The sequence below is a fragment of the Mastacembelus armatus genome, chromosome 7 (genome assembly GCF_900324485.2).
Source record: "Mastacembelus armatus chromosome 7, fMasArm1.2, whole genome shotgun sequence".
In the NCBI taxonomy this organism is placed as follows: Eukaryota; Metazoa; Chordata; class Actinopteri; order Synbranchiformes; family Mastacembelidae; genus Mastacembelus; species Mastacembelus armatus.
In genome coordinates this window covers 10,914,125-11,058,303 of record NC_046639.1, presented here as the reverse complement: position 1 = coordinate 11,058,303, position 144,179 = coordinate 10,914,125, and the positions used below count along the sequence as shown (strand labels likewise).

The 144,179-nt window shown below is 41.5% G+C and overlaps 5 protein-coding genes across 7 annotated transcripts; 3 read left to right on the top strand and 2 right to left on the bottom strand.

Moving 5' to 3' along the window:
- Nucleotides 1-2,134: 2,134 nt before the first annotated feature.
- LOC113145571 (vasopressin V2 receptor-like) lies at nt 2,135-7,213 on the top strand. The gene is made up of 6 exons (XM_026332429.2): nt 2,135-2,534; nt 2,619-2,864; nt 3,326-3,472; nt 3,759-4,050; nt 4,656-4,874; nt 6,980-7,213. Exons 1-6 carry the CDS (start codon nt 2,265-2,267, stop codon nt 7,162-7,164), a joined length of 1,359 nt encoding a protein of 452 aa, XP_026188214.1. The 5' UTR covers nt 2,135-2,264; the 3' UTR covers nt 7,165-7,213.
- A 725-nt stretch (nt 7,214-7,938) lies between these two features.
- LOC113145570 (monocarboxylate transporter 1-like) lies at nt 7,939-35,802 on the bottom strand. Its single transcript, XM_026332428.1, has 5 exons — nt 35,621-35,802; nt 22,569-22,899; nt 11,800-11,943; nt 10,905-11,714; nt 7,939-10,687 (listed from the first exon to the last, which is right to left on the bottom strand). Exons 2-5 carry the CDS (start codon nt 22,783-22,785, stop codon nt 10,401-10,403), a joined length of 1,458 nt encoding a protein of 485 aa, XP_026188213.1. The 5' UTR covers nt 22,786-22,899; nt 35,621-35,802; the 3' UTR covers nt 7,939-10,400.
- A 10,258-nt stretch (nt 35,803-46,060) lies between these two features.
- Nucleotides 46,061-63,608, top strand: lima1a (LIM domain and actin binding 1a). Of its 2 annotated transcripts, XM_026332711.2 has the most exons (11): nt 46,061-46,332; nt 49,378-49,515; nt 50,349-50,394; nt 53,078-53,506; nt 58,836-58,902; nt 60,181-60,278; nt 60,698-60,763; nt 60,910-60,961; nt 61,295-61,359; nt 61,440-61,573; nt 62,004-63,608. In XM_026332711.2, the coding sequence occupies exons 2-11, from the start codon at nt 49,391-49,393 to the stop codon at nt 63,007-63,009; spliced, it is 2,088 nt and encodes a 695-aa protein (XP_026188496.1). In that variant the 5' UTR covers nt 46,061-46,332; nt 49,378-49,390; the 3' UTR covers nt 63,010-63,608. The 2 variants fall into 2 exon arrangements, with proteins under 2 accessions (XP_026188496.1, XP_026188497.1); XM_026332712.1 differs by lacking the exon at nt 46,061-46,332 and having other exon boundaries at nt 49,373-49,515; nt 60,184-60,278.
- A 753-nt stretch (nt 63,609-64,361) lies between these two features.
- On the bottom strand, nt 64,362-132,012 carry spryd3 (SPRY domain containing 3). 2 transcript variants are annotated; one of them, XM_026332713.2, is made up of 11 exons: nt 131,883-132,012; nt 122,473-122,600; nt 118,486-118,561; nt 112,258-112,382; nt 111,769-111,904; nt 111,492-111,680; nt 92,771-92,920; nt 78,750-78,807; nt 71,827-71,946; nt 71,135-71,268; nt 64,362-67,353 (listed from the first exon to the last, which is right to left on the bottom strand). In XM_026332713.2, the coding sequence occupies exons 2-11, from the start codon at nt 122,598-122,600 to the stop codon at nt 67,219-67,221; spliced, it is 1,251 nt and encodes a 416-aa protein (XP_026188498.1). In that variant the 5' UTR covers nt 131,883-132,012; the 3' UTR covers nt 64,362-67,218. The 2 variants fall into 2 exon arrangements, with proteins under 2 accessions (XP_026188498.1, XP_026188499.1); XM_026332714.2 differs by having other exon boundaries at nt 111,504-111,680.
- Nucleotides 132,013-135,130: 3,118 nt separating this feature from the next.
- On the top strand, nt 135,131-139,174 carry igfbp6b (insulin-like growth factor binding protein 6b). Its single transcript, XM_026332751.1, has 4 exons — nt 135,131-135,729; nt 136,571-136,605; nt 137,300-137,419; nt 137,779-139,174. The coding sequence occupies exons 1-4, from the start codon at nt 135,393-135,395 to the stop codon at nt 137,890-137,892; spliced, it is 606 nt and encodes a 201-aa protein (XP_026188536.1). The 5' UTR covers nt 135,131-135,392; the 3' UTR covers nt 137,893-139,174.
- The last annotated feature ends 5,005 nt before the right edge of the window (nt 139,175-144,179 follow it).

Sequence of the window (144,179 nt, the reverse complement as noted above, 5' to 3'; positions counted from 1 at the left end):
TCAGAGGGGAAATTACTTTTTTGGGGAAATTTACAGTAAAGATTATGATATGTGTTTTTATGCAAAATTGTGATCTGAAAATTGACCAGTAGTTTTATTTGTCAAATATATGGCAGTGGTGTAAACACTATAATATTTCTCCTAAATGTATAAAGTAAAAAAGAGTGAATGTAACTAGTAACTTTCCAGCATTGTTCTTGTCCTTGTTCTTATTTTCTTTTGTAGAAATCTTTCTGAGCAATTCCTGTCTGGCAGTTAGTGATGGGAGTGTGATCAGTGGTAATTGGTCAAACAGTAACAGGCACATTTGGTAAAATGTCCCACATGATGCACCTGTAGCCATGAGAAGCACTACTGTAAACATGCTTCACATCCCACTGTTTCACTGTTAATGCATAGAGAAGCTTGACCCTATATGTACACCCCTATTAACTTCAGCTCCTTGTGTGTTTGTTTATTGGATGCTAAAGTAGATGCGCAACCAACTTTGACCGCAAACATGCAGCTGTACAGACACATCCTGAGAGAATACTTTAGGGAACAAGTGACCTGTAGGTGGTCATTGTCCACAAACTGCCAACCGCCTAATGCTCATGTTATATAACTGATGTCACAATACACCCTTTGACAGAGAAAAGATGGAAATGGCTAATTTGCCATCACTAATTGAATGGCACTAAATCAACAAGCAGTGATGGAAAGTATCTCAGTACTCGAGTCCAACCAATACAGGATTTTTAAGACTGATACCAATTCTGACATGACGATTAGAAAATCTGTTATTTTGATCGTTTAAACAATAACATAAACAAAGAATTCCCCTAACATTGGTTTTGTGTAGTCTAGTAGTTTATGAGTCTTCACCAAGACAAACTGACAAATGCTTGAAATGTAACATGCTTTATTGATCCTGACATTACAGAAAAGTATTCAAGCAGTATTCGAAGAAATTGTCTTACTACTCGCCATTTCTTTTTGTCATTTATCAGCCATTTTAAACACAGATTGATCTGCAATCTGTTCAGGCTCTATTTAGTACTTCTTGTGAGTATTTTCAATTTATACTACTTTCTGCTCCACTACATTCTGCAGTATATCAGTGTCCATGGGGTGCCCAATCCTGTTCCTTGAGGGCCCCTGTCCTGCTTGTTCTTCAACTATCCCTGCCCTACCCACTGCTGATTACCTGGAGCTGGTGTGTTTTGTCTTCTCACTTCCACCCTCATCTGAGATTGTAGAAAAGGCCCCAAAGTTCATATTATAGTGTCACCTTTTCTCATGTAAGGGCTCTTTAAGATCGCGCTTGCTGTGCTGACGTCACTCACCAGGTGTGCAGTTTGGTTGTGGAGCGGTGCATGTCTGCAGTTGTGGTAGAGATATGTGATTTGTGCGTAAATGACCTGAAAACCACAAATATACCCGTCCGGACAGGCTATGTCACTCATATTGGATTATTAAAGCGCTTTAACTGTAACTCGGCAACTCTTATTTATCCTTGGGAATATCTGGGCCTTAAGTGGTGTTCTGGCCGACACACCGAGGTGACAATAGTGCCAAAGACCGAACCAGTGTTATAGATCAGACAATCTGGGGTTTTCTTGCCTACAGAGATGGTATCTTCCAGATTCTAATTGACTGAAAACACCTGATCCAGGTAATCAGCAGTGGGTAGGGCAGGGATAGTTGGAAAATAAGCAGCACAGTGGCCCTCGTGGACCAGGATTAGGCACCCCTATGATAGACACCTGAAGATATACCTGGACGTCTGTAGTTAACAAATCTTTTTCAGATTACTATATGACAATAAAGCATATGCTTAGAAAACTCAACAATAAACTTGTGGTTTCCAAAGTTTTTGGCTTGTGCTGCCTCACAAAAAAACACACTTATGATAACAGGCTTGTTTGCTGATGACATACCCAGATCAGTCAACATACTAAATCATAATGACTCTCAACTCTGACAAGCCTGTTTACATGCTAACATTTTCTAATTAGCTCTGAACACAGCCTCTAGTTGAGGCTGATGGGAAAGTCAATAGCTCTTGTGTGGTCATGAACCAAATTATTAGACAAATTCAGGTGATGACCTGACAACATAGTTTTGAGGTCTAAAGTGCCAGTGCAACCAAAGAAAAAATAACCTGTTGTAATCACAGCCCCTATAAAAACCACAGCTTATAAAGCTGTGGGTTTTAAGATAAGACATGCTTTTCTTAGACTTCATCAAACTTGATGTAGCTCCTCTGTCTTCTCCCAGCTAGCATGTCAGTCAGCATGGTAACAGATCCATACGTGTCTGGTGACTGGTTGTTGGCCTCCATGACCCCAGTGGGGACAAATGTCACACACTGGGAGCGAGATGCCCTGCTGGCAGTGGCTGAGGTGGTGGTGTTGGCGGTCATCTTGTTGATGGCACTGCTTGGTAATGGGCTGGTGCTGGCTGTGTTGCTACGGAGGAGACGGCACCACAACCCAATGCACCAGTCCATGCTCAACCTCTGTCTGGCTGACTTGGTGGTGGCACTATTCCAGGTAGCACACATACACACCCATCCACACACACACAGACACATTGGGTGTGTTACTAATCTCTTTTTCTTCCCCTGGCTCTCTGAGGTGTTGCCACAGCTGGTCTGGGATGCCAAGGGTCGCTTTCCTGGGCCCGACTTTCTCTGTCGTCTGGTTAAATACTTGCAGGTCCTTGGGATGTTTGCCTCCTCCTACATGATCGTGGCCATGACAGTGGACCGCCACTATGCTATCTGCTGCCCCCTGCAGGCTCATCGTGGAGGGGCCACGCAGCGCTGGAGCACCTTTGTGCTCCTGGCCTGGGGGCTGTCATTGCTGCTCAGCTTGCCGCAGGTAGAGTGACACAGGGAGGGTAAAATTGTCTGGCAGGAGGAAGTGCTGCAGTGCAACTGGACTAAAACCCAACTTAATTACATTTACCCTTGTCAAACACTAAGAACCCTATTATTAATAACTTTTATGACTTGTAACAGGAGGCTTGATAACTTATTATAAGCTTGTTTCTTCCTTTATTAATGACTTTATTATAAATGACTCACCAGCAAGAGATTTTCTCACAATCTTTTAATATTGTTCATATGGCTTTTAACTGTATAACCCATTAGTAACCCATTAGTACTGTAACAACTCATAAATCCTTTACAAATGCTGCTCTCTAGAAAGTGTAATTCAGAAAAATCTATTAATATTCTTTTGATGTATTGAGCACCTTGCTACAAAAATATTCTGTGTATTTTTCTAAAACATCTATTTTATGTTTTGTTTGGACATCCTTCCCCACCTTTTCCCTTCAGGTGTTTATTTTCTCACGCTCAGAAGTGGCTCCAGGTGTGTATGAATGTTGGGGCAACTTTGCTGAATCCTGGGGCCTCAAAGCATATGTGACCTGGATGACCCTGGCTGTCTTCATCTTGCCTGTCCTTATCATCACTGTCTGCCAGGTAGAGAGGGGTGGACCATTCCTCCATCCATCCATCCATCCATCCATCCATCCATCCATCCATCCATCCATCCATCCATTATCTATACCTGATCCAAACCAGGGTCACGGGGAGCTGCTGGAACCTATCCCAGCTGTCTTTTGAGTGAAAGGCTTGGTACACCCTGGACAGGTCACCAGATGGACCATTCCTTTTTTTTTTTTTACTGAATAGATTAATAGAATTTCTGACCAGCAGATAAACATTTTATGTCATCACTGGACCTAATCCATCTCTTTGCCTTCAGGTGCGAATCTTTAAGGAGATCCATAAGAATCTGTACCTGAAGTCAGAGCGCTGCCACACCCCCACTTTCCTCCCTGCATTTACACGAGACAGCCAGAGACGAGGAGGAGGGGGAGGCAGCAGAGGGAGGTGCAGTCAAGCCCAGTACATCTCACCACACATGTTCAGCAACCCTGGCAGTGACACCATATTTGACCCTGGATTGACCAGTCAGCACCTGTCCATGGGCCCGTTCAGATCCAGCAGCATCAGGTCACGTTGCGATATTTACACCTATGACACTGTTTGCTCTGGTAAGACCCACACAGAGTACTTTGTACAAACTGCTTTGCTGTTCTGGTTATGTTTACCCCATGTCACTTCATGTCTCTTGTGGGAGTTTTATTGTGTGTGTTACCTGGTAATCTTGAAGGTCATCTTCAGGGTCAGAGATCAAAGCAAAGTACTGCCTTTCAGAATAAACTGGAACAAAATAACTGGAACACTTTTACATTTCATGCTATCAAAACAAGGAGTTTTAGCACAGTCTAGTGTCACTATGAAGTGGGCATTTAATGAAATGTCTTGACAATTATTGAAAATCACCTAAGAAAATTGTCCAAGAAAGTGTCAGAGAACGTTTTAAAATATTCATCAGCGATTTGCATTCATGGTGATGCTGTATGCATTTCCTTTTTACATTTAATTCAAGGGTAAAAATAGAGCTGACAAGGACATGCCATCCTTGTTTTCTGTGTAAAGATGAGCAGTAGTTCCTCTCCATATAAGACCATACCAGTTTTTTGCATGTTTTTAGCCCAACTGTTGTTGTGTATTAGGCCTATATAGGGTGTGACAGAAAAGGTCACACTGTTAAGAAATACCAGTCTTATGAAATCCTGTTTCTGTGCTTCATCAGCTGAGTTGCAGTCTGAGGTGCTGCCCAACCCTGCAGCGTCCTCTGCTTTAAGCCCCCCACTGCCCAAAGAGGCCCCTACCCGCAGTGGAGAGGTATCGGCTGCCATGTCAAAGACAGTGAGGATGACGCTGGTTATTGTGCTTGTCTACTCTCTCTGCTGGGCCCCATTCTTCAGCATCCAGCTGTGGGCTGCCTGGGATCCTGACCCACCTCAGAACGGTGCAACTCCACACACAGAAAACAACTTACATAATTATTTCCTACAAGCCTGTCTATTATTTTATTCCATATAGTTTTTTTCTCATAGCTTTTGCTTATATTTCACTAGATTTTAGAGAAAATGTACTTTTTCTTCCACTATATGTGGCTAGCAGTTAGAGTTATGTCCTACTTTACAAATAAAATTTCTTAAATTTAAAAAAAAAAATGTAACTCTATATATATATATATATACAGCTAGTATACACATATACAGTGGGTACGGAAAGTATTCAGACCCCTTTTAAATTTTTCACTCTTTGTGTCATTGCAGCCATTTGCCAAAATCAAAAAAGTTCATTTTATTTCTCATTAATGTACACTCAGCACCCCATCTTGACAGAAAAAAACAGAAATGTAGACATTTTTGCAAATTTATTAAAAAAGAAAAACTGAAATATCACATGCTCATAAGTATTCAGACCCTGTGCTCAGTATTGAGTTGAAGCACCCTTTTGAGCTAGTACAGCCATGAGTCTTCTTGGGAATGATGCAGCAAGTTTTTCACACCTGGATTTGGGGATCCTCTGCCATTCTTCCTTGCAGATCCTCTCCAGTTCTGTCAGGTTGGATGGTGAATGTTGGTGGACAGCCATTTTCAGGTCTCTCCAGAGATGCTCAATTGGGTTTAGGTCAGGACTCTGGCTGGGCCAGTCAAGAACGGTCACAGAGTTGTTCCGAAGCCACTCCTTTGTTATTTTAGCTGTGTGCTTAGGGTCATTGTCCTGTTGAAAGGTGAACCTTCAGCTCAGTCTGAGGTCCTGAGCACTCTGGAAGAGGTTTTCTTCCAGGATATCTCTGTACTTGGCCGCATTCATCTTTCCTTCAATTGCAACCAGTCATCCTGTCCCTGCAGCTGAAAAACACCCCCACAACATGATGCTCCCACCACCATGTTTCACTGTAGGGATTGTATTGGGCAGGTGATGAGCAGTACCTGGTTTTCTCCACACATACCGCTTAGAATTAACTCCAAAAAGTTCAATCTTGGTCTCATCAGACCAGAGAATCTTATTTCTCATAGTCTGGGAGTCCTTCATGTGTTTTTTGGCAAACTCTATGCGGGCTTTCATGTGTCTTGCACTGAGGAGAGGCTTGCATCGGGCCACTCTGCCATAAAGCCCCGACTGGTGGAGGGCTGCAGTGATAGTTGACTTTGTGGAACTTTCTCCCATCTCCCTACTGCATCTCTGGAGCTCAACCCCAGTGATCTTTGGGTTCTTCTTTACCTCTCTCACCAAGGCTCTTCTCCCACGATTGTTCAGTTTGGCTAGACGGCCAGGTCTAGGAAGAGTTCTGGTCGTCCAAAACCTTTTCCATTTGAGGATTATGGAGGCCACTGTGCTCTTAGGAACCTTGAGTGCTGCAGAAATTCTTTTGTAACCTTGGCCAGATCTGTGCCTTGCCACAATTCTGTCTCTGAGCTCCTTGGGCAGTTCCTTCGACCTCATGATTCTCAATTGCTCCGACATGCACTGTGAGCTGTAAGGTCTTATATAGACAGGTGTGTGCCTTTCCTAATCAAGTCCAATCAGTTTAATTAAACACAGCTGGACTCCAATGAAGGAGCAGAACCATCTCAAAGAGGATCAGAAGAAATGGACAGCATGTGAGTTAAATATGAGTGTCACTGCAAAGGGTCTGAATACTTATGACCATGGGATATTTCAGTTTTTCTTTTTTAATAAATTTGCAAAAATTTCTACATTTCTGTTTTTTTCTGTCAAGATGGGGTGCTGAGTGTACATTAATGAGAAATAAAATGAACTTTTTTGATTTTGGCAAATGGCTGCAATGACACAAAGAGTGAAAAATTTAAAGGGGTCTGAATACTTTCCGTACCCACTGTAAATTCATTATTACAAATTTTCTCTCAGTGACACCATATCCCATGTGCACAAGGAGTAGACCTTTGTCTTCTAGTCCATTCATATGAATTCTGCCTAATTCTGGCAGAGAAAAGCCTTGTTTTAAGGCACCTAGACAATAGAACTGATGTGCCTTTATTTATGATCCTCCCTCCGTCTCCTCTGCTATTTACAAACCTCTTCCTTGCGTGTGTGTAGGTGCAACATTTACCCTTCTAATGCTTCTGGCAAGTCTGAATTCATGCACCAACCCCTGGATCTACTCCGCGTTCTCCAGCAGTGTGTCTCCAGAGCTCCGGCTGCTGCTGCTCTGTCGCAAACACTCACAGCGCAGAGGCTCCTTATCAAATGACTCCTCAACCACACACACCTCCAACTATTGAACAATATATACAATCAATTAAACCTTTGTTTTTATAGTCTTTACTTCGACATGATCCATAACACAGGTGCAACTTCATCTCAAATATACTGTAAATACACATCTGTAGTCTTGTATGTGTTCTCCCTGGATGCAACAAACTAATGCTTACTTTTACACACAAAGATTGTTGTTATTCAGGGTTTCTGCAGAATGTAATTTAATACCCATTTCATTATAATATATGGGCCAATGTATAAAAATGGAAAACCATTAGAGATGATCAATAGCCTATTATTGCATAAATATAAATTAAATTATCATGGCATGCAATAATTTTATAGCTGCAATGATTAATTGGGTAATTGGTTAGACTGTCTATTTGAATAATCTTTTTTTCAACCAAATGTAAACTTTCTTGTTTTGGTCATATACAATAGTAATCTTTGCATTCGGGCAGGGCTGTTGTCAGTGCAGCAACAAAACAAAGTTGTCCAACTCTATTTTTGCCTACAACAGTTTAGCTTAAATGCAACCTGATTTAATAAATGTAATTAAAATTGTAATTATTGTACACTCATCTGCTTTCCCTCCATCTCCTGTTTTTTTCCCCTTCAAACAGAACTCAAACAGAAGCTTAGTTTTTAAACTATTTATTCATTCAAGCATCTACTGCAAAAAAAGTTTCAGAAATCTAATACACTGACTTATTAAAAAAAACACGAAGGTGCACTGGGTAAGCACAGTATGAAACGGCCTGCACTGCAAAACAGAGTTTGTTTTTTAAATGAAACTGTTTCTTTGTGTGTTAACCTATCATTTCACTTGTCTCTAAGGCAAAAAAACAGTTTAAGGTTTTAGTTTAGTTTGAATTTTAACAACTGAATCAGACCTGCCTGTTGGCTGATGGACTACACCCACAACATGAGTGTCAGGCAGCTGAGAGCAGGGGAATGTGGACACAAAGAGAGCAGGCCAGTCTGCAGATAGTTTCTTTAGCGTTTCCACTGAAACATTAACCTGCCAGGTATCCCAAAAAAGAGATATGCTTCTAATTCAACACGGCCAGGTAGGAGAAAAAAAAAACAACACGCATACGAAAGAAACTATTTTCCCATTAGTACCAACAATATAAACATTGACTTTGTCAAAATCAGAACACTGACTTTCAGACAACAACCTACACTTTGCAAGTACCTGGTTTACATTTGGTCATGTTATAATTGCCGAAACGGCTTTCAAACAAATCCAGCATACAGTGTAAAAGAATCAGCACATTCATTTACATTCCAATGTTGTCTGCCTGTGGTTGTCATCTTTTAGTCTGAAGAGGAACATTTTGGAGCAAGTGATTACACATCAAGGAATATTAAAAAAAAAAAAAAAAATTCCACAGCTATATCATTCAAATGAACAGGGCTATCCTCAGATTTTAAAGAAAGAAAGGAAAAAAAAAAAAGTTATATTTTCATAAAAATGTCATAGTACATGAGCTTAACTGATTGACAGAAATTGAATCTGCCATTACAACAACCTAATAATTATACAAGTACTTTTAAAGCAAAAATAATAATATAGGTTTAAAGTTCCCAATTGTGAATTTGCATAGTTTCTTAAACTTAATCGGCAGGACCAAAGGGAGACAATTGAAGCCATTATCTTAAAATCTGAGATTGTTACCATTTGTTGAAATTTAGACAAAACCATTAAATGGTTATTTAAGAAAATGACGTAGAATATTCAACAACAATCATCAGTTGCAGATCCCCATTTGTTAGTACAATCGATTAATTTTTAGTTCTGGTCTTTTCATGGGATTTGCTGACAATAGGAAAAATACAGGTCAAGTACTTCTATAAGCCTAAGGTTACAGATAATCACCTCAAAATAATTTAAATCTTTAAAGGAAAGTTGGTAGAAAATGCAAAAAGGGGAAGAAAAAAAAAAAAAAAAAAAAAAATCCTTCCTTTGAAGATTTTTGACACTACCAAAGTTCATCATTGCAGATAAAAAGATCTACAAGAAGGCTTGTTCAGGCTGACATGTCTTATGTTCCCTGTGGTGTGTACACAGAATGTCTTCAAACAAGAGTTAAAGCAACAGTCAGTGGTTCAAGCAGCCAACAAACCCAGTCATTGACCAAAGCTAAACTCAGTATCTGGGGCCGATTTTAAACTGCAAACATTAGGGATCTCATATGACAAAATTCTGTACAGTTACAAGACAAACTGCAAGGTGTGTTGCTGCAGTGGCCTAATTTCAAACTAATGAAACCATTTATTGTCAGATGACACAAACACACATTCTGCCATTCTTCTCACATGCACACGCCCACACACATTTCCTTTCATCAGAAATACAGTATAATCCATTTGTAAATGTCTTGCTCAGATTGTCTGTTTATAAATCATAAAGGTTTGTTATTGTAAACTACATTTTATTCACAATTTTAAAAAAACAACACTAAGATGCTGTGAGTCATACAACCCAAAACGTTCTAAAAATTAGGACAGTTGTGCAATTTGGTGAGGTTTTTTTTCCTGGCAACCAGGCAGGTGAAAGCACATATGCAAACACACACACAGTAAATCCATCAGCCAGTTATTCCTACAGCCCAGTGTCTGGAGTCATTCAATACTGAATGGTCTCATTGTGCTGATGATGCAGCAGATAAACCTACGGAGCAGAGGAGCATAACTTTAAAACTACTTCTATTTTGATGTGTCTTGTCTTTATCATTATAGCAGTGTATGATGAGGGTGTATGATACAAAATTACACACACGCACAAACACATTTATATACAAGCACACCACACACATCTCTTACATGTCTAAACACTGTGTGTATACGAATGTGAGGGGAAAAAAACTTAACACAAACAAAATGTGCTGTTAAACTCAGGGTCCCGGCTGAGCGATTTGTTAGAGCATCCTGAGAGTAAAGTTCTCTTTAGTTTACCAGATTTTTGTCTTACAGTCATCCTGTCTGATGTGCATTTTTCAGGTGTTTGATGTAATTAGGGTGTGTGTGCTCCTGGGGAACTTAAGTTTACTAAAGGCACATCAAATACCCAATCAAAAGGACAGAACACAGTTAAAATGTGTGGCATGATAAAAGTAACTGCTCTATGGCTTCAGGGGTGCATACTAAGGTCATTATCTCTCTATCAAGACTGTGTGTGGTTGTACAGAATAACTGCAATTTTCTTGTGTGCTTCTGCTCAGTGTGTGTATCCTTCCAGTCCATTTTCTATTTCCTACACCGTATCTTCGTCCATCTTGGCGACATCCTCCAGTGTGACAGCAGCTGGTACACTGTTCTTCACGTCCTCGTTTGAATTGGACTGAGGGGAAGGTGCTAACATGGCGGCACTCTCATCCTTTGGCTCATCCCTGTATCTTCTCTCCTCCTCTTTCTTTTCTCTCTCCAGCAGGAGGTAGTTGATGCCCATTCCGACAAAGAGGAAGACACTTGCGATCATGAGGATGATGCCACAGGAAATGTAGGTATAGTCATAGTGGCTGTAGTAGTTATAGAAACTACCTGGAGGTGGACAAGAGAAAGACAACTGCAATTTAACATTTCTGAGCCATTCTCTCTTTCAGGCTTCTGTCTTTCAGGGAATCTAACCTTATGGCATTCATGAGATGCTTCAAAACAACTTCCTGATAAAAAGTGCAGAAAACGTATTAATTCTTGACATTCTTAACACCCCACCCCAAACCCCCACTTTTCCTGTGATGCATATTGTAAGTCTTACCCGTCAGTGGTGGGCCCAACAGCACTGGTCCACACTCCACAATTGTGACCAGACCCACAGCTGAGGAGAACCTTTGGGCTCCCACCAGGTCCATCAGGGTCTCAAACAATACAGCACTCAGCCATCCAAATGCAAACCCAAAGAAGATGGCATAGACCACAAATCCAGTGTAGTTCACTGACAGCGGTGCCAGCACGTGACACACTCCATTGTAAAGGACTGCTGCAGCGAAGTAGTACTGCACCCGGGGCCTGACCCACTTGGTGTTGGCCAGCAGCCCCATCGATGGCCGGGCAAACATGTCAACAAATGCCAGCACTGAGAGCAAGAAGGCAGCCTTTTCTTTGCTGATTTCCTTACTCTTGGCATAATTAGAGAGAAAGACAAGCGGAGCAAAGAGGCCAAAGAACATGACAACATTGCCCATCAGGTACAGCAGGAAGCCACGGTGTTTGAACAGCGTCAGGTCGATGAAGGAGTTGATAGTTTGTAGGACTGTTTTTTTAGGCTGTGGCTCTACTGAATCCACAGTCTTACCAGCCTCCGGGTTGGGCTTGGCCAACTGAGGTTTGGGTCCAATGGGGCGCATGAGGGATCCAGCCACACAGCAGTTGAGCAAAAGTCCTCCTAGGATGAGGAAGCTTCCTCTCCACCCAAACTCATCATAGAACCAGGAATTGAGAGGGGCCAGGGTGGACAGAAACACGGGGCTGCCTGCCATTGCAATGCCATTGGCGATTGGCCGCCGCTTGTAGAAGTATTTACCAATCATAGTGAGGGCTGGATTCAAGTTGAATGCCAATCCCAAACCTGAAGTGGACAGAAAAGGACAGTCATGTAAGGAGACCGATTGATCTACACTAGTTTAACCTAAATCATGTATGAGCAGACTGACCTCCCACTACTCCTATGAAGAAGTAGAGCTGCTGTACAGTGTTGCAGAAGGAAGCTGCAACGAGTCCTGACCCCGACAGACAGCCACCAAGGATGATGATTGGCCGACTGCCAAACTTGTTTACAAGGATGCTGCTGATAGGACCTAGAGGGAAAGGCCAGATAAGCAAGAATAACTAAAAAGTTAAAACATTTATGTTCATGCTAAACTACAGCTCCTAGTGTAACAAGTGAAAATACCACCCAAAATAAAGAGCTATACTGCAGACTTAAAAGTGCAGGTAAAGTATGCAGCTGAAAAAGTGTCAGCATTCAGACAACCCAAGAGGACATCTAAAACCATTTCATCTAAAACCACCCCCACCAAATTTGGCAGAGTGTAATTAATAAATAAATTTCATAATGCACATTTACTTGTTGATATGCCTAGCCCACGTTCTTCATAGGCTAATTTAGACTATAATTAGTATAACTAGAAATGTGACATCCACTGAAATATGTTTTTTTCTGTTCAATAAGGCCATTTTTGCTATTTACACACACAGTATCTACTGATTAACTAATCATCAGGAGCTTTAGGAAAGAGAAATAAATCTTTAGTTGCAGGCCATTCATTTTGGGAGACTCAGAGGAGTGTATATATGTATGTGTATATATACACTACTCACAAAAAGTTAGGGATATTTGACTTTTTCAGAATGCACCTAAAATGCACTATAACCTTTACAGCTGAACTTAATTTGACCTTCTTTAAACTTTTGAATGCACATGTCCAACTGTTCAATGTTTCAGTACTTATTGCATAACATGGTGTTCTCTAACAAGGTGATTAACCACAAAAATCACAAGTGTCTGATCCATGACCATCGACCACTAAATGTTCTGGTTCAATGACAGTTTGTATTTAAACAGTCCTCTTCATCATGCTGTTCACATTTTGACATCATGAGACCAAGACGACACCTAACAATTGACAAGTTATTGAGACATTGAAATTTTTTGCTGTGGTATACCCACCACTGTTGTTAGCTTGTTTCAATAAATTGTTTGAGATGAAGAAATTACCATTGCATACTTCTACTTAAATTCCCTACTTTCATGATATAATATCACTGTAGTATGAACTTTTTACATTTTCCATAAATTTCACCTGAAAGTCGAATATTTATCTTAGCTTATCCCTAAGCTCCTGTCGGGTGTCATAGCGGCTAAGATGAGTAGGCACATGGCTCAATACATGAGCGGGGCCCAGAAAGGAATGGGTAAGGACACCAGGGGAGCGAAACATCAACTACTGGTGGATAAAGCGGTCACTCGAGACTGTAAGACCAGGCAGACCAACCTGTGCACCACCTGGATTGACTACAAGAAAGCCTACGACTCAATGCCTCACACGGATCCTGGAATGCCTGGAGCTGTACAACATCAATAGGGCCCTGAGAACCTTCATAAGGAACTCAATGGGACTGTGGAAAACAACCCTAGTAGCCAACCTCAAGCCGATAGCACAAGTCTCCATCAAGTGCGGCATCTACCAAGGAGATGCTCTGTCCCCGCTACTGTTCTGCATAGGCCTGAACCCCCTCAGCCAGATCATCACTAAGACGGGCTTTGGATACCGACTACGAAATGGGGCAACCATCAGCCACCTCCTGTACATGGATAACATCAAGCTGTATGCCAGGACTGAGGATATACAGCAACGACATTGGAATGTCATTCGGACTGGACAAGTGTGGTCGAATGATAACAAAGAGAGGGAAGGTTGTCAGGATTGAAGGAGTTGAACTCCCAGAAGGCAGCATAGCGGATGTTGATGGAAGCTACAAGTACCTTGGAATCCCACAGGCAAATGGGAACTAAGAAGAAGCCGCAAGGAAAGCAGCCACAGCCAAATACCTACAGTGAGTAAGGCAAGTCCTAAGAAGTCAGCTAAATGTGAAGAACAAGGTCCAAGCCATCAACACCTACGCCCTGCCGGTCATCAGATACCCCGCTGGCATAATAAGCTGGCCAAAAGAGGACATAGAAGCCACTGATGTCAAGACAAGGAAGCTCTTCACAATGCATGGAGGACTTCACCCCAAATCCAGCATCCTGAGACTGTACACTAAAAGGAAGGAAGGAGGCCGGGGAACTGGTGAGCGTCAGAGCCACCATCCAAGATGAAACAGCCAAGATCCATGAGTACATCAGGAAGATGGCCCCAAGCGATGGAATACTTAGTGAATATCTCAGGCAACAGAAGCCCGATGCAGAGGAAGAAGAGCAAGAATGGTTCTTGCATGGCAGGACAAACGCCTGCACGGCATGTACCACCAACAGATACAAGAAGTGGCTGATATCGAAAAGTCCTACCGGTGGCTGGAAAAAGCTGGACTGAAAGACAGCACAGAGGCACTGATCGTAGCGGCACAAGAACAGGCACTGAGCACAAGATCGATAGAGGCCGGGGTCTACCACACCAGGCAGGACCCCAGGTGTAGGCTGTGCAAAGATGCCCCTGAGACAATCCAGCACATAACAGCAGGTTTTAAGATGCTAGCAGGCAGAGCATACATGGAATGCCATAACCAAGTGGCCGGCATAGTGTACAGGAACATCTGTGCCGAGTATGGGCTGGAGGTCCCATGGTCAAAATGGGACACACCTCCAAAGGTGAGGGAGAATGACCGAGCTAAGATCCTGTGGGACTTCCAGATACAGACTGACAAACAGGTGATGGCTAACCAACCGGACATAATAGTGGTGGACAAACAGCAGAAGAAAGCCGTAGTGGTAGATGTAGCAATCCCAAGTGACAGCAACATCAGAAAGAAGGAACATGAGAAGCTGGAGAAATACCAAGGGCTTAAAGAAGAGCTAGAAAAGTTGTGGAAGGTGAAGGCAACAGTGGTCCCCGTGGTAATCGTCACCCTCGGGGCTGTGACCCCCAAACTGGGAGAGTGGCTCCAACAGATCCCAGGAACAACATCAGAGATCTCAGTCCAGAAGAGCGCAGTGCTAGGAACAGCTAAGATACTGCGAAGAACCCTCAAACTCCCAGGCCTCTGGTAGAGGACCCGAGATTGAGGAAGACACACACACCACCCATAGGGGTGAGAAGGGAAATTATATTATATATATATATATATATACATATATACATACACACACATACATACATATATACATACACACACATACATACATATATACACACACACACACACACACACACACACACATATATACACACACACACACATATATATATATATATATATATATATATATATATATATATAAATATACACACACACACACACAAACATTTTTTTTAAAGAAAGAAATTTACAATAACTTAAAATGCTTAGCAGGAAAATAAGCTCAATCTACTCCAGCACATACTATTGCTGGTTAATCACAACCAAAACATGTGCTGATATTTCTATCCAGACATGTCCTAGTGCAGAACTAACAGTTTCATGAAAGAAGTAGCACTATGATCAAGCAAATCCAATTCTAATCCCTTCACATGGATGACATGTATAAGATTCCTTTAAATACAACTTTAATAAACAATATTAGTACAGTTACTATGGCAAGTACAGCATAATCACTCCAACTCACTATATCTGCCCACCAGCAGGTGGTGCTGTGATGGCAAAAATACAAGGAGTACGTAGCTGTTACATGGATATTTGATGGAAAAAGAAGGAAGGGAGGGTTTTAAGGCTTGTTGAAGAAAAAAAAAAGTCAAACAGATAGGAAGAGGCTACTGAGAGAATGGAGGGAGGAAAAAAAGTGAAACACAAAAAGAAGAGAATGAAAAAGAAAGAAAGAAGAGGTGGCGTCCACGTGTCTCTGCTTGCGTGCCAGGCTCGCTATGAATGGGCCTTCACATGGACTCAGACCGACACTGGCTCTGCTGGACATGAATACAAAGTGAAGGCTTGCACAGTCTATACAGCACCTCTGTGTGCAGCCTTTGTGCATAAAAAGACAGAATGAGAATGATTCCTCAGTCCCAACTGCTGCTAAATAATCTGTAGAGCTGAAATGATTACTTAACTAATCAATTAGTGGTTCAGTAAAAAAGTGAAAAAAATGACAGCTATTTTCTAGTTCAGCCTCTCAAAATAAAAATGCTACTTCTCTTGGTTTTATATCATTAACTGAATTCAACTGATGACCAGACTATTTTCCAAGTTACCGCTAGTAAAACCGCAATTTTAGTGATGTATGAATTGAGGTAATTTAAGGCTTATGCTAAGGCTTCATATACGAATATGACAGCAACATTGAGCTTTGCATCCAACTCTTAGTAAGACCTTGAATAACCAGCTCCAAAAAAAAAAAAAAAAAGTCAAGCTATTCCTTTAAGTGGCTTCTCTTCAATGTTCTACTTCAGTTAAAATGCTAAAGATCTTTGTATAGTAAATGCTACACTTCGTTTTTCTGTTTACTGTGTCCATGTATCTGTACATTACGTATCAAACTAAAATTCATGCAAGCATATTTTAATGCACTGAGTGAAATGGCAAAGAATTGTCACACTGTGCCACTTGCCACTTTATGCTCCATCAATAGATATACTATAATCCCATATTACTGCTACTGGTTAATTAATATAAATAATTGTTAGGTTCAGTCCTAACTGTGTGAGACCAAGGCTGAAAATCTAAGCCAGTGGACAGAGAGAAGTGCACATATCAAACCTATAAAATATGAATGATTCCAGAAGACTGATTCCATTAGTACCAGTGTGCTCTCAGCCAGGATCCATTTCCTCTCAACCACCATGTTGGCTTTGCCCTTGAAACTTGTCAGCTGACCAGAAAGGCCAGGACACTGGATTCATGAGCATTCACTCACGCACTCACTAAATACCTCTTTTGGACACCACCGATCTGTGTTGTGTCAGTCACTCAAGGTCGAACTGCTTGCCACTAAGCCTCTGTTGGAGGGTTGCCATGTTTGTGGTGGTGGGTTTCTATGTTCAAAGAGATAAAAGAGGTGGGCACAAAGGCACATGGTCTACTAAAACACACTTTACATACCTGACTACAGTTTATTCTGAGCACAAGACTGACCCTGTTGTCACCATCTTTGTTGCTATCTGGCAAAACACAAAGAGAGCAGTGAGTGGTACTCATATTATACAGTGGGTACGGAAAGTATTCAGACCCCTTTAAATTTTTCACTCTTTGTGTCATTGCAGCCATTTGCCAAAATCAAAAAAGTTCATTTTATTTCTCAATGTACACTCAGCACCCCATCTTGACAGAAAAAAACCAGAAATGTAGAAATTTTTGCAAATTTATTAAAAAAGAAAAACTGAAATATCACATGGTCATAAGTATTCAGACCCTGTGCTCAGTATTGAGTAGAAGCACCCTTTTGAGCTAGTACAGCCATGAGTCTTCTTGGGAATGATGCAACAAGTTTTTCACACCTGGATTTGGGGATCCTCTGCCATTCTTCCTTGCAGATCCTCTCCAGTTCTGTCAGGTTGGATGGTGAACGTTGGTGGACAGCCATTTTCAGGTCTCTCCAGAGATGCTCAATTGTGTATAGGTCAGGGCTCTGGCTGGGCCAGTCAAGAACGGTCACAGAGTTGTTCCGAAGCCACTCCTTTGTTATTTTAGCTGTGTGCTTAGGGTCATTGTCCTGTTGAAAGGTGAACCTTCGGCCCAGTCTGAGGTCCTGAGCACTCTGGAAGAGGTTTTCTACCAGGATATCTCTGTACATGGCCGCATTCATCTTTCCTTCAATTGCAACCAGTCGTCCTGTCCCTGCAGCTGAAAAACACCCCCACAACATGATGCTCCCACCACCATGTTTCACTGTAGGGATTGTATTGGGCAGGTGATGAGCAGTGCCTGGTTTTCTCCACACATACCGCTTAGAATTAACGCCAAAAAGTTCAATCTTGGTCTCATCAGACCAGAGAATCTTATTTCTCATAGTCTGGGAGTCCTTCATGTGTTTTTTGGCAAACTCTATGCGGGCTTTCATGTGTCTTGCACTTCCGTCGGGCCACTCTGCCATAAAGCCCCGACTGGTGGAGGGCTGCAGTGATAGTTGACTTTGTGGAACTTTCTCCCATCTCCCTACTGCATCTCTGGAGCTTAGTCACAGTGATCTTTGGGTTCTTCTTTACCTCTCTCATCAAGGCTCTTCTCCCACAATTGCTCAGTTTGGCTGGACGGCCAGGTCTAGGAAGAGTTCTGGTCGTCCCAAACTTTTTCCATTTGAGGATTATGGAAGCCACTGTGCTCTTAGGAACCTTGAGTGCTGCAGAAATTCTTTTGTAACCTTGGCCAGATCTGTGCCTTGCCACAGTTCTGTCTCTGAGCTCCTTGGGCAGTTCCTTCGACCTCATGATTCTCATTTGCTCTGACATGCACTGTGAGCTGTGAGGTCTTATATAGACAGGTGTGTGCCTTTCCTAATCAAGTCCAATCAGTTTAATTAAACACAGCTGGACTCCAATGAAGGAGCAGAACCATCTCAAGGAGGATCAGAAGAAATGGACAGCATGTGAGTTAAATATGAGTGTCACTGCAAAGGGTCTGAATACTTATGACCATGTGATATTTCAGTTTTTCTTTTTTAATAAATTTGCAAAAATTTCTACATTTCTGTTTTTTTCTGTCAAGATGGGGTGCTGAGTGTACATTAATGAGAAATAAAATGAACTTTTTTGATTTTGGCAACTGGCTGCAATGACACAAAGAGTGAAAAATTTAAAGGGGTCTGAATACTTTCCGTACCCACTGTATTATATAACCCCCCAATTATTTGCTTTCTTTCTGTCTGCCATGTTCTCAGCTTTACACTGACACAGCATTACCAGTGAGCCAATACATTTAGAGTAAACCCAGCTTGATGAGCTGTTGTTTTGTGTGATTTTAGCAGAGACACTTATTACTGCAAAGTGTTCTATATCTAATTCTCCTCTTTACAGAGAAGATGTTCATGATCAGATCTAGAGGCTGTCCAGTGTGTTGAGGGTGAGCAGCAACTGGTGATGAGTCAGTTCTACCAGGAACAAAAAACAGCTACTGAGAATGCATTTCCTTTCTCCACCCATTATATTACTCAGAAACCACAAATCACTCCACTTGGACTCAACCACTGCAAAAACAGTTCAACATTTGGGGAAATAAGCTTAATTGCTTTTGTGTAAAGAGCTGGATCAAAAGATCATACCACTTGTGAAAGTAGGTATGTTAAATATAAGGCTGGAGACAATGTGACTTTGTGTGCTTAATTTAGCATAAAGACAAAGGAACAATAGAAAACAGCTGGCCTGGCTCTGACCTGAGCTTTATATGGGTTAGTACTTGTTAAAAGTCACTGCACCTTTCCAAGAAATAACCTAACAATACCCTGTTAAACTATAGTTTAGTGTTTTACAAGTCAGTTGTTAGACATTACATAAGATTTGTTAACAAACATTCCTCCTAAAAACAGCATTGTTAAAACAATACATGGGGCTGCATTGCAGGTGGGTTAGTAATATTCAGTCAGCATTTTACTCCAAGAGCAATAGGCATATGTTTATGTATTTGCTGGATGGCGGTGCATTGTGGCAACGGTTTTATCTGGTTTAACGTTTTCCCTCTATAGCCCTGTGTTTTGGTCAGCAAACTTCTCTTATCCTGCATTCACCCCAAACATGCAAAAACACTTAAACTTCTAACTGGTACTGCTCAGTAACAACCTATCGAATCACAATGTGAAATGTGAAAACCATCTAAGTGTCACTGGTTGCTTTGACTGATTATCAGCTCACTGTTTAGGCCTGGAAATTTATTGCATTGCTCACACAACTCTTGTAGCTCTACTGCTTTCAAAGGGTAATGCTAAACCAATAGACTACTCTTAAACAGAGGCATCTCATACACACTTAATGCTTTCGTGGCAGTTGTGGCCTAATGGATAGGGAGTTGGACTTGTAACCTGAAAATTGCAGGTTTGAGTCTCAGGTCCGGCAGGGAAATTGTCGGTGGCACGTAGCGAACAGCCAGCGCCCTGTCCACCTTCAATACCATGACTGAGGTGAGACCCTTGAGCAAGGCACCGGATCCCCAACTGCTCCCCGGGCGCCGCAGCATTGGCTGCCCACTGTCCCGGGTGTGTGTGCACGGTGTGTGTGTGTGTGTGTGTTCACTTGCTGTGTGTGCACTTGGGATTGGGTTAAAAAGCAGAGCACAAATTCTGAGTATGGGTCACATACTTGGCCAGTTAAGTCACTTTCACTTTAGTTTATGGGATAACACATTTAGTATATTATACTGTAAAACTTACATAAAAAATGTTTTCTGAATAACTATACTAAGATATGAGGTTCTTTTATTGGAGATGCAACTCTTTTATACTTTATCTCGCTGCAATTTGCTTCATACTTTCAAACAAACGGGGAAAACAAGCAAATTAGTTACAATATATAGTAATTCATGCCCAGGTTTAGCTGGCAAATCCATAAACTATATAATATATAAACATAAGGCTTGTTAGGGCTGAATTGTGAAACAAAAAGAAAATTTAAAAACAGAGACTAGTCTAATGTCTGCCTTCTGTTACTCAACTTCGCCCTTCCCCCGTTCCTCCTTCACTGTTCTCTCCTAAAAGCCTAACCCTCCTGAATAATAGCACGAGATGGCTATCTGTGCTGAAGAGGACAAATAAATAAGAGGATGGAACACATACCATTTTTAGATATGGAGATTTGAACATAGGAGACAGAAACACAGAGAAAGAAATTGAGATTATGGTGCTTTATATGTTCTGGTTCTGGTTAAATATAGTGGGGGAGAAAGACTGAGGGGAACAATGAGGGGGAAAAAAAAAAACAAAAACACTGGCTTTGTGTTTTGAGACAGAGAAATCTGAGCTGAAACTTAACTTAAACTGGAACTGGAGCAAACTAAATCTTGTCTGAAAAAGTTCTTGCTGCAGAAAGGCAAGAAATGGTCTTTTTTAAATGATTTAAGGCCCAGTAATTTAGTTCACACAAGTTTGAGATTATCAGATTTGAGATCTGAGATGCGCTACCTCATGTTTAGTTTTAACTATGCATACCAAATGATGGCACACTAAAATGCTGAACATATTCCATCTTTAAAAAGACTGAGCTTATGAAAGTGGGACAGCCAGGTTCAGGAACAGCACCTTTCAAGAGGCTGTTCACCTTTTTAGGTCCTGATTGTTTTTAACCATTTTTTTTTATATCCGTCATATTGCGTTTGTATGTATTGTATTGCTTGTAACTTTGATGTTTTCTGCATAGTTTTTTTGCTGAGAAAATAAATTCCAATTAAGTATGCTGACATGGCAAAGTAATACCAACATAAACATTAACCTGCTAAACAGAAGCACTGAGAGACTATTTTCATTAATGCTCACAGTATCATCTCAACCGGGCTATTAATAATTTACAGAGGCCTGTAAAAGGTTAAAAAATACTGAAAAATATCCACCATATTTTCCCAGAAACTAAGGTTGACCTGTCATGTCCGAATCCCAAATGCTATTCATCTTACAGTCACATAAGACGAAAAAAGACAGCAATCCTCAAATTAGAGAAGCTGAAACCAGAAAAGGATATCTGGTTTTGCTAATAACTACAAATCCAACACATTTAGTTGTGCAATCATCTCTTTAAGTATTGTATTGATTCAGTTCATGTTGAATCTTGTAATCCTGCAACGCCTGTTTTTCTCCTTTGTGTTTTGTGAGTTTTCCTAGTACTGTTCTTATACATTCTGCTAAAGCATACAGTAAATTTGGAAACACATACTGCAGTGCTTTTCTCCAACAGCTTTGATATGATCACAGTTGAACAAACAAGCTTGTTATGTCTTCATTGCAAGTATCCCAAAGTATCCAATTTCTTATATTGTCCCCTGCCTCCTCTTCCAGCAGGAGTAAGAGATATTTGAGCTGTGAGAAAGCACTGAAAAAAAGGTGAGAGATGAGGAACTGATATTGCACATGGGCAGAGGCAGACAGTAAAAGCAGAGAATAAAGACGACTTGTGTTTGATTTTGTTTTACTTCAGTGAAGGGTGAAAGAGCAGGATGTAGACGCTAGTGAAGATTTGCCACTTCAAATTGTCAAATGGGACTGTAAACTTTTGTTTGTGTAGACCAGACAAACCAAGATATTTCTTGATATTATCTTCAGGTTTAGGAAATAATAATCTGACTGTATAAAAATATTTTATTAATTTAACCAAGCAAATCATTTACATATTAGGAAATAATGAAAACAGTTTAATTTCAACCCCAGAGTCAATTCAAACATTTAAATAGCTCAGTCAAAGGCTGTAAAGAATGCCAAAGCTGCACCTATGAAATATTAACTTGAAGTGAAAACCTTTTAGCAGTGACTTGTGTGAAAAAGGTGTCTAGTTCTGATTGCCTGTAATCCTGTGGTTTTTCAGTTTTTCTTGACCATGAACCATCAATGTTCCAACTGTACAGACAATAGCTGTAGCTAGTTAACAACACAAATCCTGTGTGTGTGTGTGTGTGTGTGTGTACACACACAATGGGCTTATCAGGAACTTTTAGGTTCTCATGGGAACATTTTCCACCATTTCTCACAACAGAAAAAAATTTACCACCTGCATGAATCTCATCTTATCCACATCAATGATTTAGTCAACTGCCTAAACATGTATTCTCAAAGTCATCCTTTAGAATTAAAAAAAAAAAAAAAAAAAGAAAGAAAAAAAGGGAGCAAGACAACAAACAGGTAGACATAGACACCACTTACCTCCTGCGTACATGACAGCCAGCATGATGGAAGAGATCCAGGATACCTGACTAGGTGTGGCATCAAAGATGACCTCTATCTCTTTGAAGAACACAGTAATAGATTTGGGGAAGGCATAGGAGAAGCCAATGGAAATGAAGGCCCCAGCGACCACAGCCCAGCCCCAGCCACCTTCAGGTGGGGTGTACCCCACTGGCCCACCCACTGCTGGAGGCATGTCTGCTCACGAAGAAGTAGATGAGGAAAAAGATGGAGTCAAATGCCACTGGTAGAGGACAGCTGAGCTTCAGGCCTGAAGAGCTGGACAGATGATCAGGACTCAAAATGGGACCTGTGGAAGTAGCAGAGGAGAGCTTGTTAAAAACCCACACAGATGACACAAAAAACACATTCTTTCCAAGGTCTTGTAATTTTACTTATCTATTTTGCTGTCAAAACAAAAAGGCACAAATAAATTATGTGGCAGAAAAATGGGAAGACGGGAATGCGGAGGAGAAGAGAAAAAAAAAAGTTTAAATCTTAATGCCAAATTCTGTCATGATGAGAAAGAACATCAGTAGAAAAGCAGTGGGCATATTTTCCTTGGAGACCAACAAAGGTCAGAGATCAGACCATGGTGAGGTGCAACTCGGTGCACACTCCTTTTTCACTACCGAACTACAGCCTTACAACTAGGGATTGCCCTGAACATTTGAAGGCCAGAGTCTCTGTGCAGACAACTATGGAAGTGGAGACAAACAAACAAGCGAGCAGACTACTGGGAATGTTTTATTATAAACTCTCATTCCAATGTTTATAAGTCTATAGGATATAGGAACACTATCAACACTGTTCTATGTTTACCCATGAACACTTTTAAAGTGAACTCACAACATCCTTGCCATGAGGTGACCTTGCAAACCACAATGACACTTAACTTCTCTTTATTTTGTGCTTTCTTGTGGTGCATAAATGAGCACTAATGAAAAAAAAAAAAAAAAAAAAAAAAAAATCCTTCATTTATCAAATTACCACATGCACCAGACAGGGATGCTGGAGATTGCAGGCTTTGGCATTATTTAAGACTTGTTTACTGATGCTCTTCTGCAACAAGACTATTTTAATAAGTCAATCAATTGGTCAATTGTGTTTTTGATTAATCTTGCTTTAATAGGAAACAATGTAGAGAAGTCATGTAAACATTTTATTATGAAAATATGAACCTTAAAAAACAAGTTTGCTACACATTGGATACAAAAATAGACCACCAGGCACAATGAAACATTTCCCGGTGGCCTGTGAGTAGTTTGGCCTGCTGTGTACAGTGAACTAAACCAGTGATAATATAGCAGCAAGAAAAAAATTGACAGACCTCAAAAAATCCACACATCAACTTTTACTCTCGCCACAGTGCCAAAAGAGATGCCACTGAACCTCTTTGTGACCTATGTAGCAAAAATAGTTCACAGCATCCGTCCACCTGTTTGTTCGCCAATATCGTTTGCATTTACAGAGTGGCTTAGGATGGCGAGATATTCCCAGCCTGAATCAACTGTATTTAACACTGTGTTAACACAATAACTCTTGACTATCATCTGCTTGATATGACTTTCATGACATTGTACAGTGTTTATATGTGAAAACAAAAACATTTAATCCATATCGGCGTTTGGCAAAACTACAACCTCTAGTGTCAAGGCAGCACTTTGACTTGGTAACCCATGCCTTTGTTACATCATTCCTTGACTATCGTAATGCTCTGTATATTGGGGTTAGTCAGGTGTCCCTTTCACATCTCCAACTGTTTTTTACTGTTTTTATTTTATAAAACTTTTAACCTATTTTTATGATTCTTATTTAATGTATATTTGTTTTTCTGTACGGCACTTTGTATCAGCTCTTGCTGTTCTTAAAGCGCCTTATAAATAAAATTCAATTCTCAATTCAATTCAATTTTATTTGTATAGCGCCAAATCACAATACAAATCATCTCAAGGCACTTTACAAAAACTAAAACTAAAAACCCAACAATTCCCTTATGAGCAAGCACTTGGCAACAGTGGAGAGGAAAAACTCCCTTTAACGGAAGAAAAAACCTCCAGCAGAACCGGGCTCAGTTTGGGCGGCCATCTGCCTCGACCGGTTGGGGTGAGTGGATAGAGCAGAGAGAAAAGAACAGAAACAATAAATAGACACTGCAGGTTGGTGGGACCAGTAACTGCACATCAGCGATATGCAGCTCCAGGACCAGGGACACCTGCAGAAGGTACAGAGAGAACAGAGAGACAGGGAGAGAGCACAAACTAGGGGAGAGAGAGAGCACAAGGTTAGTAACATTCAATGGTGGAATATACATGAGGTGGGAGGAGAGAAGAGAGGGGAGGGGAGGGGAAGGGGGGGTGTTAGGGTAGGGAAGCTCAGTGCACCGATGGTCCTCGGGCAGTCTAGGCCTAAAGCAGCATAACTAAGGGATGGTTCAGAGTCGCCTGAAGCCAGCCCTAACTATATGCTTTGTCAAAGAGGAAGGTTTTAAGTCTAGCCTTAAAAGTACAGAGAGTGTCTGCCTCCTCAACCCAGGCTGGGAGCTGGTTCCATAGGAGAGGAGCTTGATAACTAAAGGCTCTGCCTCCCATTCTGCTTTTGGAAACTCTGGGAACCACAAGTAGACCTGCACTCTGAGAGCGAAGTGGTCTATTGGAATAATATGGTACTATGAGGTCTTTGAGGTATGAAGGAGCTTGATTATGAAGGGATTTGTATGTGAGAAGAAGGATTTTAAATTCTATTCTATATTTTACAGGGAGCCAATGACGAGAAGCCAATATAGGAGAAATATGATCTCTCTTGCTAGTTCCTGTCAGGACTCTGGCTGCGGCATTCTGGATTAATTGGAGGCTTTTTATGGAGATATTGGGACATCCAGATAGTAATGAGTTACAGTAATCTAGCCTTGAGGTAACAAATGCATGGACTAGTTTTTCTGCATCATTTTGAGACAGGATGTTCCTAATTTTGGAAATGTTGCGCAGGTGAAAGAATGCAGTTCTAGAGATTTGTTTTATGTGTGAGTTAAAGGACATGTCCTGGTCAAAAATAACTCCAAGGTTTTTTACAGTAGTGCTAGAGGCTAGGGTTATGCCATCTAGAGTAGCTATAATTTGAGAAGTTATTTCTGAGATTTTTTGGCCCAAATATAATGACTTCTGTTTTCTCCGAGTTTAAAAGTAAAAAGTTACTGGTCATCCAGGCCTTGATGTCAGTTAGACAGGCTTGAAGTCTGGTTAACTGGTTTGTGTTAACAGGTTTAATAGATAGATATAACTGAGTGTCATCTGCATAGCAGTGGTAAATAATAGAGTGCTTCCTAATGACATATCCTAAAGGAAGCATGTACAGGGTGAACAGAATCGGTCCTAGCACGGAGCCTTGTGGAACTCCATAACTAACTTTTGTTCGTGTGGAAGGTTCATCATGGACAGGAACAAATTGGAATCTGTCCGATAAATAGGATTGGAACCACCTTAACGCTGTTCCCCTGATACCAATCACATGCTCCAGTCTCTGTAATAAGATGTTGTGGTCAATGGTGTCGAATGCTGCACTAAGGTCTAGGAGGACAAGTATTGAAACAAGTCCATTATCTGAGGCTAAGAGAAGATTGTTGGTAACTTTCAACAGTGCTGTTTCTGTACTATGAAAATCTTCAAATAGTTCATTCCTGTGTAAGTGGTCTGATAGCTGCTTAGCAACAGCTTTTTCTAGGATTTTAGAAATAAATGGCAGGTTGGATATTGGTCTATAATTAGCCAAGACTCCTGGATCAAGACTAGGCTTTTTGAGTAAAGGTTTGATTACTAGTCGCTCACTAGTGCCAATAAATGCTAAACTAGCTAAAGAAAAGGCCCAACATGTAGGAAAGATGTGTGACACTTTCAGTCATAGTCTGAACATGTCTGATACAGACTTTCACTACTGAGATAAAATGTCTTCCACTACTTAACTAGTGAGGAGAACATCATTGTCACTAGTCAACTAGTTACTCCATTTGGACCTTACTAGCTCACTAGTAACAGATAGTGTGTTTAACTAGTTAAGAACTAATCAAATGTTGAACTAGTTCTGACAAAGACTGAACTAGTATGTGAAATGAACATCTGATATCAAGGATATCTAATTTATGCTCAAACTGCTTGCCATAGTTTGGGCCATTTGCCCTAAATGGACTTTACAGATTTACAAAGCACACACTAAATCTCTACAGTGCCTTTGTAGAAAAGTCAAATAATACAATGCTATGGATAGAGGAAACTCAAGGGGCAGAGGAGTGTTAATGTTAAATGAAAAAAGTTGTGATGAAATTGGGAGTCAAATTGAATAACATTACAGCATGTCCTAGACTACTGAAACAGGACTAAGCTTGTTGTAATAATCAACAGCCAGGTGTGGTGTTCCCTGACATGGCATTTAGCCTGGATCATGTTGTAAACAGCCATGCTCAACTCATTACTCCATCAGTCTGTAACTTGTACACAGTAACTTGTTAACTCATCCCTGTGATCATACTGCACCCAGACAGCTTAGGCCACACATGCTCATCACAAGTGCTTAAAACAGTTTCTGTCTGTTTCAAGTTGTATTTCCTGTCTTCTCACCACAAACAAATGTAGAATGATTAAAGCATGCCTGTTGGAATTTGACATATATGAATTGTCAGTTTATTCCTTCCATCCAGACCATATACTATTGAACTTGACTTGATGCCATGGCTATTTATACTGAGTTAAAAGCCTAACACATTGCATAATATTCAAATTATACATATAATTAGCAGACACTAATAGCAACAAGTAGGTCTGTGCTAAATACATATATACGTATATCTGCATCAGGAGGACAAAAAACTCCCCCTGATTGTGAGTGTGATTCATCCACTGCTTTTATGCAACACTACAAATTCATTGCACTGTCACTTCAAGATTTTAGAAGCTCAAACTAATAGACATAAAACCATGTTGGTCTGCACTCGGCAGAGTGCCAGTATGTGGTGCATTCTGCACTGCTGGCTTAGCAGATGGGTTATATTATTACACAGACTAAAATATATTCACTGTGCTTGTAGAGGACATTCAGACCAACACTTACCTGCATACATTATAACATATCACACAGCTCAAATGAAGTGTTCTGCACACATGCCAATTCAGACTGAAAAGTCAATGAGACACTGTAGAATAAGAACTAATGAAAGTAATACCAAATATATGTAATATATGGTGTTATAAGACTGATGCAACATCAGAAAAGAATGATGCAATTTAAAGACAATTAGGCCTTAAGCTTAAAAAAAAAAGAGCTTCTGTAATCTCCGTGATTAAAGTGCAAAGAGCACTTTCTATTCCTAAATATGAACATACAATTGTTTGATGCGACCGAATTGCTCATACACTTGGACATTACAAAACAAAAAATATGAACTGCTTTCTGAGCTCATATTCTGAGCTGCTTTCTCAAGTGATAATGCCCCCCCCCCCCCCCCCCCATTTTAAAAACAAGATAGCCTTCTTTTAATTTAATTAAGTGGTGGGTTTTTCTATCATTTACTTTGTGTCCCCAGTAATGCAGGTCAGAGACCTCCGACAATAGTCAACGAATGCAGATGTGTGTAGCACTTAGGACCAACAAATGAATGACATCAGAAACCAAACAGCGAGCACATGATGAAATGAGCACAAACAAGGAGTGCCACTTCCTCCTTACTCATCTCTTCTTAGATACCACACATTCACATTAATCAACAGCAGGCTAACAGACAAAACAGAACGACATGTGCTCTAGCAGGCAGAAACCACTTTTACTTGGAACTGGCTATGATGATCTAGGCAGACCTTGTGGCGTAAATGGAAGATCAGACTCTTCAATCAATGCAGACACATGGAGTGAACATATTTATTTTAGATTTGTATCTATTTTACTCAGCAGAAAACAAAATTGTCAAAATAAAAAAAGAAGTCACAAAACATCTCTCTTAAATCCCACTAGATGTCTGCACAGACACTATGACCCTGATCTTTTATGTATTGTGAACTTCAGACGGTAAATTATGTGTACTGTCAGGTCATCGAGAGGCCACACAGTGTGACTGACAAAGAGTTGCTGGCCCCTCTCATGTTGCTCACAGAGTGACCTGCCATTGGTCCCATCGTCCAATGAGCTCACTAACACATAGCCACGCATATTCTCACAGGCTTGGGCCCTCTTCTATGTCCCAGGATGTCTGGGATTAAGAAATGTCTATGAACTTAGAAACAGAAAGGTCATCCAAGGCTCAGCCCGACACAGACAAACTAGCCCTCTCAATTACACATGGGAAAGTCATATGGAAGGGAGGTGGGCCAATAACAGACAGGTCTTTCAATGCTGCATAATAAATCTGAACTAAGCAGCAGCAGCGACATATACTTAATTTTCAAAGAAAATTTTAAAAATAGGTCAGATTTTTTTTTTTTTTTTTTTTAAATGGACTGTGCTGCTAAATTTAACTTTTAATTAACAGCAATTGTCTTATCATAGCTTCGCAAATGCAACAGACAGCAGGTTTGTCAGGCTTTTTATTGAGGAACATACTGAAAGTGTGCATAAAGCTGAAGGAACCTAAATGGGGCGGGATATTAGCAATCACCTCCCAGTTCAATTTCACATGAGAATCAAATGTTTTTCATCAGATAAAAGTACACCACCAAGGCAATCCCTATTATAATTTGGCTAATTTTAAAAGTAAATATATACAGTGGGTACGGAAAGTATTCAGACCCCTTTAAATTTTTCACTCTGTCATTGCAGCCATTTGCCAAAATCAAAAAAGTTCATTTTATTTCTCATTAATGTACACTCAACACCCCATCTTGACAGAAAAAACCAGAAATGTAGAAATTTTTGCAAATTTATTAAAAAAGAAAAACTGAAATATCACATGGTATTCAGACCCGTTGCAGTGACACTCTTCCTAGACCTGCCGTCCAGCCAAACTGAGCAATCGTGGAGAAGAGCCTTGGTGAGAAAGGTAAAGAAGAACCCAAAGATCACTGTGGCTGAGCTCCAGAGATGAAGAAGGGAGATTCATTTCAATTCAATTCAATTTTATTTGTATAGCGCCAAATCACAATACAAATCATCTCAAGGCACTTTACAAAAACTAAAACTAAAAACCCAACAATTCCCTTAGGAGCAAGCACTTGGTGACAGTGGAGAGGAAAAACTCCCTTTAACGGAAGAAAAAACCTCCAGCAGAACTGGGCTCAGTTTGGGTGGCCATCTACCTCGACCGGTTGGGGTGAGTGGATAGAGCAGAGAGAAAAGAACAGAAACAATAAATAGACACTGCAGGTTGGTGGGACCAGTAACTGCACATCAGCGATATGCAGCTCCAGGACCAGGGACACCTGCAGAAGGTACAGAGAGAACAGAGAGACAGGGAGAGAGCACAAACTAGGGGAGAGAGAGAGAGAGCACAAGGTTAGTGACATTCAATGGTGGAATATACATGAGGTGGGAGGAGAGGAAGAGAGGGGAGGGTGTTAGGGTAGGGGAGCTCAGTGCACCGATGGTCCTCGGGCAGTCTAGGCCTATAGCAGCATAACTAAGGGATGGTTCAGGGTTGCCTGAAGCCAGCCCTAACTATATGCTTTGTCAAAGAGGAAGGTTTTAAGTCTAGCCTTAAAAGTACAGAGAGTGTCTGCCTCTTGAACCCAGGCTGGGAGCTGGTTCCACAGGAGAGGAGCTTGATAACTAAAGGCTCTGCCTCCCATTCTGCTTTTGGAAACTCTGGGAACCACAAGTAGACCTGCACTCTGAGAGCAAAGTGGTCTATTGGGATAATATGGTACTCTGAGGTCTTTAAGGTATGAAGGAGCTTGATTATGAAAGGATTTGTATTTGAGAAGAAGGATTTTAAATCCTTGAGGAAACAAATGCATGGACTAGTTTTTCTGCATCATTTTGAGACAGGATGTTCCTAATTTTGGAAATGTTGCGCAGGTGAAAGAATGCAGTTCTAGAGATTTGTTTTATGTGTGAGTTAAAGGACATGTCCTGGTCAAAAATAACTCCAAGGTTTTTTACAGTAGTGCTAGAGGCCAGGGCTATGCCATCTAGAGTAGCTATAATTTTAGAAAAGTTATTTCTGAGATCTTTTGGCCCAAATATAATGACTTCTGTTTTCTCTGAGTTTAAAAGTAAAAAGTTACTGGTCATCCAGGCCTTGATGTCAGTTAGACAGGCTTGAAGTCTGGTTAACTGGTTTGTGTTAACAAGTTTAATAGATAGATATAACTGAGTGTCATCTGCATAGCAGTGGTAATTAATAGAGTGCTTCCTAATGACATATCCTAAAGGAAGCATGTACAGGGTGAACAGAATCGGTCCTAGCACGGAGCCTTGTGGAACTCCATAACTAACTTTTGTTCGTGTGGAAGGTTCATCATGGACAGGAACAAACTGGAATCTGTCCGATAAATAGGATTGGAACCACCTTAACGCTGTTCCTCTGATACCAATCACATGGTCCAGTCTCTGTAATAAGATGTTGTGGTCAATGGTGTCGAATGCTGCACTAAGGTCTAGGAATACAAGTATAGAAACAAGTCCATTATCTGAGGCTAAGAGAAGATCATTGGTAACTTTCAACAGTGCTGTTTCTGTACTATGATGTGCTCTAAATCCTGATTGAAAATCTTCAAATAATTCATTCCTGTGTAAGTGGTCTGATAGCTTCTTAGCAACAGCTTTTTCTAGGATTTTAGAAATAAATGGCAGGTTGGATATTGGTCTATAATTAGCCAAGACTCCTGGATCAAGACTAGGCTTTTGAGTAAAGGTTTGATTACTGCAGTCTTAAAGGCCTGTGGTACGTAGCCTGATACTAGAAATAAATTTACAAAGTCTAATAAAGATGAGTTCATTAATGGCAGGGTGTCTTTAAGCAGTCTAGTCGGGATGGGGTCTAAGAGACACGTTGATGATTTCGATGAAGCAACTACTGATGTAAATTCAGAGAGATCTATGGGAGAGAAGCAGTCTAAACATAACTGAGGTCCTACAGATGATTCAAGAGCTACTGTAGTAGAAGATTCATTTATTGCAGGTATAGGAAGCATCTGCTGAATTTTATCTCTAATAGTTGTGATTTTATTTGTAAAGAAACTCATAAATTCATCACTGCTGAGAGATGGGAGAAAGTTCCACAAAGTCAACTATCACTGCAGCCCTCCACCAGTCGGGGCTTTATGGCAGAGTGGCCCGACAGAAGCCTCTCCTCAGTGCAAGACACATGAAAGCCCGCATAGAGTTTTCCAAAAAACACATGAAGGACTCCCCGACTATGAGAAATAAGATTCTCTGGTCTGATGAGACCACGATTGAACTTTTTGGAGTTAATTCTAAGCGGTATGTGTGGAGAAAACCAGGCACTGCTCATCACCTGCCCAATACAATCCCTACAGTGAAACATGGTGGTGGGAGCATCATGTTGTGGGGGTGTTTTTCAGCTGCAGGGACAGGACGACTGGTTGCACTTCAAGGAAAGATGAATGCGGCCAAGTACAGAGATATCCTGGAAGAAAACCTCTTCCAGAGTGCTCAGGACCTCAGACTGGGCCGAAGGTTCACCTTTCAACAGGACAATCACCCTCAGCACACAGCTAAAATAACAAAGGAGTGGCTTCGGAACAACTCTGTGACCGTTCTTGACTGGCCCAGCCAGAGCCCTGACCTAAATCCAACTGAGCATCTCTGGAGAGACCTGAAAATGGCTGTCCACCAATGTTCACCATCCAACCTGACAGAACTGGAGAGGATCTGCAAGGAAGAATGGCAGAGGATCCCCAAATCCAGGTGTGACAAACTTGTTGCATCATTCCCAAGAAGACTCATGGCTGTACTAGCTCAAAAGGGTGCTTCTACTCAATACTGAGCACAGGGTCTGAATACTTATGACCATGTGATATTTCAGTTTTTCTTTTTTAATAAATTTGCAAAAATTTCTACATTTGTTTTTTTCTGTCAAGATGGGGTGCTGATTGTACATTAATGAGAAATAAAATTAACTTTTTTGATTTTGGCAAATGGCTGCAATGACACAAAGAGTGAAAAATTTAAAAGGGGTCTGAATACTTTCCGTACCCACTGTGTGTGTGTGTGTGTGTGTGTGTGTGTGTGTGTGTACCTGTCTGGCCTTCCATCCATATCCACATCCATAAATCAAATTCTGCCCAGCCCTAGTGACATTTTTTTTTTGGGGTGGGGGGGGCAAACAAAATAAACTTAAAGCAGATAGCTGAAACTATAAAGCTGAGGGGAGCTGCAGATTAGGGACCACTCTCACACTGTCATTTGATGTGACTTATTAAAAAACAGTAATTATAACCACTTTATAAAACTAGCCATTGTAGTTAAGTGAAACTAATTTTTCAAAGAGTTTCAATTACCAAAGAACCAAAGAACTCACATCAGCTGTTAAAATGGAGAGAAAGGAGGAGGAACATAATATGCTGTTTTGGGGCCTGCTGTCAATGAGAAGCAAGCCACCCCAGTGGTAATGGATTTATAATGCCATGTCCCCTGAGGTCTGTGCTGGAGCATAGTAGGGGTGTCTGTTTGTGTGTGGGGAACCAGTAAATCAGGACAACTCCTGAAGGAGTTATCAACGAGGCCATTCATTCTAAATTAACAAACGCTCCTTTTACCAAAGTGTGTAGAGGTTGGAGTTACTTGAAATCCCTTTAACAACAAATGCTCATTTCAACAGCTGAAGTATTACAAAAAATGACACCTACTTATACTATGTAGTTTATACTACTACTTCTGGGATAAGTTGCTGAGTCAAACATTAGTGGGTTCAACTCCAGGCAAAACACTGTCACAGCTATGATTAACAACCCATTGTCTATCTAGCCTTCTGGATTTCCCATATTTTTATAATAGTGCAGACAAAAGACAGGATGCTCAAGCCATTCATCAAAAGCTTGTGAAGATTTGATAAGGGCAGGAAGAATGGAGCTTTATCTGGGGTACGTTATTCTTTTCAAGGGTAAGTGTAACGTGACATTATCGAAACTGAAATATCTTTATTCTAAAAGTTAAACTAAAATTTACAGATGACTGATAAATGTTGCAAACTCACCTTCCAATGTCAAGATACAAGTTAGACCCTTTACATTTGCCCTTTATGGCAAAATAACTGTTTATGGCTACAACAAATGACTATTTTAATATTTGTAGACTTAGCATCCACAGGACCACCTAAACCTCTTAGGAATGAATGTTATGCCGTAAATCCCTCTCTCACGCACTTATGTGGAGAAATCATGGGCAGAAAAGTCAACAGAAAACTGGTAAAAATTATTTTTTTGTTCAAAAGATATCTTAAACTATGACTTGCTATTGCTCAAGATTTGTGATCAATTTCCTGTGTATCAGTTACGTGTCTAATAAATCAACTTAAGCCCACCCCACATCTGGTCCTACTTGTGCCTTTCTCTCAATCATTACCATGTTTCCATTCTAACGCACATAAGTGCTCAAACATGTACGAGCAACATGTCTCCACTCATTTTCTGCCTATTTTGCCTGCATTCCTAAATGAACTATATAAACAAGTCATCTTAATATGTAGTTAGAAAGTTGCTTTTCTAGGTATGAACTTTAGACAAAATAGCACTGACTAAACACTATGCAGTGTGAAGCTGGACAGGCTAGTCCTGGATCATCACAGTAACATAAAGGTGGGATTAAAGTATTGCCATGAGAACCATAATGCAAAAAAGGGGGGATCCTTTCAATGCCACGTGCTGCTGAGTTTAGAAATGGGAGGATGGATTTTGGATTCCTCTGGTTCCAGGAGTAAAAGTCCTAATCATATTTCTCATAAGAAAATGTTGGAAATATAAGGTGACACACTTCTGTGGTTTGGATTGGCTCAGTCCAAATCACTACCAACAGCATTACAAATTATTTGGTTCAACAATGAACATTCAATGCAACAAGCTTGTGAAGTCCCTATTGCTCAGATTCATGTGTCCAGTTGGTGTCTTCTCCATAGCAGTGGTGCCTGAGTCTGGTTTAGAAAAAGGCCTGCCAAAACATGATTATCTCTGAAACAAATGTGAAGTAACAGAAATATAACATAACTGAATTCTAACAAAACAATAACATACTGGCCAGGTGAGTCCCATCTTTCTGTATTAAGTAAGATTAAGATATGATTAAAGAACATTTAAAAATGGGAATGTTAGCAGCTTCCCTCACTACACAACTCAAACAAATGAGACTTTCAAACAGACATGAAAGTCTTAAAACTATAATCAACAAATTCATACAGTTATTCAACAAATGATGTTTAGAGGTCAGAGAACACCACCAATTTCAAAATGAAACTAGATACTGTTGGCATGGTAAACAACAAAGACAAGTTCTTTGTTCTGTTTACCATGCCAACACAAATGGAGGATGGCATAGCAATCATTCTTCCTGGTTACACACCTTTAAGTGCTATCTGTCAATTAATCAACACGCTGCCACGGCACCTAAGGAACAATGGGACTGCATGTGACTGATATTTCCACTGAGCCCTTAACCTCAAAAAGGCAACAGATAAAGTTTTGCTCTGCATAGAGTAGATAGCACTAAGTGGAAGTAGTACTAAGTGGAAAATCACAACTGTGACTCGAGTGCACACATTGCCCTGTGTGTGCCTAGTCTGTATTTTAGCTCTGTGTTGACCCTACCAGGGGACCTGGAGCTCAGACTATACACGTGAAAGTAAAAATAGCGCCCGGCAGCATCACGCCACGGAGACGGAAACTAACCTAACTTATGTGTAAAAACGAGCTAACAATCTAAGTCTTGTCCTGATTAAAGGCAGCGAAGGATGAGCTAATAAGGGAGCTGAACTAGCGTTTGTACAACTTCGAGCAGAGGCTGGGATGTGAACAGCATACACGCCGTTTCACTCAGCAGCAGCCTCTTTGTCTCGTACTGGGAACCTTTAACATCAGTCCGCCACACTCTCGTTCACTCACCACGATCTTTTTAGGCGGGTCTTCTCCGTTTGGTGTCCCGTGATTCGGTTCGGTGTGTCTCCGGGGGTGTCCTTAATCGTGACAACAGATACTCGAAGATCCAGCAGCTTCGGCTTTCCTTAGCCAATTAAATGATAACACATGGATGGTGGGGGAGATACTACAACCGCTGCGCATGCGTGCGTACGACAGACCTCCTGCTCCGACAGTGGAGGAATCTGACAAAACGCACGTGCTTTAAGAATGGCAGAGGCATGCGCGTTTAGTAAGTAGGAAATATATTACCCACGCCTGACCTTTGTTTTGACCTAGTCTAAATCGCACATTTTAAGGTACTAAAAAATTTGGCATCATCCTCATTTATTAGATACAGTTTTAGTATTACTATTAAAATATAAAGATACACGTTTGACTTATGCTACCTAGTATTATATTTTGATATAGACTTTTATGATTATGAAAAACATCGTCATACTCTTAAAAGATGGTAAACATGATAAATAAATGAAAAATAAATTGTTATGAGAAATTCAGAAAAAAGTTACAAATACAACCTAAAATTTGGGTCCAAGTAAGTATAAGCTGACACAATAAAAATATAAAATTAAAAAAGTTGGGAAATCCAGCATGTTGACCAGATTATATCTGGTATAAACTGTTCTGAAGTCTAAAATCCTAAAAAGACTCCATCGGTAGTATAATCACATCTGGAAGGTTTCCGGAACTAAGAGGGAACATAACAAAATATCGTGTTTGATGTGGCACAGGCTCAGAGTTGGGAAACTTTTTAAGCTTCAGTAGGCAGTATTTTTTGCAGGGCTATTTTGTTGAATTGCATCCTATACAGAATGCTGTGCTGAAATCATACTTTTTCTTCCTCCCTTTTAATCTGTGCAAAATGTCTGACCATTAGTCAGACATTTTAGACCATTAGACCATTAATTGAGAAGATGGAAAATGCCACCAGCCCAAGAAAGGGTGTGTTGCTGACAGAGATTTCAAATTAAAATGAGATTTGAATTTAGTTGCAACTACATTACAGCTGCATCATGTTACATTGTGCACTCTACCTCTTTCCCTTTTATCACTAACATCTGTTACTATAATCATTAGAAGCTCAAAACATCTGAGCAGTTTATAGGTATACTTCACTTTAGTAGACCTACTTCTGACAGAAAAAACAATTAATGCTTCCTCATTTTTACAGCCAGAAAGTGAAAGGCAGATGTTGTCACTGTCATAACCTCTGACTGAAAGAACCTCAAAACAACCACATAAAGATGCAAATTAAATACAAAGTAATGGAAATGGCCAGAAGACATTATAACAAAGAAATGTAAAATGACCACATAAAGATACACACTAAGTGATACAGTGACCACAAAAATACAGAGTGACCACAAAAAGGCACAAAGTGACCACAAGTGTTTCTTTCAATGTGGTGGGGCCCTTTTACATGTCCAGTGGCCAGATGTCTTTAAATTTGTCCATGTCTGGACTTACAATTATCAGCAATCTATTCTTATCATTTCATCATCAAAGTTTTTTATTTGGCATTTATTTAGTATATCAAATCAACAATATAACTAATATATGTAACTAATAATAATGTTCAATTAGTCATTACCAACTAAGGCTTGAAAGAACAAATTTTAACTTTTAACTTTTCATTTTTTCCCCAGATGTGCTCATTTCCATTAAATCTGTGCCCCAGTCTGACACCCCTATCTTAAAAGTCTCAGTCTCTATTTTTTAAAATAAGAATATACATCTGAAAGAGATTCTATTAAGTTGAAATGGTTTCCTTTCTAACATTTTTGCCAGTACACTTCCACAGCGTACCGCAAGTCCATTCTCAAGCTAAAGGACAGTTCGATGAATTAACATTTCTTCCTCCAAAAAAAAAAAAAAAAAAAAAAAAAAAACACATCCTCACAACCCTGTAGCAGTAATGTATTCTGGCCTGGTTCCCCAAGACCTCCAACACTCATAGAGAAAAGATGAACTGTTTTGTGCTGGGAAGAGCTCCAAGTACCTGAAGTGGTTCAACCTTTATAATGTGCTTTTGTTTGTTACCTCAACTATTTCCATAATCTGTCAAGTGTTTCCAGTTGAAAGCATGTGAGGATGCTTTTGGCACAGCTATGTGACAGTTCCTAATTGGTATATTCATTCTGTTTCTGATAATGAGGCTGAGGGAGAATGGGGCCAACAGCAGCAGAGTAGAGTTTGGATGAGCAAAATAAGAGAGCAAAGATACTTTTGTGCATCTGACATGTTTGAGTTATCATTATGGATGACCAAACTGACAATTTAGATGATTTAGTTCTGAGAATCTCCTGGCATTTCTATTGGAATCACCACACCAAGCACTCTATCATCTCTACAATATTTATCTGGCCTCAACCTTGCAACAGGCAGGATAGCCAAAGCAGTTGGCCAAAATGGAGTCCCTTTCTCTTCAAAGAGCTTGCTGGAACAATAAATATTCATTGTGTTAGGAGACACACTCCTGTTTTGTTGAATTACCCCAGACCTCAAACCTAACCCGGACAAGCAGGGAGACAAAAACCAAGACACAGGGGAGGGAGGCCTTAAAGAGAAAAAACAGCAGAGGGGTGTGGGGTGAGAAGTTGTTTTAGGTAAGGTTCAGCAGGAAATTTGGGGTGCATACTGTGACTCAGAACAGTGTCCGTGTGTCTGTGATGCTCTCTTCTTGTTTTCATAAGCTTCTCTCGTCATAGTAGAGCATTAGAATCATTTTAACACCCTGAGAACAGTGCCTTTATAGTTCACGTTTTCATTATACAGACAAACTTTGACGCAATAAAATGTCCATGGCACACACACATATTTGTGTTGCCATGATTTTACAGGTCATTGCATTGACTAACATTATTTTCTTGAACTCTTGTGAGACACAAGCACACACGCACACACACACACACACACACACACACACACACACTCCTGTCCTTCACTGCATTAGCTCTGGACAATTTGTTTATCACAGCTAATCCTTTCAAACAAATAAGTTTAGCAGTCAGACAAGAAGCCTGGTTCATAAAAATTTGTTTTCAGACAGCATTTAAATTTTAAGACTGTCAGCAACATGAATACTAACAGGAATACTGTGGTAAAGCTGCAGTGCCCACACAACAAAAGCTTGATAATTCCTTGACTTTACCCTGGACTCTGGAGCAGTTAAAAGGCCTACCACAGCAGATCTGACAGGCCATTTAGGATGTTAGACGTTAAAAGTTCACCGGTTAACTCTGACTGATGTTTCAAGATTGTAGTTCTGATCTTTTTTAATTACATGTACAAACAATACTAAGAGTCTATAGACACTGTAGTTCTTTAACGCTGTACTTAGACACAGCAGTTCATTGAATTTATCCAGTAGAAATATTTCAGTTTGAATAAAGTGGCTGGACCCATTGACATTACTTACATTGCCCCTGGAGGCACTCTGATAAGATCAGAGTATAAAAGCATAATATAAAATATAAAAGTGGGTTCGAATTTTAAACATTCTGAACAATTCCTTGACTCTTACACTTAAATTTTTATTTTAACATTTTCTAATAGTTAAGGCTTGTTTTAATTTCAACAACAAAATGTACAATTTGTCCATGACTGTAGGTTCAAATTGGGCCAGATTCTCTGCGTGGATTCAACATGTCATGATGTCTGCAGTGTGGCAGATTAGGAAACTTTGAGCTTTTCTAGGTCATTCAGTACAGGACATTGGTGGACACTGACATGATTAAACCCCACAGTATTGATCTGTTTATTTCACCCACTCTGCCTGTAACTCTTTGGCTTCCCTCACCTTTGTCCTACAGATGTCTGACCATTTTTAAAGATCAGCTCACTGTTATCCTACTTCGTTCTCTAGCATAGTTTACTCAGTCTGACATGGTTAATTCCCACTTTTACCCCAATGTATCACTCTCATCTCTTCTTCACTCCCTGTCATAAAATAGCTTTTTTAGAATAGAATAGAATTTTTTAGACTAGAGCTTTATGTTGATCTGGAAAATGGGCAGCTTTGCCAGATAACTTGAATAACAATATAGACACAGTCCGCACAGTTTAAGGGAATATCCATTGGTTTGAGTCTATTTAAGGAACAATAACAACTGTAGGCATTCTGATGGTTAACTACATAACCACAATGTTTTTGGTTTAACCAGTTACTCTTTGTCCCATGTCATCATGCCTCTTCCTCATGGCTCTCATTACTTTCATGCAATCAAATAAAGACAAAATGCTGTTAATTGCCTCCAAGTCTAGTGCCAGATGAAAAATGAAGAATTGCCAAAGTTGTGTTACAAAAGACATGGATGCCTACAGTATTTACCCAATTTTGTAACAGACAATCTTTTTAGTAGTTGTTGAGACATTTCACTAAAAACCACAGCTATCAACCTAATAATCCAGAGTTAACTGCTAAACCTTTAACTTCTACTATCCTATAGTGGAAAAACACGGTAGTTACTATTTTCACTGCTATTTTCAGGCAGATGGTATTGAAACATCACCAAAGACAGCTATGAGCTGCAACCCAGCAGACTCTTGAATTCTTAGACTGTGTTTGTGGGCCTTTTGTTTTCTTTCTTTTATTTTGCAGCAATACAGTTATCATGTCTCTAATGTGTTTGTTATTAAAATTATTTGCAGAACTCTCTCATGTTAGTTGCACTTGAGATTTTCTTGCATTCATAGGTCAAAATATGTGCTGTGTTAAAGGTCTTAAGAGACATATGCTCCACAAATCGAGACAGAGAAAGAGGGCCTGCAAACTGTCTGCAAATGCTTAGTCTCCAAACTCCCCAAGCTCTCTCTGGATACTGCTCAGTCAGCCGTAGAGCCACACTTTCGTCACTGTACCAAACAAGGCAATGAACTAGAGTTACAAAACAGCACAATTAACACTGAATTCCTTTTTTTTCCCAATGCTGGTGTCATGTGTTCTGGGTCTGTCCACCCATGAAAGCAGTGAAAAAACTGGAAATGTAGTCTGCTCATCACACATCGATTTAACGACCTATACTTTTCATAATAAAAGCAATGGTGAATGACTCAAAGCAATTTTTTCAATGCTGAATGATACAAAAAGGGAGGGTGGGGGTAACAGTAAAGAGGGTCTCTGGCCTCTGCTGGGCCTCAGTTCTGAGCTCAGCGAGTTGCTTGACACATAAGTAAAATTACATTTATCTGGAATGGGGACACATAAACAGAGAGACTTGGATGTGGCACCCAGTGATTACAATAGCAATGTGTTTAAATCCTGGCCACAGACTGAACAGTTTCTCCTGAAGGTCACAGTCAGGTGGTCTCACTGTTAAAGCATGTGTCAGTCACATATCTGCCACACTCTATAGCCAATAATAATACAGAGCATCAGCAGCAGTAAAATGAGCATTAACTGTTGAAATATTAGAAAAGAGCGGCAAACATTTAACAAGCACACTATAGGCATATGGGGTTTCCCTTTTCAACACATAAGTAAAACTTAATCCAAACCAAAAGCTTTTCTGTTCTCTGACTCCCTGTGCATGCTAAGTCGCAATTACTTCACACAGTGACACATGTAATCAATCTCTGGCTGCTGTGGATCAAGACTGTCTTTCCATTTCAACTTTTCTGGCATTTATCAAACAAGTTTCCTGCACCATGAGACAGAAGAACTGTTTTTCCTCCAATTACAGCAGAGGTGGAGCTATAACGTCAGACCCTTGAATCTAGGTCATCAGTTAAAATAACAAAAGAAACATGTTCCATTTTTTTTTTTTTTTTTTTTTGTGCAGGCTTTTTCAGCATACAAGTGTGTTTACCTCCATGTCTTCATGTGGACACAACCTCATATTCTTTGCTGTCAATCATCAAGGTCCTCAACTATACACGCCTTTGAAATGCGTGCACAAGTACAGAGTACTCAGAACTCATTTAAGTATTTCCCATGTAAACACAGATGGTCTCATAGATGCTCACGCAAACACTTTTATGCTACACCATTTTGATTCCTTAAATGTGGCTATTAAAGAATGACACAACGGAGGTTTTTTACAGTTGAAAAATATTTCAGTGCTCTCTGGTGAACAAAATACTATATGTCATGAAGTTTGTAAATGGATGGAGATTTTTTACAGTTGAAAAATATTTCTGTGCTCTCTGTTGAACAAAATACTGTATGTCATGAAGTTTGTAAATGGATGTAGATTTTTTACAGTTGAAAAATATTTCAGTGCCCTCTGGTGAACAAAATATGGTATGTCATGGTTGTAAATGACATAGTGTTGGTATTTCTTTAATTAAATTTGATTAACACTTAAGAGGATTTGACTGACATGTTTGATGAGGATCACTTGCTATTCTTTGCTTCCTTGTCAGAGACTTGTACATTAAATGCTATTTGGTTTCGTCAAGTCTTGCTAACCTAAATCTTGCAATTTTTGCAAACATCATTGTTCTTTATTCCCAAATAAACAATACAATAGTTTTTTTTTCATATCACACTCGACTTGTTTTAGTAGAAAAAGCAGTTAACAATTGCTCTATTTTATACAAGTGTCCCACTAATCCATGACAGTATCGCTGTTAAGCCCCGAGTCTGGGTTTCCTGTTTTGTCCTTTATTTTGGTTAACTTCCTGTTTCTGTTCCGTGTCATTTTCCAGGTGCCTTGATGTTCAGTTGTCATTAGTTAGATTATGTTCACCTGTGTCTTCAGTTCTGTATATATGTCCCTGGTTTTCCTTTGTTCCCCGCCGGAACATTACTAGTGATCCTCAGTTACGTTACCCCTGCTGAATTTCTGGTTACCTGTCTGTCTGCCTACCTGTCTGTCTGCCTATCTGTCTGCCTGCCCGCTGAGTAGCGGCGAAATAAAGCCTGGTTGTCCAGCATTTGGGTCCTCACCTGTTTTTCCCTTCACTAGCACCACGAGGGCGCAACAATCGCCTTGCCCAAAATCCTTAAGTTCAGGTTTAAGCAGGTTTTTAGTATGTAGTTACAAAGTAAACTTAAAGCAGACAGCACACATACAGAATACCGTTATGCTGTTGAATTGCACTATTCTCCCAACATGCAAAACGATATTTTCACTTTTTTCACATTTTAAATGTGTAATTTGCTGCTTTGTTGATTAATTTACAGTCAATGTAAAAGTGAAAACATGTTTTTAGAACTGGTGATTCATTAAAAATCCAAAACTTCCTCTAAATCTTTCATTTACAAAAGTATTTATGCCCTTATATCTTTGTAGCAGCCCATTTGGCAGCACTTAGATTCCAGTCTTTTAGGTACATGCCTACAAGCATTGTACATCTGCAGGTGGATAGGTTATCCCATGCTTCCTGTCAAATCCTTTTGGGCAGTATGAGAGGTCTTGATGTTCTGCCCACAGAGTACAGAGTACATTTCCCCTCATGGTTTCAGAGTCCTTTAAATGCTGTTTAATACACTCCAAACAGGCTGGTGTGTGCATTTTACCCAGTGATCCCCATCCAGTCACTTCACCACCTCACTACTACTTGATTTATGAAAATAGATGGTTGTCTTTTCAGTAGGTTCTTCATCTCTGCAGAGAATTTCTGAACCTTTTTTACAGGGACCAGTGGGAGGTGGGTCTCCTCGCTGACTGAGACTCTACTGGCCTGGTTACTCAGTTTGGCTGCACAGCTGATTCTAGGAAGAGTCCTGGTGGTTCCAGTCTTCTTCCATTTCTCAGTGTTTGAGGCCACTGTGCTCTTGGGAACACTCAAAGCTTTAGAAATGGTTTGATACTATTGTCCTGATCTATGTCTCGCCACAATGTAATGACTTCATGTTTGTTTTTTTGTCCTGACATGCAGTGTGAACTGTGGGACCTTATATACACAGGTATGTCTCTTTCTAAATTATATTGATTCCAAAAAAAATTTTGAGACCCCCATAAAAGGTTGCTTTGTATTCTTGTGAAAATGTTCCTGCATTGTTCCATATTGACCTCTGTGTAAACATTACTAATAATAGTGGTGGAGTGTGGAAAAACTGAGCACATTATGTAAGTGTGTAGGTAGGTTGCCAGATATGTAGAATGACATAGCATACAGGCCATTCGTTGTCTGGAAATATCCACATAGATAGATAGATAGATAGATAGATAGATAGATAGATAGATAGATAGATAGATAGATAGATAGATAGATAGATAGATAGATAGATAGATAGATAGATAGGGAGTACCTACCATCATAGAGTAGGTCTTGTCTGCCATCTAGTGCCCCAATAGAAACATTGCAGGTTTCTACTGGGGACAAATGGGAACTAATGTGTAGATAGAGGTACTGATACAATGTTGTGCTCCAGCTGCATGGCACCTCAATTAAACATGTCAAGAGCTTAATAACGTAAGAATTATTTGAATATTTTTAATGAATAGCCTATTATTTAAATTGAACATTTAAATAAACACACTTGAATGGACTTTGGTGGACTTAATGAACTCTCTTGGCAAAATTGTCGCACTTCTGGTATTTTGTGTGGTTTTTCTTGAACCTTTCTGTTGTAAATAAATTCATTAAAAAACAAGTAAAATAATGTGCAACATGACCAAGGAGAGCACTGTTGCCTCACAGCAAGAAGGTCGTGGGTTCGCATCCCGGCCTTTCTGTGTGGAGTTTGCATGTTCTCCCTGTGCTTGCGTGGGTTTATTCCGGGTACTCCGGTTTCCTCCCACAGTCCAAAAAACATGCATGTTAGGTTGATTGGTGACTCTAAAATTGCCCGTAGGAGTGAGTGTGAGTGTGTGAGGTTGTCTGTCTTTGTGTGTCTATATGTGGCCCTGCGACAGACTGGTGACCTGTCCAGGGTGTACCCCTGCCTTCCACCCGAGAGAGAGCTGGGATAGGCTCCAGCAGATCCCCGTGACCCTGAACCAGGAAAAGCGGGTATAGAAGATGGATGGATGGATGGATGACCAAGGAGACCTGCAAGAATCAGCTCTTCTAAAAGTAATCGCCATAGGTTAAAATGAGGGCTAAGTGATGAATCATTGGGCTTCTTGTTAATTGTGACTGAGAAACCACCTTTCCCAGGCAAGTATGACTCATGAAACAACTACAGCTTGATTAACAATAAGCAACTGTCTCAGGCAGAAACATGCATCATCAGGACTTAAAACAGTTCAGTGAGTTAGTGTTAACACAAGAGTGTGAGTCAGGGCACACCTGAGCTGTACCTGCCTCATAGTCTGGAAACAGGTTGTCCTGATTCCACACTGTTCCCATTACTGCCTGGGGAGCTTTTTAATTAATTTTTTAATCTGACCTATGTCAAGGCTGCTAAGCATTTCATTTTCCCTCAGACATGCTACTATGGAGGTTAATCTGTAGGCCTCCATCTTCAGGTGAACATTTTAATTTGTTCAATACTTAAATATAATTGTAATATAATATATTATAATTAGAATAGAAATCTAATTGTATTACGGCTTAAAAAGAAAGAAAAGTTCAGTTCCTGACTGCTTAAAACATTTACACATCCCTGCCCAGCCAAAATACTGCAGCTGAAAATTAACCTAACTTTTACACTGACATTCTCAGGAATTGTGGGTGCATTTCTAAGGTGAAATGGTGCTCGTCTGTCTGGAGTGTATGAATTATAGCCATTAATGATTTGACTCTGATGGAGCTGAAAGCTTCAGTGCCACCACAGGGCAGGTATCTTAGCAGCCATCAGCTCTGTGAAGCTACACTTGGGCACAATGGCTGATATAATGTTTGCCACTGTCACCATCTTAGTGTTGTATTTTATAATGCTAAGATTTGTTAATTAGCAGAAATGTCGCAGTTGAGGCTGATGGGAATCTCATTAATTTGGGCCAATTTTATTACAGTTCACACTGAATGTGTGTACAGTTCTTCCAATAGAAGCTGCTATATAGTTTCAGTCTTTTCCCACACAGAGGGCAGACATTTCAATCCCTACATTCCAACCTTAAGTACATTCACTCTATTGGTTAGAAATGTTTCTTTGGCCTTTATTTTAACAACCCCAGTGGTGAGGAAGTAACTAAGTAAACAGTATTCAAAATGTTTTATTATAATCAACTTTGATAATTTGGAAGCAGTGTAGTGTCCCGGGATAAAGAACTCTACAGAAGTGAAAGCATTCCCATTCCTTGTTATAAGAAAGGATTGCAGGTTAAATGTTATTTCACTTTTTCTTTTCAACATAAAAGCATTAAGCAACATATCGTCCTATTTTCTGTCAAAGCCCCGTCTTGCTTTAAAGTGAATCAGCCAGAGATGTTAATGAGTCACATCCTCTAAACCTTCGACCTTGTGAAAGACTGTGCAGCCAGGAGTCTGCAGTTCACCCAACTTCCAGGAATCCAGTGTGGGATTCCCCCGCCCTCCCTGTTGCTTGTCGGTCATGCTGTTCACAAGGGGCTGCCACAGGCTACCACATACCTTAGAAATCCTCTGTACTCACACTGATCCCAACATAGCTACTGATTGGACAGGGACGGAGAGCTTGTATCTGCCAGGTGTAGGTGAATGCTGCGTCATTATTGGCTGAGAGGAGTTAAATGGGAGCAATGAAGCTCCTCCTACTTCCCTGTTTGCTCAAAAGCAGTGGTGAAGCAGCTAAGGAGTAAAAAGAGAAGGAAATACTCAAGCAGTGGATAGTGTCAGGCATAAAGCTGCTCAGATTGTTACAGGTAGGTGGTGTTGCTTTGAAACAATTGGGGTTGAAGTTGTATTTTCCTTTTATAACCTGGTGATGTGGGAAAAGACAGGGTACGCTGTTTGAACCGTTAAGCATCTTTGCTGTTTGTTTCTTGTTTTATTGTGATATTTAAATTTTAATCTGAAGCATCCATGGTGCTTTTAGTGCCACTGTGGTCCTGGAACATTTTTTTGTTCTATTTGACATAAGACTTTAAAACTCAGCTTTGCATGGGCTGCATCTATTTTACATGCTGCTTTGTCTTGTGATAGAGTTGAATTTTCCTGGTCATTACTCTCCTTCATTTGTATTTGGTAAGAAACTTCCACAGCATGGTGATAATTTAATTTTAGTATGACTCTAACACTTTTGCTAACATTTTTGCCATTAATCAAACAATAGACTTATCAGCTGTCAGAAAATGAATCATCAACAATCCAGTCATCATTTCAGGCGTTTTTCAAGCAAAAAACATGGTTGCAAGGGTTTGCTGCTTTTTACTGTTTGTTTTTTTTGTCTTATAAACACATTGTGCTCTGTGAAAGTTTAATGGGCATTTTCACTATTCCCTGATATTTCATACAATCAAATACACTCACTTTCTCATGCTTGGAGAAATGAGCAAGCCAGGCCGGATAAATCAGGCAACGTCCTCAATATGTGATAACTGACTCATCAAGGATGATCAAAAATGCCAAACATATTATTGTCTGTTTTTCACATGTGAGAAATTACCTCCTTCCTTGACTAAAAGTATAGAATTTTAAGCATTTTCCTTCATTGGCAATTTTCCAAGCGTTAATTATTGATGTGATTGATGTTTCCAAGTAAATTTAAAGAACATGTAAATAGCCTGTAATGCTAAATAAGCAGATGATGGAGAAACTTTGGTGTTTACTCTATCCAGTGTTAGTCCAGCTGCTGGAAACCTGTGTTAGTCCACCTGCTCAGCTGAGACAGGTGTTCCTAGGGATGCTGCGCAAATCCTGATTATCAGCCCAGGAAATCTTTCATTATTTACTGCCACCAGTGAAATGCAGCTTTACTGAAAAATTGGGTGTGGCTTGTGCAATTCATCACTTTGTGTCAATGATGGTGTAAGCATGTTTAATCAGAGTGCTGGTTGTTCCACAGCTACAGGGTTGGTCTCTGCTGCTATGTTAACCTCAGAGAGCTAACCAAACCAATGACACAGCTTTCTTTTGCAGTGTTCTTCAGCCCGACCACAGTAGTGAGCTAAGAAAGCCATGCTGTAGCTCTTTCTTGGCTTAAAGGGAGGTACACTTGCTTTATGCTACTGAGATATTATTTTTTATTTGTTTTATATGACTGGTCAGCAAACACATGTCTAACTCCATCTGATTAAATATTAAGAAGTACCACCCAAGGGCAGCATAGTGCCTTCGTGGTTAGCGCTGTTGCTTCACAGCAAAAAGATTCCTGGTTAGAAACCCAGCAGGGGCCCTTCTGTGTGGAGTTTGCATGTTCTCCCTGTGGTTGTGTGGGTTTTCTATGGGTACTCTGGTTTCCTCCCACAGTCCAAAAACATGTATGTCAGGTTGATCGGTGAGTCTAAATTGTCCATAGTACTGAATGTGAGGGTGTGTGCCTCTATGTGGCCCTGTGATGAACTGATGACCTGTGCAGGGTGTACCCCAGCTTTTCACCCAAAGAGAGCTGGGATAGGCTCCAGCTGAACCCCATGACCCCAATTACGAATAATTAAGATAGTGGATGGATGGAAGCACTTTTCTCTCTCCTCTATCCACTCACCCCGAGGCAGATGGCTGCCCAAACTGAGCCCGGTTCTGCTGGAGGTTTTTTCTTCCATTAAAGGGAGTTTTTTCCTCTCCACTGTCGCCAAGTGCTTGCTCATAAGGGATTTGTTGGGTTTTTTTTTTTTTTGTTTTGTTTTTTTGGTGAAGTGCCTTGAGATGATTTGTATTGTGATTTGGTGCTATACATCCATCCATTTTCTATACCCACTTATTCCTTAACCAGGGTCATGGGGATCAGCTGGAGCCTATCCCAGCTCTCTTTCAGGTGGAAGGCAGGGGTTTACCCTGGACAGGTCACCAGTCCATCGCAGGGCCACATATAGACACACAAAAACAAACAACCACACACACTCACACTCACTCCTATGGGCAATTTAGAGTCATCAATCGACCTAGCATACATGTTTTTGGACTGTGCGAGGAAACCAGAGTAAACGCGGGCAAGCACAGTGAGAACATGCAAACTCCACACAGAAAGGCCGGGTTGCGAACCCACGACCTTCTTGCTGTGAGGCAACAGTGCTAACCGCTGTATGTATTCAAATAAATTGAATTGAATTGAATTGAAAGCACCAGCCAGTGGTGTAACCAGGTACTACACTAACAGGTTTTGTAATTAATAAACCAGCTCTAATTGGGCACCATCCCATGATGCCCACCTGCAGAGTGACGTCAAGACCCCAGAGGCTCTGCTGTCACCGGCACCATGTCTAACTGGCAGGTGACAGTTCCTTAACAGAAGCTATGAGTACTGCTGCGTGTGTCTGCATGCCCTGGGCCTTCAGGCTGTGAAGTTGCAAAAGAGACAAGCAGCTATTGTGAGCGTGTGCACATGAGTTTGTGATTCAGACAAATCACTTGTCCTGTTTGCTGGTACTCGCCCTCAAGACTCAGTTAGAGCAGCATCACACAGAGAACAGATGCTCAGTGTCTGTGTGACGCCGCTCTATTGACTTTCTGACTGATGCTGTGGTAATACAGTCTAATGTACAGTCTCTCAAAGTATATTGATGTCTGGGTGTGATTTGTACTGATATGAAAGCCTAACTGGCATCTTTGATCTAAAGCCTGCGTTTAACTAGATACAGAGAGGTGAGTCAGATTTTTGGGGGGGGGGGGTACACAAGAAACGTGACTCGGCTTCAGTTTGTCAGTGTTAAAGCAGCAAAACTGCAGATCCAAGAGTGTACCACCAGTAAAAAAAAAAAAAGCTCATTTGCCTGAGTTTTGTGTTTATTTGTGTGAACTTGATCACTCAGACTTGGAGCAAAGATGGCTTCCATTGCTCCCTTTAGCCGCAGGCCGTGGGCATCCCAGTCACTGAGGGTCACTGCAAAGGAGCTGTCCATCGTTTCTGCCCGGGGGAAAAACAATGCTATCGCAGAGCGCTTCTCCAAGTAAGTCACTCTTTAACCTATCTCTGTTCCTGCCTGAGGCTTTCACTATGGTAGCTGATGTGTCACCTCAGTCATGTCTTCTGCTTCTGGGCAGAAATGAAAACATGGATCTCCCTCCCAAAACATTCTAGCCACTCAGCTGTTTTTCAGTTTTCTTTTCTGTAAAAATGGGATCATCAGCCACAACCTGGGGCTTCAGTTGTGCTTATGTAATTTCTGGTGTACAGACTTCACTCCGTAAAACTGAGCGCTCCACTGTCCAGGGCTGCCCTTTCTACGTTCAAAATTCAACATATCAAGTTACTTAGTTGTCATTTGAGAAGGTGGTTACATGGTTGGTTGTTTTCTCTCTGCATTAATTCCATCTGACCACTTAGTTCTAACTCTGTGGGTAAGAAATATACAGTTAGGTATATTGTCTATCTTTTTTTTCTGTCTGTGATGCCAAGGAGTTCACCAGAACATTTATAGTTTCATCACAAGTTTCACTGTAATGAAGGTCACATCAGGACAGAATGACATTGGCTATTCAGTATTTTTCTTTTTTTATACATTATATATTATTTAATAATCTAATTACCCAATGAACAAAATGATTCAAGTTTCATAAATGTAGAATTTCAACATTTTATACCATCTTTGCTTCAGTTGAGTCCAAAGTTAGATGAAGTCAGAAATCATCTGATGTTTCTGGTTAAGAGCCAGATCATATTGATTTCCTGGCTGTTTGCCTCAGTAAAGGGCACCGCCAGGTGCATCTGCAATTTTTTTTCTATCAATGTCTTCTGTCATTGTGTGTGCCCCCCCCCCCCATGTGTCTGTCTCTTCCTCAGGTACCAGCTGGCAGCAGAAGAGGGTAATGCAGAGAAGAAGAAAATGGTAGGTGATATACTCAACATCTTTTCTGATTGATTCATGTCTAGATTACCTATACTATGGTGCTCTATTACAACTGCTGCATTAGAGTAAGTTCTCTTACAAACCTGTGTAAGGATGTTTGTAGTGTAAAAATACACTTATGTGTAAAAGTAAAGGATGTAAAATTCCGAGGGCTTCTTATCATCAGTCTGTCAGTTATTTTATTGACCAAATAAGGAAACCTTGTCTATACAATGACAGTAAATACAGAAAAGGCTCCTCTGTAGATGTTTTGTAGGACCAACAGTCAAAAATATAAATACATGTGTATATACTGTGTGTCAAAGCTAAAATCAGACAATATTTTACATTGTGTTGTAAAAAGGGCAATTATTTAATCCTAATCCTGATGTAATACTGCACTACTGTAATAGTCTGTTATAGGTTGATGTTGTGTATGTAAAATCAAAGTAGCTAGAGAACTATATATCCATTATTTATACCCGCGTATTCCTGTTTAGGGTCACAGGGATCTGCTGGAGCCTGTCCCAGCTCTCTTTTGGAGAAAGCCAGGGGACTGACACCCTGGACAGGTCATAAGTAGCTAGAGAACTAGAGTGTTCAAATAAATAGCGTAGTAAAAGTACATTTCTCCTTCAGAAAATGGAAAAACTCAAATAAAATACAAGTTCCTCAAAATTGTAAATGTACTTGGTTACCTTCCACCACTGCTCCTTTATAGCCTATGGTTGTCTTTTGTACTGGCATACATATGCAGCTGCTGGTTTTGCTGCCACAACTTTTGAAGGCTAGAAAGGTTTTTTTGTTTTGGGGACATTACTCTGAAGGTGCGATCTTGTTGAACATAGAGCAGACACACATGCACAGCACACTAATGGAACCTGCTGTCGCACAGCAGTGGTAGCAAGACCCCTCCGTTCCACCTGATCTGTGTGGGGAGATATGTTAGAGGCATTTCTGTGCAGACGAGCCCATGTCACAACCATGTAGTGTTTCTAATCATCTTTTGATTAGTGTGACAAGATCTTCCAGGGAAAGCTTCTCAAACTAAAGGAACATTTCACCTACAAATCTTGTTCATATTTGCATACATACTTCTAATTCACAAAAGTTTTTTACAAGTTTCACTTTGACAGATTTTATTGCAGAACAATATACAATAAATGTAAATGTTTTGTTTATGAAGACATTTGGTTTTTATATTTCTTTTTTATAACATTACTGCTTAGGGTTTTTTTCCATTTGAATGCTCTGCAGCACTTTTCTGGCATCATGCTTTTCAAATGAAGTGTTACTGTTGAATTCAGCTAGATAAATTAAGAGTCAATATCAGAAGATTGTTTATTCTAGTTTGTCCTGGCCACTGTACCTTTTATATGTGAAAGCTTTTTAGCACTGTTTTCCCTTTACCTTTTTTTTCTCATTTCCTGGACTTGTTTTCCCTCCTTCCGTCTCTGACTGCCTCTGTTTCTGATTTTCTCTGCCTTCCTGCCCCTCACCCCTTTCCACCTTCACTCCCTCTCTGCTTCCTCCCTTCTGTGTTTTAGGGAGTGGGCTAGTTACTGTGTTCCTCTGATCACTTCTCAAGGCTTTCACATCTGGTACAGCTTGTAGCATTTATAGCCAGCAGACACTCTCAGCTCGCACACAAACGCCAACTGGACAGCGGGGACGTCCAAAACCTTTGTGATAAGGTTTTACTTCTCTAATTTGACAAAAACAGGATGGTTTTTCAGCTTTGCATTTTTGTTTTCTGCTCTGTTCATAGATGTGCATGCTTGGAAGCTTCCAGCTCTCTGTCTTTTGTGCAGATGTTTGTTCTTTTTTTTTTTTTTTGTTACTATTTTCTTCTTTCAAAGCTGAAAGTGTTGCGATGCAAATACTAACCTGTAGTATAACTTGTGCAGCTGTAATTCATTGAGCAACTGAAGAACAGACTGAGAGCTGCTAGCATCTGCCAGCATGTGTCTTTCAGTAGTTGGTCTGATAAGATAAGACAACAGTTTTACTGTAAGTGCCAATTAACTGCATATCTTTGGGTTTTGGACTGTGGGTTGAACAAAAGACTTTTGAAGACCTTATTCTGAATTTCAGGGACACTGTAATAACCATTATCCTTTTTGTTTTATTTGGACACTTTGAATCTTAATTGAGTCTTATGCTCTAAGATTTTCAGTCCTATATCCAAAAAGTGGCACTTGTCATATGGAGCTGAACTATTTTCTTGATGTTTTATTTTCTCAAGTGTGAAAAAGTGCTATCTCTTTGTATGTGATACTAAACTTTTGAGCATTTTATAGAAAATCCTTTTTTAAAGAAATAGTCAGCACATTCATTAATTTATATTCAAAAGTAATTGTCAGTTGCAGCCTGATCTGGTTCCAGTTATATTGCAGTATTTCTAGTAAAAAATGAGCAGAGTCTCGATTTATGGATCCATTAACTCCATGTATCTGTGGAGGCATGATGGCTGATACACAAACATAATTCTTGGGTACAGTTTTCTTTATAGACATTTTGGGAACAAAATGCGGTCAGTTTTGACATGTTTATGGGTTTTGTTAACAATTAAAAAAATAAATAAATATAATTAATGCTAGCCACATGTTTGAACCAGGCCAAGTCAAATGGACTCTGGGACTTTTAGTGTAAATAGCAGCTGAGTGCTTTCTTTTCTCCACAGGTTTCGGAGCCCATACCCTCGACACTGTGCAGTGGCAATCTGAGTGTCTTAAAGAAACGCTGGGAGCAACACCAGCAGCCATCATCCAGCATCAGATTTCAACCTCAGGCCACTCACAAACCTCAACTGGCATCACAGACAGAGACCCAGTCTGGCACCCTGAAAAATACAGAGGTCTCACAGGCTCAGCAAACTGAGCCGGAGAAACAACTTCACACTGAGACCAGCAAACCCACCTCCAATCAGCTGTCAGTTCAAACAGAGGATCTGGGAGCCATGGAGGGGAAGTCAAGCAGATACTCGGAGGGGCAGGAGGGAACAGCAGGAGCAGCAGGAGGTGCAGTTGAAGTGCCTGACTCTGAGAAGCCCAGCACTCCCCTCAACAGCCTCAAGATGATGTTTGAGAAGGGAGAGAACCTAGCCAACAAGGCAAGTCTATGCTTTTTCTTTTCTGGGATGGTAAACAGCAGGTTTAGGAGTTTGTCTTCATATTTCATTGCGCACATGAAGACCTGCAGTGGTGGAAAGTAAGCACACTGACTCTGAAAGTTCCATCTCAAACAAAACATGATCATGATTAGTTTTTAGACCAAAGAAGATGTCTTTGTTCTCCAAGAGGTCAGATCCCTCTAGTGCTGTCATGCTGCTAGTCACATGGCGCAGGCATCCTCGTTTTTTTATTTCATCTCATGCATACAGACACATGAGTGCACACACACTCAGCTGAAATCCTCTCTGCAAGCATCAGGTGCTGGAAATCTGCTTTGTTCTCCTCAGGGCAGCTAATTGATATTTGTGGAGTATACAAAAGTAGAAACTTTTAACATCCAGTCAAGTGTTATCAAAAAGTGTGTCAAATGTAAAGCATGTATACATGGCCGTGAAACACATGCTGTGTTTCCACAACACAGAGGACCTATTTAGGACAGGAAGAGAACATTAGAAGTCTTCATTAAGCTAGAAGAGTACTGGCTGTCTTGGAATCAACCTCCCAGCAAATTTACTTCTGATGTAGCGGGTATTAGAGGGGTATTTAGTACTTTATATTTCTCTCACCGTGTAAGTACCTGGCTAGAGGGATGACGGCACAATAAATGAAGCTGCTATTATTGACATTTTCATATCAACAACAGACCCAACTACTTATATGAAAGAGTTTGCTGGTTGTGAAAACGGGCTCTTCAGTTTCTCTCATCTCTCTTAGCATCTTGTAGTTCATTCCTGTGGTTGTACTGTAAACTTTGCATTTTTTCCACTCTTATTGTATTGTTTGTATCGGTGAAGATCTGAACCCACTGTACACTACCTGCTTAGCATCAAACGACAGACAGACACAGTGCCTAACTAGATGCTATTAGCTCCAGATACAAGCAGCGTCATCAGAGCAACTCAATGAGCAGCCAACATCTCCGCTTACGCTCCTGTAACTCTAAGTCACTGCAAATTCCTCCAACAAACAGCCACTCCTCCAGGAATTTCTGCTCATCCATTCCTGTCAATCTCTATTTTATGAGCAGAAGCATGTTTCTTTCTGGTGGTCTTCTAGGTGAACAAGCTAAAACATCACCAGAATCTTGTTGATCTTTTTTTAAAGACAATATTTTCTTACTGTCAAAAAATACCATATAAAGGTGAAAAGCAACAATGTCCATCTCTCATAAAAGAGCAGATCATAAATATATAAAACTGCAGATTTTATATATCATTTAAAAATGGCTTTTGTTTCTCTTCAATGAGAATACTGATAACACTGTCATGTCACTGAAGCTTTAGTGGGAGTTCTGTGCCAGACAGCCAGGTTCACTGTTTTTATTCTGTATGTCATGCTAAGCTAACCAGCTGCTAGTGTTTATTAAAATACAACATCCTTTAAACCTGAGATGAGTTTTATTGAGATTTGATGTCAAAACTTTAGTGTGCTGGTCTACTAAAGACTTCCCACCATTAGCACCTCAATGCTTTTAAAAAGGAGTGCCACAGAGAGTTTAAGGGATTTGGAGTTTTTTTAAAATTTTTTTTTTTATGCATATTGCATAGTTGTCTTACCAAAAGAGGAATTGTTTGGTGAAACCCTTTTACACCGACCTGCACAATAGCCTCTACTGTATAGGAGAAACCAGGCTTTCTCTTTCTTTGTTGAGCTCCCGTTCACAGGGCAGATGATGTAATGGTAGCGGCTGGAGGACTCATGACTGCAGACAGCTGATAGGCACTCTAAGCCTCCTCAGACCATCTCCCCTAAGGCCATGAAAGCTGCTCTCCTCCCCTCCCCACCTCAGCTATCATCCCTGCTGTCCACTTTCTGCTCCTCAGTTCTTTGTCCACCTCTCCCTTTTTCCTCCCTCAACCCACTTTAATCCTTCTACACATTACCAAAAGACCTTGCCTCCTCTTTCTCCAATATTTAATTTTTTTTTTTTTTTTTTTTTTTTTAAGCCAATCTGGTTGCATGGCTCCAGGCCTTTCTGTCGGCCGCTTCACTAATCTGGCTCAGACGCTCAACAGCAATTTGAAAGGATTATCATGGAATTTTCTACAGGTATTTATGGTCATCAGAGGATCAGTCCTACTGACTTTGGAAACCCCTTTAAGACCACTGTAAAACTGTTGCTAGATCCCAACTTTCTTGTTGAGTTAAATATCTCCTGAATAAAGCAGACATATTAGATCAATTTTAGGACTGCAATTTTGGTGATTCTCTGAATTTTCATCTAATGACATCGACAGAAGGCTTTTTAAATTTGATCATACATTGTATATTTACAGAAAGATTAGTAGTAATATGCATACATGAAAACATTGTGTCCTCATGCCAGTTTACAAGATGTCTCAGCTTTCATCCCACCTCAGTCAATAAGACAGGCTACATTTGCCTTCAGATTGACAATAGCCATCATTCAGGAGTAATTTCGAACAACACATTTTTACATTAATAGCAATGAGAAAGGAAACATGTCAATTCATTCTATACAAATACTATAAATTATAAACAAACAATCCCATCATCCTCAGCTGTGCTTTGGGGTTCTTGGCAAATATTATGCTTAACAATAAATGAAGCATTTGAAAATATTTTAACACCTTAAAATTTGTATGTTAGCATTTTTGTTCATGTCAGCATGCCAATCCAGCTAGCAGCCCTTATCTAATATTCCTGTCTTTTCATGACACACTGAAATGAATTGACCCTGCTTGTTTAGAAAACCCACTTTTTCCTCCCACACACTCACACAGCCCAGCCCCTCTCAGCCCCAGCCATCCTCCCTCCTTTACTCACACTGTTGCCTCTTGCACCAGCTGCTCCTCCACCACTCTCTGGTGCCAACTGGCTCCAGCCCATACAACCTGCTGCTTTATCCTAAAGCTGGGGGAATATTTGGGGGGCACGCTACTCCCCCCCCCCAACTTCTCCATCTGTAACACAATGGCACACTTTGCTTCCCCTCCTGCCATCATCCCCATCTTTATCCAGCCACACCCCACTTTGAACAACTCCCCCCAGGTGCATCTGCTCCCTGTCTGCTTTCCTGTTCCCACCCAGTCTATCCTCACTTCCCCTCCTCCTCCTTCCCTCAACCCATCTCCAGAGACCCTCACCATCTGCTCTGCTCTGCTCAGTCTGCACCTCTCCTCTGGAGCTTACTGTTGGTCCTGTCACTGCTGGATAAAGTCATACCACCAAACTCCCCCACAACTGGCTTCACCTCTGCCTCACTGCTGACTCTTCATCCACTTTGGCTTTTTCTCCATTTGTCTTCGCAAGAGGTAGTTATTATGCTTTAGATGTGCACATGGTGCTCCTTGCTTTCTTTGTTTGAACTCTGAACAAGCTTTAATGCTCAGAGACATTTGACATTTTCTCCCTGTCTTGGTTGATTTCTCTGGTGCATGGGGATGTTGTCACTGCAGCTGAAAGAGGCCTTTTAGACACTGCAAAGTAACTGGAATGAAAACTGCTTCTCAAAGGCCTTTCAACCATGTCTGCTTACTTTTACTGTGTTATTCTGCAGCCTTCTGTCTTCAAAGACTTACAGCTGTAGGTACACTCTGTCTTTTATTTTGCTTTGGCTTAATGTAAGAACAGGCTATTGTCTTTTGTAAACTGTGTTTGTGTGTGAGGTGGGTTCAGGGACAGGGTGGGGTCATGAGGAGAGCTACAAACCGGTCTGTCTGTCTGCATGAGAGCTTTACTGTTTCAGGATTAGTGGTAGGTTCTTTGTCTAGCCCTCTTATCCAGCCTCCTGAGACCCAGACTGGGCTCATATGGTCCACTTGCATGTTCCCATTCTCATGTTTACACCCCCTCTACTTATACACACCGGCCCATCTCAGACACCACCTCCTCCTACAAAGCTGCACCTCCGGTCTGTGGAAGATAATCCACCATTTGGGACAGATCCTTAATAATGATGGTTTGTTTTGTCTCTTCTTTAATGCCAGGTATAATCCCATGTACAGTCTGAATGTTCGGTTGTGTTGTGTGCAGTTACGATTCAGTGCTGGTGCTAGCCTTCTTACTCGTGTATGTTAAACTCACTCCTGACTCAGACTGACAGATGTGGCACAGGCCTGGCCTCACCTGACATCACTTATACTGTGGCTCATATTACTCACCTGATAAAAGGGTTAAAGATTAGTCCAGGGGTTATGAGATTTAACAGTCATAGATTTTTTTCCATGGCTTCAGTCCAAAATTATGTTCCTGAGATTGAGCAATTTTATAAAGTAAATGGCGACAGTGCACAAAAACACTTCCCAAATGTTATTCATAATGAAAGTGCACTGTGGCTCATTGATATTTCCTAATGTGGGGACAACACAGTTGCTCTGTGGCACAGTGGAAAAAGCCAAACTCATGCAATACACACACAAAAAAATGTGCTGCACGATGATTCATAGGAAACTAATGCATGTTCATTTGTCTGGTCTGTACTTGATTGTACATGTGTCAGTCACCTACTTCAATTTTTTTCTTGTGAAATCTTTTCCATCTTTACCTTCTGAAGCCTGCAGATGCTCAGCGAGCAGCTCAAGCAAAGCCACTGACCTCACTAGGTGTACGAGCCAGAAGCAGCCTGGCACTGGATTTAAAGTGAACACAGGATGAAAATGACACCATTTGAACATTTTAGTTGTAAATCCCCTGAGAAGGTGTTGGACCCAAGACACTGGGTCTCACGGTCTGAGGGCTAAATGTCATAGTGCTGTCTGACCTATTGTGTAATCTGCGGGAGAATGATGTGTGCCCCGTGTTGTAATGAGGTACTGGCATGACTCAACAGCAAGAGTGGTGTAATGGTTGCAGAGTTGAGACATGTCAGCTGATGTCAGTTCAACAAAAAATATATCAAAGATAATAAAGTTTCCACAGCCAGGGCTTGCTGCCTTGTACCGGCATTTCCACTGAGATGAGCAAAGCTATAGTTCTTTGGAATCTGATTAAATACACAGCATTGACTTCTGTCAGGTCCTAAACAAAGAGTTTTATCACATGCTTATAATTTTCAGGTGTATAACCGATAAGACTGAATGTCAGCATAAAGCTACAGCAGAGAAATGATCGGTTTGTTTTCTGACTGGCGGCTGTGGACAGATTGGGCGTCTGTCTCAATCTCTCTGAGCTCATTAAGTGATTAAAGTGGTTTGATTGGATGAACACACACGCCTGAGGCAGGACAGACTGAAGCTGTTTATTATACTCTGACTTCTGTTTTATTCCCTTGTATTTATTTTCTACACATCTGACTTTTTTCCCCAGGTGTCCAAAGAGTACACAAGTAGAGGAAACGGTGGTAATTCTGCCAACATGGACCAGCTGTTAGGAGGTACATATATAATTGTTTATATATTTGGGGGCATGTTATGTTGTTTATTAGAGAGATGAGAAGAGAGAGCTGCAATAAGTACTTATGTCCAGACTGAAAATGGGGAGCATTTGAAAGTTGAAATGTTCCCCATTTTCAGCTTATCCTAAAATTTTATTATTAAACACCCAAATTTCTCTTTTGAATTATAAAAAAAAAACTTGTCATGTACAGTATAGATTATCATTCATCTTGAGTGGTTTTCAGCTACATGCTGAAAATAAATGCAATATTCACTTTCTTTTAGCTCTGTTTTTGGTTTCTGCCAATAGGGAAATATCTAGTGTGTATATGTATGTATGTATATATATATATATATATATATGGGTCACTATGTCATCATCATGTCTCAATTTGCTATCATTAGTGTGTCTGTTTGGTGCTGAGCAGAGTACTGTACGTCTTTCAAGCATTTTTGCTTAAAACCTCTGCTTCCTCGTGTGTGTCTGTGTCTGTGTCTGTGTCTGTGTCTGTGTCTGTGTCTGTGTCTGTGTCTGTGTCTGTGTCTGTGTCTGTGTCTGTGTCTGTGTCTGTGTCTGTGTCTGTGTCTGTGTCTGTGTCTGTGTCTGTGTCTGTGTGTCTGTGTCTCTCTCAGAAAATCAGAACGGTGAGCTAACAGATGCAAAACTACTCTGTACATTTGAGGGGCACTGTTGTTGTCTGGTACCATTCAGTCAGCCACAAACCATGTGCCCCAAAAGAGTGAGTGTCATCCTGCCTTCCTCTGGATGGATTACATCCTTACCAGAAATGAGAAGCTCAGAAGTGATGACATGGGAGGCTCTGTAACCACTGTGATCAGCAGACTGATTCAGCCAGTACTGGAAGAGACAAACCGCCCCCCCCCCCCCACACTCTGCACCACTCTTGACCTTCTGTTCCCTGTCCACAGCCTGCATGACTAAACACCATGTCCTGCATTTACTCTGAACTAGGATGAACTGCTGGTGTCATGTAATGTAGAATTTGGCAGATGTTCCCAACCAGTAGTGGACTAGATGCAGTAAACCTTAATTTGTATTGTATTATTGTGATTTTGCAAGCTACAGTTAGCAAGTAAAAGTAAACTAGTTTGAAAGAACCGATCTGAACCATAATGGTCTTCAATTCATTTTAACTGTCCTCAGAAACCACTAATTGGTTAGAAGCAAGTAAAATTGCAGTTTTGTTTTAACTGTTAAGCACAATCTTTTTTTTTTTTGCATGACTTTACATTCTCGCTGTTGCGTTTTGTTTTAGCAGATGGAAGTTTTGCAGATTCCACTCCTGTCAGGGACAGGATGGCCCTCTACCAAGCTGCTATCTCCAAACAGGATGCCCCTCCCACCTCAGTTAGTGTGAGTACTCCTGTCTCCCCAGACAACAGATGGGATTCGGTAATGCTAACGTCAACATTAGATATCTGAGACCACCACACTGAGATGCAAATTCTTATCACAAAACCTAACTACAAACCATACTTCTGAGTTGAATTATGGGAATTGCAGGATCCAGTGTTTTTGGATCTCTAATCCATACCAGGGACTAAAGGTCAGAATATTTCATCCTCTGCTGCTTTGTTTGTTTTGTTTTTTGTTTGTTTTTTCATTTTTAACTTTGTGTAAGTGCAACACTTATTTTCTAGATTACCCCCTAACTCTATATTTTAATCTGTAAATGCACCTGAATTCCCTGATGCCTGTGGTTTCTGTAACATTATCCAATCACCCAAACTTTGTCACTCGGTGTCTTTGCTTGGTTCTTGTCTGTCACTCAGGGTGATCAGCTGGACAGTTTGTGTGGGAAGCAGAAGGAGAATGTCCCTCCATGCACTCTGGACATGGTGAGGGTTGTGACTTTAGCTTTTTTCATGTCACACAGTGTCTTCAGTTCCAGGTCATTTGAGAATTATAAATGATTATAAATAACTGGCATCTACACATGTTGAGCAAATAAGTAGGATAGATACTGTCTCTTTTCCCGTTACAGAGTCCAGAATCTGATCAAAACGGCAGGAAAGGTTTTACTGCAGAGAGCAATGGTAACTTATTCCATATGGTGACAGGACATTTTCTTTTCTTCTTGGCAGTTGGAAGGATGCTCAGACTGAAGTGTAGGAAAAATCATATATGGCAAAATTTAAGCACCTGAAGTCATTCATAAACATAATCTTCATGTAATTATACATTTTTCTACATGTATATATAATTATTTAGTGCATTGTACACTAATTAATTGGTTTGTGAACTGTACCCACTGTTTAATTTTGGATGGCTGAGCATCTGTGTGTCAAGTTTCTGTAGAAACCTTTAAATAAACAGCTCCCTCTAGTGTTCAAACTGCGCAACTGACTGGTCACTGTGTGATCTGACAGGCTTGGTCAGTGGCACCCCCCCATCATCCAACCAGAAAGATCTTTCTCAGCCCAGGACTCCCAGAGTAAGTCAACAAAGAGAACCTTCATGTCAGAATAAAATAAAATTCATTGTGATGATCTGAGTGAATGAACATCTGTGCAGAGCTTCTGCCTGCCAGTGAGGGAGACCTGTGTGTCGTGTCTGAAGACAGTTTATCCTCTGGAGAGGCTGGTGGCCAATCAGCATGTGTACCACAGCTCCTGCTTTCGCTGCTCGCACTGCAACACCAAGCTCAGGTGAGAGCAACAGATATATGGTATAATGATTTCTATAGAAATCTGAATGCAGCAAACAGGGGAAAATTTTACTGTCAAATGGTGGTTACCACAATTTACTAATGCCAAGAAATGTATAGTCCCACTGAAGATGTATGTCAAGATGTCTTGGACAAGATATGACACTGAGTACACACACAATGACCACCTTCAGGCTCTAGTAAGTCCCATATCACATGGCACCTGCAGCAGCATGGGACAAAACAACATATGAAATCACTGTAATAAATGTTAACTCAATCTTTATCTCATGCACAAATGACATCAGTTTAATTCCTGTTTCATAGGAAATACTATGAAATAATTTTTGCTTCCTTTAGTCACAAAAACACTATGAATATTTTTGTAGTGGTCCTAACCATTTCACTTTTTTAATTCCTCTCCTGGTTAGTTTGGCAAACTACGCCTCCCTGTACAATAGCATCTACTGCAAACCTCACTTCAGTCAGCTCTTTAAGGCCAAGGGCAACTATGACGAGGGCTTTGGCCATCGGCCTCATAAAGAGCTGTGGGAGTCCAAAGGTGAGGGTGGTGACACATCTCCACAGTCCAACACTCAGAATGAGCTACAGAAACACAGCACAGCCCTGCTTCCAAACCTGGAGAGTCCCAGTGTGGAAGACTCCCCTCTGACTAAAGTCAATGTCCTGACAGCCACGATGGAGGCTTTGGGACAGGGGCCATCAGAGAGGGCTGACAGGCCCACTGAAACCCGTAGGCTGAAAATCTCCTGGCCACCACGCACAGAGGCGGAGGACGGCCGCAGTGGAACCACAGCAATGACCGAGGGCTGTTTGGCCAGTAAGCCCATCAGAGCGAAGTGGCCCCCAGAGGAGGATTCCACCTCCTCACCGGCTGAACAGGCCAAAGGGATGCCCTACCTGCGCCGCAGCGCCTCCCTGAAGGAGTGTAGCATGCCCTTTACGCTAGCAGGACAGGCTGGAAGCACTCTTGCTGCTGAGGTTGAGAAACAGAATCCACCTCCTCTTGTGGGCGACAGACAGCTGAGCCTAGAGCCATTGAGCACAGAGCTGCAGCACGGTGGCCACCTGTCTGACAGCCACACACCTACTGAGGACAGCTGTGTGGACATACACAGCAGCTCAGGAGAGGAGGAGATGAAGAGTGAAGACATAACTGACCATCTCACTACAGAGGAGAGAATGGAGGAGGAAGATGGAGGTGTGCCACCTCTGACGCATCAGGAGATGCCAACAGGCTTGTCATCTCCTGACGGCGAGGTGGAGGCCAGCTGCTCGTCTCAGGATGTGGGCTTCTGGGACAGCGATGAGGTGGATGATAAGAGAGAGGTGGAGCAGCAGAAAGCGCTAACCGTGGAAGAAATGATCAAGCGAAACCGATACTACGAGGATGAAGAGGAGGACGAGGATGTATAAACTGAATTTGCTGCAGCCAGGAACACTTGAAGACTTCTTGCCATTCCTTCGTTTAAAACTTCTCATCTTTAGAGTTGCTGCAGTGTCTACTGTGCTCTTGTGCCTCTGAAAACCTTTAAATCCATTCCTAAAATACAGTTTTTACAACACAATTGGAGAATGTGTCATACTGATGTTTCTTTTTAAATGTACAATATTTAAAATTACACTTCATGTAATGAATATTTTTAGAACAGAAACGTCCATAACGTCATAGAATAGATGAATGTTTTTTTTTGTGTACATGGCTTTTGTAGGTTTCTATTTTCATTGGATGCCTTGTAATCTGTTCTGACCAACAACTACATGGTCTTACTTTGCCATGATATGGCAGAATTAAAGCTAATGCATCTCTGGTCTTAGTGACCAAGTAATCTCTTAATGGAGTTGATTAAAAGAAGATATGTTGGAGGTCTGTAGGTTTTAGAAAAAAGAACCCAGACACGTTTTCTAATAATAGTCTATGTTGATATGCTGTTTTAACATCACAGGGTCAAATATCGTGAACTGCTACTGTCTAAATAAAAAAACATGCTGCATAAGCAGCTAATCTGCTCCAACATGGGAATATTTTCATGAGTTGCTCTGGTTAATAACCAATATTATAAACTGGAGCCCAGTGTTACCCTAATCCTAGCCTGTTGCAGCTGGCTACTTCTGAACATTGGGGTCAAATGTTTTGTAAGTAACTGGCTCTGAATCTAAATATTAGAATAAAATTCCAATACTGGTTCTACAAGGAAAGTCAGAAGACAACCCGGTTATTACAATACACTTTGGCAATGTCTGAATCATATTAGTCCAATAGTAAGATACTGCCACCAAAGGAAATCAGACTCGGTAGGATTCGTCCTCTGTATACAATCCCTTATGCATTTCCTGTATATGACATGAAATGATTTGCAAGTTGTAACTAAGTTAATTATAGTTAATACTTTTATGTTTTATAGATAAGGAATGATAAATACAAGTCATTCATAACAAAACTTGGGGGATTATGAAAAGTTCCTCTAGCAGATTCTTGAGTTGCCTGTCTTTCTAGCTTTTTCATATATTAGAAACATATGCAGAGTATATGGACCAAAATCTATTTATAATGCAATACCTGAATTTATTAGAAAAACATAAGAACTACAGATTCCCAGTATTTAACAGCATTATGAAATAAAAACTGTTTTTTCTATACCCTGAAAAGTTCTGAAAACCCATTTATAAAGCCTTTGTAAAATTGAAAAGTCACAACTTTGAAACCCTTTGTAAAAGGTAACTCATCATACAGTGGCACCAAAATCAGGCATAAAAATTATAGCTACTTGGGCAAAATGACTTCTTTTAAACAACTATGTACAATAAAAACAAACCCATGACTTAGTTACATTATCAAAACCTTTACTAATGATCATACATGAACTGAACAAGGCCATTATAGCTCAGTTCAACAATGCTAGAATTTGTTATAAGAGTCCTTTGTGAGCTTACAAAAATCAAATTTGGTTTTACTTGGTATAATTTTATGTAAACCGAGATTATGAGTAAACTTTAATGCAGTTGGCTTTAATACCCTGAACAAAGATGTGCCCGAAATACCCACACCAGTGTCACCTTAGTATCTTTGAGTTATTCAGTTCAGGCTATTGCAACATGTACATAAGTGTCTAGCCCTGCAGGTGAAAGACCGACATACTATAGTTACATGAGTATTAATGGCTCTAACACATTTGTTGGACAACAGGTAAAAAACATACAATCTCCAGCAGATGTGATTTACAGTTAAACCCTGTGTAGTCTTTTTACAGCATGTTTTAATTTTACCATTTCAGTCTGTGTATGAATTACGTGGGTTGTCTACATGCCAAAAACAGTAATGTACATTAAAGATACAGGGCTGCTGATGCTCTAATGGACAAACACAGGTGTGAAGATGATACGACGGCTGATACAATATGATAAAGATGATTTTTCACTCCCATGAATTAAGCAGAAGAAACAAACATCCAGACTCAATTTTATGGAAACCAACTCTCACTGACAATATGACAAACTGGACAGTATTTCACATTCCCTTACATAGACTGCTTCAGCTCTGGGGCCTGTATCATTTCTCTGGGTCAGCTGTGTCAGTGAGCCTAGTATCACTAATAAAGGAAACTGGTATTTACAGATCCAGCTAGGAGCTGTGGGAGAGGTCTTAAAGGGGAACTGCAGTGACATATAGGCAACTGTGTAATCAGAGAGAGCAGCATGGAATCTGACAAACTGTAGAATTTGGTTGGTTCTGAACTTAGATAACACAGGATAGGAAGCTATAAGAAAAGCTCTTACCAGCCTTTTAAGCCCAATCCAATCCAATCCAAGCCCACTCTAGCATAACGCAACCAAATCTTCTAGTAAACCCTCAGTGGGTCGTGCTGCATTGTGGGTAATGTAGGTGCTTTTTACAGGGAAAATCTATGGATTTGATTAATTTGTTTGACTGTTAGTCTATGAAACCTTAAATAATGTAAAATGGACATTGGAGCTTCCCAGACCTCAAGCGGACCAAGTCCTGCACCCAAAGGTATTCAGTATACAATGACATATGACAAAGAAAAGCAGCAATGCCTCTCATTGGAGAAGCTGGATCATGAGAATATTTAGCATTTTCTTCACATCTGAAAAATAACTGAAATATTTGATTGAAATCATAATAGTTATCTTGATTCGATTGTTTCAGCTACTGTAAACTTAATCTTTTTCCCATGCTTGGGTCCTGCAGGAATGATGACCCCATTTTTCCAGCTTTTCTAGCAAGTAGTCGGGTGTTTAACTAGGGCTTGTCCTATTCAGCATAGCTGCTTTGATAATCTAACCTGGTTAAGAGTGAGGCAGCTGCTGTATTGATAAAAGAAAATGTGTGCACCCTAAACGCAGCTGCCACCCCACTAATCTCCCTTCATGATACAGGCCCCTGGTGTTACTGTCATATGCTGCACACTACAAAAACACGACTGATGTGCCCCACACACAGCAACCAAACAATGTCTTATGTGTACAAAAACATTCAGAAATTAATTATTCATCACAGAAAGGAAGTTATCTTCTGACTTTACAAACAAGGACTTCATATAAGCAGATATTTCCAGTATAGTTGTCTGTAAGCATCTTTTAAATGACCTCCCAAACATCACATAATCCTAATTAAGATAAGGAGGGAAAGAAAATTAAAATGCTAAATAATCCTTTGTATTAAGTGCAAACATGCAGAGTGAGTAAAACCTGTGACTTAACTGATACTGACACGTCTGTGTAAGATTTGCAAAGTCCAACTTTACTTTTAGAGGTGTTTAAGGAACTCTAGTTATTTTTATGGCTGTACTTTGTGGCATTGAGTAGGACTGTGTTTCTGTTCATTTTGTACAACCACTTCACACTATCTGATGATCTCAAAGTGCAAAAACAATACACATTCCCTGAACTTTTGACATAGGAAATTTAAATTAGTATTTACCATATCACATACCTCACATGTTTTCATTTGTTATCTAGCTCTGACATGAAACTATAATATATTTACATATCCATTCTCACTAAGAAATAGAATATTGGGTTTGGCTTGCAATACTTTGAAATAATGTGATCCATAATGTGAGAGCATAGTGGGGCGAGGCCACAGCAGAACCCTGATCGCTCACAGGAGGGCAGCCTCACCCAGAGAGAGAGAACACGGAGAGGAGCAAGATTTGAATCAGCACAACTGTTGTTCTCACTATGCTTTGTTATGCATTGCTTGCGGTTGTGAAAATAAGTGTGCTAGACCTCACAAGAGGGGCTTTTAACAGCTCAGTGTCTCAGTAAAACACTGCATGCTGAAGGAATTGAAAGGAAGGAAGATAAAGGTATAGGTTGCATAGAATTGACAGTTAAATGCCTACTTCTCCTGCACTTTCCACAATGTAACCTGAACCACCAAAGGAGGACCACTCTGCCACATTACAACCAGGTGGAGAATCTGCATGTATTGCTGTGATGACTGTGGTATGAAAGTTTCATCAACTAAAAGCTGGGGTGGTGTCAAGGAAGATGACAGTGACCTGCATGCATGCAGCTGAGCTGAATGTTGAGTATCAGCATGCTAGGCTACCATGGGTGAGCTCTACAGTGCAGCCAGCTCTTTGCAGTTCAGATGCTTGCTCATCCGCTGAGAGGATGCAAATCCACTTTCACCTTCTCTCCATTGCTCAGCATGCCCACGGTGGGGTAGAGCCCTCCGGGAGGAACTGCTATCTCCCTCCGGCCCATCAGCTTCCCATTCCTTGTGAAAAACACCTACAAGGGGGAGTTGGAGAGTTAAAGAATGTCAAAGAACAGCCCCTCACACACATGAAGCCATGTCCACCAACACAATTATTTTTGAATTTTCTTAAATTTTTCTTTGCATGATCCTTGCGCTATAGAATTCTTGAATGGTGCCTGTTAGTTGGCAGCCAGTTACAGCAGCTCCTCTGTTTGTTTTTTGTTTCTTGCAAGTTTTTTACTGAATTATCATCTGTTAATTCAAGTCAAGTCAAGATCTATGCTTTATCTCTGATAACGGATGAAAGTGGATGCGTTGGGATCTTCTAATTCCTGTGGAGAGACATATAGAGATTATGGAAACTGCATCAGGAAATATATGTTTCTGCGGCAACGGCACCAAGGGAGCAACTGCTAGCTTTCAAGGGAACAAGTCTGCTTCTTGGTATAAAACCTGAATTCCCCCAAGATCTGAGGAGGCGTAGGAGGGGCTGCAGAGCAGGAGTGAAGCATCGAGAAAAACGTAGGAGATTTAAACTCTTTCTCCCCAAAATTATTGTGGGGAATGTGAGGTCACTCTGCAACAAAGTGGATGAACTTTCTGCTTTAGCTAGCAGCCAGCGAGAGTGTTGCTTCACCGAGCGGTGAAAATATACTGGACAGCTTGCTTGAACTGCCTGGGTTCTCACTAGTGCGAGCGGACAGAGAGGAACAGAGCGGCAAGAAAAGAGGAGGTGGTCTCTCTGTTTTTGTTAACTCCAAATGGTGCAACCCTGTACATGTAACAGTGAAGGACGGTATCTGCACTCCAGACATTGAGCTGTTGGTGGTTGGACTGAGGCCATACTTCCTGCCCCGTGAGTTTTCACACGCCATTGTTGTTCCTCCATCAGCTGCAGCACAAAGTGCATGTGACATCATCCACACAGTTGCTGGTCTCCAGACAAAACACCCCAGTGCCCTTACACTAATCAATGGGGATTTTAACCATGTGAGTATTTGGGGATCTCTGACCAACTTCAAACAGTACGTGGACTGTGCAACATGAGAAAATAAGATTCTTGATTTCCTTTATGCCAATGTGAAGGAGGCATACAGCTCTTCAGCCCTCCCCCACTTGGTGGATCAGACGACAACTTAATATATCTAGTACCAACAAACAAGCCCGTAGTAAGACAGTTTGCTACCAAGAGGTATGTGAACGTTTGGTCAAAGGATGCTGAGGAGGCCCTGCAGGAGTGATTTAGGCTTACAAACTGGGACCTTTTCATGGACACTCATGGTGAGGACATCGAAGGCATCTCTCACTATATCACAGATTACATCCACTTCTGTAGAAGAGTACAGAGTAGAGCACAAGTTGAGACAGAATAATATCAAAGAGGTGTGGAATGGGATGAAAATAATGACTGGTTATAAGAAGTCACACACTGTTGTGGAAGGAGACTCAAAGTTTGCTAATGAACCTGTTCTTCGATAGATTTGACACCCCCTCTGCTTCTTACTCTGATCCATTGTCCTCACACACCATCCCTCCTCCCTACACCACCTTAGCTGATGCCTTGGGGTCTCTTCACATCCCTCCACCCAACAACTCTGCCAATGCTGCTTCCCCATTCCCCACTGATGCCATCTCCTCAATCAGCAGCCATACAACATTGAAGTATACCTCACCTCCAATACCTCCTCCCCTGCCCTCACCATCTGACTCCTCATCAACACAATACACAGGCCCAGCCTTTGCCACAGAACAGGTGAGGAAGTAACTAGCTAAACTAAAGACCAACAAAGCAAAAGGACCAGATGTGATCAGTCCCAGAGTACTTAAGGTGTGTGCTGGACAGCTTGCAGAGGATTTTCAGAAACTCTTCAACTTCTCTCTGAGGCTCAAAAACGTGCCTAAGTTATGGAAAACTTCCTGTATTGTCCCATTACCAAAAAGAGGCCATCCCAGTACCCTTAGTGACTTCAGACCAGTAGCGCTAACATCACATGTCATGAAAGTGTTTGAGAGACTGGTCCTGCAACACCTGAGGTTTCAAGTGTCTGAATTTCTGGACCCCCTACAGTTTGCATATCAGGAACACATCAAAGTGGAAGATGCCACCATCTTCTTAATGCACAGAGCATACTACCATCTTCAACACTATTCAGCCCCACCTGCTAAGTGCAAAGATGCAGGATATGGAAGTTCCCGCAGACATGGTAGAGTGGATCAAAGACTACCTCACTGGGCGGCCACGTTTGTTCACTTAGATGGCTACATATCTGATATGATGATGAGCAGCACCGGTGCACCCCAAGGAACTGTACTGGCACCATTCCTGTTTACACTCTGCACCTCAGACTTCCGCTCAGGAACCTGTCACCTCCAGAAGTTCTCTAATGACTCTTCAATCATTGGATGCATCAATAATGATAACAATGAGGAGTATAGACACTTGATAAAAAGCTTTGTTGATTGGTGTAACAACAACTGTCTAAAGCTCAATATCAAGAAAACCAGAGAACTGGTGGTGGATTTTAGGAGGAGCAGGAAGACCCCAGTCCCTGTCTCCATCCTTGGAGATGAAGTAGAGATTGTGGACTCCTACGAATACCTTGGAGTCCACATTAACAACAAACTGGAGTGGTCAAACATTACAGATGCACTCTTCAAGAAAGGACAGAGCAGACTGTTCTTCCTCAGGAGACTCTGTTCCTTTGGCATGTGCAATGAGTTACTGAAGATGTTCTATCAGTCTGTAGTAGTGAGTGCACTGTTCTTTGTAGTTGTGTGCTGGCGAGATCAAGACTGGTGAGGCCAACAGACTAAACAAGTTGATCAGGAAGGCAAAATCTGTTGTTGGACTGGAACTGGACAGTCTTCTTTAGGCAGAGAGGAGGATGGTGGACAAAATCAACTCCATACTGGACAATCCTGCCCACCCACTTCAAGAGGAACTGTGATGAATGGGAAGTTCATTCATCCACAGACTAATTCCTCCTAAAGCCAAGACTGAGAGGTTCAGGAAGTCTTTTGTGTCCATGGCCATAAGACTATAATTCCACAATATAAACAATAACGTACACACACACACACACCACATACGCACGCACGCACGCACACACGCACACACACACACCAAAATAAATAATTACTTTATTACTTTTCTACTTTGGGGATTAATAAAGTACTACTTCTTCTATAGTTAAAGTGAAAGTGACTTAACTGGCCAAGTATGTGACCCATACTCAGAATTTGTGCTCTGCTTTTTAACCCAATCCCAAATGCACACACACAGAAAGTGAACACACACACACCCAAGGCAGTGGGCAGCCAATGCTGCGGGCCCAGGGGAGCAGTTGGGGGTCCGGTGCCTTGCTCAAGGGTCTCACCTCAGTCGTGGTATTGAAGGTGGACGGGGCGCTGGCTGTTTGCTACATGCCACCGACAATTTCCCTGCCGGGCCTGAGACTCAAACCTGCAATTTTCAGATTACAAGTCCGACTCCCTATCCATTAGGCCACGATTTATAATGTATTTTTCCTTGGTTAAAATGCCTAACTCAGGACTAAGGCACAAAATGGAGATCTGTGATTGTGTCAGTGTGTGTGGTGTAAAGGGTGACAGTTATAATGCAGCACATTCTACATGCATCCCTGTTGTGTTCATGCAATGTTAGCAAAATAGTCCTGTAATTCCAGTTAGCCCAAGCTTAATATTCACATTTGTTTTCTGACCCACTGCCATCTTCCATTATCATGTGCGTATTTCTAAAACATGTAGTTTACATAAATGTGTAGCAGTGGTTAACACAGCTGTATTCCTCACCATGACCTTTCTGTCCTCCTGTCCCTGATCTTCCCCATCTTCCTCTTCTTCCTTTTCATCATTGTGATAGAGGACGTTCTGTACGTGTGCATGGTCTGGATGGGCCTCCAGCCGGTTCCAGTCATCCATGTCACCTGAGGACAAAACAGAGCACAGTGTCCTTAAGAAAAGGTGTTCATGTACAAGCAGATCAGACGCTGAGCCACAGTTTTACTAACCGATATATTGTCAGGGAAAAAAAAAACACAGAAGGACAGCAGTACGTTTGATTCAATCTATGAACTGAGATGTTTAGGTTTGTTAGTGGGCCATTATAAGGTTAGAGGAGAACAGACTGATGTGTATAAATTTGAATATATCTGGATTCTGAATTGTTGCTGCATGTCTGATTATTAGCAAGTCATGTAGTGAAACCATTGTTAGCAGGAAAGCATATATTTGTCTTTCATGAAAAGAAATGAGATTAAAAATTTCCCCTTTAGGTGACTGTTCTGTTTCCCACGTGGAAGACCTTAGTTCACATCCAGTTTCTTTTCCCAAATGCAACATATGAACTATCTTGAGACCAAATGTTGCAGCAATGGCCTACTGCTAAACCATGATAAGCATGTTTGAGAGCAGGGCTTCCCACAAACATGTCATCCTCTTTAACAACTGAGTGTAATTGTACCACCTAAAGCCTCTGCCCTCACCTTCTCCATCCAAGATGTAGTTTCGTGGGAACATGATACCACATCCCATGATATCACCTTTGAAGCACCGAGGACCAAAAGCATCTCCAACCCCGCTGCCATGAAAGATCTTCCCATCATCTGCCAGGGAAGAGAAGTAATAGATTCAGATTTACTAATTAAAAATTAGACAGTTTGCTACAGGCTTGGGGCCCATTTCACCAAATCTGTACATGCAAGCTGAGGCTTGCAACATGTTTGACTCTCGTGATAATTTTGACATATTAAACTAAGCACAATCCACTGTCACAACAATCCTACTTTTACTTGTGTCATCCCTCGACACCCTGCAATCACATACTGAAACATTTTATACTTATTACTGTCAATCGCAGGCAAAAGACAATATTTCGTTAGACTTTGTATTACTTTCTAAGGCAACTTTTTCTACTGTGAAAGCTTTAATAGCACTGAATTTAGAAACCCTGTGTAAGGTCATTTTTGTCCTTGTGTTATGTGCAACAATTTTTAATGTGTTTAACAGCAGCATGCAACGTGTGTACGTACAATGTAGTGCACATACAGGACATCCTGACATTCCAGTCATGATGATGTGTAAAGGTGAAAGCTGAACTTGTAAAAATACTAATTAAAAAAAAAAGACAACATTGGAAATCATCAAAACAGCACAGCCTACCCTTGCAAGAGACAATAATGGGGGAAAAAAAGGGTAAAGAAAAACACTGCAACTGCACGTAACTGCACACAAGCTGTTAAAGCCAAGTGGCGTGGCTGCTGCTGGTAAATATTTATGGAGTTGTGATGGGACCCGTCCCTGGCTCAGGATATTGTTTAAACAATCTCTATCTGAGCACCGGGCGAGAGATGGAGACACTGTATCATTACGGCTCCCATGCGGGCCCTTGTCACAACACCACACTAGGCGAACAGTGGAGCCACACCAGCACAGGCGCAATACAGTTAAAAATAGTGGAGTGGGGCTTTTGAGAGTGACACAAGGCCTGGCACTGAAGGTGAGCTTGGTGTGGAAGTCTAGGTTTGGACCTAAGAATGGAGCTAGTTGACTGGGACAGTAAAGATAGGAAAAGTCCTGAGGATGGAGGGATGTTCTGCACACTCATTCATGGGTCAAACCATCACTTAGAGGTGCTGACCAAGGTCTGGCTCTGAGGCTAGTGAGAGTGTATGGGAAAGGAAACTGATAATGTTAGTTCAATGACAAAGTTGTACTTGTTGGTCAGGCTAACAGTGATTGGCAGCAGGTGGTAGATTTGATGTTAATTGTTGCAGCAACAAAAAGGTGAAAACTGAAACTGTGTTTAAGGCTTGGATCTGGGCCCACAGGGGAAGAGAGCAGGATGCTGTGTGGCTCCCGAGCAACTAAGCCTGGCTGAGGTCTGAGACGAACTGCGAACAGGAAAACAAGCCTTCTGTGATGAGAGGTTGTCTGGAAAAGACTGTACTTCCTTATCTAGGGAACAATGACTTCGCACACTCTTAAAACATGAAAAAAGAAACCAATATTTATATTCTTCCATGATTACATACACACACATACATGTATACACACACACACCCACGCACACACACACAGTATGTAAAGTTTTACTCCATTTGCAGCTCCATTTGACTTTATTACTAAAAGTGTTGAGTTATCGATCCGCACTACCAGTCAAAACAAATTTCACTGGTATTGCATACAGAATGAGGAAGTGCAGCATGGGTAACTGTTTAGCTGGGCCAGGAGGCAGTACAACACTACAGTTACATTGTACAAGTGAAGTAATTGTCTTCTATAATTGCTCTAGTAGTGATGTTGAGACATGTCACATGGTGGTTTTATAGCTGACTGACAGAAAGATCATTTGCAACCATTTTTATAATTATTTGTTTACTTTTTCCAAACATTCTCTGGTGCCCATTTCATCATGTCATGCACGTCATGGTCTGGTGTATTAATAATCAGAATATGTTTGGGTTTCGAAATGTGCTTCGGAAATTGTGATAAACAAAGGAATTCTTCAACAAAATATCAGTAGATCAATCAATATTAAATGTAATTATTAGATGAAACCTTAACTGATTTATTTAAACAGTAGATTCTATGAGAAAGGTTGGCCACTTAAAATTCCTTTTTTTAAAGGCAATGCAAATACACCACATCAGTGAGTGAAAAATATTAATCAATAATTCATTAGTTGAGAGACAAAATAAATTATGATTGAGATCATTGATGTGGTTTGTGCATTTACCAGACTCCCTGTGCTACAGAGACGATGTCATTCAAATGCATGTTTGTTGCACTCAGTAATTCAATTCAATTTTATTTGTATAGTGCCAAATCACAATACAAATCATCTCAAGGCACTACATCTGCCTCGACTGGTTGGGGTGAGTGGATAGAAGAGAGAGAAAAGAACAGCAACAATAAACAACAAATAGACACTGCAGGTTGGTGGGGCCAGTAACTGCACATCAGCGATATACAGCTACAGGACCGGGGACACCTGCAAGAAGGTACAGAGAGAGAGAGAGAGGGAGAGAGAGGGAGAGAGAGGGAGAGAGAGGGCACAAACTAGGGGAGAGAGAGAGCACAAGGTTAGTGTCAATGATGGAATATACATGTGAGGAGGGAGGAGAGGAAGAGAGGGGAAGGGAAGGGTGTGTTAGGGTTAGGGTAGGGTAGCTCAGTGCACCGATGGTCCTCGGGCAGTCTAGGCTTATAGCAGCATAACTAAGGGATAGTTCAGGGTTACCTGAAGCCAGCCATAACTATACGCTTTGTCAAGGAGCTGAAAGAAATTTCAGTAAGAAGATGATAATATCCCCCTACACAATATCTTGCTGGTGAATAATTGTTTTTGCAGAACCTGAGCGGGAATCAGATTAGACCCCGTCACTGATTACACAGAAGTTAAACTAAACCCTTTTCTTGGGTTGCATTAATGAGGGATGGATGGTGGTGGTGGTGGTAGAGAACCACCTTCAGCTGTGGGTGTTGAGTCATAGCACGTGTGAGTCACAGACTGGGAGGGTGGGGCATGACAGGGTTAATGAGGCTTGCTAAAGAGCACTCACTGGATGGCTTGTTGCTCCTGACAGGCCCTACAAGGACCCCCAGAGTCCCACGGCCCATTAACCTGCAGAGCCAATACAAGCCAACACACAGGATGGAGGTCCAGACTAGGCCTGCTCCCAAACAACAAACACTGGTGGTATCACCAGCACTGGTCAAAGAATTAAATTAATGAATTAATTAAACTATACAAGCTTTATATACGCAGCAATTTGATAAAAATATACAATGACTTTCAACAGTCCATACAGAAGACCTGTCAAGTACGTATATACTGACAGATATTTACTTTTAGTGAGGCAAAATACAAAAGCTAACCATAAAATTTAATAAATAGAGCCAGTGTCATAGAAGCACCTCCGCAGTTTTTCTGGTTTGTATCATGCAGGAAAAACCAAGGTAACAAAAGTGAAGTAATTCATTCTTAATGCAATTACTGCAGTGGTTATATGACCTAGTATATACAACATTGGGTATACAATGTAAATACAGATTACATTTTTGTTATTCCACTAAAAGCTTATCTAGATGCTGTTCTGGACATTCCTTAACTGTTCTGTGAATGACTTGGGTGCATGGAAGGGTAAGGGGATACATGAATAGACCACAGGTGTTGATTATAAATGGCTGGGTCAGTCTGTCTCTTAATCCAAGCATGGGAAGGTAACCTCATACAGTACAAGCACCATAAAAAACCCTGTACATCATTTAAGTCTCTAACAAACAAGATTAATGGGAGCTGTGCTGTAGCACACACATTTCTGTGGTGTCCAACACACAATATCCAAACCAGACAGACCTCAGCACTAGACCTCTGGGATTGGCACAGTGAGCTTCTGAATGACTGGCCTCATGTGTCACTGACCCTGGCAGGACACAAAGCACCAAGTGATATTATTATTAATATTTTAAAGTATAAATGGAATCTGGGACACTGGGGTTTAGGGTTATAAACATCAACATGAAACATGAATGGAATGTGAAAAGTGACCAAGAAAATATGTTTTGATAGCTGGTCAAAAGGAAGAAGGTATATACAGTGGGTACGGAAAGTATTCAGACCCCTTTAAATTTTTCACTCTTTGTGTCATTGCAGCCATTTGCCAAAATCAAAAAAGTTCATTTTATTTCTCATTAATGTACACTCAGCACCCCATCTTGACAGAAAAAAACAGAAATGTAGACATTTTTGCAAATTTATTAAAAAAGAAAAACTGAAAGAACACATGGTCATAAGTATTCAGACCCTGTGCTCAGCATTGAGTAGAAGCACCCTTTTGAGCTAGTACAGCCATGAGTCTTCTTGGGAATGATGCAACAGGTTTTTCACACCTGGATTTGGGGATCCTCTGCCATTCTTCCTTGCAGATCCTCTCCAGTTCTGTCAGGTTGGATGGTGAACGTTGGTGGACAGCCATTTTCAGGTCTCTCCAGAGATGCTCAATTGGGTTTAGGTCAGGGCTATGGCTGGGCCAGTCAAGAACGGTCACAGAGTTGTTCAGAAGCCACTCCTTTGTTATTTTAGCTGTGTGCTTAGGGTCATTGTCCTGTTGAAAGGTGAACCTTCGGCCCAGCCTGAGGTCCTGAGCACTCTGGAAGAGGTTTTCTTCCAGGATATCTCTGTACTTGGCCGCATTCATCTTTCCTTCAATTGCAACCAGTCGTCCTGTCCCTGCAGCTGAAAAACACCCCCACAACATGATGCTCCCACCACCATGTTTCACTGTAGGGATTGTATTGTGCAGGTGATGAGCAGTGCCTGGTTTTCTCCACACATACCGCTTAGAATTAACGCCAAAAAGTTCAATCTTGGTCTCATCAGACCAGAGAATCTTATTTCTCATAGTCTGGGAGTCCTTCATGTGTTTTTTGGCTTTCATGTGTCTTGCACTGAGGAGAGGCTTCCGTCGGGCCCCTCTGCCATAAAGCCCCGAATGGTGGAGGGCTGCAGTGATAGTTGACTTTGTGGAACTTTCTCCCATCTCCCTACTGCATCTCTGGAGCTCAGCCACAGTGATCATTGGGTTCTTCTTTACCTCTCTCACCAAGGCTCTTCTCCCACGATTGCTCAGTTTCGCTGGACGGCCAGGTCTAGGAAGAGTTCTGGTCATTCCAAACTTTTTCCATTTGAGGATTATGGAGGCCACTGTGCTCTTAGGAACCTTGAGTGCTGCAGAAATTCTTTTGTAACCTTGGCCAGATCTGTGCCTTGCCACAATTCTGTCTCTGAGCTCCTTGAGCAGTCCCTTTGACCTCATGATTCTCATTTGCTCTGACATGCACTGTGAGCTGTAAGGTTGCACACACCTGTGGACACATGCAGAAAACCTGCACATTTATCATTGTAAATGTTCATTTGACAGGACTAGCAAAGCTGAGGTGGGGGATTTTGTAAATCACTCCAGAGGCCACAGTTCAGACCAAAAAGTCACATTTTTCACATCATCACAGTAAAAAGAGTCTCGTCTCTCATAAAGCCACAAATTTTATTCAATACCAAGATTAAACCGTAGTTGCAGTCACCTCACTGGGAGCCTTTTAAATGAGAGCAGAATTTGCACCCGGAAAGGTGAGGTGTGGGATTTTGTTAACTGCTGCAGAGGGCACATTTCTGAGACCACAGTCCTACAGGCACACACAGACACTCATATAGACATAAATGCAGGACGACAGCAACAGCAAGCAATTTGATATTAATTGTATCCTCCAATATGCATCTGCCAATGAAATACAATGGTGGATCTCAGGCATCGCCACAGCAAAAGCGTGGAAAATAGAGCATAGATCCGATTGGCTTTTTTGATCGGGATGCTGTAATGGATTTTTAAGCCAAGTTTGGTGCAGTTCTGACCAACTAAATTTTGGGTATTTATTCAACTATTGCACCTTTAAGTTTAAAACTCCAATGATGACGCTCTGTCATCGCCACGGCAACAGCGTGGAAAATAGAGCATGGGTCTGATTGGCTTTTTTGATCATCACGCCCTAAAGGATTTTTTGGTACATTTCTGACAAACTAAATTTTGGCTCTCCATGTAATTTCATCCCTCAGTACAGCTCTCCATAAGAAACAATTGTGGCTTTCTGTCATCTCCAAGGCAACAGCGTGAAAAATAGAGCATGGGTCTGATTGGGTTTTTTGATCGGGTCGGCCTAAAGGATTTTTGTGCCAAATCTGGTAAATTTCTGACAAACTAAATATTGGCTCTCCATTCAAATTTTTGCAAATTTTCAAATTGTTACACTTTTGTGTCTACTGTGATTTTGTTCAATCACCTGGATTCAGGCCCCCGGGGTCTAAAATTCATCAATTGGTCAGGTTCAAATCCTACAATGCGTGTGTGATTTATCACAACGCGAAAGTGCCAAAAATGTATGTCAACTTTCTGCGTCCCTCAAAGGAAAACCATAAAAATTAATTACAAAATTTGGATAACTTCAAGTTCGTGGTGAGCAAAAACAGCAAACTATAAACTCCCAACTGGTGGACTTCCTGTTGGTCATATGACCTTGACATGATAAGCTTTTTTGCTTGGCCCGACATGAAGAATAAACCTGCCAATTTTGATGAGTGTGCGATAAAAAAAAATTCAGTTGGCCTCCCATTGGTGTAATGTGGTTTAATTTTTGTCAGGAGCACCAAAGAGCCATTCTTATGAAACCTATAAAATTTTCACTCGATTCTGATTTCTGTGCAAATTGTGGTGAGTTTTCACACATGTTCAGGGGGTCAAATTTGAGGTTGTTTCGGCCCGCTGATTCGTCCCTTGCACGTTGAGCAATTATAATAGTCCCTGCTCCAGGACCTTCGGTCAGTGCTCGGGCTTAAATAGGGATGAAATCTCACCTGCATGGTAGGCCACTGACCCTCTGCTCCATCCCGGGTGTCTGTTCCTGGGGTAGTCCTGTAAACAGATACACAGGTCAAAAATACACATTTCCACAGGCAGTGTTTATTTGCTTTTGGTGGAACACAAATATAGCGACAGGAACAACACAAAAACACATCCTGAATGTGAGGAAATCCAGCAACACATCTAGCTTTCTCAAAAACAAGAACCACAAAAAAAAAAAAAAAAAAAACTATACTACACCACAGAGGAAGAACTAATAGACAGGTGTGGCCCTGATGTGTTTTTAATATGTTTTAGTTAACAATGGAGCTCAATGACAGAAAAAAAATATGTCAGACTAGATACACAGCCAGTACTCATTTGTAGGATACATTTATTGTTGCTTGGTTTTCTCAGGAGATTTGTTGGTATAATTAAAAATGGATTCTTCTCTGAAATAACCTTTAATGTCCCATTATCAGTTTATTAGGTACAAATAACTCAAACTAAGTCAGTCTAATCCAACAGTCCTGCAATAAATCCTTCATGAAGATGATTATGTTTTATTTGAACCATTTTCAGGGGTATTGATTCAACTGCTCAAACTAATCATTTTGGAGAACGTCATTTGTTATGTTGTTGAATTTAGGTTGCATTATATACGCACACACGCGCACACGCACACACACACACACACACACAGGTGTTCCAGTTATGTTGTCCACCCCATTTAAATCAATATGGCTAGGCTAGATAACAGAAACCACACTCAGTTAAGTGATTTTATTTAATCCTGACTGGAACAATATTGTCAGTTTTAAATTCCATGTAGTGCATCAAAGATGACAAAAAACCAAACTCCATGATGGCTTGAGTGGAAACATCAGGGGATCTGATCAAACTGGCTGGCTTTATTTTTTGGAAGCAACCATTTGGGATATGTTTAAAAGCAAAGGTGCACCACAAAATCATCATCAATACTAGAGGGCGGGCGCGCAGGGCAAAACAAAAATAAACTATCTTTACGAGTAGGGTTGCTACTGAGGTGTGTCTCTGGGGAAAAAAAGAAAACTTTTCGGAGTCGTTCGGCTCTCCGGGGAACATGGATCCGAGGATGTTCGGGAGGACAGCCTCTCCGGTGACCATGGGTCCAAGGTTGCTCGGGTAGACGACCTCTCCGGCAGGCGTGGGTCCGAGGCCATAAGGGTGGACTGCCTCTCCGGCAGGCGTGGGTCCGAGGTCGTAAGGGTGGACTGCCTCTCTGGTGAGCGTGGGTTCGAGACCGCTCCGGTGGACGGCCTTTCCGGGAGGCGTGGGTCCGTGGCTGTTCGGGTGGATGGCCTCTCGGGCGAGCGTGGTATTTGGGCCGGTCTGGAGGACGGCCCCTTGGGCAAACATGGATCCTGGATCGACTTGAGGGTGCAGGTCCAGGAGTCGGGCCAGGATGCGCTAACCGAGGAGGTGGCACTGGCTCTGGTCCTGCGGTGGTAAACTCGGGTCCTCGGTCTGGACTCTGGCTTGGTAGCGCTGGACCTGGGAACTCTGGCAGCGGGAGCTCTGGAAGCCCTGGAGGCTCGGCCGGCTGTGACGGCGGCCACTCTGGAAGCTCTTGTAACTCTGGAGACTCTACCTGCTGCTGCGGCTCTAGAGGTGTGCGAGTGGTGACGACTTCGTCGACACAATGAGGTTTCAAAATGGACTTCTTCCGACGGCGGTTACCCCGTCGTCGAGGCTGTTGGTCTGATGGTTCCCCTTGCTGCAGCACAGGTGATTCTGATTGCTGTGGCTGCTGAGGTGTGAGAGGAGCCTCGGCGGGGACGGCTTCGTCGGCGCGCTGAGGGTGGACGGCCTCTCCGGTGAGCGTGGGTCCAAGGTCATTCGGGTGGACGGCTTCTCAGGCAGGCGTGTGTTCGATACCGCTCGGGTGGATGGCCTCTCGGGTGAGTGTGGTATTTGGGACTTGCTGCTGCTGTGCAGGTGGCTCTGGCTGCTGTGGCTGTGGTTGCACTGGTTGCTGGTGGGAAACTTGTAATGGCACTGGAAACTGTGGCGAGGGAGACTGTGGCGAAACATGATCCAAAATCCTGGGAAAAACGAGATTTAGTGGGAGCGATTGTTTCTCACAGTCCATTACTAAAGATATGATTGATGATGAAGTTATGATAATGTGGGGCAGGATATCTGCATGGTTCGGGGGTCGAGAAAAGATCCACTCCCGTCGTAGGGACTCACAGGCAGAGATGACTTGTGCATAGTTGTTGTGATTCTGGGCAGCTTCTGTAAAGATCCTAAATAGCTTCATCTCCCAACTGTCTTCGAGAGTGTCGGAGATCGTGACTGATTGAGCTGTGGGAATACGGAACGGGACGACTGGCTGTGAAACTGCAGGTTCTGGAGGCTCTATCTGAGAAACTAGTGAATTGACCGTTGGGGCAGGTGGGACTGTGGGAACAGGGCCAAACTGTGACTTGAATGGTGGTGTCTGTGACTGGCACACTGGAGACAGAACTGGCACTTGCACATTCGCATAGTGTTCCACGGAGTATCTTTCGTCATACTTCCTGGCTTGGTTGCAGAAAAAGGTGTGTATGTCCACTTGGTCATTGGTTTGGGCAGGAGATCGGTCAGAACGTGACGAGTCAGTAATGAAGCTTCCCATCCTCAAACAGTCTACGGCTAATGCTGATGGGGGGCATGATTGGTACTGTGGGACCGGTTGGGGTTTGTCCCGTCAAGGAAACATGGTGGCAGGGTAATCTCGGGTCTTGGTGGGTGTTTAAAACATGGACGTGAATGCTAGGTTAACAAAAACAGGGTGTCCTGGTGACTGAGTGGGTGAGGCAAGGTCCTTAGTGGCCGGATCGTACTGTCATGATTAGGGAGGTTTAGGACCAATTAAGTGCCAACACCAAACTCAGTTTTAGAAGATTTATTTCTTACATGGATCAGAACAGGGTGAAATGTGGAGTATTGGTGGACCAGCAGATGGAGACAAAGAAAAACCAGAGAGTCTATGGTGTATGGTGGTTGCTGCCTAAGCCCACACTCAGCACCTACGAGGGAGCCCAGACAGATGGAACTTGAATTCCGAACGGGGCCCGCAGAGCAATATCTGACAGAACTAGGTCGCCCTGGTCAGGGGCGTCTAGTGATCTAGCAGACAAACTCAAAAGGGTCCAAAGGTTACAGCAACAAAAGATAGACTCCTCCAACTGAAAAGACTTTAGTGAACCTAAAGGAGGGTAAAAAGGCTAGCTGACTTGGCAGATTAAATAAAAGGACTGAGCTCGTCTAGGCTCGGTGGCTTGATACACATTCATTTGTTTCTGTGCAAAATCCAACATAAAGTCTTCCTGAAACAAGGTACCAGCAGGGGAGTGCGAGAATCCACTTGAACAAAACTAATTCTTCCTCTTCTAGCAACATGAAGTTTCAACAAAAACTTACTTGTATCGACAGGGTATCCATGAGTGGAATTGGCATGGTTTCTATGACTTGAGTCCAAAGTGTAATCAGACGATCCGGCAACTCGTCTATAGCTATGGAGAGGTATAAAAGCTGTGAACTAAGGAGAGCAAGCAGGTGAGACTCGTTACCTCATTACTAGAGTGGAAGTCAGAGGTAACTTACAGCATGTGGGTCTTTCAAAATAAAAGTGGAGTACAGGAAGTCAAGTTGCTGGACATGACACTTTTTCAAAAATAACCTTAGCCTAACTGACTGTGTGTGCAATAAAAGATACAACTGATTTTCTATAGGTATGTTAAAAAGTTAACATGGACATGAAATTCATGTACATGATGTCTCCATAGATAGCATAATGCTGAAACATAGAGGTTAATGCTACGAAAGTTGGCATCTTCATCGGTTGAGGATCAATTTAGAACATGGAATTGCATTGTTTGTGTACTGCAGGGCAGAGCTAGCTAGTTAGGTGTGGGGCACAGTAAACCTCTGCTGGGCAACAGGTTTTTTTTGGGGCTGCTGGAGGGTAAAGTTGCAAATGTTAGTCTTAACTCTGGCTACATGGCATTTTGGTCCCCAGAAAGAATGTATCAATCAGTTATTGAGTTTAAGTTTCAGTCCGCTGTTGAATTTAAGTTCAGTGTGGCTGTTTCCATCCTGTAATCCTACAAAATAAAGTAGCTAACTAATGAAATGCTTCCAGGCTTTGAGACTATTTCCAGGTTACTACTACTGGTTTTGGACAGTGAAAGCAAAAATAAAGACTATAACTCTAATTCGGGTGTCATCCACATCATCTCACTATGTGGATAAAATATATGTTTCCAGGTCTAGTTAAAATTAACTAAGCTATGACTGGAAAATGACTTCAGGAAAAAGTCCATTTGTAGAACCATGATTTGTATATGTGACTGAATTTACCATGACACATCTAAATCATGAATCAGAAAGCCAGTACATTGTTTCCCAGGGCATTACATTATGCCAATTATGTTCATCCTTTTCCATTACCTGCTGCAATTAGAGTATCTGTCAGTGTGTGTTATATCTTTCTGAGTAGAGAATATGGTTGTCTCTCTCAACATCTTTCTCTTTGACTCACCATACCAACAGAAATAACTAATGGGCCAACTTTCAGATAAGATCAGAGTATGACTAAAAGGTAATAACCAGAGATTTTTATCTCTCTTCAAGGCTGCAAATACATTACTGTAGAAACACACTACTGAATGAGGAAGAACCAGAAAGAGAGTATTATGCTTTGTTTCATCTCTCTAATGTACATTTTCTAAATGCTTTCTTGTTCATGTTCTCCTTCTCTCTTGCTTTCTCAGGTAAAGAAAGCCAACATATGAGCATTATGCCATCTGAAAAAGAAGAAAGAAGCTTTTATCAACCTTTTATCAAGGTTTCTATAAGAATCTGTGCGGATAAGAAAAATAATGGGAATGGGAATGCTGCACCTTGGTCAGGCGAGGCAAACGGTTTGCAGCACTTGAGGCCAGGACATCAGGGAAACATCAACAATCCTGTCTGACAATCACATTGGGGTTTAATGAACAGGAAATGGGGATGAATGTGGGGAAAGCAAGAGAGAGTGAGAAAGAGTGAGACAGAGGAAGACAGGGAGACATGGAGGAATGCAGTACTGCTCCAAAACTGCACCCCCTTGATCTGCCAATTCTGCTCATTTTCCCCCCTCGTCTTAACCACAAGCCTGAGAATTTCTCTGGCTGACTGGTATCTGGGCTGCATGTCCACAGGACAGGAACATTGGGTGTTTAATAATCCAGAGTCCAGTGGATGTAGTTTACTGTGAGAAAATTGTTAACCAGCTGATGTACTCTCAGGTACACTAAAATTTTGAAGCATGGTCGCTTTGCCTGCTGATCTGCAGAAGTTATCAGTGAAATGCAAGCTGCTTCTAAGAACAACAAACACTGATGTTCTGTGCGCAGCATGGCCAACAATATCAGCTTGACAGCTGCTACACTGGTGTCATCAGAGAAGCCTGCATTTCCACACTGTGGCAGAGTAAACAACTCTGCAAGAGTACAAGCGGAAAGGTGCGGGCCAAAAGAAAAACCATGCAAAAGCAGATACCCATATCTACTGCAGCTATCACCCCGGCATATCACAGAGCTGTCTAAAAATATAACTTAAGCCATGAATTACCACGAATTTGAGTGTATGGGTGTGTGTTTCAGGTACAGTTTGGAAGGAGGGAAAGTAGTGTGTCTGTACGTGCCAACACTACCTCACGTATAGGGGCTGGGCAAGGACTATGTAGTTAACTAATGCAGGTCTGTTTGTATAACCTTGTGTCATCAGGCTAAAACCTTTAGCTCATGACATGATAACAGCAATGATCTGACAGTAGCTCATGGTCTGACTGGAGAGGGAAGAACAACCCCTTATGTCTGTACATGTTTGGGCATGTCTATCACCTTTTATGGGCGCAAGTGTTTTCTCGATACAAACAGATATAAAAGAAAAACTACTGCGTTTGTTCTGTTATTGAAATGTGTCCACACAACACATTTTTTGAGATTTTTTTGACAAAAGTCTCTCCCTGCTGAATGTGTTACAGGGAAAGTACAAGAATCAAGTGTTTAGAATTCATTTTCTTGGTACCTTGAATATCGATAAACACGTGACAATCATGGGTTTTTCTTTCTTTAATGGAACTGAACAATTTTGTCCAAGTGTGTAATATCGCATAGCAATCCGTCAGACAATTTCAAGATTATTTCTGTATCTGCAAACTGACTGACCATGCTATTTCCCAGAGCCTAGGCATCTTGACTTTCTTCCATTTTCAATCTCCCCATTCCACCTCTGCTAGACATAAAACAGTACAGTATTCAATCATCAGCATCATACAGTAACAAACTTTGTTGGGTCATGAGGAAATATTGTAGCTTATCTCAAAGCAAATAATCTTAAACTGTTTTTAGGAAAATCTACATCATTTTCAAACTTCATATGCAGCAAAACTTCAACTTCATATGCCTGGAAACACTGCCACTGTATTGCAGTCTCCTGCGCAGTGTTATTTATTTGTGTGTGAGAGTGTATACTGTTAGTTCATGTTTGTGGCTTTATGACTGGGTTTATGTTAGGGCTGCAATAAATACTCAACGAAATAGATGAATTCTATTACAAAAGATCGTCGAGGCAAATTACTATTACTTGCGTTATCGGACCTGCTTCGCCGAGGGATCATTGTTCCACACGGACCGTAATCACAGTCGCACAGTGCATTTCAAAGTTGGCGCTATGGCAGAGAGCGAAACTGTCCGTAAAAGAAAAATGTCCCAAGTTTGGGACCATTACAAACTTAAATAAGATGACAACAAGCTACAATGTGTGTATTGTAATGTAGAACTGGTGTACCACAACAGCGCTTCAACATCTGAACGGAAAGCATCCAGTTGTGAACCAGACCGGCATTATTTCAACGTAACCTGTCGTTTCTGTCATGCATTATCGTTTAAAAATGCAAAAGTCAATTTTATCCGATTTCTCGAGTAATCACTGAAATATTCGGTATAATATTCGACTCCAAAAATGATCAATAGGTGCAGCCCTTTATGTACGTCAAAATGAGTCAATGCACGAGAGGGTCAAGAGTAAACTGAGAAAACCATCTGTTTCGTTTAGCCACTAATGACTGCTGAACCATACTTTGTGGCTTAATTTCTTTTTATCCATCCATCTTTCCACATTCAACCCTACCTGATTTTTCCCCTTATCTTCTCACAGTTATCCAGTTTGTCTTTTTGTATGGTTTCATGGTTTGTTTTTCCAAGACTTGTTTTCTCATTTTTTTTATAATTTTTTTTTTTTAATAGCATCCCTTGATTTTTTCAAACTCCTGACTTTCTATCTTGGTATAACCCTCTCCACTCCCAATGTCCTCGAACAGCTCACGTCTACCCTCTACACTTTTCCGCTCCATAACTAAGCTCAGATCTCTCTTTGTCCCACAACCTAGCAACCGATGTGTGTACTGGATGAAAAACAACTGTTCCACCAAGCATATACATGCTGTACATTCATTCAGACCCTTATCTTCAGAGGAATGAGAGACAAAATGAGAGGTCATGACAGGTCTAGGAACTGCAGTGGGGTCAAAACAGATCTTAGATTACAAACAGAAAACAGCACCTTTACCTTGTGTAAAAAGCATTCAAACGTATCACATAGCTCGAATTCCTTCTACTTCTCTGTTGGACAGGAAACTGGCAACAAAAGCTTGGGGGATTTAAGAATTTGTTTCTGCCTTTTTAAGAAGCCAATTTAATTTGAATGTTTTGAATCTTGACTTCCCTGTTATTTGTCATCTTTTTGGACATATTGGAATTTTGGCCAGAATTAAGACAAAGTGTAGTACAATGAGGCAACTTTTGCTCATGCAAACAACCACGAGTCTGCTACCACACTAGAAGCATCTTGAGGCTGTATTTAGGCACACCCCAATGTTGAGCAGGCATATTGTTTGCCAACTACACAATCTCAGGACTAGCATGTAAGCAGGCTAACATTTTCTAACTGGAAAGAAAACTACATCTGATATTATTATATGATAATGCAGTCACTGTGATGGACTGGTGACCTGTCCAGGGTGTACCCCGGCCTTTCACCCGAGAGAGAGCTGGGATAGGCTCCAGCAGATCCCCGTGACCCTGGCTTTCAGGAAAAAGCGGGTATAGAAGATGGATGGATGGATGGATAATGCAGTCACTACAGATCATTCATAAAAATACAGCTATGCTATTCACATACAAGATGGCAGTGTAACCTACTAACGTGGATGTGACAAAAGATAGAGATATACAGTACATTGTAGCGTTGCCAGTTTTGCCTATGGATCGCTTGCAATGGTACTGATTCTGCCATATATTTATATATCAAAGTGTTGAGGATATTGAAACTTGACATGCTTAAGAAGAGAGACCACTAAACTTATAACAGTTCATTCTGACATTTTATGCAGTTGCTCTAAGCATTTATTACTTGGGTCTAGCATAAAATGAAACATCCTGACATTTAGTTTCAATATTCTAAGGCAAATCAGCAGCCAGTACTGGAGTTCACATAAGAAATCTTTTCACATCAAGTTTCACATCAAATATTAATATAATTCACGTAAATTTCAGCCAATACATCCAACAGCTGAGACATTTCCATCTGCACTAATGTGTTAGAGCCACATTGCCATGCTCAGGAGAAAAAGAGAGAAAAGAGAAAGAGGCATGCATCTTGGTAGTCAGAATGCAATGTGAAAAAGACCAGCATGCAAATTTGTGACTACTCTTAAGTTAACAGTCACTATCTAAGCCCTTCAAATTGCAGCTTTACAGCTTCTCCTGGATTTAAGGCTAATGTCTTAATGATGAAACCTAGAGTCAGACAGGAAAGTACTGGAGCAAAAAGAAGGGTGAGAGGAACTCTGAGAAATGGGCCTGGAGTTATCACTGCTCAAGCTTCTTCCTTACCCACGGACAGCACCATCTGTGCAGCTATACCCTCTTTTTAGCTGCATCAGAGAATATTACTGTTTTGTCTGTATATAAAAAGAGAAAATATATGAAGATATATAACATGCAGATTAGGAGACATTAAATCCAAAAATGAGCTAACAATTCATTTTTCATTATAAACCAGTGTTACTCATTGTTTGGCTCACCAAGCTTTAACTGGTGTCACACATAGCAGCTACTATGATGTAGCGGCCTCTGTCTACATTGAATAAGATACATATGGGTAAGCTTCCTGTTTCATCGCCAAAAGTTTTAAGTGATACTAATTCAAATGGCTGGTTTATTTCCATCCATCCATCCATCCATCTTCTTCCGCTTATCCGGGGCCGGGTCGCGGGGGCAGTAGCCGAATCAGGGATACCCAGACTTCCTTCTCCCTGGAGACTTCCTCCAGCTCTTCCGGGGGGACACCGAGGCTTTCCCAGGCCAGCTGAGAGACATAGTCCCTCCAGCGTGTCCTGGGTCTTCCCCGGGGCCTCCTCCCGGTGGGACATGCCCGGAACACCTCCCCAGGAAGGCGCCCAGGAGGCATCCGAAACAGATGCCCGAGCCACCTCAACTGACTCCTCTCGATGTGGAGGAGCAGTGGCTCTACTCCGAGCTCCTCCCGGGTGACCGAGCTCCTCACCCTATCTCTAAGGGAGCGCCCGGCCACCCTGCGGAGGAAGCTCATTTCAGCCGCTTGTATCCGTGATCTTGTTCTTTCGGTCATGAACCAGCGCTCATGACCATAGGTGAGAGTAGGAACGTAGATTGACCGGTAAATCGAGAGCTTTGCCTTCCGGTTTAGCTCCTTCTTCACCACAATGGACCGGTACACTGACAGCATTACTGCTGCCGATGCCCCGATCCGTCTGTCAATCTTGCGTTCCGTACTTGGAGGTGCTGATTCTCATCCCAGCCGCTTCACATTCGGTTGCAAACCGTCCCAGTGCACGCTGGAGATCCTGGCTCGATGGAGCCAACAGGACAACATCATCTGCAAAAAGCAGAGATGAAATCCTGTGGTCCGCGAACTGGACTCCCTCCGGCCCCTGGCTGCGCTTAGAAATTCTGTCCATAAAAGTAATGAACAGAACCGGTGACAAAGGGCAGCCCTGCCGGAGTCCAATGTGCACTGGGAACAGGTCTGACTTACTACCGGCAATGCAAACCAAGCTCCTGCTCCGTTTGTACAGAGACCGGAAAGCCCTCAGCAAAGGGCCTCGGACCCCATACTCTTGGAGCACCTCCCACAGGATGTCATGAGGGACCCGGTTGATCCGAGGTTCGACCACCGGCCGGATCCTCCTCTCCAGCACCCTGGCATAGACTTTCCCCGGGAGGCTGAGGAGTATGATCCCTCTGTAGTTGGAACACACCCTCCGGTCCCCCCTTCTTAAAAAGAGGAACCACCACCCCGGTCTGCCAATCCAGGGGTACTGTCCCCGAACGCCACGCGATATTGCACAGGCGAACTACCTCAGTGACTTCGGCTTGGGTGATGGATGGTTCAGCCCCTGAATCCCCAGCCCCTGCTTCCCTTATGGAAGACGTGTTGACGGGATTGAGGAGATCCTCGAAGTATTCCTTCCACCGTCCGACAATATCCCCAGTCGAGGTCAGCAGCTCCCCACTTCTACTGTAAACAGTGTTGGTAGAGCACTGCTTCCCCCTCCTGAGGCACCGGGCGGAATTTCTTCGGGGCCGACAAGTAGTCCTTCTCCATGGCCTCACCGAACTCCTCCCATACCCGAGTTTTTGCCACCGTCACCGCCTGGGCTGCAACACGCTTGGCCCTGCGCTACCTGTCAGCTGCTTCGGAAATCCCACAAGCCAGCCAAGCTCGGTAGGACTCCTTCTTCAGCTTGACGGCATCCCTTACCTCCGGTGTCCACCACTGGGTTTGAGGATTGCCGCCACGACAGGCACCTGAAACCTTACGGCCACAGCTCCTAGCCGCCGCGTCGACAATGGAGGTGGAAAACATGGTCCATTCGGACTCAATGTCCCCAGCCTCCCCCGGGAACTGGTAGAAGCTCTCTCGGAGGTGTGAGTTAAAGACCTCCCTGACAATGGGTTCGGCCAAACATTCCCAGCAGACCTTCACAGAACGTTTTGGCCTGCCAAGTCTGTCCCGCTTCCTCCTCTGCCAGCGGATCCAACTCACCACCAGGTTCAGTGACCCCTTATGGAGCGACAATCGAGGACTGTGACGTCGCCCGGCATGGCAAGCCGGGGCCCCACCCTGGAGCCAGGCCTGGGGTTCGGGCTCGTAGGCGAGCGCCTGGTGACTGGGTCTCCCCCCCATGGGGCCCAGCCCGGGCAAAGCCCGAAAGAGTGACGTGGGGCCACCCTTCTGTGGACCCACCACCCGCAGGAGGATCCATAAGGGGCCGGTGCATAGTGGATCGGGCAGTGGTCGAGGACGGGGACCTCGGCAACCCGATCCCTGGATGCTGAAACTGGCTCTAGGGACATGGAATGTCACCTCACTTGGGGGGAAGGAGCCTGAGCTTGTGCGGGAGGTCGAGCGGTACCGACTAGAGATAGTCGGGCTCACCTCCACGCACAGCCTGGGCTCTGGAACCCAGCTCCTTGAGAGGGGCTGGACTCTCTTCTACTCTGGAGTTGCTCGCGGTGAGCGGCGGCGAGCTGGTGTGGGCTGGGGAGCTATGAGCAAGCCCACACCAGCTGACCCACGTGTTGGAGTTTTCCCCCCAGAGTGAAAGGGTCGTTTCCCTGCGCCTTCGGGCCGGGGATAGGTCTCTCACTGTTGTTTCGGCCTATGGGCCGAACAACAGTGCAGAGTACCCGCAGTCTCTTGGGGGGGTGCTGAAAGGTGCTCCTACCAGGGACTCCATAATTCTGTTGGGGGACTTCAACGCTCACGTGGGCAGTGACAGTGAAACCTGGAGGGGCGTAATTGGGAGGAACGGCCTCCCCGATACGAACCCGAGCGGTGTTCTGTTGCTGGACTTCTGTGCTAGTCACAGTTTGTCCATAACGAACACCATGTTCAAGCATAAGGGTGTCCATCAGTGCACATGGCACCAGGACACCCTAGGCCGGAGGTCAATGATCGACTTTGTAGTCGTGTCATCTGACCTTCGGCCATATGTCTTGGACACTCGGGTGAAGAGGGGCAGAGCTGTCAACTGATCACCACCTGGTGGTTTATTTCCTAGAACTTTATTATATTACTTAGAGGTCATAAACCCTGCTGCTTTTTAGGGGATGGGAAACAAGACACGTAAAAGTACAAATCAAGCAGATTTTTCTCAAAGCTAATTTCCATCATTTTAGGTAGATATTATCATGCTGAGTGGTTTTTAATATATAAAACCTGTATATAAAAACTGGCATGTTTTGGATGCATTTTGGATTTTTACCACCTTTCTACTCTGTAGAATCTGATTATAAAATGGATCATAAAAGCAAGATGGCAGCCTGTATAGTCATTATATTTTTGGGAGAAAATGCTGTCCATCTTTACTGTATATACAGTCTATGGATTAATCTAATAAAATTTAAAGACTATCATAGATTATCTGTCTCCTGTGGTTTTTAGAAACTAGACAACAAATAGTTGTTGATTTGAATCAATTACCAATATTCTAAATTGCTGGGAAGGAAATCTGTATGTACAACACACACGTGTGTGTATTTCTCCTGCTCAGCCATTCCTTGCTGTATTTACAAGCACTTAATATCATTTAGTGATCTATGCATCCTCCTGTTCCTGTTATATAAAAATTGCCTCAGAGACTGTGAATATATTGTACAGCTTTCATCCTTTATTCTTGTTATTAAAAAGGAGCAGTGTTTTGACCCCGGGAGCTGGCAGCTCTCCTCAGGCCTTGGCTTTGGTAGTCACTTATACTTCACATTCACAGCACTTTCGAGGCTAAACCTGCAGGGTGTCAAAAACTCGCAAATCAAATCATGAATCTATACTGTTCAAGACAGTTCCTGATTCAGAAGAATAATATCAGGTACATTTTAATGTAAATTGGTTTTGAGACGCTTCAGCTTGATCCTGTCCTTACTGTATAAGCTTAGTGAGGAGGATTCAAAAAAGTCCTAATGTAACCAGTGAAGGATTCTTCACTGTTACTACTACTACTACTCTACTGTATAAATAACATGCTTTCACTGTAAAAGGTCTTGATATGTAAACTGTAAACGTTTTCTGAATTTCTTAATCTTTATTATTCCCAGTCAGTGCCCTTGAACCTTGTCAGGAACCTTGAGTGCTGCAGAAATTCTTTTGTAACCTTGGCCAGATCTGTGCCTTGCCACAATTCTGTCTCTGAGCTCCTTGGGCAGTTCCTTTAACCTCATGATTCTCATTTGCTCTGACATGCACTGTGAGCTGTAAGGTCTTATATAGACAGGTGTGTGCCTTTCCTAATCAAGTCCAATCAGTTTAATTAAACACAGCTGGACTCCAGTGAAGGAGCAGAACCATCTCAAGGAGGATCAGAAGAAATGGACAGCATGTGAATTAAATGTGTAACTGCAAAGGGTCTGAATACCATGTGATATTTCAGTTTTTATTTTTTAATAAATTTGCAAAAATTTCTACATTTCTGTTTTTTTCTGTCAAGATGGGGTGCTGATTGTACATTAATGAGAAATAAAATGAACCTTTTTAATTTTGGCAAATGGCTGCAATGACACAAAGAGTGAAAAATTTAAAGGGGTCTGAATACTTTCCGTACCCACTGTACATGGCCTCTGGTAAACAGCTGTATGCCTACACACACTGGCATATTATTGTGTCCTCTGTACATATGTCACTTGAAAGCTATGGAACACATGAAATGGTCCATACCAAGAAGAAAAAAAATATATAAATAAATAAAACAAAACCACAACTGCAAGAGCCAGCCAATGAGATCCATTCGCTCCAAATCTTTTGGCTTCATTGACCCAGACTGCCTATGTGACTATATGGGAAACTAGAGTAAGAGGTAAAATGCAAAGAAATGCTTCTCTGTTTGAGTGTAGGCATATATGAAGCTGTCAGACAGCTAGCTCACCCTTCTTGCCAGGCCCAGGGCAATGTAGCACTTCTCCCCAGCATCAACAATCTCCACTTCATAGTAGTGGCAGCGCGTGGTGAGTGGATGGCGAGCCTGGGCCAAACCCACATCCATGATGCTCTTTCCTTTGCCAACATATTCCAATAGCTGAGGGAGAGAATAAGAAAGTGAAAGAAAGGGGGATTAAAATGTTAAGAAATACATACAAAAATGGACTAATTAAACATAAATATGTTCAGATACTGGCTGATATTTCCATCTGAGTTATTCATTTATTCAGTTCTAGCTGAATACTGATGATGACTACCACTATTAAAGTCAATGACTCAAGTGCTCCCTTCATTAACTGCCTAAAAGCAGGGTTCCTGAGTAATTTCTACCAATACTTTTGTTCTATAATGATGAATATCTCAAAAACCACAGTAAACACAGTATGTGCTGCCGTACAAACAGCCATGGTAATGAATCCTACTAAATGTGGTGACTAAAGCTGACTGAAGTGCTACCATGAGGTTGACATTTTGGGATTTTAGTTGCCCTGGTAACTATTCGATGATTGCCAGTAAATTTGGAAGATAATCTTGAAGTCTAATAATATTAATGATCCCCTGACCTGCTGCTGGTGATATATATAGTAAATTAAAATTACTTATTAAAGTACTTTGATTGATGACAAAAGCCCACCAAAATAATTACATCTGTACTTCCATTTTATATCCATATAGACATGTATTGCTATTAATGGGAAAGAAGACACATTCAACGTTTCTTAAACCACAAGGATGTCCACTGTGTTATGGTGAAAAATGCTAAATACAACATGTACAAAGAAAAATGTTATATTAAATAAATGACAACGTTAGTGAGGGTTCTAAATCATTTATTTCTACGGCTCCATGCCAGCAATTATCTTGTCAAATGAGGGGAAAGTTTTGCTGTTTTTGTTGTTTCCTGTACTTGTCAGTGCAGGGCACCTGTAGAATGACTGAGTGGCGAACTAAAATTCCATACAAAATTATCACAATTGAGGGCATTTTCAACAAAATATTTGACATAATTATTTAGACTTTTTTATTTATATTTATTTTATTGTCCGGCCCTACTGGGAACAGCTAGAAACATTTGCCCATAGGTGTAGAGGGACAACACATTCTGTAGATTGTTTCAAGCATAGCCCAGCCTTAAGATCCTCAGTAAATTCAGTTATTGCTCCAAAGTAATTTTCCTGACTTTCTTTGTTTAAGCTTTCGTTTAATCGGTTAGCTGGGAAACCAGGCCCAAGGGGATGGCAGTAATGTAAGTGTTTATAAGTGGAAAGTTGAGATGGAGACAAAATATGGGAGGCACAACAGATCAAGCTTGGGCAGGATCTTTGGCCCACAGTTGTTCAAGAGGTGAAGGACTTACCCATGCAAGTGTGTCGTAAGTGAATGAGCATCATGATAGACTGACACTTCCAAACCCAGTGAAACCCTCACTAAACACTCATGGTGACTATCCTACAAGTATGAACAACACAACATTGTACGTATATTACACCATGATCACGCAATTACATTCAGATCTATTTTGGTCTCAAGTACCTAAACAGGTGAAGATGGGTGGATACAGGTAAGTAGGTGGGCAGCTAAGCAACCGCAAACCCTTAAGCAGTGTTTACATGTCATGTGATTGCATGTGTGTGAATGTGCGAGTATGTCTGCAATGAAAAATATGCCCCCGGTTTAAAAGGCTAGGATCACAGATAAGGTGGGGGTGGACAAAATTACTTCGGTATTAAGGCTTTGTGTTTGTGTGTTTGTATGTATTTGTCTGTGTGTAATACGACCTTGGTGTGCAATGATACACTAGCCAGACACCTGAAGGCCACACCTAGTGGTAACAGCTATTCAACATCCCAAAAGAGAGAAAAAAAAAAAAAAAAAAAGTCAAGTGTCTCAATTATCCCCATTTTCCCTTTTTGTTATTCCCTGTTGTTTAGTAATCCATGAAAGTGTAGATGAGGAAATCGAAAAAGATTTCCCTTAGTGTATGAGTTTGATGACAGATTAAAGTGACTGCTGAGAACTTCACTTATGTGATACATTAATCATGTTATTAAGGTATGGTTGAATGCCAGCTTTGATAAATCAAAAGAGATCAATGAAATAGGCTGCTGGAAAATGCATACCACATTCAAACCATGCACACACTAAGGAAAATACAACTCATGCTTTTGGAACTTCAACAGAAAATTACATTTAATACAGTTGTGTTAAAAATACAGTTAAGCAAGTACTGGCAGCATTGTGTCTTTATTGCACTTACGATCTATATTTTTTGGTTTTATAATATACATATTATATGATCTTCTCTGACAATGGTGTAATATTACGGTGTTACTGATTTTGTCTTACATGCTGTCTTTATGAAGACAGGTCAGTATTATCATTGCTGAAGTGTGAATGCCAAAACTACGTCAAACATAAACTTTTAAAACTGTTACAAAGCTCTTGTCTGTTCTTAATTATAACACCTTCAAACTGTCTGTGTGTGTGTTAAATTGTTGGACAGTGACAGACAGTAGTACCTTTCTTATTAGACATTTTAAATGTCAGTATAGCTGATCTCACAGCTGCTGTCCTTAGCCTGTATGTTGGCTCACAGCTAAATGATAGTCTCCTAAGTCATATGCATATAATAATAAAAAAAAAAAAATTTCCCGTCTCACCCCTATGGGTGGTGTGTGTGTCTTCCTCAATCTCGGGTCCTCTACCAGAGGCCTGGGAGTTTGAGGGTTCTTCGCAGTATCTTAGCTGCTCCTAGCACTGCGCTCTTCTGGACTGAGATCTCTGATGTTGTTCCTGGGATCTGTTGGAGCTACTCTCCCAGTTTGGGGGTCACAGCCCCGAGGGTGCCGATTACCACGGGGACCACTGTTGCCTTCACCTTCCACATCTTTTCTAGCTCTTCTTTAAGCCCTTGATATTTCTCCAGCTTCTCGTGTTCCTTCTTTCTGATGTTGCTGTCACTTGGGATCGCTACACCTACCACTACGGCTTTCTTCTGCTGTTTGTCCACCACTATTATGTCCGGTTGGTTAGCCATCACCTGTTTGTCGGTCTGTATCTGGAAGTCCAACAGGATCTTAGCTCGGTCATTCTCCCTCACATTTGGAGGTGTGTCCCATTTTGACCTTGGGACCTCTAGCCTATACTCGGCACAGATGTTCCTGTACACTATGCCACTTGGTTATGGCGTTCCATGTATGCTCTGCCTGCTAGCATCTTAAAACCTGCTGTTATGTGCTGGATTGTCTCAGGGGCATCGTTGCACAGCCTGCACCTGGGGTCCTGCCTGGTGTGGTAGATCCCGGCCTCTATCGATCTTGTGCTCAGGGCCTGCTCTTGTGCTGCTACGATCAGTGCCTCTGTGCTGTCTTTCAGTCCAGCTTTTTCCAGCCACCGGTAGGACTTTTCGATATCAGCCACTTCTTGTATCTGTCGGTGGTACATGCCGTGCAGGGGTTTGTCCTGCCATGATGGTTCTCGCTCGTCATCCTCTGCATTGGGCTTCTGTTGCCTGAGATATTCACTAAGTATTCCATCACTTGGGGCCATCTTCCTGATGTACTCATGGATCTTGGCCGTTTCATCTTGGATGGTGGCTCTGACGCTCACCAGTCCCCGGCCTCCTTCCTTCCTCTTAGCGTACAGTCTCAGGATGCTGGATTTGGGGTGAAGTCCTCCATGCATTGTGAGGAGCTTATAAAAATATATATATATATATATATATATATATATATATATATTTTTTTATATTATATATTATAATATATATATATATATATATTATATATATATAATACTATATATATATATATTTTTTTTATATATATATATATATTTTTATAAGCTCCTCACAATGCATGGAGGACTTCACCCCAAATCCAGCATCCTGAGACTGTATATACTTATATATATATATATATATATATATATTTTCTTTTTTTTTTTTTTTTTTTTTCCCAGTGAAATTCAGATTTAAGATGTAGCACAATTGGTCTCTTCAAAAGAGTAGAGTAGTAGAGAGACGGTGAAGCAGAAAGAAAGAGCTGGAGTCACACAAACTCAGGTTAGAGTATAAGTGAACATCCATCACAAATCAAACTGCTCTCACATCTGCCCTCTTTTACTTTGCAGTTTTTGTCATGTGTAACACAGTCCTATCATAGCTTTATACAGTTTAGGGAGAAAAAAGGGGAGAGCTCAGTTTGAAGCAATATATATATATATATATATTTTTTTTTTTTAATTTTTTTTTTACCAAAAACAATGATGTGCAATCTTGAGATTTAACAAACACATGGAATTCACCTCTTTCCTAATAAAGGTGTATTATGTTTTTTGATACGCTACCCATACCTACTTTTCTGACTAGCAGGATGTGCAGATGTGTTTGCCTCCTGTGTCCTTGCACATGTTTATAAGAAAAACTAAGCAGAGAAAAAATTCCTGATATCTGACTGAAAAGTTGTAGAGTTTGGGAGCCTACAGTAACTGTGTGTGCACTCTGCCTCTTCTTTTTACTGTTCAGCTGTCAAAAGACTTGTGCTTAAAGAGCAACATTCTTCAATTGTAGGATTGTAAATTGTAGAACATAATAGAACATGTAGAACATAGTGAAAGTTAGTGCCAACTTTCCCCATGTGTCCAATTGTAAAAGCTACTGCTGTGCATTTTTACACTAATGGAAACAAAAGAAAATACTTCCACATTCTTTGAACAGAGGCCTTGATTTCTTTATAGCACTCTGATAATTAATTGTTCATAGTTACAGAGCTTTCAGCATTAGCCTCCACCTTCTATGTTACTGACTGCCCTTTCCAGTGTACTCTTGTGTCTCTTTAACCCGCTGTACTTTCATGCCTGGACAACTGCATTTCTTTTTGGAGAGAAGGAAAGGTGTTTTGTTGTGATGTGCACTCAGTTGTACCTTTTTTGTTTGTTGCTGCTGAGTAATGGGAGGAGGAGAGAGACAAGGGGAGAAAGAAAGGGAGGTAGCCTTGAGCAAAGCATGCCTCAATGAGATAGCCGCCAATCACTGCCTTTCTCTCCCTTACTTCTATAATTCTGAGCAATGATGATGGAGGTGCACAAGGCCATGTTTTGATGAACTGCTGCCTGGGAAACAGATGTAACGCCTTTTTTATCATGCCATGCAACTAAACTCTAACTTGATAAGACATCACATACAATGCATCTGGAAAGTATTCACAGCCCTTCACTTTTTGTTATTTTACAGCCTTATTCCAAAATGAATTAAATTCATTTTTTCCTCAAAATTCTACAAACATTACCCCATAATGACAACATAAAAGAAGTTTGTTTGAAATCTCTGCAAGTTTATTAAAAATATCACATGTACATAAGTATTCAAAGCCTTTGCTCAATACTTTGTTGAAGCACCTTTGGCACCAATTACAGCCTCAAGTCTTTTTGAGTATGATGCTACATGCTTGGCACACCCATTTTTGGGCAGTTTCTTCTTTCCAGTACCTCTCAAGCTCCATCAGGTTGGATGGGGAATGTCAGTGCACAGCCATTTTCAGACCTCTCCTGAGTTGTTCAATCGGATTCAAGTCTGGGCTCTGGCTGGGCCACTCAAGGACATTCACAGAGTTGTCCTGTAGCCACTCCTTTGTTATCCTAGCTGTGTGCTCAGGGTCATTGTACTGTTGAAAGATGAACCATCGCTCTAGTTCAGGTCCAGAGCACTCTGGAGAAGGTTTTCATCAAAGATGTCTCTGTGTATTGCTGCATTCATCTTTCCCTCGATCCTGACTAGGCTCTAGGAAGAGTCCTGATGGTTCCAAACTTATTCCGTTTACGGATGATGGAGGCCACTGTGCTCATTGTCACCTTCAAGGACAGATTCTTTTCACCTTATACATGCTTCCTTTAAGCACTAAGTTACCATTGCTATGCAGTTGACACAGCTGTATCTATCTAAGAAACCTGATGAAACAAACCACTTAGCCACACTTCAAGAATGCCCTAAGAATATAAAAGCCTGGAAGATTTACTTATGTCATTGATGCTTTTCAAAGCTGGCTAGCAACTAATAGCTGGTGTTTGTACTGAATGCAGCCAGTGTAAAACCATGTCATGATTTTATGTTACAATGAAACATACAATATTAAGTTAGAAATTAACTATATTCTTAGCTTTAACAACTACTGTCCTCAAGCATTTTATGTGCCTAATGTGTATAACGTAGGGGTACATGCTGTTGAAGAGGAACTTGCCTTGGGTTACAAAGCGAGTCACAAAGAGTCACAACCAAATATGCAGAAGTAAAACAAAGTGTAATTACAATGGCAGTGGCTGAGTAGGTGAGGTAACTTTAGGTGAACAAGTATTTACTGTTAGAAGACAAGATTATATTTGCCTGGATGCATGCAGTATGCCATAACGCAACCTCCCCACCTGTACAGTAACACTGTGTTTAATCATTGCATGTGACTACCCTCATGTTCCAACTATGATCACACTGGCAACACCGCTTAAGCACTACACAACCTTTACAAGTTATTTTACAAAACAACACCCAAACATATCAGATTTCTGTTCAAACCTGTGAGAACCAAGGGTTCACTTTATTGCCTTCACTGAATCCTTATCACTCACTAGCCATGTGGAGCTTTTCATCACCTTTTAATACACATTACTTATTACCATTGCCCAAGAAGATGATGTTGCAAATGAACTTCCTGCTTCAATGCCAGCAAGTACTTGGATGAAGACATAAAAGGTTCATTTGACAGGAGAGTTGCCACTGTCAAAAAAAAACAAACAAAATTTTACTGTTCAGTAAGAGCAAGAGGATACCGGGAAAATATTACAAAATATAGAAAAACAAAGTCAAATATATTTCATGGTGCCAAAAGGTGTTGTATATTAATGCTGGTTTAAAATATTGACAAAAAGAGAGGCGCTGTACAACAACCCTAAAGGATCCAAGTAAATAGAGAATATTCAAACTGTGCAAACTAAACCACCACTAAAAGTAAGAACCAGATGTTACATACCATAGCAGTTTCAGCATGACATCATACTGCATGCCACAACAAAACTATTTTTGAAGGTAAAAATTAACAGCAGGCTGAAGAACAACAACACACAATTTTTCCTTCTCTGAAATCCCCAAATTAGCAACAGACTAGCTATAGTCTAACACACCTAAAAACTAACTAAACTTTCTAAACAATTCATTAACCGCTACATTCCGGTACTACATTCCAGTACCTTTCTATTTTTACCGGTATTTATTGCTATTTCCAGACTTAGCATTTGTTAGCCTACCAGTTAGCTTAGCTAGCTAGTAATGTGGCTTCTCCTTTCCTCGCTCTCTCTTTCCTGCTCGGTGTGCCACATGTTTAGTTATTCCTCTGCCTCCTTTAGCGATAATGATACTTGTAATAAGTGCAAAGTTCTGCTAGCTTTGGAGGAGAGGATCACTGATTTGGAAGCGCGGCTCCGGACCTTTGAACGAAAGCCACCTAACCTAGCCCCGTTACCAGGTGTGGAGCCACCGAGCTCAGGCTCAGGGTCTGTTAGCGGTCCAAGGGCAGCTCCGAAGCAGCCCAGAGAATTAGCCTGGGTGACGGTCTGAAGGAAACATACTCCTAAGCAGAAGTCCACGGCTCATCACCTGCCTGTTCATGTTTCTAACCGATTTTCCCTGCTCAGCGACACACCCGCTGAGAAATCGACTCTGATAATTGGCGATTCCATAGTCAGAAACGTGAAGCTAGAGACACCAGCGACCATAGTCAAATGTATTCCTGGGGCCAGAGCGGGCGACATTGAGTCAAATTTGAAGCTGCTGGCTAAGGCTAATAGTATATATGGAAAAATTGTTATTCACACCAGCAATGACACCCAATTACGCCAATCAGAGGACTTTGCCAAATAAATGGCGGCCTTCGTAGTTTTCTCTGGACCCCTCCCCAATCTGACCAGCGATGACATGTTTAGCCGCATGTCGTCGTTACGTCGCTGGCTATCTAGGTGGTGTCCAGCAAACGATGTGGGCTTCATAGACAATAGGGCCACTTTCTGGGGAAAACCCAGTCTGGTAGCGAGAGACGGCATCCGGGACTGTCTAAAACGCCTCTCTGCAGTTTCTTTAGAGCCGTCGCCCCCCTCAAACCTGAGATTGTATCTGCCCCTCGAACATATAAATCAAATAAATCAGATGTTAACAGAAGAGGAGTTATTCATAAAAACCTAATAAGAATTAAGACCACTCCTCTTATTGAACAGAAAAAAAGAACAGTCAGATGTGGATTATTAAATATCAGGTCTCTTTCATCTAAGTCTCTGTTAGTAAATGATTTGATAACTGATCATCAAATTGACTTACTCTGTCTTACTGAAACCTGGCTACAGCAGGATGAATATGTCAGTCTGAATGAATCAACCCCCCCCCAGTCATAAAAACTGTCATGTTCCTCGAAGCACAGGTCGAGGTGAAGGAGTAGCTGCAATCTGCCACTCAAACTTATTATTAAACTTTCATCCTCAGAACAATTATAACTCATTTGAGAGCCTCACTCTTAGTCTCTCGGATCCAAACTGGAAAACACAAAAACCAGTTCTACTTGTCATTGTGTACCGTCCACCTGTCCCTTACTCAGAGTTTTTAACTGAATTTCCAGACTTCCTATCTGATTTAGTGCTTAGTTCAGATAAAGTCATATTATAGTGGGAGATTTTAACATTCATGTAGATGTTGGAAATAATAGTCTCAGCACTGCATTTAATTTAATATTAGATTCAACTGGTTTCACTCAAAACGTTAACAAACCCACCCACTGTTTCAATCACACCCTTGATCTTGTTTTGACCTATGGCATCGAAATTGAACATTTAATAGTTTTCCAGCCCAAATCCTATTTTGTCAGATCATTCTTTAATAACTTTTGAATTTAAGATGATGGATCATGCAGTGATTGGAAGAAAATTCCACTACAGCAGATCTTTATCTGACTATGCTGTTAATAAATTTAAGAAAATGATTCCATCTTTATTTACATCTATGCCATGTGCGAACACAGTGGAGGGCAGCTGCCTCTACTCCCTACCAAACTGATCATATTGTTGACAGTGCTGTAGCCTCACTGCGTGAAACGCTTGATACTGCGGCCCCTCTGAAAAAGAAGTTAGTGAATCAGAGAAGACTAGCCCCAAGGTATGGTATTTACATATTCGTACCTTAAAGCAGGCATCACGTAGCCTGGAAAGGAAGTGGCATTCCACAAATTTAGAGGAAATTTTTCTAGCCTGGAAAAAGTCTTTTAACATATAAAAAAGCTCTCCGTAAAGTGAGAACTGCATACTATTCATCGCTAATAGAGGAAAATAAGAACAATCCCAAGTTTCTTTTCAGCACTGCTGAAAAGTCACGGCTCTGTTGAGCCCAGTCTTCCATTAGCTCTCAGCAGTGATGAATTTCTGAGATTCTTCATGAATAAAATCACAACTATTAGAGATAAAATTCAGCAGATGCTTCCTATACCTGCAATAAATGAATCTTCTACTACAGTAGCTCTTGAATCATCTGTAGGACCTCAGTTATGTTTAGACTGCTTCTCTCCCATAGATCTCTCTGAATTCACATCAGTAGTTGCTTCATCTAAATCATCAACGTGTCTCTTAGACCCCATCCCACAACTAGACTACTTAAAGACACCCTGCCATTAATGAACTCATCTTTATTGGACTTGGTAAATTTATCTCTAGTATCAGGCTATGTACCACAGGCCTTTAAGACTGCAGTAATCATATCCTTACTCAAAAACCATAGTCTTGATCCAGGAGTCTTGGCTAATTACAGACCAATATCCAATCTGCCATTTATTTCTAAAATCCTAGAAAAAGCTGTTGCTAAGCAGCTATCAGACCACTTACACAGGAATGAACTATTTGAAGATTTTCAATCAGGATTTAGAGCACATCATAGTACAGAAACAGCACTGTTAAAAGTCACCAATGATCTCTCATTACTATCTGGATGTCCTAATATCTTAATAAAAAGCCTCCAATTAATCCAGAATGCCGCAGCCAGAGTCCTGACAGGAACTAGCAAGAGAGATCATATTTCTCCTATATTGGCTTCTCTTCATTGGCTCCCTGTAAAATATAGAATAGAATTTAAAATCCTTCTTCTCACATACAAATCCCTTCATAATCAAGCTCCTTCATACCTTAAAGACCTCATAGTACCATATTATCCCAATAGACCACTTCGCTCTCAGAGTGCAGGCCTACTTGTGGTTCCCAGAGTTCTCAAAAGCAGAATGGGAGGCAGAGCCTTTAGCTATCAAGCTCCTCTCCTGTGGAACCAGCTCTCAGCCTGGGTTCAGGAGGCAGACACTCTCTGTACTTTTAAGGCTAGACTTAAAACCTTCCTCTTTGACAAAGCATATAGTTAGGGCTGGCTTCAGGCAACCCTGAACCATCCCTTAGTTAGTTATGCTGCTATAGGCCTAGACTGCCCGAGGACCATCGGTGCACTGAGCTCCCCTACCCTACCCCCCCCCCCCCCCCCTTCTCTCCCACCTCATGTATATTCCACCATTGAATGTTACTAACCTTGTGCTCTCTCTCTCCCCTAGTTTGTGCTCTCTCCCTCTCTCTCTCTCTCTCTCTCTCTCTGTACCTTCTGCAGGTGTCCCTGGTCCTGGAGCTGTTTATCGCTGATGTGCAGTTACTGGCCCCACCAACTTGCAGTGTCTATTTGTTGTTTATTTTTGCTGTTCTTTTCTCTCTGCTCTATCCACTCACCCCAACCGGTCGAGGCAGATGGCCGCCCAAACTGAGCCCGGTTCTGCTGGAGGTTTTTTTTCTTCCGTTAAAGGGAGTTTTTTCCTCTCCACTGTCGCCAAGTGCTTGCTCATAAGGGAATTGTTGGGTTTTTAGTTTTAGTTTTTGTAAAGTGCCTTGAGATGATTTGTATTGTGATTTGGCGCTATACAAATAAAATTGAATTGAATTGAATTGAATCTTCTCTTAGCCTCAGATAATGGATTTGTTTCTATACTTGTCCTTACCTATACCTTAGTGCTGCATTCGACACTATTGATCACAACATCTTATTACAGAGACTGGAGCATGTGACTGGTATCAGAGGAACAGAGTTAAAATGGTTCCAATCCTATTTATCGGACAGATTCCAGTTTGTTCATGTCCATAATGAACCTTCCACACGCACAAAAGTTAGTTATGGAGTTCCACAACGCTCTCTGCTAGGACTGATTATGTTCACCCTGTACATGCTTCCTTTAGGCTATGTCATTAGGAAGCACTCCATTAATTACTGCTGCTATGTACAGATAACACTCAGTTGTATCTATCTATTAAACCTGTTAACACAAACCAGTTAACCAGACTTCAAGTGTGTCTAACTGACATAAAGGCCTGCATGACCAGTAACTTTCTACTTTTAAATTCAGAGAAAACAGAAGTCATTATATTTGGGCCTAAAAACCTAAGAAATAACTTTTCTAAAATTATAGCTACGTTAGATGGCATAGCCCTGGCCTCCAGCACTACTGTGAAAAACCTTGGAGTTATTTTTGACCAGGACATGTCCTTTAACTCACACATAAAACAAATCTCTACAACTGCCTTCTTCCACTTGCGCATCATTGCCAAAATTAGGAACATCCTGTCTCAAAATGATGCAGAAAAACTAGTCCATGCATTTGTTACCTCAAGGCTAGATTACTGTAACTCATTACTATCTGGATGTCCCAATATCTCCATAAAAAGCCTCCAATTAATCCAGAATGCCGCAGCCAGAGTCCTGACAGGAACTAGCAAGAGAGATCATATTTCTCCTATATTAGCTTCTCTTCATTGGCTGCCTGTAAAATACAGAATAGAATTTAAAATCCTTCTTCTCACATACAAAACCCTTCATGATCAAGCTCCTTCATACCTTAAAGACCTCATAGTACCATATTATCCCTATAGAGCACTTCGCTCTCAGAGTGCAGGTCTACTTGTTGTTCCAAGAGTTTCCAAAAGCAGAATGGGAGGCAGAGCCTTTAGCTATCAAGCTCCTCTCCTGTGGACCCAGCTCCCAGTCTGGTTTCAGGAGGCAGACACCCTCTGTACTTTTAAGGCTAGACTTAAAACCTTCCTCTTTGACAAAGCATATAGTTAGGGCTGTCTTCAGGTAACCCTGAACCATAGGCCTATAGCAGCAACTGCTATAGGCCTAGACTGCCCGGGGACCATCGGTGCACTCCTCCCTTCCCTTCCCTTCCCTTCCCTTCCCTTCCCTTCCCTTCCCTTCCCCTCTCTTCCTCTCCTCCTTCCTCACATGTATATTCCACCACTGAATGTCACTAACCTTGTGCTCTCTCCCTCTCTCTCTTTCTTTCTCTCTCTCTCTGTACCTTCTGCAGGTGTCCCCGGTCCTGGAGCTGTATATCGCTGATGTCCAGTTACTCACCCTACCAACATGCAGTGTGTATATGTTGTTTATTGTTACTGTTCTTTTCTCTCTCCTCTATCCACTCACCCCAACCGGTCGATGCAGATGGCCGCCCAAACTGAGCCCGGTTCTGCTGGAGGGTTTTTCTTCCGTTACAGGGAGTTTTTCCTCTCCACTGTCGCCAAGTGCTTGCTCATAAGGGATTTGTTGGGTTTTTAGTTTTTGTAAAGTGCCTTGAGATGATTTGTATTGTGATTTGGCGCTATACAAATAAAATTGAATTGAATTGAATTTATCAACAAAACAGAGTGAACAAGAGTACAGTGAAATAAAATTCACTCCATTTACTTCAGTCATCCTCTCAAAAGGTCCCTGAGGGGGAAGTATTCATTACCCTGAACAAATGGCCTTCAGATGCCCTTGGTGATTAAAAAGGTGAACAGTGTGTAGCAAATCAAAAGAAGTCAAAATAAATTGAACGCCAGAGTGAAAAACAGTAACCTCCCTGAAATGGATCGTCAAAGTATTCTTTTATACCAACTTTATCAGAGCTGGTTCAATCAAGATAAATGTGCTAGTGCAATATTCGATGACAAAGCACTGAGAAGATTGGGGAAAATAAACAGAATGAGAAAGTTAGAAAAGAGATGAACTCTAGAATAGAGCAGGAGAAGGAATATTTGGGACGATAGGTATGATGATAGGTAGAAATCTAAAATCAGATATTCACCTATCTAAACAGGAATGGCCACCCCCAACTGTAATGTGTAACCGTTCAAAAAGGCAAAGAGCTGCAAACACGTCACTACCATCACCATTGCATTCTGCGGCTTTGCTCTCAGTACTTCCTCATCAAAAGCATACCAATCAGAGAAATCATTTATCTTGCAGCAATCTTTTCCATCACCCCCAATCCCCCTGTGCCACCTAAACAATCAGTAAGAATAACTATCATCCGGAACAGTGATTACCGACAGTTATCAAATAGCAACGGGAGAAAACTATTCCACTGCTTTGACCAAATATAAGTGAGGTGCTGCTGAGTGAAACAAACCACCAAGGAGCGAGAGGTCTATGGAAACTGAACAAATATTTCCATTCCCTTTAAAGTAACACCACCTAGGAATGGGTTTGACAAAAATGTTACAGACATTCATAGGTTTGTATGGATGGAGAAAACATGGGGGGGAGGAGGAGAAGGGAGAGGAGGAAACAAGGATAGAGGAGAGAAGAGAAGAGAAGATGAAAGGAGATATGAATATAGGTGAGGAGAGGAGAGAGGACAAGGAGAGGGGATCAGGGGAGGAGGCGATCTGAGAAGAGAGAGATTAGTAATAAAGGAAAGAATGGATAGATGAAATGAGAGCACACCATGAAAAAGTAGAAATAAAGAAGAGAACAGAAGAAGAAGGGAGAGCAGGAGAAACATGACAAAGAAAAGCTTTGTGTACACAGGGCCAAAGTTAGGGCAAACAGTTTTAGTACTGTCAGAAGTGAATTAGAGATCAAACCAATACAAGAATTAAGTGAGACCACCTTAATGGCTTGCCCCAAATGCATAATCTTAACCTCATACTCCTCTTGTTACTTAAAGATTTCTAGCCTTCAAAACAAACATCTTCCTTCCCTTCACTTCACCTTCTATCTTTATTTCCTCTGCCACACTTTTCTTCCTCTTGTTCCTCTTCATACTTTGTCATTCCAGGAAGCTACTCATGTTGTCTTTGTCCTCACACCCTCTCCTACTAAATCCCTGTACTTGTCACAACTTGACAGCCTTATAAGTTTCCATATTATCACCCGCTTATAACAATCTGAAGGCTAGTGGTTGCTTATTCATAATAGCAAAGAAAGGGAAGTTAAAAAAAAGAAAGAAAGAAATCACCACTGGACTGCTGAGCAGACCATGCAGCAGCCAAACTTCCCAGCTGTGAAAAGCTCTAACCACATTAGAATTCCTTCCAATTCCTTAGAGTCCCATTACTCCACATATTGAATTTTTACAACCTGGTGGATTGCCAAGCACTTGGCTCTACCAAAATGTTTCATACCATTGCCACTCCATGGTACAGAAAAACAGAAAAGATAGATAGAGCAAGGGTGCTGGTCACACTTTCCTCTTCAAAAAAAGATGATGGTCTCTGTACTTTATGTGACAGATGTTTGTGGGCGACTGAAGACAAACATTTTTCACGCATTCACAAAGAAGACCCACACACAGCCTGGCTTTCATCTCCCCTGTGTCAGTGAGAGACCTGCCTATAATGTTGCAGTTACCTTTGTCAGGTTGGAGGAGGGGGCAGTGAGAGCTCACACCTTAACACAACGTAAGTATTACAATTCACCATTGCACACTTCTGAGAATGTAGCACTGTGATCCCTCTAATGACACAGTTGCCAATAATGTACCTCATTCAAGCTGGTGATACCGGCTACCTGAATCATAGTTTAGTCTGTGTCTGAGAAAACAGCTTTGAACCTGAAAATAAGTCAGTATTAACCACAGCAAACCACTCTTTTGGCACTTTGACCTTTTGAAAAAATGGGAAATTTTTTTTTTAGATTGTTTCACAAAGTGGCTTATCACTCCTGGGAGGGACAGCTAATGTACTAACATTTGCTGTTTGGGGCGGACAAACACAAACAGTTGAGGGTGTGGAGGTTTGTAGGGATCATAGTAAAGTTCTGAGGGCAGTGGAGGCTACATACAGAAGTGGTAAAAAGTTAAAAATGGTAAAAAAAAAAATTACTTTACACCACCCGCTACCGTTTTACATTTCTTTTGATACTGAATAAAATGTTATTAGTAACACCCTTGCTTCAATTACCATGACAAGTCAAAATACTCGCTGTAAAGCTCCATTAGGAACAGGAATTGCTAAAAGGTTATCCATGGAACCTGGTTAGCTGAGTTGGTAGGGCATCAGACATTCCAGGGTTCAAATTCTGGTTCAGGAGAAGCATTTATATTTTTCTCTTTCCAAGTAAATGTAAATAATTTCTAGTTTTATTTCTTTATTTTATGGGAAGGGAGGTTGATTCCTTTCATCCTTTCATTGTGTTATTATTGCATTTGATTTGATTTGGTTTGCCCTGGCCTGTTCTTCTTCCCAAATGTTACATATTTCATTTGGGACACTAACACCAAAACACATTCTTTGCTAATACAACAGATTCTGGTGAATGGTAATTTTTCCTGTCACCATGGTTCTAAGGTTCTTTCTGAAGTGCTTATTTTAAAACCTTTTTCAGAAAGTAGGCAAAACTTTCCAATAACACAGTTCATGAAGGCAAACAGTAGCCCTAGCTCACCTGCATAAAAAAAACATTCTCATCTGAGACAACTGAGAAACTACAAACCTGATCAGGCTTGCAGAAGATAATTACACTGAATGAACAGAAAAATAAAATATAGCCGCAAGCGGTGATGATCGGCCCTCGCCTCGAGCGGACCGCCTCCCCCGGCGCGCCGCCCCCGCGAGCGAACCGCGTCCACGAACGAACCGCCTCCCCCAGCGAACGGCCTCCCCGAACGAAACGCCTCCCCAAGCGCCCCCGCCCTCCAAATCGACCGTCCCCCAAAAACTGGCGGACCCCCCAAAACCCCTCCCCCGAGGAGACCGCACCTCCCCAAGTAGACCACGTCATTCAGCGGACCCCCACGGAGGTCTGTGCCAAATTCGGTACAGTTCCGGCAAAGTACATGCAAGTACATAGGGGGCGCCATCCGCACCCCCCCACACCCCCCCAAATAGACCACGTCATTCAGTGGACCCCCATGGAGGTCTGTGCCAAATTTGATACAGTTCTGACAAAGTAAGTGCAAGTACATAGGGGGCGCTATCCGCCCCCCCCACACCCCCCCAAGTAGACCACGTCCTTCACTGGACCCCCACGGAGGTCTGTGCCAAATCTGGTACCGTTCTGACAAAAGCTGGACATTTTGCAAAATTCCCATAGGAAACGAATGGCGAGATCCGGTCATCGCCAAGGCAACCACATGCAAATTAGGGCATGGGTCCGATCGGCTTTTATGATCAGGACGCCCTAAAGGATGTGTGTGCCAAATCTGGTACAATTTTGACAAAGTCAATGCTTTGGTTTGAATGGCAATTTTCAAATCGTTATACAGGGGGCGCTATATGGCCTATTTGGATTTAGTTTAATCAGATGGGTCCAGGGCGGCAGGGACTACAATTTATCAATTGGTCCGATTCCAATCCGACAATGCGTGTGAGAGTTATTACAAGTTGAAGAAACGGCGGCGAGCCAAAAGCCTAGGCCAAATTGCCGCGCCCGCCAAAGGAAAACCGTAATACTTATTCAAAGAATTTGGATAACCTTTGCAGCCCCATGGGTCTAGGTGACGCTGGCCAAAAATGAGCTCGATCGGTCAAAAGCCCAAGGAGGAGTTCGAAAGAATACGAGGTGAGCAAAATCAACGAACTCAATGACCTCGAGATAAACCCCCAGCTGGTGGACTTCCTGTCGGTCACACGACCGGGACACAATAAGCTTTTTTGCCTGGCCTGACATGAAGAAGATGTGTGCCAGGTTTTGCGACTGTACGATGAAAAAAGTGTCACATGACCTCCCATAGGCCCAATGTATCTCGACCTCTGTCGGGGTCGCCGCAGAGCCATTCTTTTGAGGTCGTTTATGAAACCCATAAAATATCAAATTGTGACGCGATTCTGAGGGGGGTGCAAATTTTGGTGAGTTTTCACACACGTTCAGGGGGTCAAATAAGGCTGTAAACGCTTCTTCATCCCTTGCCCATTGAGCGATTATAATAGTCCCTGCGCTGGGACCTCGGTCCTTGCTCGGGCCTAAAAACATTGCAACGTAATACATTATTCTTGCAATACTGCCCTTATGAAACTTGTTTATTGTCTTCCAGAGACTTATGTGGTGCTATTTTAACATGCTTATGTTTCTAATTTAGTTCTAAACATACAGCTTATTCTGAAAATAAAACCAAGCATTTTCAATGAGCAGTATACTTTGTACTGCTATTTTGTTACACTTCAACATATAATGCAAATGTGTCTACACTAAATGGCCACTTTATTACAATCAACTGCACACATAAATCTTCTCTGTGATGCCAGTAATGCCTGGTATTATTGCACTGCATTTAATCTGTCAATTTTATTACCTTGCACAAACGAAAGCTAACTGTCAATGGATGTTTATGACTATTAAAGCTCCATGACCTATATTTTCAGTCAGGTGTTTTAGTCGCCTATTTCTCTGCGTTTTGGTTTTACAGCATGTACAACACAGTTCAATCTCAGTGCTCTCAATCTGTTTTTCTAAAGCATTTAGCAGGCAAAGAATGGTGATTGCCAAAATGACACCAGAAAAAACAGTTGATATGGTCTTATATTAAACAGCAGGGCAGAAACATGTTTAATGGGATGGTAATGTTGAGCCGTCACTTCTGGATGTGGAAGAAGGCACTGATTTGTAGCCACATTTGTCAAAACAGCTGTACACATAAGATTATGTCTGTCAGTTTACTTTGGAGTACTTCTATCCATACCGGGAGAATATTAAACCGTAACCTTTTTGTGTGTGGACATGTGTTTGAGTGACAGAAAATATGAGAAATCTAAAAGTAATATGTTGTATGAATTAGTTTTAATTATAATTTATTTAGTTTACTTGAGGATAATAACATAGTACTTCTCTGACTGCAAATTATGATAGCAATTAAAATGATTATAATGTGACAACCATTCTACCACATCTGGCAACCAAAAGCTAATGGAACTGCCATGCATCAGACAGATCTGAAGATTAATGTGTATTTTAACTGTAGAAAAAAACTTGTATATTAGCCTGCTTGTGTGCCTAAGATTTGCAGGTAGATTTGCCAAATAGCTGCATAATCGCCAACACTGATGTAGCAAAGTCGGAGTGAAAAGACTCAACGTCTTCACTGAGTCTGATGTTTATCTTGTTACTGAACCTGATGGCTACAGAATTTGGAGGAAAATCCCTGAGCTGATGTCATGTTGGAACTCCACCAAAAGACATAGCACAGTATTCCAGATGCTTAGTGGTGACTTTGTGCTAATCTTAAAAAGAGTTACCTTTGTCCTGAAATTGTGAAACTAATTTTCAGCTCCTGTCATTCTCAGTAATGTATCAAATGATGCAAAAGCCAGAGCATTAGCTAGAGCACTACTTTAGCTATGAAAAAATACAGGCTTTTTTGACTTCTTACAGTGCCGCTCACTCTGATGTCGTAGAGCCGTCCCCAGTCATCTTCATGGCTGTCAACCATCATCATACTGTCATCCTCCTCCAGGAACCACTCAGCCTGCAGGTCAACCTTCACCTCCTCCCCCATAGAGTGCATTCCTACTGCAGGGAAGAGGCCCTCCACTGACACAGGAACCTCTACTGAACCGACCTGAATAAGCAAAGTAAAAAAAAGAAAAATAGTAAACATAGAAACAAATCGTAAGGTAAATGCTGATACCACCATATAAAAAACTGACCTCTCTGCCATTTTTGGTGAAAAAGACTGTTGTTAAACCAGCCTCAGTATTTTCTGAGTGTATTCCACAGCCAATGCGGTCGCCACGAGCACATTTTGGCCCAAACTGCTGTCCGACAGGGTTTCCATTGTACAACCTAAAAGTAAAATACAGATCCTAATAACAAAATGCTAGCTCCTTTACACTTGCTATTGCTAAAAAATGATGATTAATGATTATTTTCATAGCACCAGAGATTTGCTGGTGAAGTAACAGTTATGGCAAATGGGCAATGGCAAAAACTTGCTTTTGTTTTCATCTTCAAGTTTCCAATGGGAGTAGAAAAGACTGCACTAAAACCTCCTTTTCAGTAATATTATCTCTAAGGGAAAACGTGACATCATCTTACTTATTGAAGAAATATATATATGTCAACAAAAAATTACTTACCCAAACCACATAAGAAAATGCTGTGCTGTAGTGTATAGATGGTTGTGTGGTTTGACTTACTTGCCATTGTCAGCGTGGTAAGCTACAGAGTATGGCAGCCAGCCTGGCTGGTGGTCCAGCCTATAGAATTTAGGCACCAAGCCCACAGCAATGGTCCCCCTCACTCCTGTGTCCACTATTGTCACCTGCACACCGCACGCACACGCACGCACGCACGCACGCACGCACACACACACACACACACACACACACACACACACACACACACACACACGCGCGCACGCACAGGTTTTCATTCTTGGTGGGGACTTCACATGTACTTCAACCAAGTTGTTAAAATTAAATTCCATGATGTTGAAGTCAGGACTGTATGAGACAGAGCTACACACAGCTGTTTCATCTGCTTCTTGCACAATCCTGTTTTCTAACACTAACTTCCAAATCTGTAAGCATAATGATCACAATCACAAGAAGCAACATGTGTTATATATTTAATGTAAGGCAGTGTAGCTACTCTGTAGAAACCCACCAGCTGAAAAAGCATGTAATGACTAATATTAGCTAACAAACTGATTATATAAATACATGATACAGGTCATTTAGCATCAACAGTCAGTGCTGCAGTGCTTGTAGATGAGGAACAAGTGACCTTCTCTCCCTGTCTCTGTCATCTTTTCCTTTTTTCCATATTCCTTCTAATCCTTTCTGCTCCCAGTCTCTTTGATACCTAGCATGCTAATAACAATCAGAATATGGTAAATTACATGCAAAAAATATGTGCTTTATGGTCAGTTGAAGCACAGTGATCCATATTTCCTCCTGTTAAACTTGACCTAGCTTGCAACTCTTCCTATCGTGATGTCACATCTAATTTGTTTTTTGAGGTAACCATAGAAGTCCCTCAGAAAGAACATTCCAAATATCACAGTAGTTCATAGAAAAAAATCTAAGAAATCTAGTTTCTGCAGCATGGCATCACATTGATTCACTGGGGCTGCTCACCTGCTAGGTGCAATTTAAAAAACCTGTGACCTCTCCCATTTATTTTTCCCCCACTCTATTTTGTCCTTTGTATTTCATCATGTCCTTTTCTCCTTCCCTGGTTAACCTGCTTCTTTAATTATTAACATCCATCTTCAACCTAAGCCCCCAAATCATTGCTCCTGTATGGCAGCTATCATTTGGAAGCAAAGGGATTCCCTAATAGAAAAATTCCAGTCCTGATTCTTTCCATCTACAACTTTAAGGATAGAGCATTATACAATGTGTTGTAAAAGTTGTACATTCTTTGCCTTGGCAGGTCACCACTTCTATTCAATTCAATTCAATTTTATTTGTATAGCGCCAAATCACAATACAAATCATCTCAAGGCACTTTACAAAAACTAAAACTAAAAACCCAACAATTCCCTTATGAGCAAGCACTTGGCGACAGTGGAGAGGAAAAAACTCCCTTTAACGGAAGAAAAAAACCTCCAGCAGAACCGGGCTCAGTTTGGGCGGCCATCTGCCTCGACCGGTTGGGGTGAGTGGATAGAGCAGAGAGAAAAGAACAGCAACAATAAACAACAAATAGACACTGCAAGTTGGTGGGGCCAGTAACTGCACATCAGCGATAAACAGCTCCAGGACCAGGGACACCTGCAGAAGGTACAGAGAGAGAGAGAGAGAGAGAGAGGGAGGGAGAGAGCACAAACTAGGGGAGAGAGAGAGCACAAGGTTAGTAACATTCAATGGTGGAATATACATGAGGTGGGAGAGAAGGGGGGGCAGTGCACGATGGTCCTCGGGCAGTCTAGGCCAATAGCAGCATAACTAAGGGATGGTTCAGGGTTGCCTGAAGCCAGCCCTAACTATATGCTTTGTCAAAGAGGAAGGTTTTAAGTCTAGCCTTAAAAGTACAGAGAGTGTCTGCCTCTTGAAACCAGGCTGGGAGCTGGTTCCACAGGAGAGGAGCTTGATAACTAAAGGCTCTGCCTCCCATTCTGCTTTTGGAAACTCTGGGAACCACAAGTAGACCTGCACTCTGAGAGCAAAGTGGTCTATTGGGATAATATGGTACTCTGAGGTCTTTAAGGTATGAAGGAGCTTGATTATGAAGGGATTTGTATTTGAGAAGAAGGATTTTAAATCCTTGAGGAAACAAATGCATGGACTAGTTTTTCTGCATCATTTTGAGACAGGATGTTCCTAATTTTGGAAATGTTGCGCAGGTGAAAGAATGCAGTTCTAGAAATTTGTTTTATGTGTGAGTTAAAGGACATGTCCTGGTCAAAAATAACTCCAAGGTTTTTTACAGTAGTGCTGGAGGCCAGGGCTATGCCATCTAGAGTAGCTATAATTTTAGAAAAGTTATTTCTGAGATTTTTAGGCCCAAATATAATGACTTCTGTTTTCTCCGAGTTTAAAAGTAAAAAGTTACTGGTCATCCAAGCCTTTATGTCAGTTAGACAGGCTTGAAGTCTGGTTAACTGGTTTGTGTTAACAGGTTTAATAGATAGATATAACTGAGTGTCATCCGCATAGCAGTGGTAATTAATAGAGTGCTTCCTAATGATATATCCTAAAGGAAGCATGTACAGGGTGAACAGAATCGGTCCTAGCACAGAACCTTGTGGAACTCCATAACTAACTTTTGTTCGTGTGGAAGGTTCATCATGGACATGAACAAACTGGAATCTGTCCGATAAATAGGATTGGAACCACTTTAACGCTGTTCCTCTGATACCAATCACATGCTCCAGTCTCTGTAATAAGATGTTGTGGTCAATGGTGTCGAATGCTGCACTAAGGTCTAGGAGGACAAGTATCGAAACAAGTCCATTATCTGAGGCTAAGAGAAGATTGTTGGTAACTTTCAACAGTGCTGTTTCTGTACTATGATGTGCTCTAAATCCTGATTGGAAATCTTCAAATAGTTCATTCCTGTGTAAGTGGTCTGATAGCTGCTTAGCAACAGCTTTTTCTAGGATTTTAGAAATAAATGGCAGGTTGGATATTGGTCTATAATTAGCCAAGACTCCTGGATCAAGACTAGGCTTTTTGAGTAAAGGTTTGATTACTGCAGTCTTAAAGGCCTGTGGTACGTAGCCTGATACTAGAGATAAATTTACCAAGTCCAATAAAGATGAGTTCATTAATGGCAGGGTGCCTTTAAGCAGTCTAGTCGGGATGGGGTCCAAGAGACACGTTGATGATTTCGATGAAGCAACTACTGATGTAAATTCAGAGAGATCTATAGGAGAGAAGCAGTCTAAACATAACTGAGGTCCTACAGATGATTCAAGAGCTACTGTAGTAGAAGATTCATTTGTTGCAGGTATAGGAAGCACCTGCTGAATTTTATCTCTAATAGTTGTGATTTTATTTGTAAAGAAACTCATAAATTCATCACTGCTGAGAGCTAAGGGAACACTGGGCTCAACGGAGCTGTGACTTTTTGTCAGCCTGGCTACAGTGCTGAAAAGAAACCTGGGATTGTTCTTATTTTCCTCTATTAGTGATGAATAGTATGCAGTTCTGGCTTTACGGAGAGCTTTTTTATATGTTAGTAGACTGTTTTTCCAGGCTAGAAAAATTTCCTCTAAGTTTGTGGAACGCCACTTCCTTTCCAGCCTTCGTGATGCCTGCTTTAAGGTACAAACATGTAAATTATACCATGGGGCTAGTCTTCTCTGAATCACTAACTTCTTTTTCAGAGGGGCTACAGAATCAAGCGTTTCACGCAGTGAGGTTACAGCGCTGTCAACAACATGATCAATTTGGTAGGGAGTAGGATTAAGGCAGCTGCCCTCCACTATGTTTATACTTGGCATGGATGCAAATAAAGATGGAATCATTTTCTTAAATTTATTAACAGCGTTGTCGGATAAACATCTGCTGTAGTGGAATTTTCTTCCAGACGCTGCATGATCCATCATTTTAAATTCGAAAGTTATTAAAGAATGATCTGACAAAACAGGATTTGGGGGAAAAATTATTAGATGTTCAATTTCGATGCCATAGGTCAGAACAAGATCAAGGGTGTGATTAAAACAGTGGGTGGGTTTATTAACGTTTTGAATGAAACCAATTGAATCTAATATAGAATTAAATGCAATGCTGAGGCTGTTATTTTCAACATCTACATGAATGTTAAAATCTCCCACTATAATGACTTTATCTGATCTAAGCACTAAATCAGACAGGAAGTCAGGGAATTCAGTTAAAAACTCTGAGTAAGGAACAGGTGGACGGTACAAAATGACAAGTAGAACTGGTTTTTGTGTTTTCCAGTTTGTATGTGAGAGACTAAGAGTGAGGCTCTCAAATGAGTTATAACTGTTCTGAGGATGAAAGTTTAATAATAAGTTTGACTGGAAGATTGCAGCTACTCCTCCACCTCGACCTGTGCTTCGAGGAACATGATAATTTTTATGACTGAGGGGGGTTGATTCATTCAGACTGACATATTCATCCTGCTGTAACCAGGTTTCAGTAAGATAAAGTAGGTCAATTTGGTGATCAGTTATCAAATCATTTACTAACAGAGATTTAGAAGAAAGGGACCTAATATTTAATAATCCACATTTGACAGTTCTGTTTTTCTGTTCAATAAGAGGAGTGGTCTTAATTTTTATTAAGTTTTTATGAATAACTCCTCTTCTGTTAACTTCTGATTTATTTGATTTATATGTTCGAGGGGCAGACACAGTCTCTATGTGGTTTAAAGGGGGCGGCGGCTCTAAGGAAACTGCAGAGAAGCGTTTTAGACTGAGTCTCTGCATCCCGGTCCCCACCCTGGATTGTCAGGCTTTAGGTCGGCTAAGAAACTCGGCCAAATTCCTAGAGATGAGAGCTGCACCTACACCTAAGCTATTAAACAATGCCAAAATAAGTTACAAAATCATGTGAGATGACTTACATTAGAAAAATGGGAATGTGCTCAGTGACAAAACAAAATTAAATTAATCTAAATTTTAAATCTAGCAAAACAAGTGGAATGCTGCAGATGTTCAGCTTGGCTTAAAGAAGGCAGAGAGAAAGTGCAGCAGTGCTTACAGCAGAGGTGAAATGAATTTCTTGTGAAAGCAGAACAAGGAGAAACATAGGAATAGCTTGATCTTTATCAGAAAAAAATGCTCACAAAATTTTCAAGTTATCTCGGAAAATGATAGTATGTGCGTCACAGAGTGAAGAATAATGCACCATAAAATTACCTCAATAAACTCAAAATCTGATGTGTTTACATGTCAGACCTACAAATGTGATTCTGATTTAAATAATATTGTTGCTATATAAAATTTTCAAGCTATAGGAGAGAAAGATTTGTAGGTCATCAGAGTTTAATATCACATTTGAAAGAAATGTCACATCTGGCACTAATCATGAAGACCTCACGGCCCTGAGAAACAATGTTAAAATACTGTTGTAGCTACAAGAGTCTGATTCTGACCCCAACTGGATCCATCTGAAGCTCATCAGAACGATACAGGTTCACTGGACAATATATAACCTGATGATTCCTCCAGACAAGGAAGTGCACCTGCCTCACCTGTTGTGTCACAAGGCCTACTCTGAAGTGCACCATCCACAAATAAGCTGCCTCATAAATATGCAAGCTCCAGCACCTAATTTTTGATAAGAATTCGCAACTTTCCTGTGCTAAATCACCAAGACTATTTGGTTCATTCTTTGGATGGATAAGAATCGTTTGGACAGTTTGAAATGTACTGTAGGGGCATGTCAGCTTTGCTAAAATGAACGTCCTATACTTTCTCCTTCTGCCAGCCTGCCTGGCTGTCTGCTAAAAAACACTGTGCAGACTAATCTTTGTGCTCAGTTACCACCTAACCCACACCCAAATCCTCATTCCAATGCAACCAGGACATTTTTGAGGTAATGGATTTGCACTGGTGCAACTGAGAGTGGGTGAGTGCTTGTGTGTGTTGGGGGTTTGGGGCACACTGAATTTATTATGAAATTGAGAAAACAGTAAATGGGATTTCAGGGGATAATATTGCAGGCTGGATGGAAAAGCAATCTTGGGAACAACTAGGGATATATGTGATAAGGCTATCATACTGTAATAACAACACCTGCACACACACACATTTTAGAATAAATGATTAATGATTATCCAATTTTTTGGATATATGGTAAACAAAAATTGTGCACCACCAAAACAGAAGCAGCGTCTGGTGAACATGTCAACTAATTTAAACACAAAAGCAATCTGGAGAGCTAAGGGTCAGGCCTTACAATTACAATATCAGATAGTGACTTAGAGCATCATTATCAGTGTCTTACCTCAAAGTAGCAATTTCCCTTTGATAAAGGATGGCCAGCCACATAGCAACCCACCTCCTCAGAGTTCCCTTGGTAACTAAAGAGAAGAAATTACAGGTTAACAATAGGTCCAATTGCTGTATGCACAATCACATCTCTCAGGATGAACCTCATTTTTTGATCGGAAGCCTGTCAGGACTCCACCAGTATAATCACATGTGCAACCAAAGTGAGACAAAAATGTGCAATCATTATTAACAATGAAGACAGTGAAAGCAGAAAGTGAACTGTCAGAGAGATAAGTATTCAATACAGTATGGTAAATTTTGGAAATCTAAGAAGAGCTTGTTGAAAATAGATTGAAATTGTCTTGTAACAGGACTGAAATTGATCACAGAAATGTCACATATTTTGTAATAATATTGGACCACTCTCCTGGGAAACGTTTGCTGTAAGCAACTTACAATCCTGTTCTGCAGAATTGTAATATCTTTAAGTATCCATCCATCATCTTCCGCTTCCGCCGGGTCGTGAGGGCAGTAGCCTAAGCAGGGATACCCAGACTTCCTTTTCCCTGGACACTTCCTCCAGCTCTTCCGCTGGGACACTGAGGCATTCCCAGGCAGGCCGAGAGACATAGTCTCTCCAGCGTGTCCTGGGTCTTCCCTGGGGCCTCCACCAGGTGGGACGTGCCTGGAACACCAGTGAGGTGCCAAGGAGGCATCCGGAACAGATGCCCGAGCCACCTCAGCTGGCTCCTCTCGATGTGGAGGAGCAGCGGCTCTACTCCGAGCTCCTCCTGGGTGACCGAGCTCCTCACCCTCTCTCTAAGGGAGCGCCCGGCCACCCTGTGAAGGAAGCTCATTTCAGCCACTTGCATCCGAGACCTTGTCCTTTCAGTCATGACCCAAAGCTCATGGTTAATATCTTTAACATCTAAGTAATTTCTATTATGTAGATTATTATTATTATTATTATTATGTATTTATGTATGTATAGGAGGCTCATCTCACTGCGCTGCAGAACTGACAGGTTGAGAAGATCCTTTGTCCCCACAGCCATTAGATTGTATAATAGTAATTATTTGTAATTTATTATTATTAGTAGTAGTAGTTGTAATTGATATGTAATTGTTGATAGTAATTGATACCATTTATTAGTAATTGATGTTTATTGATATGTTATTTATGCTATTTATGTTATATGTTATTGATTTGAGTGCCTTCATCCGTTAATTATATTTCATATTTTATTTTGTATTTTATAGTGGAATCTCTGTTAAAGTTATTAGTTAAGAGCTACAGGACAATCTGAATTTCTCCAATGGGGATGAATAAAGTATCTGTCATGTCTGTCATGTCATGTCATGTCTTGTCATTATGTTCTTACTTTCATTTATGGTGATCTTATGTGACAAAGCATGCATGGTCTTTAGTTCTCTGAAAGTTACAGGAAAAAAAAAAAAGGTTCAAACTAGACTAATTATGGGTATATGACCTATGTAGGAAAAAAATGTGTCTTTCATGTTATCTTACCCTAAAACAGGCCACAACTGACAATCATTAAATGTTTGATTGTTTTAAATTAGTGTTTCTGAGAAAAGAAGCAGTTTGGATTTGGTCTGGTTTCCTAATGCAGACATCTCAAACCCCCTCTCTCCTCAGTGATATTAATCCCTTCACACACTTTCTCCAAATAGAACTATACAAAGTGAAAAGAAAAAACCAAGAGAAAACAGAGGGCACATAATATAATCAAGGAGTACATATTAGCACATTCTTTCATGGGCCAAAGGCCTCCTGGTTAGGAATATATCAATCTAAATGATTGATTGATATTGTACTATTTTCTTAGACAGATATGGCACATAACAATGACAATAAAAACTAGAAAATTGCATTTCTTGCGGAAGATGCGTGTGAATGCTGAAAGCTGAATGAAGCTTCCCAACAATGCTGAAAATGGCTGAAATGCATTTCTGAATAAGCTGAAAGCTGAAATGCAATGCTGAAGAATCCTGGAAGCTGAAATGTAAAACTGGAGTTGGAAGCTTAACTTAACTAAAAAAACTATTCAACATTGCTGAAAAGGCTGGAAAGAGAATCATATGATGTAGAAATTGCTAAAGAAAGTGTTAAACTAACATGAAAGAAGACAGTGTAGTGAACAAATGAAGAATTAAAGGATTTAATTATATGAGTTAAAGAAAAAAAGGGAAGAATGAAACAGCAAAAAAGTGAACTTGTAGAAAAACTGTATAGACAGAAACAATGTATAGTTTAAAAACTAATAAATATTGCTGAAAAAAAAGAAGGTTCCAAATTCTTTGGAACACTGCATTAACTTCCTGTAAATAACTGTAAACTTTTATTGTGAAAGTCTCACCATGTCCTGGTAGCAGACACCATGGCTGATACTGAAAATGGCCTCACTTGGTGCCTGAAGCTGTATGCCAATAGGCAACGTCCGTTTTAATATTGAGTTGCTGTTTCAGGGCTTTTCTGTTGAGAAAATGCTATTTTAGGGCTTTTATCTTGAAAGGACAAAGTCCTGCAGGAGACTCTTGGGACCTTTTATTAGAATCAGGACCTTATGTTGAATGTTCCTTATACTTTACAAAGATGTAATATCTTCCTATTAATGACTATAGACTTTTATTGTGAAAGTCCAAGCATGGCCTGCTGGGAGACGACATCTAGAAAAACCATTCAAATATCAAAATGTTCAGAGACGGTACAGAAGGCGGCGACTGGGGGGGCGGCACTGGAGGCGGCGAGGGATACTGGAAACTGCGGCGCTGGATAGGGCGGTAGTTGTGGGGGCGTGAGAGGAATCATGGCAGCGGAGACTTCGTTAAGGGACGACGACTCTCGGGCTGGTCCGTTACGATGGCGGCGATTCCGTCGCTGTCGTCGAGACGGCAGGTCAGGTGGCCGTCCTCCGAACCTCCTTGCCAGACGGGTACTGCGGAAGGAGTTTCGGTGGGAATCCCCGATGAGGAGGTCTGTCCAAAAAAGGTCCCAGTCCTCATCGTCGAGGCCCTCCCCGTCTGAATAGCAAAGGAGATCCCTTGGTTCTAATTGGTGCAGCGGAAATTCTGGATCCACGGGATACTCCGGCTCCTCGGGATACATCGGAGCCGGAGTATCCCGAGGAGCCGATGTATCCCGAGGACGATGAGGACTGGGACCTTTTTTGGACAGACCTCCTCATCGGGGATTCCCACCGAAACTCCTCGGGATACATCGGCTCCTCGAGATACATCGGTTCCTCGGACTACATCGGCTCCTCGGGATGCATCGGCTCCTCGGGATACTCCGGCTCCTCGGGATACTTCGGCTCCTCGGAATACTCCAGAAACCGGGAAGAAGGGAGAACGGGTGCGTCGGTGCACGGCGGCTTCAGGGTCCAGGGTCTTGCCTTAAGTTCCTGCCAGATGGCACGTGCCTCAGCCGGGGTTAGAGGCTGGGGAGCCATCTGGCGGAGCTGTGGTTGAGATGGCCGCGGAGACGGCTGTGGAAGGTTGAACCCCCCCCCCCCCCACCAAGTAGACGGCCCACCTGAATGGACCACCCCTCCAAGCAACCCCCCCCCCCCGAGGACACCACCCTCATGAGTTTTTGAATATGTTCAGGGGGTAAAATTTGACTGGTGACTCTAAATTGCCCATAGGAGTGAGTGTGAGTATGTGTGGTCTTTGTCTATATGTGGCCCTGTGATAGACTGGTGACCTGTCCAGGGTGTAAACCTCCCTTCCACCCGAAAGAGAGCTGGGATAGAGTATAGAAAATCGATGGGTAATAAACCCACAAGGTTTACTAATCATTAAAGTTACCCAAACCAGAGATAATCATACATTGTTTAACCTGCTCCAATAAAATAAATATGGTTGAATCCTTACCCAGGCAAGCTCAATAAGAGGCTAACCTGAATATGTCCCCATCGTTCTGCTCTGATAAAATAAATATGGTTGAATCCTTACCCAGGCAAGCTCAATAAGAGGCTAACCTGAGTATGTCCCCATCCTTCTGCAACCTCATGTATCGTTCCTGTGCAGGGCGTCCATCCCCAATATCATGGATCCGACGCCTCAAATTCAGGAAGCATCTGCGGTGTAGTACATTGATGTCATCCATCTGAATGAAGAAAATGGGTATTTTACAATTTAAATTCAATAGGCTATACAAGGCTTTCTGTCCTACCTGTTTTCTGCCTGAGCCTCAAAGGCTATAAACAGTTAAGAGGAAGATGAATCACAGCAGGGAACCAATGTGATTCTTCTGTTCAACACTTTCTTGAAGGTTTCTCGGCAGCGCATACTCTCAAACATTCTCAACATAAAGGCCATAATCAGGGCACTGAGGCAGGCTCAAAACATCAACATATATGTTTTTAGGTTGATACTGATCAGCTAACAGCTGAGCATATTAAGCAATACTGCATACTAGCCCACAAGCACATAGTGAGCAGCCCAGTGTTGTTGTTGTGGAATACATTTGACACTGCCCCTTGTTTCAAGCAAATTGTCACTGCCAACAGTAAGGTGTAAATTGTTATTTTTTTCAAAGCCCTATATATTCAATTAGAAATGAATTGTAACTTTTAGACAGAAAATGTGAATTACCTGAGGCTAGTGTGGAACTGTAACATTACTGATAGCTATAGCTTACAAGGCAGAGATATGTATCAAAACCCAGTAAAATAAAATTTAAATAGCCAAAAAAATCTGCTTCTTCATATTGGCTGCCCTGATTTCTAAAGATTGGTCTTGGCCATAGGCGACAGAAAAACCAGTATCGGTCAAACCCTAAAGAACAGAATTCAACAAAAGGCAAACTATGAAATTCAGTTTTAAAATATTACAGTGACAGGACAAATCCTGAAAGAATTTTTTAGAGGTGCAGCCAAAGATTTTTTTTATCATCAATTAATCTGCAGGTTTTTTTTTAAATAAATCATTTATAGTTTTCCCACAGATCACAGTGCCATCTTGAGATGTCTGGTTCATTTTTGATGTTTCACAGTATATACACAATACAGACACTATACTTATTTCAGACACACAAATTCTGTGGCAGTCTGTCGGTTAAAGATAATGCCACTATATTTGATTATTGTACATACATGGTGAAACATCAAAAATGAGGAAAATGGCCATTACAATTTTTGGAAACCCAAGGTGGTATTATCAAATGGTATATTTTTGTACAACCAAACATTTTAAAATATATGCATCACATCACAAAAACAATTGAAAGGTGGAAGCAGAGAATGTTATGTGTGTTATATGTTATGGCTAAAATAATATTTAATCTTATCTCAAATTAGTTGCTGATTATTTTTTGTCAACTGACTAATATATTAACTAATTGTTTCTGCTCTAGATCCGTTTGAAGAGTATACTGTTCATTTGGCACAGATTATATGTGTGGCACAATCTATTCATATGTTATCCTGAACTGGAGGTTTTAGTCTGTTTTAGTCTGTTTTATTCTACCATCTTGACTTACCGACAAGATGGCGACCGACAAGATGGCGTCCGACACAATCAGTGAGGCACCTACAACGCCACCAACACCAAGAACAACAACAACAACGCCAACACTACCTGACAATACCAACTTGGACAATGCCAATCTACTACTCCGTCTAGCAAACAATGAAATCACCAAATTAAAGCAGGAAATACGCCGCCTCTCTCACGATCTCCAACAGAAAGACTCCATACTGACTAGCTTCAGGGACATTGCCCTCGAGCAGTCGAGGAAGATCTCCACACTTACCTTCACTCTCCAGGACACTGCCCCATGGGACCCGTCAACCTGTCCACGACCCTCCTCCTCTTCTACACCATGTCTTCGGTCCTCCTGGACCGAGGTTGCGGTTCGTGGGCGGAAAAAATATCACCATGGGTCTCCGCGTCCCTCCCTAGACGTCTCCAATCAATTTGCACCTCTGTCTTCTGCCACTCTGGACCTACATACTGTCTCATCCGCCAATCACGTACCGGATCGTTCCGCTCCGGTATCCCAACAACACCCGTCACCCGCCAATGTCGTTCGGTGCCATCACCTGCTCTCGCTCCCCTCTGACGACACCCGCTGCCCCCGCCTTAGTCCAAGTGCTCCTCGCGTAGCCCGTTGCCCCGGCGGAAAACAGTCTCCTTCCCGCTCAGCTACTACATCAGTGCGCCGTAGGATCCTTCGCGAGGCCGTGCTCAGGCACACTCACGGGCTCCCTAGCTACGGACCAACCGAACTGCTGCCTCCATCTTCCACCTCAGCACCTGATGTCACCGCCCCGCCTCCCCGCCAGTCAGCAAGACGACATGACTCAAACGGCCAACTACTGGCGTCTTCTCCACGCCCCCTTTTTCCCCCAAAAACGTTAATCATCGGAGACTCAATTATAAGGAAGGTACGCTTTTTCAACGCCACTACTCACTGTTTCCCTGGAGCTACGGCCTCAGACATCTTGGCCATGCTTCCTGGATTACTGCCAACACTTCCGTCTTCCATCATTAGAATGATTGTTCATATTGGAACTTGTGACACGTTACTCCACCAGTCTGAACTAACTAAAAAGGATTTTCTCTCTCTCCTCCACCTCCTAAGCAACTGTGGTAAGACTATTTTCATGTCTGGTCCCATCCCCACGTTTGGAAGAGGCTCTGGCCGCTTCAGTAGAATCCTCAGTCTCAACACCTGGCTCAAGTCTGTCTCCCTGTCCTACAATCTCCAATTCATCGACAACTTCAACCTCTTCTGGAACCGACCTGCCTTCTTTGCAGGAGATGGTCTGCATCCTAACTGCCTGGGCTCCCATATACTTTCCACCAACATTCAACATGCAGTTCACTGTACCCCACACGCTAACACTGGACAGCCTGTCCATTTTGTCCCACAAGACTGACTATCTGACTCCATACTACCAATCCCCTCCATCTGGTAATCCTCCCGACCTCAGCCGAGGAAACCAGGTATACGCCTGATCAACCACTCTGTTCTAGCTAACATCCCCAGATACATGGACTCTACACCTTTCCATAACACTCATTTTGGGCTACTTAACATTCGCTCCCTCTCTCAAAAAGCATCCCTCATCTTTGACATTATTCTAAAACACAATCTCGACATCCTGTGCTTAACTGAAACCTGGCAGCAGCCCAACGACTTCACTGAACTTAATCAATCTATTCCTCCTGGTTTCACATATCTCACCCATCCACGCCTCTCGGGACGCGGTGGCGGCCTCGCCATACTGTTCAACCTTAAATACAAAATATCCATCAACCCCACCTTTCAGTTCTTTGAAGCTCTCATAGCACGTATTCACGGTCACACACCAACCTTCTTGGCCACTATCTACCGCCCACCAAAACCTAACCCGACCTTCCTGGATGAACTGTCTGACCTCTTAGCTAACCTCATCTCTCTGTCAGCCAACATAATTCTTCTTGGTGATTTTAACATCCACTTCGACAATCCCAACAACACCACAACAAAAGACTTCATTTCCTGTCTGGACAGCTTTGGGCTCCAACAATACATCACCTCCCCAACACATTCTCTAGGCCACACCCTCGACTTAGTCTGCTGCTCTGGCGTCACAGCTCAGTCATGTTCTACCCTCGACACCTCCGTCTCCGACCACAAACTAGTCTGCTTTAACTCCAAACTACCTATCTTCAAAACCCACCTCTCCCGCACCATCACCTTCCGTAGCTTAAAGAACATCGACCTCCCCTCCTTCACTGCTGCTCTCAACAACCTTTCATGTACTAATTATACACCGTCCCTGTCCAACATGTTATCCAATTTCAACCATGAGATACGAAATCTACTCGACACCTTCGCCCCACTCAAAACTAGATCTGTATCCTTTACGCACTCTGCTCCATGGTACACCCCCGAACTCCGCCTCCTCAAAATCCAAGCCCGTCGCCTTGAACTTCTCTTCAAAAAAACCGGTTCATCCACCCACAAGGACTTATACCTAAACCACATACTGAAGTACAAGCAAACCATTACTCAAACAAAATCTGACTTCTATGCCTCTCTTATTGTATCTGCCTCTGGCTCCACGCGTTCCCTCTTCTCCACTGTCAAAAATTTATTGGGCCCTCCCGATACTCCTCTCTTCCCCTCACTCTCCACCACCTTGTGCAATAACTTCCTGGATTTCTTCTCATCAAAAATCGAAAATATACACCAGCAATTTCCCCCCATCTGTGACACTGCGAACTGCCTCCACAGTGCCCTACCCTGTCTATCAGTATCCTCCCTGCTTTCGAGTTTTATCATTCCACCCACCACGGTTATCTCTTCCCTGATCCTCAAATCCAAACTCTCAACCTGCAAACTTGACCCCTTACCTACCAACCTCGTCAAGCTCTGTCTCCCCTCTATCCTTCCTCATCTTACCCACATTATTCACACTTCCCTCAGTTCTGGTATCGTACCCCCATCACTCAAGACAGCCATCATCACACCAATCCTAAAAAAACCTGGTCTCGATCCTGCGAACCTTAACAACTTCCGCCCTATCTCCAATCTCCCGTTCCTCTCTAAAATTCTTGAAAAAGTTGTCCACCACCAGGTCCATACCCACCTTGCCGCCAATAGCCTATACGAACACTTTCAATCTGGTTTCCGCCATCTTCACAGCACTGAAACTGCCCTGGTCAAAATCACCAACGACCTCCTAGTAGCTGCAGACTCTGACCTTGTCTCCATCCTCATCCTCCTTGACCTAACTGCAGCTTTTGACACCATCTCGCACAATATTCTCCTCCATCGCCTTGCTTCCATCGGCATAGCCCGGCTCGGTCCTCTCATGGTTCACCTCCTACTTCTCTGACCGCACCCAGTCCGTCCATCTCCAGAACTTCCACTCCCAGCCCTCTACTGTCAGTTGTGGCGTGCCCCAGGGCTCTGTCCTGGGGCCCCTCCTCTTCATTATTTATCTCCTTCCTCTCGGACATATCTTTAGGCAACATAACATCAATTTCCACTGTTATGCAGACGACACCCAGCTCTACCTCTCTGCTGCTCCATATTCTACCCTCCCCCCTCCCTCCCTCCTTACCTGCTTACATAATATCAAATCCTGGTTCACCCATAACTTTTTGAAACTCAACCCCAACAAAACTGAAATTCTCCTCGGGGGCACCAAATCCACCCTCTCTAAAACCAGCACCTTCTCCATTCTAATTGACAACAATACTGTCCTCCCCTCCCCCCAAGTTAAAAGCCTGGGTGTCATCCTAGACGGTACTCTCTCCTTCACTCAGCATATCTATACCACTACCCGGTCGGCCTACTCCCATCTCCGTAACATAAACCGCATCCGTTCTTCACTCACCATTGATAGTACGGCCATACTTGTTAATGCCTTTGTCACCTCTCGTTTGGATTACTGTAACTCACTCCTCACTGGTCTACCTCTCAAATCACTTCATAAACTTCAACTTGTCCAGAACTCTTACCCCTGTCCTTAAACAACTTCACTGGCTCCCTGTGTCCTTCCGTATAAACTATAAAATCCTCCTTCTCACCTACAAAGCCCTCCACTCTATTGCCCCACCATACATCACTGATCTACTTCATATCTATTCTCCGCCTCGTACTCTCCGCTCCTCCAGTTCCACTCTCCTCTGCACCCCTACAGTGCGCCTGGCCACCATGGGCGCTAGATCCTTCAGCCACACTGCGCCCCGCCTTTGGAACATTCTCCCTCATCGCATCCGGTCGTCTCCGGACTTATCAACTTTTAAATCATCACTCAAAACGTATCTGTTCCGTATAGCGTTTTCCACCTAACTCTCTTAACTTCTCAAAGCAGCCCGTGATGTTCTACCACCCTCCACCTATTTCATATTGTCTCATATTGTTTCATATTTGTTGTTCTGTCATCTGGGTTTCTGTGTTTCAATTTGCTTTTGCTGTACATCGCCCACTTCCTGGATGTTCTGCACTTTTGCCTTTACATTCTGGCCCTCTATTTATGCATTGTTATTGTTGTTTTAATGCACTCTATGTATTTCATGCTGTATGCTTCCTTTTTCTCTCTGTAAGGTGACCTTGAGAGTTTGAAAGGCGCCATGAAATAAAATGTAATATTATTATTATTATTATTTCAATTGAGTCTTTGCATATTGTTTTGTTTCCATTTTAATGTCCTTTCTGGTTAATGTAAAGAACTTACAGTGCCTTGCAAAAGTATTCACCTGCCTTTGCCTTTTTCCTGTTATGTTACCTTACAACCTGGAATGAAATGGATTGATTTATAAATGATTTATATTTGATTTACACAACATGCTTACAACAGTTAAGATGCAAAATATTTTTATTGTGAAGCAAACAAAAATAAAACAAAAAACTTGGGTGTGCTTAACTGTTCACCCTCTCAAAGTTAATACGTTGTAGAGACACCTTTTGCAGTTCCAGCTGCAAGTCTCTTTGGATATGTCTGAATGAGCTTAGCACATCCAGCCACTGGGATTTGTGACCATTCTTCCAGGAAAAACTGCTCCAGCTCCTTCAATTTATATGGATTCCGCTGGTGTACAGCAGTCTTAAGTCAGATCACAGATTCTCTATTGGAATAAGCTCTGGGCTTCGACTGGGCTATCCCAGCACATTTAAATGTTTCTTTCTAAACCAAGTGATGTTGCTTTAGCAGTGTGTTTAGGGTCCCTGCTGGAAGTTGAACCTTCTTCCCAGTTTTGTCCCTAACCTGTTTGAAGTGCTCCTTGAAGAGTTTGCTTATGCTTCTCAGAGCAGGTATAATGAGATGACGTGATACTTGATGTGAGACTGCAGACAGTTGGATTTTAATGTACAGTGGGTACGGAAAGTATTCAGACCCCTTTAAATTTTTCACTCTTTGTGTCATTGCAGCCATTTGCCAAAATCAAAAAAGTTCATTTTATTTCTCATTAATTTACACTCAGCACCCCATCTTGACAGAAAAAAACAGAAATGTGGAAATTTTTGCAAATTTATTAAAAAAGAAAAACTGAAATATCACATGCTCATAAGTATTCAGACCCTTTGCAGTGACACTCATATTTAACTCACATGCTGTCCATTTCTTCTGATCCTCCTTGAGATGGTTCTGCTCCTTCATTGGAGTCCTGCTGTGTTTAATTAAACTGATTGGACTTGATTAGGAAAGGCACACACCTGTCTATATAAGACCTTACAGCTCACAGTGCATGTCAGAGCAAATGAGAATCATGAGGTCGAAGGAACGGCCCAAGGAGCTCAGAGACAGAATTGTGGCAAGGCACAGATCTGGCCAAGGTTACAAAAGAATTTCTGCAGCACTCAAGGTTCCTAAGAGTTCAGTGGCCTCCATAATCCTCAAATGGAAAAAGTTTGAACGACCAGAACTCTTCCTAGACCTGGCCGTCCAGCCAAACTGAGCAATCGTGGGAGAAGAGCCTTGGTGAGAGAGGTAAAGAAGAACCCAATGATCACTGTGGCTGAGCTCAAGAAATGCAGTAGGGAGATAGGAGAAAGTTCCACAAAGTCAACGATCACTGCAGGCACTTTATGGCAGAGTGGCCCGACGGAAGCATCTCCTCAGTGCATGAAAGCCCGCATAGAGTTTGCCAAAAAACACATGAAGGACTCCCAGACTATGAGAAATAAGATTCTCTGGTCTGATGAGACCAAGATTGAACTTTTTGGCGTTAATTCTAAGCAGTATGTGTGGAGAAAACCAGGCACTGCTCATCACCTGCCCATTACAACCCCTACAGTGAAACATGGTGGTGGGAGCATCATGTTGTGGGGGTGTTTTTCAGCTGCAGGGACAGGATGACTGGTTGCAATTGAAGGAAAGATGAATGCGACCAAGTACAGAGATATCCTGGAAGAAAACCTCTTCCAGTGCTCAGGACCTCAGACTGGGCCGAAGGTTCACCTTTCAACAGGACAATGACCCTAAGCACACAGCTAAAATAACAAAGGAGTGGCTTCGGAACAACTCTGTGACCGTTCTTGACTGGCCCAGCCAGAGCCCTGACCTAAACCCAATTGAGCATCTCTGGAGAGACCTGAAAATGGCTGTCCACCAACGTTCACCATCCAACCTGACAGAACTGGAGAGGATCTGCAGGGAAGAATGGCAGAGGATCTCCAAATCCAGGTGTGAGACACTTGTTGCATCATTCCCAAGAAGACTCATGGCTGTACTAGCTCAAAAGGGTGCTTCTACTCAATACTGAGCACAGGGTCTGAATACTTATGACCGTGTGATATTTCAGTTTTTCTTTTTTAATAAATTTGCAAAAATGTCTACATTTGTTTTTTTCTGTCAAGATGGGGTGCAAAGTGTACATTGAGAAATAAAATGAACTTTTTTGATTTTGGCAAATGGCTGCAATGACACAAAGAGTGAAAAATTTAAAGGGGTCTGAATACTTTCCGTACCCACTGTATGTGACCTCTTATGAAATTGGTAGCACCAGAACTTATTTAGGAGCTTCATAGCAAAGGGAGTGAATACAAATGCACACACCAATTTTCAGTTTTCTATTTTTTAATTATCTAAGTTTTATTTTATTTTACTTCATGACCTCGGACTATTTTGTGTAGCCAAATAAAAATCAATTTAAATTCCAGGTTGTTATGCAACAAAATAGGAAAAAGGCAACAGGGGGTTAATACTTTAGCAAGGCACTGTATTGCATTATCGTTTAAAAGTACTACACAAACAAAGTTACACTGCCCCACACCGGAAAATTTGGTGCCATTTTAAAGCCAAAGGTGATCACACTAAAAAACATTAGGGCTGTTGTCTCTAGTGCACTTCACACAAAGGCAAATAATAAAAGTACTTATGGTATACCGTTTGAAAACATCCTTGCTTTACGGGTTTATTTTCTTCAGTGATGCCGTGCTGGGATAATGTTATAACGCTGTTTCATTTATTTTGGATGGAAAGGTCATTCAGTGACGTCATCCGTTGTCGTAAGCTAACAGTAAGGACCGCTACTTTACAGTCTGACTAAATTCAGGTGTTTTGTGTTGTGGTAGAAGAATATATTCGCCCAACGTTCACATAAAAATGTGGCCGCGGCGCGCCATTGTTTACATCCAGCTGACAACACAGCAACTCACAACCTGCTACTGTGCTAAAAGCTAATTGCAGTCAAGTCTGCATGTTCGCTCCGATGTGTTACAGCTGCTATTTTAAACGGCGATTATATGCAGCTTGGTCCCAATAACAGTTCAAAATAGTAAGCAGCCAACTACCAATCCGTCAGCTGATGAAGAGACTATGGGTTAGCGCCATAAGTGGCTAATATGATAGCTCCTTTACTTTAGGCTGAGGTCTGCTGTTTGACAAACCAAGTGAGAAGAACATGCTTTATTGTAGGTTTCATTACCGATTTGTCAGTCGCTTACCTGTTATCTAAGAGGCTAACACGTTAGAAACTCATTTTGCCCATCAGCTATCAATATCTTCACAGAAAAACTTTGAAAACTAGAGTTCGGCGCTTCCCAATGACGTAATACTGCAAGAAACTAAATGTCCAACCGCAGCGAGTTTTAAGAAATATTGACAGAAATTCAGCCAATCATGTAAGTGTGTGTCTGCGCATCTGTGTGTGTACGTTATTTACTGTATTGTGGGGACAAGGCATGCCCCCCCCCCCCCCCCCCCCCCCCCCCAAGTGTGTAGGAAGGGAATGCAAGTCAATATGATGTCATTTGATGAGATAGCCAAAAGTCTAATATGCCACATTTATCCTAATGCAGTCTTTATAGCCTACTGAAGACAGGTGATATGGAGAATGGAAATAACTTAATAACTGGTCCACATCATAATAAATTCTCTAGCAAGCACACCACCCACTCTTTTATTGGCAATACATGTCTGGTGAGTATCATAGTACAATCTGTATTTTTCCCTCTGCTGACAGTGTTTATGATTATGATTTGAAATATTACTACTACTGTAGGCAGGTGATCAGCATAACTGGGCTGAGACTAACAAGGGATTATTTTTGTTAAGGATTCCTTTGCAGCCCTGTGATGGACTGGTGACCTGTCCTAGGATTTACCCCTGCCTTTCACTCAAAGAGAGCTGGGATTGGTTCCTGCTGATCCCTGTGACCCTCTAAATAGGAATACGTAGGTTTTGATAATGGATGATGGATGGATTAATTTGCAGATTGCAGAAGATATCAGTAAATATCAGTAAATAGTGAGACTAAAGTGACACTTTCAGCATGCTTGTTTTGTCTAAACCTAAAAAAATTAATGTATCCGATTAGGAAGACGAAGTTGGAACTATGAAATTTAACATTTTACATGAAACATTACTTAAATGATTATCAAAAAGCTCTACTTGTATTTACTGTTGGATAGTAATTTGTAAAAAAAAAAAAGATTCTTATCTTACATGTATTTTATATGTCTTGTTTGCAGAAATCAATCAAATTAATATACAATATAAATTGTAACCCCAGATAAATGTAGTGGAGTAGAAAGTGCAACATTTCACTCTCACATATAATCGAGTAGAAGTGGCATGATAAAAATGCTGAAGTAAAGTAAAAATACCTAAAATTTGTTCTCACATACAGTACTTAAGTAAATGTCCCTAATTACATCCCACCACTGGTATTGTCCCATCACAAGGCTGAGCTCTGTTTATTGACGTGGCAGTAGAGAGACTTTCTGAGCCAATTGTGAGAGACCTGAGCTGTGGAGGCAGTGCAGAGGAAGAAACTGAAAAAGAAATTGTGTGGCTGCATGGAGGAGCTAAAATGCATACTCCAGGGCAGTGTAGTTAAGAGAGCTCTTGTTGGTCTGGTGTGGCTTTTGGAACATTCCCCTGAAATGTGGAAACAGACTAGTCCTGTTGCTCACAAGCTGGTGGAAACAAAAGATATCAGGTGATTTCTGCCCTTCTTGCCAAGATTCATCAGAGTAACAGGCTGCTGATTGCACGGCAGATTTTGGCCTCAGCAAGTACAGGCCATTGGGTATGTCTGTGTGCTGTGTCATGCCTGTACCACTGCTGCAGGGGCCAGTGACCAGTGCTAGGCACACTGCCCAAACAAAGTACATTTTGTTCATAACCAGATGTCAAAAGTAGGACTGCATTATCAATTACTTACTTAGTTATTTGCTCAATTAATTAATTGTTTGCCCTATAAGACAGATTGAAAAAAATATTGATTGAAAAAGCACATCACAATATCTTAAGGAATAAAGTCAACAGTCCAACACAAGCAGCTCCTCCCTTTACTGCAATTTAAGACCAAATAAAGAAGCAAATTCTCATATTTTAGAAACTGGAACCATCAAATGTATGGTATTTCATAGTTGACAACAGATTCTTTTTCAATCAATTAATTGACAAAGCATTGCAGCTCATTGATATCTAAATTTTGTTTATGCTCAGTGAAATTCTCATTTACACATTGACAGTGTGTTCATGTTACATCTGTCCACAGAGCAGCCATGGCAGCAAGGTAATTTCAGATAAAACAGGAGACAGTGGACTCTAGATAAGAAAGGAATTCCTAAACACTCCACCTACCACCAGCCTCTACCAAGCATGTTCATGTGCAGGCTATTTACTCTTCTTTCAGTTTCTCCTTGTATACACACTGTAGGTGCACTCTATGCATTAACAATAATATTTTTATCTGCAGTACCTGTACTGCACTGCACTGTACTGTATCTGTACTACCCATATGCTACAAGGGTAGTAGGGCATCATAAGTAGCAAAGTTATTTCTTGCATCTGTTTTGAAGCGTAAAATCACCAATTTGGCCAAGTAACCTGTATTCATCAGAATACCTTACGGGATTGTACACACAACATGTTTATCATGTCTGGAATGGATTGCATTATTCCTTCACAAGTGACTCCTCCTCTTCAATTATCCAGATCATTGCTCTTCCAAAAGTAATTTTATCAGTATGTTGCACTTCTGTTTGGTAATGTACTAACAGTTCTCAAGTAGATTCAGGAGATTACAGATTTAATTTGTTGATGGTTTTGTTCCGCATCCAACCCATTAATACAGTATTCTCTGAACTTTGATATAATGAGAAACTATTAAACTATAAACTATATAGAATCTATAGGTGTGAAACTCTCCCATTACATGTTATCTTATAACCGCTTGCAGAATTCAGACAGGAGAAAACAAACAGCTGTGCATTTGTTGTAACAAGTGACACTGTAGCAGGAATGCTGATATAGGCACATATGCATATGTATTTGTTACCATGGCAAATATTATTCTAGAAAGGTCTATGGTACTGGAAGGAATTTAGAAACAGCTGAACGTTTATGTTTAATGCATGTATAATATGGAGAATGAGTGTAAAAGCAAGGGCTAGATGTATGTGTTATAACAGGAAAGGGTGGGGAGAGTTTGATAATTTCTGAAAAGAATATAATCTACCCCACAGTTGCTCTCTCCTTCCCTGCCACCTCCGTTTCTGTCTCTCTGAGTCCCAGCCCCTGAAGGTGTCATAACTGTGCTATGTCTCTCTCTCTCCCCTTCTCTGTCTCTCTCCCTCCTCTCTCACTCGCTCTCACTCACTCGCTCGCTCGCTCGCTCACTCACTCACTCACTCACTCACTCACTCACTCACTCACTCACTCACTTACTCACTCACTCACTCAGTCACTCACGCTCTATCACCGCCTTTCAGATCTTTAAAAGCTGGTGCTTTGCTGTGTCTCTTTCTATCTCCATTTGTCTCCTCTGGCACTGCAGGGGACTCAACCAGCAAAGCAACAAGAAAAGCTACTGTATAGAAACGGGAAGAAGACTGAGGAAAGGGAAGAGAAAGGGAGATAGTGAGAGCGAAATATACATCCAGAAATAGCATCAGCCACATTTAACCTACAGAGAGTGTGTGGGGAACCTTAGACGTGGACAGAAAATGTCTCTGCTTTCTAACTTAACAACTATTGTTTTGGTGCTGATTGTTCATTGCGGATCATGGACTGGGGCAAACCGCTTGGGCCCCTTCAAGGTATGTCCCTCCTGCAGAGATCCATCAGGGGCCGGTCGGCCCCCTAGGGACCATAATGCTGCCGGCAGCACATCGGTGTTGGCCCAGGGAGAGCCCTGTGGTGTGTACACACTGAGCTGTGCCAAGGGGCTCCGATGTGTTCCCCCACCACGGGAGCACAGTCCCCTCCAGGCTCTATTGCAGGGAAGGGGCGTTTGCGCCAAGCACAGCAGGACTAATCCCACTGAGAGGCCCCACCCTACAGGTAGGATGCTGTATACATATACACACGTGCATTAAATCATGTATTCACATATACATGCATGCACTTATAGATGCACACAGACACATACGGCAAGTAGACTGAAATGTGCAGTGGTTTATTGAGGCTATTGTAATAGGATGAACACAGTATTGTATATAAAATGAGCATCCTGTATTTCTGTAAATTACATGTGGTGCTGTGTCACTCACCAACAAAAAGAAAAGCTAATTAGTGTGTGACATTTACACCTGGGCACATTTTAAGCACCACAGCTGAACTGGTAAAGCTCTAGCATCTAATACTGCTCTGCAGTGCCTCTGGATTCACTGTAATTAAAATGATATTTGTCTTTACAGTCCTTTTGTTAATCTTAAATTATGTAGAAATCACTAAAAGCACTGGAGTTTTCGCTGAATCACATGTGGGATGATGTGACATTATTTAAGTTTAGATTCCTATGTCTGCATTTGTTTGATTTATGCAGTGTTCTTTCACAGGATGCATGACAGTGATCTGTAGAGAATTCAGAATGAATGCAAACTGTCACAGTGTCACCTACAGCCTGATTAAATAGCTTTTTATTGCAGTGATCTCCATCTACTGTTCAAACAGAGATACTGCAGTTAGCTATCTTAATATGAAATGTACTGGTGGAAATTAGGTCTCACATTCAGCGACCACCCCGAATAGATCTCATTTGTGTCTCGGCTTAGCAAGCTTCTGTAAAAAGATGCAAAGATGTACAACACAAACATTTTAGGGTGTATATATTGCAAAATATGACACGGGATGTAGGCTGATGCTAATGACTAAGATGCTTTAATGTGTCATTTTCTCTCAGGTCCACATCCCTCACACAGTGGTGACATTGAAAAAGTAAGTTTATGCTTTTATTTTACAATTTTGTATGTATGTATGAAGGATTTTATAAAATATGACTCCATTAATGCACATCAAATGTAATGGAAAGGGCTCTATATCAAGCTGCTTTGCAGCTTATAGAGTTATTACCACACATCCTGAGCTGTATGGTGTGTTGCAGTGGCATGTACACTGCTCTGAAGCCATGCATTATGGTGCATGATGTGTGTGCTGCTATGCGGCAGACCTAATTGAGCATAATGTGAATGGGGAAAGTTTCAGTCAGCTGCAGCTGCCACAAATGTTTCACTTTGCGAGCCAGCTAATGTTCATATTAACAAGTCACATAAATTTTGATCATATTTTCACTTCCAGAGTTTCATTTCACAAAGTGAAAAATGCAGTCACTTCAAACCCTTCAGTGACCTGAAAAACGAAAGCATTGTGTAACAATATGGTTATATAATGTTATACAATATGTGACATTTGATATATGTAAATATACATATTCAGTGCTCCTGGCTTTAGTGCTGCATCACTGTAGGTATTCATCCGTACTTCACATTGACATATGATCAAAGAGCATTTCTGCCAACATAGTCATCTAAGGGGTGATAGCAGTTTCTCACTGCCACCCTTTAATGTACACAGGTCCAGTTGCTTTGCCTCTGGTGATGTTTAAAGTCATTCTCTGCATTGCTATTTTCAGGCACCCTGCCGCAAGCTGCTCAATAGTGTCCTGAGGGGTCTCGAACTGACAATCTTCTTGTCTGACCGTGACATTTACATACCCAACTGTGACACTCGTGGCTACTACAGGAAAAAGCAGGTAGAGTTTTACAGTCACCTCAGGCATCATAAAAAAATACTAAGACTGTAGGCTATTAGATTTTATGTGATGTGAAAGTGGGTCTGTGCTGCTCTGACTTTATGTGATTGATTATATTTCTGAAAGTCAGAGCTGCACGCCACTGCAGATTTCTATTCTGTGTATCCACTGATTTGCCTCTGACCACAGGGGCTGAGACTAATTGACACTTCTCTCTATGAGCTTTTCAGCTTTTGGCTTAGAGAATCAGTACTGCGCTATGATGACATATCATTTTCTCTCTCTTCCTCTCTCACTACCTTATCCCCGCCCTCCTTTCCCTTTCAAAATCTCCCTCTCTATGTTGTAAACCCGCACAGTGCCGCTCGTCCAAGGGCATGCAGCGTGGCCATTGCTGGTGCGTGGATGAGGTCGGCACATCCATCCCCTCACGTGCCAGAGAAGATGGTACTTTACCTTGCGATGGGGAGTGAGGGAAGAGCCTGTCCTATTGTTCTGAGCCAGGAGGAAGAAGAGAAGGAGGTGGAGGTGGAGGAACAGGAGGACAGGGAGAGGGGGTGGCTTTAGCATATGCTAGACACTGCCTGGACAGGAGTTAGCAGGGATAAACCACTTGCTATGGAAAAACACACACCAGTTAACGTTCGCATCCTCTCTAGTAGCAAGACATACAGTCTCTCACAGTCCAGCAGCAGCAACAATAACATCTGCCTAAATGTTTAACAGTTGCAGCAATTTCCTCTGCGGCATCTGGTGGCATGCTGCATGCTCACATTAATGCTCTGTGAACTGCCTCAGTGATCCAAGCTGTATTAGTCCAAATGATCTCTATATTCCCTGGCTCTTGTCCTGGCTTTCTGGTAGATTTTTTAATTTTCCTCTTTACTTTAGGATAGCTGACACTGCCTGTGTTTGTTCTGATCTCAGTGGGCTGAAATACTGTTACACAGGTGACACAAATGTTTGAAAAATGTGTCTCCCTCACCATCCTCTGTCCCTGTCTCCAAAGACACTGATATCAACATACCTTAACTGACAGAATATTTCTTTTCAATTAATTTATTTTTGAGTATGTATTTCTATTAAGTACTGCTTGAGTCTTAACAGTATCTTATATATATGTCACATTAGAGAAAATAGTTATACAAATACGATCCTGAATGATTCTGTTGATTTTATTTGTTAGAATGCATTCTGACAGCTTATCAATTAATTGTTTGTATATATGTTGAAATTATGTGATCAACTGTGTGTTCTGAAGAGGCAGAAAAAAAGCTTACGGCTGTTACCCTTTTCAAAAAGTTGTAAGGCATATTTTTATACACGTCAATATAATATTTTATATATAAATTGTTGGTTTATTTAATGAACTACAGTACAATGCCATGTATTTTTATATTGTCAGCAGTTTCTTATTTAAAGAAAGAGATTCCTTTATTTCATGTTAGGGGATGTATTGTGCTTCAGAGGCACCTTTATGTCAAACCTCCTCACATTCATCAGAGCGCTATTCTATTAACTGCTGTACATCTTATGATTATATCTCAAGTTTTTAATTTCCTTATTATTTATGCTTTGTTTGAGAATTGAAAATGCTCATATTACCATTATATTTTATTATGGCAAATAAAGATATAAATTCTGATTTTGGTAGAGGAAAAAGATCAGATTTCTTACTGTTATAGTATGTCTTTCCCAAGTCCTTGCAAAAGTCATGAAATGGTGTGCTATTAAAGTGTGATTAGAATTTATCTGTTTTTGACCAATCTTGTTGTGCCGTTGTGTGTGCCGTGATGATAGGTCCATACACAAAGGATTTGCAACGCTGAAAATAAAACATAATGATAATAAAATGGAGAAGAATTAAAATATATTAATATAACAACAGGTGTTGGGTGATTTTTGTTTATGAAATGCACTTAAAGGAGTATTGATAATGTTAGATGATTAGGGTACTTGGTTCTTAATGTTTTGTTGATAAAGATGAGAAGAGTCATGACAAAGATCATTATAATAATTATGAGGATGGTAAGTTTTTTATCCAAGAGCCTCACTGAGATTAACAGAGTTCTTCAAGCATATCCTGGCCAAAATACACAGAAAAAGTTGCAACAATTATAACACAAATAACAGAAAATATGCCATATAAACTAGTGGTGCAAATCAAGTACATTTGTTTAAGTTGTACTTTGAAATGCTTGTACTTCACTTGAATACTATACTCTGCTGTGCTACATTTAAAAAGCAAATGTTGAACTTTCTCTATTATGTTTATTCAGCAGCAACAATCAATGGCCATGTCTGGACTACAGGTTAATATTTTACATACAAACCATCCAGCATGATCATTTTATTTCAACATTGAAATACTGCTAATATGTTAACACATTAGTAATAATAATACTGTACCGTATATGATGTTGTAATTTAAGTACATTTTGCAGAAAATACATACTTTTCCTATATGCATTTTTTTAACTTATAATCTTTTAGGGTTCGTTTTCATCATTTTGCACAATCGATCAAAGGTTTCATTTTAGAAACACTTATGAAACACCTTAAAAAAAAATCAAGGACCTAGTATAACTAAAACCGTTACAAAACAATCAAGTCTATGGCCATGTTTGTGGATCAGTAGGCAGAGCTTTCACCTACAGTACATAATAATAGCATGCTAACATGCTGCTCATAAGGACAACGCTAACATGCTTGTATTTAGGAGGCATAATGTTTGTCATTGTAGTTGGAACCCTGTGTCAGGAAACAGACATTTACTAATGTCTAACTAACTACACTGGGCACTAAAACAAAGTAGATGTGAAGCTGATGGGAAGGTCATTAAATTTGAAAGTACATGGTCATAGACGACACAATTCTGAAACTGCAAACAAGCTCCTTAAATTAAGTCATTAAGGTGAATTAAGGAATAAAGAAGGGTAGTTTTTGGTCAATCAGTTTTCATATGTGAATTTAGCTACATTTAAGAAACAAACATAGGACATTTTACTGCACTACATGTATGTTGTTTGTTACCTTCACTAGCAACTTTAGAATGACATTACCAAACTCAAATACAACATAATCACAAAACTTTATTGATCCCCAGCTGCCATGAGGCAGAAGTACTGGCCACCATGTTACCTCCTGTATCTCTCTCCTTTTTCCCTATGTGTGTTGTTCTATCTTGTCCAGTTGATTACTTGCAGGTGCGTCGCCGGAGACCGAGAGGCGCTGATGAGCCCCACCTGTGACTTACCTTTGCCAATGACCATAAAAGCCCCGGATCTTCACACACACAGCGCTAGTTCGTCCGTTTACCCAGGCGGTAGTGGAACTATAGTTTCCTGAGCTATTCGCTGTTTTTGGATTATTTATTTACCTCGTCTCTTGTTCTTTCCCAGATTGTCCGACTCCCGGTGAAACCTGCGTTCCTGCTGCCTGCGAGTTGAACCGTGCACCTCCCGAGTTCCTGTTCTTACCTGGAGTTCCTTCGTTTCCCTCATTAGTTTCTCCAGCGATTTTCTGTTAAATAAACTCTTTTGTAAATCTGCACTTGGGTCCAGTTTTCACTCCTGACACCAGCAGGAATTCATGTTATCCAGAAGAATGTAAAGTACTTCCAATTAGCTCAATCTTTACCTGTAATAATAATGCATCAATAATTATCATCCAATCATAATAATTTCATAGAGGAGAAATGTGCCATTTCTCAGAATGAGTACTTTTACTGTTGCTACAAATATAGTTTTATGCTCATACTTCTGTACTTTTTACTTTCACTTTTCCAAGCTAAACTTTGAAATGCATGACCTTTACTTGTAGCAGAGTAATAATACACTGGTAATTCTACTTTTACTTCAGTAAAGGATCTGAATACTTGTTCCACCACTGCCTGCATATGAACAGGTTACTGTGCCTGTATTACAGATTCAGAAAGCCCTGGATTGAGGCTTTATGCTCAGACCATTTATTGTGCCTTTGAGAATCTCTTCTGCAGTCACAGTAACCAGTCACCAGCAGTGCAACAGAAATTACACATTAGAGCACATTAGAGTCATGCTGCTTTTCTGCCATTACTAGGCACATAAAGGATAATTATCTCCTGTTTTGCAACACAGAGACTCAATACATGTCTGTTTCCAAGGTAACTGCATAGAATATCCTATTTGTCCATGAGTAATATGAAATGAAGAACTTGCAGAAAACAAACGAAGAACCATGATCTTGTAGAATCACACCACATCATGCGCTTGCTATTCTTTGAGCTTCCTTTCTGTCCACTGAGCATGAGATAAAATCGGTCAAGCATATGTCGGTCAAGCACAATGTATCACATTGTACAATTAATATGTGAGTGAAGAGTGGATTATATTTATAATCCAAAGTTGAATGTTAAGTAAAGAGCATTTAATGTAACAGACTGGAAGGCCTCAATTTTCTGGCACCAAAGTTTGGAAAACTGCAAAACCTGTGAATTATTTCCTCATATTTTTATAACTCTTTACTTTACCCTTTATACTTTACTTGGCCTTGTGCACCAAGTACAGTGCTCAGTGAAGACTTGAGCAACAATGAGCAATAATGCAGTAGTGCTAATGAGGCCACGTAAATTGGTTAATGTAGGGAATCCAAATCACTAAATTGGCCCTCTCATGGCATAATCATACCCATTAATTAATAAAGTCCAATTTAACATGTAGGAAAGTAAGTAAGATAAGAAAAGCTGCAAACAGCTAATTGGTTAATAATCCAGAGTTGCAGGCAATCATTAAAATTGCAGTGATCAGTTCTCATATGAACACTAAATCAAATTATTTCGGGCAATCAGAGAGATCTGACTTGACAGAAGACGGCATTCATTGTCGATTCTTAGTCATTTGATATGTCTCTTACAAATCCAGCAAGTGGAATACAAAATTTCTGTGTTCCACTAATATCAAAACTAAATTAATATCAGCTCATATAAAAATGTCGATTGCTCAGTTTCTGTAGGATGCCTCAGTACCTCAGTAAGCAACCGGTAAACTGAAAGCATTGTAATTTTGTTTTGGGATCTTACTGCCCCCTAGAGGTTAAACATACCTTTGGACATCCATCCATTACCTAAACCCACTTACTCCTAATTAGGGTCACAGGAATCTGCTGGAGCCTATCCTTGCTCTCTTTGGGTTAGCGTTATAACCTGGTCAGGTCACCAGTCCTTCTCTGGGCCACAGAGACAAACAGCCACACACACTCACTCCTATGGGCAATTTAGAATCACCAATCAACCTGACATATATGTTTTTGGACTGTGGGAGGAAACTGGAGTACCCAGAGAAAATCCACGTAGGCACGGGGAGAACATGCCAACTCCACACAGAAAGGGTGCTGCTGGGTTTCAAACCAGGAAACTTTTTGTTGTGAGGCAATAGTGCTAACCACCCCTTTGGATGTTCATAATATAAAATGTTTTATCTTGCATTAATGGAAAAAGTAACTGTTAAAAGTAGGTATACAGAAGTGTTGATACAGAAATGGCCTGTAACCCTTTAAAAATTATTTCTGGAATATTTGGCTTGTTTCAATTCAATTCAGTCTTATTTGTACAGCGCCAAATCACAATACAAATCATCTCAAGGCACTTTACAAAAACAAAAAACCCAACAAATCCCTTATGAGCATGCACTTGGCGACAGTGGAGAGGAAAAACTCCCTTTAACGGAAGAAAAAACCTCCAGCAGAACCGGGCTCAGTTTGGGCCTCGACCGGGGTTGGGGTCAGTGGATAGAGGAGAGACAAAAGAACAGCAACAATAAACAACAAATAGACACTGCAGGTTGGTGGGGCCAGTAACTGCACATCAGCGATATACAGCTCCAGGACTGGGGACACCTGCAGAAGGTACAGAGAGAGAGAGAGAGAGAGAGAGAGGGAGAGAGCACAAACTAGGGGAGAGAGAGAGCACAAGGTTAGTGACATTCAATGGCGGAATATACATGTGAGGGGGGGAGGAGAGGAAGAGAGGGGAAGGGAAGGGAGTGTTGGGGTTAGGGTAGGGGAGCTCAGTGCACCGATGGTCCTCGGGAAGTCTAGGCCTATAGCAGCATAAATAAGGGATGGTTCAGGGTTACCTGAAGCCAGCCATAACTATACGCTTTGTCAAAGAGGAAGGTTTTAAGTCTAGCCTTAAAAGTACAGAGAGTGTCTGCCTCCTCAACCCAGACTGGGAGCTGGTTCCACAGGAGAGGAGCTTGATAACTAAAGGCTCTGCCTCCCATTCTGCTTTTGGAAACTCTGGGAACCACAAGTAGACCTGAACTCTGAGAGCGATGTGGTCTATTGGGATAATATGGTACTATGAGGTCTTTAAGGTATGAAGGAGCTTGATCATGAAGAGATTTGTATGTGAGAAGTGCAGGACTTTTACTTATAATGAAATAAATAAATAAAATTGCATTGCATTGACTTTTTGTTAAGTAAAAGATTTGAGCACTTCAGTGCAACCACAAGGGGGCACAATCCAGTGTCTTCATGTGCAGGTCCCAAGTCCGGGTCAATGCAGAGGGTTGTGACAGGAAGGGCATCCTAAAATCTAAGCCAAATCAAACATGCAAATCACAAATATGACTTCCATACCGGATCGGTCGCAGCCCGAGTTAACAACGACCGTCACTGGTGCTGTTGACGTACAGGGTGCCAGTGGAAATTGGACTACTGTTGGTCAAAGAAGGAGAGGAGGAAGGCGTGTTCGTAGGCAAAGAGACAAGAGGAAGGTCTG

Excerpts from the sequence above, each read along its gene's own strand:
- spryd3 (XM_026332713.2), bottom strand. The coding sequence starts at position 122,600 with ATGGATGACATCAATGTACTACACCGCAGATGCTTCCTGAATTTGAGG. Across the intron at positions 112,383-118,485 it reads AGGGAAATTGCTACTTTGAG|GTGACAATAGTGGACACAGG; the intron begins GTAAGACACTGA and ends TGCGGTGTGCAG. Across the intron at positions 111,905-112,257 it reads TACCACGCTGACAATGGCAA|GTTGTACAATGGAAACCCTG; the intron begins GTAAGTCAAACC and ends TTTTACTTTTAG.
- LOC113145570 (XM_026332428.1), bottom strand. The coding sequence starts at position 22,785 with ATGCCTCCAGCAGTGGGTGGGCCAGTGGGGTACACCCCACCTGAAGGT. Across the intron at positions 11,715-11,799 it reads CTTCATAGGAGTAGTGGGAG|GTTTGGGATTGGCATTCAAC; the intron begins GTCAGTCTGCTC and ends TGTCCACTTCAG. Across the intron at positions 10,688-10,904 it reads GTTGGGCCCACCACTGACGG|GTAGTTTCTATAACTACTAC; the intron begins GTAAGACTTACA and ends GTCCACCTCCAG.
- lima1a (XM_026332711.2), top strand. The coding sequence starts at position 49,391 with ATGGCTTCCATTGCTCCCTTTAGCCGCAGGCCGTGGGCATCCCAGTCA. Across the intron at positions 49,516-50,348 it reads ATCGCAGAGCGCTTCTCCAA|GTACCAGCTGGCAGCAGAAG; the intron begins GTAAGTCACTCT and ends TCTCTTCCTCAG. Across the intron at positions 53,507-58,835 it reads GAGAGAACCTAGCCAACAAG|GTGTCCAAAGAGTACACAAG; the intron begins GCAAGTCTATGC and ends TTTTTTCCCCAG.
- igfbp6b (XM_026332751.1), top strand. The coding sequence starts at position 135,393 with ATGTCTCTGCTTTCTAACTTAACAACTATTGTTTTGGTGCTGATTGTT. Across the intron at positions 135,730-136,570 it reads TGAGAGGCCCCACCCTACAG|GTCCACATCCCTCACACAGT; the intron begins GTAGGATGCTGT and ends ATTTTCTCTCAG. Across the intron at positions 137,420-137,778 it reads GCTACTACAGGAAAAAGCAG|TGCCGCTCGTCCAAGGGCAT; the intron begins GTAGAGTTTTAC and ends AAACCCGCACAG.
- LOC113145571 (XM_026332429.2), top strand. The coding sequence starts at position 2,265 with ATGTCAGTCAGCATGGTAACAGATCCATACGTGTCTGGTGACTGGTTG. Across the intron at positions 2,865-3,325 it reads TGCTGCTCAGCTTGCCGCAG|GTGTTTATTTTCTCACGCTC; the intron begins GTAGAGTGACAC and ends TTTTCCCTTCAG. Across the intron at positions 4,051-4,655 it reads CTATGACACTGTTTGCTCTG|CTGAGTTGCAGTCTGAGGTG; the intron begins GTAAGACCCACA and ends GTGCTTCATCAG.